Raw genomic sequence first — 140,360 nt, forward strand, 5'->3', positions numbered from 1 at the left:
TGGTGAGGGTGTGGGGGTGGGGCCAGGACGTCCAATTCTGGAATTTCCGTGGAGACACGAGGGTTTGGGGTAAGGCTGGGAACCCTATTTTGGAATCTGGGGTGAAGTTTGAGGTGGGATGAGGATGTTTTATTTAGGGACCTGAAGGGAAGGCTTTGGGGTAAGGCTGGAACCTCTTATTGTAATAGGAGCTAAGAGACTGGGGTAAGGCAGGTGGGTGAGTGTCGGTGTGAGGCTGGGACCGCATTTGGGGGCCTGGTTGAAACAGAAAGGATTTGGTATAAAGCTGTGCTTTCTAATTCCAGGGCCTGGATGGAGGCTGAAGTTTTGAATGAAGCTAAGATCTCCTTTGAGGGAGCCTGTTAAGAGGAAAGAGTTTGGGTGAGGCTGGGACCCCGAACCCTAAGGCCGAGTGGGAATGACCTTCCTCCTCCACTGTGGGGTGGGGCGAGATGGGCCCAGCTCCCGGCCCAGGGCTCCGCCCCCAGCAGGCCAATCAGCACTCAGCGCAAACTTTCCCAACTCCCTCCACCAGCTGTCAGCCACCCCCCTCCGGCGAGTCCCGCCTGGCTGGGAGCCGGAGCGCAGGGCGAGGCCAGGGCGGGGTCTCGCGCAGTCTCTTGCTGATCCGAGCAGAGCTGGCCGCCGCGGGCGAGTGCACCCAGCCCGTGGAGTCGCTGCGCCCCGCAGCCGCCCCGGCCGGTCCCCCGCCTTGCGTGCGGGCCCCGCCGGGATGGGGAGCCGCCGGGGCCTGGACCAGCCGCGGGCCGGCCTCTGCCTGCTCCTAGCCTCGCTGCAGCTTCTGCCCCGGACGCAGGCCGGTGAGCTGGGAGGGAGGAGATGTGACCCAAAGTGCAGGATCCAGCGAGGCCCCCAAAGACGGAGTGGAGCCGCGACTGGGGGGCGTGCACAGGGGGCGTGCGCGTTGCGCGTGGCTGCGGTGCGGCGTTCGGGCGCGAGCGTCCGACTCTGGGCGATTTGTGGGTGTGACAGCTGGCCGCGGGGGGGGGGGGTGGGCGGAGACATGTGTGACCATATTTTACTGGCCGGTGCGTGAGAATGAATGCAACTCATAGGCATGTGTGTACACGTGTGTGTGTGTGTGTGTGTGTGTAGCAATGTGTGTGCGGCCATTTGGAGCGAATTTGTGAGTGTGGCTGGGTGTGGGATTGACGATGATTGTGTGGATATGGGTGACAGTGATACCTGGGGGAGTGTGTGATTGTGAGTTGTGGGTGTGCAAGTGTGTCTGTGTGTGGGGCTGATTTTGAGAATAATCGTGTGTGTTACGGGTGTGATTGTGTGTCTCTGGGTGACCCTGTGAGGGGTGTGATTTTGGGGTGTACATAATTGGCCATGAGGACGGGAGTGGATGATTCTGAGGGTGATGGTGTGTGGGGGCGAGTATGGGAGGGGGCTAATTGAGGCTTCAGAGTTCCCTTTGCGTCTCCCCAAGTGGCTTCACCCTATTTTCCCTCTTCCTCTTTGGCCCCCAATTGGTCCGCGCCCACGTCCTATCCCCTCACCCCTTGCCCCCTCCCCCCACCCCTCGCTCCCCAGAGCCGAGATCAGCACCATGGACAGGGCTTCGAGGGCCGCGGTGAGGGGCGAGGCGGGGCGGGGCGCAGGGCGGGGCGGGGCGGAGCGCGGGTGGGGGAGAGCGTGGAAGTTGCTCCCCCCAGCTGAGCAAGTCTCCAGTGTTTTTTCCCGAGGAATTTCTCAGGGGCCCCCAAGGGTCCCGGGGGCCGCCGGACGGGTGAGTCAGCGCTGACGCACACCCAGCTGCGCGCATCTGGCTAGACGCCGCGCCCCGCCCCGCAGGGTTCGGAGTAGGGGGCGCCCCGGGGTTCGGAAAGGTCGTGGTCCCTCAAGTGGTGATCGAGGGGGCTTCTCTGGTCTGCGAGATCCCAGGCTAGGCGCTCCTGGAAACCTCTCCCTAAGGCGAACTCAGCCTCCCAACACACACACACACACACACACACACACACACCATACTATACTTTCTTTGAGTCCAGGGAGGTGCCTGCTCATGTGGATAATCCCAAATTGGTCTATGCCCCATTCCCACGCTCACGCATGCACACCGTCGTGCAATCTCAGGCATCCATTTGGAATATAAGTCCCCTGGGACTCCAGGAATGTTCAACACTGCTGCCCCAGGACCAGGCAACCCCATCAGCCACACGCCACACGGTCCCAGCTTTTGTCACCCTCCTACGCTTTTAAACTGTCACACATGCTTCCACTGGCACCCATACAACACCATCAACATTACAACCAGTCACCCACTTGCTCACTTGGCCACATGCCCACATGTAACCACATCCGCCCCTCTCGAGTCTGAGCCATTACAATCACAGAGTCACCTGCATGACCCCCAGAACTGTGAGCTCACCACCAGGACCCCGACGCACACGGACACACAGCCACCAGTCAACGAACTGCACCTAATCTCTCCACTGAGGGCCAAATACTCTCACACGTTGACACATCACAAATCACACACTCAGTCATTCCTTAGTCCATATAGAGTCACACATGTACTTGCACAATCTCACGGATGTTACGGAGTAACATGTATACACATTTACACAGACACTCACACCTATGCTCTCTTATACATCTGAGGGGATCCCAACCTTGTCTCAGCCTGGTCCCTGTCGCCCTCCATGTCCTAGACCCCACCCGATGCCTCCCTGCGGCCCTGACTAGCACAGGGGAGAGTCTGTGGGGGAAGGGCGGGCTGGGTCCTTGACAGACCCCCACCCCCTGGCCCTGCAGTCAGGACTCAATGCCTCTTGTGTGTCTCCTTGTCACAAAGCCAGCCATGAAAAGAAAGGACGGTCAGTCTCTGAAAGGTCATTATAGAAGGGACACAAGATCGAAGCAGGAGACTTTTGGGATAGATGCTGGGAAGGACTTTTTAAACGTGAATGAGCAGTTGCTCGTGGGGAGACCCTTCCCACTGAATACAGACTGGGGTCTGGGTGAGGAGAGAGCCTGGGAGAGCCACGCAGGGTGAGGTCATGGCTCTCAGCCCTCGCCTGGGCCCCATCTGGGATGATTGTTCCGTGGGGAAGTGACCCTTGTGGTCAGCAGAGCCTGGGAGCCCAGATCTTAGCCCCAGGGACCTGTAACCCAAATACCTCTTAATGACAGCCCAGCCACAGAACAGGAAATTAGAGATGGGGCTGGTGGCGGCGGCAGGGTTGGGGAGGGGAGTGTGGATGGAGAGAGAGACATGGGGGGAGTAATCCACACACAGAAAGAGACAGAGGGAGGCACAGAGATAGAGACATACAGAGAAAGACAGATGGGAGAACCAACGAAATACCAAGAGACAGAGAGAGCTAGAGAGTGAGAGAGAGCTAGAAAGTAAGACACAGAGAGAGAGAGAGACTGATTCAGAGTTGGACACAGGCAGAGACCTGGAAAGACCCACAGAGAAAGTAGGACAGAGAGAGGGCGGGGAGGGGGAGAGAAGAAAGAAAGAAGGAGGAGGTTGGGGGCAAGGGGGAGCCGAGGCTGCGACAGGGCTCTGTAGAGTCTGGAGAATGAGGGTCTGAACGAGGAGGAGCTGGATTGGGGGTCCCTCATCCATACCCCTGTCTCCCCCAAGTCTGGGCCCCCACCCTAGTTCCCAATGGTGAGGTCAGCAGAGCCGCCCCCAGGGTGAGGTCATGGGCAGATTCGGTAGAATCTGGCTCCTGCCAAGAGGCTGGGCCAGGGGGTCAGTGGGACAGTCTGCCTGGGGGAAGGGAGATGAGGCAGGGGCTTTGGGCCCAGGGAAGCCCCCGCCCACCCCTGCCCAAGCCATGTGGTTCCACTTAGCACTGGCCGAGCTGCGTGGGGTGGGGCTGGTAGGACGGCTGGGATTAGGATCTGGTTGGGCCAGACTAGTCCCTTCTTTTGCTGGGATGAGAGGAAGAGGGTCAGAGGGAGGAGGTCAGGAGGTTATCAGAGAGAAGTGGTCATAAGAGGGAGGTCAGAGAGGGTGATAAAATGGAGAGGTCACAGGTCAGAAGGAGGAGACTGGGATAGGCAGAGGGAGGAGGTCAGGGGGTAGGCAGAGGGACAAGACCAGAGGAGGGAATAAGAGAGAATTCAGAGGAAGGAGGTCAGAGGGGGAGTCAGAGGGAGGAGGTCGGGGTCAGGCAGGGGAAGGAGGTCAGAGGGGGTGATCAGAAGGAGAAGTCATTGAGGAGAGTCAGAGAAAGAGTGGTCAGAGGGAGGAGGTCTGAAGTGGCAGTGGTCAGAGGGAGGAGGTCATGGGTGATGATGGTCAAGAGGGAGGTCAGAAGGAAGCAGCCAGGAGAGGTGATGGTCAGAGGGAGGAGGTCGTGGGTGGTAGTGGTCAGAGAGAGAAGTTCAGAGGAAGTGGTGGTCAGAGGAAGAGGTCAGAGGTAGGAGGTGGGGGAAGAACCCACACAAGGAGCCCCTCCTCTCCAAGTGGGTTTCCCTTGGCAAGGGGGCTTCAGGCCCAGGAAGCAACCCCAGGGAACCGGTGTGGGGGAGTGTGGAGAGGGGGACACTCTGCCTCTGGGGCTCAGGCCAGGAAGCTTTGATTCATCCCAGAACTAGGTCAGCTTTTTTTTTTTTTATCACCAAAAACCAAGGGAAAAAGACCAGGAGTCAACAGGCCGATGAGGCCGGAACAGCTGTGGGGTGGTGGTGGGGTGCGGGTCCCAGGCCTGTCCCTTCTCCCTGACGTACGAGCACAGTTGGGAGAGGGCTGAGTCCCCCAAACCTGGGCCACTCACACGGAGTCCTGGGCTTGTTTGAACTGCCCCACACCCCGGCTTCTCTCCGCAGCAGACCCTGTGGACGTGCTGGAGGTCCTGGGCGTGCGGGGGAGCCAGGCTGGGGTCCCTTCCGGGCCTGGCCTCTGCCCCCAGAGAGTCCCGGAGGGCGACCGGGCATTCAGAGTGGGCAAGGCCAGCACACTAGGTGTCCCCACGCGGGAGCTCTTTCCAGGTGAGTCAGGGCAGGAGGCACTGGAGGTCATCCTAGGAGCACGGGTCTTTGCCAGGCCATCTGAGCTGCCCCCTTCCCTCTACCCTCCCCCACCCCCAGATGGGTACTTTCCTGAGAACTTCTCCGTGCTGATCACTCTGCGGGGCCAGCCCGCCAACCAGTCTGTGCTTCTATCCATTTACGACGAGCGCGGTGCCCGGCAGCTGGGCCTGGCCCTGGGGCCAGCTCTGGGCCTCCTAGGGGACTCCTTCAGCCCGCTTCCTCAGCAGGTCAACCTCACAGATGGCAGGTGAGTGTAGGGAGGGTGGGAGGGTCCAGGGAGAGCTGGGGTGAGAAGCACCCTTCACTGAGACCGTCCCCTTGCAGGTGGCACCGTGTGGCGGTCAGTGTGGACGGTGGGATGGTGACCCTGGTGGCTGACTGTGAACCTCAGTCCCCCGTGTTGGGCCAGGGGCCTCGATTCATCAGTACAGCTGGGATCACTGTGCTGGGGACCCAGGACTTCGGGGAGGAGACTTTTGAGGTAACGGTTCAGTGATAGGGGAAACTGAGGCAGAGGATGGAGGGGGTCTTGTCCACTCCCTGAATCTGGAGAAGGTATTGGGGAAGGTGGATGTCCAGCTTCAACCTGGCACCTGGAAGCTGAGAGCAGGGAGCACCATGCATCGTTGTGCATCTTTGCAGCGTGCAACTGTGAGATCATAGAGCCACGAAACGAGAATTTGTGACGGCGCGTACTTGGCTCATGATGGGAGGATAAGGTTGTGATGTGTGCCTGTGCTGGTTGTTGTGATGGTGTGTGATTGTGTGCGGGGCGGTTGTGACATTGGGTACCAGCGAGGCACGATGTTGTGTGGCTGTGTGACAGATGTGGTTTGGGTGTGGTGACTGTTGGTGGTGACTGTGCTGGCTGTGACTGTGATGCGTGTCACCTCCAGGAGGCCAGGGACCTCATCCACATGTTCCCCTCCTTATCCCCAGTATGTTGAAGGGCACCTGGCACGTAGTAGTTGTCACCAGGTGCCCGAGGAATAAGGAACAAATGTACCTCTGATGGGACAGATGTTGTGGGGTGTGGTTTGTGGTTGTGATTTGGTGTGACCCTGATAGAATCTACCTTCCCTCGATTTTGAGGGGCAGAAGGATTGCTGGGGCAGAGCCACCCCTTCCTTATACTTCGGGAGCTCTGGGTGGGGAAACATCAAGCCTTGCTGCTTGGAATGTGGTCAGAGTCAGCGTGTGGCCCCCTTCTCTGACCCCCACCTTCTCCCCAGGGAGATATTCAGGAGCTGCTGATTAGCCCGGACCCTCAGGCTGCCTTCCAGGCCTGCAAGCAATACCCTCCCGGCTGTGACAATCTGGACCCTACAGCCACAGGGGTGAGTGAGGGGCTTGTCATCTCTGGCTCCATGTCACAGGAATGAATGAATTCTGACCCCCATCCATGGGGCTGAGTGACCTCTGCCCTCAAGCATATCCTAACTGAGTGACCCTTGGCCCCATATCATATGATTGACCTTGACCCCATGTCACAGGGCTGAGTGAGCCCTGGCTCCAAACACAGGACCAATGGACCGTGTGCCAGCATGGCCTCAGGTGACCTGAGTGATGGGGCCTCCATTGAGGGGCTCCGGACCTGATTGGGGCCCTCTTCTCAGGCCCCCCAGGGTGACCCAGAAACCCCTCGCCCTCGAAGGAAAGGAAAGGGAAAAGGGAGGAAAAAAGGACGAGGTCGCAAGGGGAAAGGCAGGAAGAAGAAGAACAAGGAAACTTTGACCCCGAGTCCACCTCCTGGTTCCCCGGAGAACGAGGTAAGGGACCTAAGACCTCTCACCTGTGCTCTTTGACTGCCTGACTTCTGGCCTCTGATCTCCACTGATCCACTGGCACCTCATCTAAGGTCTCTGCCTCTAGTCTCCAATCTCTGACCTTTGACTTTCAGCTAGCTGAAAAGGAGTTGGTCCTGTCTTATGAGCTCTCCCATCTCTGTCCCCCCAACCTCCAGTTCTGAGGGGTTGGAGGGAGGGGGCACACCCAGATGAGTACCTTATTATTAGGGAGTTCTTGGTGAGGGCTACTGTTTAAGGGTACCCATTAGCTGGGGCGAATGATGGGTTCATTAGTTAGTGTGTCATTGTTTGAGGTTGACTGGTTGGGATCATTGGTGATGGTTATTCATTGGTGGAGTCACTAATTAGAATTGGGGGACACTATTTGGCCTGCTTGATTGAGATTGCTGGTTGGGTGGGTCACTGTAGAGAGTTATTGATTGAGGTCAGGGTTTAGGGGGTTCCCAGCTGGAGGTCACTGTTATAGGTCATTGATGGAGGCCACTGTTGGTCTTATTGGCGTCACTAGTTTGGGATTAATGGTGGAGAGGGGTCATTGCTGGGGATCATTAGTTGGGGAAGTCATCAGTGGGGGACCACTGACTGGAGGGCACTAGTGGGGTCATCAATTGGAGTCACTAGTTGGAGGAGTGACTTTCAGGGGTTCATGGATAGGATAATTAGTTTGGGAGTCCCTGATGGGTTATTAGTTGGGAAGTCATTGAAAGGTCATTGGTTAGTGGAATTACTGTTTGCAGGTCATTGGTTGAGGAGCACTAGTCAGACTCACTAAGGGGTATTCATTGTTGAAGGATCATTGGTTAAAGGAATAATTGATTAGAGGTCACTGGTGGGGTGTATTAGTTGGGGGTCACTGGTTGAGGTCATTGGTTGGGGAGGTCACTGGATGGGAGAGTAACTGGTTGGAGTTGTTGATGGGGGTCACTAATTGGAGGGCCTCTGATGCATCACTGGTTAGAGGAATTATTGGTGGGAGGCCAATGATGTGGCTTATTAGTTGAGGGGGTCATTGGTTAGGTCCCTCTGTGTGGATCATTGGTTAGGGGTCATTGGTGGGGGTCATTAATTGGGGGTCACTAATGGGTCACTGATTGTAGGAATGATTGGGGGCCATTGATGGCGGTCATTAGTTGGTGGGTCACTGGGTAGTGGTCCTTGGTGTGGGCTATTGGCTGGGGTCCTTGGTTGGGAGGTCACTGATTGCATGACATCTGCTCTCAGCATCAGCAAGGAGAAAGAAATGATCACTTCAGGCCCAGAACAAGGACACCAAGAGTAGCCTATCCCTCCCCATCCCTTTCCTCAGCCCCAGCCCCTCACCGGGGCCCCACCACCCTCTTCGCACCCTTGACCCAGTTCCTCTGCAGCTGTCCAGGCCAGAAGGAGCCGCTGCTCCCTTTCTGACTGCAGCCTGGCTGGCTGACTGCTGAGCTCTGTCTTGGGACCGGACACGTGGGATAGGCTTCTGGAGTCTGGCCCCGAGTGCTGGACCTTGACCCTGACTGCTGGGCTCAGGGGCCAACCCCATTCCTGCTTCCAGGCCTGCCAGACCCGGCCAGCCCAGCCCCTCCTCCACACGAGAGCTCCCCCTGCTGGCTCTCCTGGTCCAGCCAGGACATCGTCGCTTCCACTGGCCAGCCCTCTACCCTACATCCCTCTGATGTTTTTGGGAATCCTCCTCTGTCCTCCTCCCTAAACTGGGCACTCCAGGGGGCAGGGCCTGTCTCCTCCTTTACCTCCTTTTTGTCTTGATTTCCCTGACCCCAGACTTGATTTTCCCCCGTCCCCGCTCCAGACCTCCACTGACATCCCGCAGACAGAGACACCAGCTCCAATTCCGTCTCCGACGCCCACACCTTTGGTCATCACCACGGCTGTGACTATTGGCAACAACGTCACCATTGCAGAGGTCGGTGGGAAGTGGGCGGGGCTGTGCAGGGCAGTGGTGGTGGCAGATAATCAAGAGTTCAGGGGCAAACTTGCTCTGTCCCAATGTCCTCAGGGGGGCCTGAGCCCTGACAGCGAAACCGAACTGGGAACCCTGAAGACTGAGTTGGCCAGAGAGGACAAGGAAGGAGGTGGCCCCACCATGGGCCCTGACTTCCGGGCAGCAGAACGGTTATCGCAGACTCAGTTCCAGATCCTTTCTGTGAGTCTGGGTGGCCAGGTTAGGTGCAGGGGGAGGGATTCCTGTCTGGAGCCACGCACAACCACATCCTCTCTCTTGCCTTCTTTTTGTTGCCTAGAATGCCTTCCCACCACCCCAGTGCAGTTGACAAATATTTATCGACAGACACTGTGTTAATGTGACAGGCATTGTGCTAATGGATGGCTCTGTGGGTAGGGTGATGCCTTTGGCTTTTAATCTAAGCAAGATGAGAAACCACTTGAGATGCAACATGATCTGACTTGGCGTTTTAACAGCTCCTTCTGGCTGCTGAACAGCACATGGACTGTAGGGGGAGCCAGAGGGGCAGCAGGGAAACCAGTAGTCTACACAACAGAGAGTGGTGATCTGGATGACGGTGGTGGTGGTGGTGGGGATAGAGAAACTAGACAGATTTGGGCCATGCTCCATTTTGCTTTTGCTGCTGGAGGTGGAAAAAGATGCAAGGATGACCAGGTGGATGCACGGTGGCACCATTGAGTGAGAGCGGGAAGCCTGGAGCAGGTGGAAAGTGTCAAGGATCTCATTTTGGATGGGCTAAATTACCGACACCTGTTTGGCATCCACATGGCGATGTCAAGCGAGTGATTGCTTAGAAGATTCTGGAGTTCAAGGGAAATGTCTAGGCTGGAGATCAAGACTTGGGACTTAGCAGAGCGATGCTATCTTTAGTCAAGGGTTTGAATGAGGTTGCCTAGGACAATAACGCAGACAGAGAAGGCAGCCCAGGTTCCAGCCTTGGTGTTGGACAGGAGAGAAGGTGAATAGTTCTAACCAACTTCCCTTGAGTGCCTGTTAGGTGTCAAGCATTGTTTTAACTCATTCATCTTCCCATGGGATGTATACAGTTGTCATTCACCCACTGGCTTTGCAAGTGAGGCCGTAGGAGTTGAATAAGTTGCCCAACATCACTCTGCTAGTGAGAGGCAGCTCCAGGATTAGGACCCCGCAGGATTAGGAGCCCCATGAGCTCCAGAGTTCATGCTCTTCACCTGGTTGCTCCCCGGCCAGGTTGAAGCTGGATGCTGTGCTGCTCAAAACGCGTTGGTTGAAGAAAGAATGGCAGAGTGCACTCAGAGTGCATGCATGAGTGCGTGCCCGAGCGCATGCGTGCGAGACGAGTGTGAGGTCAGTTAGCTGGGACTTCTATGTCTGAGTTCTGGGCTCACAACCCTTTTCTCTCCACTCCCCTGCCCCAGGGTGCCGGAGAGAAGGGAGCTAAAGGAGAACCAGGCGTGATTGAACAGGTGAGGGGTGTGGGGCTGCGGGGGTGGTGGAGGATCTTGGGCTAGAATGGGGGTCACACTCATTTCTCCTCAGGGACAGCAGTTTGAGGGACCTCCAGGAGCCCCTGGACCCCGGGTGAGTCATGGCTGTGTTCCCCTCTTCCTGTCTTTCTCTTCCAATGTTTGAGCCCCTGGGGTGAAATGTTGCTGGATCATTCAAAGACTATTGGACATTTGAGGCTCAAAGGATGAGTCAAAATAGGCATTGGGATGTAAAGTTGGGGGTTGATGTGGGTCAGTATAGTATCGAGGGGCCAGAAATGGCTCAGTGATGGGTGGGAAGGTGACCGTGGGGTCAGTGGTGGGTCAGAAGCCAGCCTGGCTCAGACTTTGCCCTTCTCATGACTTCTGTTCCTTTGTCCCCAACAGGGGGTGGTTGGCCCCTCAGGCCCTCCTGGCCCCCCAGGATTCCCTGGGGACCCTGGTCCACCGGTAAGAGACTCCCCCTGGGCTGTATCCTTCTCGGGGAGTGAGGTTTCAGGTCGTGGAGCTGAGGTTGGGAGCGTGGATGTCTGATCGTGGGTCTGAGAGGCTGGGACTGCGGACACTGTCTTGGAGCTGGCACAGATCCCTCCTGGTCGCCTTTCTTCCTATCTGTGAATTATCACTCTGGCTCCTCTTCTGTCTCTGGGGGCCTATCCTCTCTTTTCTCCTTCTGTCTGTCTCTATCCCTGAGTTTCTTTCATCTCTGTCTTTCTCCCTGTGTCTCTGTTTCTTCACCTCTCTTCTCTCTGTCTCTGTCTCTGTTTCTGTCTCTGCCACTTTTTGTAACTCTCTCCCTCCCTGCATCTCTCTATCCTTCTCTTGCCCTCTGTGTCTTTCCCTGCCTCCCTCTTTCCATCTCTCTGCCTCTACCCCCTCTGCCTCTCTCCCCTCTCCCCTCCATCTCTGTCTCTAACCTCTGTCTCTCTCTGTCCCCTCCTGCTCCCATCCTTTCCTTTATCTCTCTGCCTTCATCCCTCTGTCTCCCTCCCTCTCTCAGGGCCCTGCTGGCCTCCCAGGAATTCCTGGTATCGATGGGATCCGGGGTCTACCAGGCACTGTCATCATGATGCCGGTAAGAAGGAGATAGGGTGGCACAGCCTCGGGACATGGAGTCCTGACCCAGGAGGGGGCCTCTCTTTGGGGCTCCCCTCACCACTAGTTGCCCCCTAGTTCCAGTATTTAAGCGGCTCCCTCAAAGGACCCCCAGTCTCCTTCCAGCAGGCCCAGGCTCAAGCAGTACTGCAACAGGCTCAGGTGAGTGGAGCACAATTAAGTGACCGATGCGGGGGGGCAGGGTAATGGGAGGCCACTGAGAGAATGACAGACGTGGAGGATAATGACGGCTAGTCAGGAGACAGGTGGCTATTTGTCTCCTGAAGATGCTCTTGTGGGGAGTGTTGGGGATCTTGTGGGAGAGCTGAGGCTCTGTTCCTCTCTGTGTTTCCAGCTCTCTATGAAAGGCCCCCCTGGCCCAGTGGGGCTCACTGGGCGCCCAGGCCCCGTGGTGAGTGACGAGGCTACATGGAAAAGGGGGATACATCCGTGGAGAGGGGGTGACCTTCCTCTGACCGCTTTACCCCATCTCTCTTCCTCCAAGGGTCTCCCTGGGTATCCCGGTCTGAAAGGAGAGATGGGAGAAATGGGGCCACAGGTGAGATTGGTGGGGGTGGGGACAGGATTGGATGGGAAGGGTCTTCTCCTGGGGCCACAGGATAAAGTGCTAGTTGGGGAAAATGACAGGGGGTCTGGGAATACCCTTGCAATTACTGCCCTTCCTTGGGAATGATTTAAAATAAGTCCTTCCTCCTTCTTATTCTCCTTTTTCTTCCTCCTTTTCTGTCTCTTCTAGGGTCCCCGGGGCCTTCAGGGCCCTCTTGGGCCCCCTGGCCGAGAGGGAAAGATGGTGAGTGACTCCTAGGAATCCATCCCTCAATTCCCAACATGAGCCTCGGCTCTGTGCCCCCGGGGTCTACTGGTGTCATTATTGGGATAAGAGGGCAGAGAATGGCAGCTCCTCTGAATGTGTGACAAAGGTATCTGGCCAGGTCAGAGTCAGGGAGGACTTGGCAGAGGGACTGATGCTTGAACTGAGATCTGAGGTATAGCCAAGTAAACAGGAGAGGAAGGGCATTCCAAGTAGAAGGAACAGCATGTGCAACAGAAAAGACTGGCACGTTGTGGAGGAATGACGAACAAGATAATTCCAGACAGTTTTAAGTGCAATGAGGAACCTGCAGCAGGGTGGTTAATGGAGCCTGAAGATGAGGGTTCTTAATTTTTGTGATGATGTTGACATGCACTAGAGCAAAAGTACTAGGGATAAAGAATAGTGGGTGGGTTTGACAAGTGCCCATCAACTGATGAATGGATAAAGAAGATGTGGTATATATATACAATGGAATACTACTCAGCCATAAAAAAGACAAAATCATCCCATTTGCAACAACATGGATGGACCCTGTGGGTATTATGTTAAGTGCAATATGTCAGACAGAGAATGACAAACAGTGCATGTTTTCACTTATATGTGGAAGATAAACAAACACATGGATAAAGAGAACAGATTAGTGGTTACCAGAGGGGAAGGGGATTGAGGGGTGGGCAAAAGGGGTAAAAGGGCACATATATATGGTGATAGATAAAAATTAGACTATTGGTGGTGAGCACAATGCAGTATATACAAAAACTGATAAATAATAATGTATACCTGAAATTTCACAACTTTATAAACCATTATGACCTCAATAAAAAAAAATAATGGGTGGGTTTGAAATATATTTGGAAAGTTAAATTGGTTCGCAGATAAGCCCCCAGCACAGGATGCTCCATGAGGAAGGTGCTCGATATATGGTAGTAGGTATCTTGATGATGTCGCCTCCCCCATAGGGCCGCTCTGGAGCAGATGGGGCTCGGGGCCTCCCAGGGGACACCGGACCTAAGGTAGGTGATGGGGCCGGGACTGGGACTCAGAGGGACTGTCAGGGTCAAGGATTCAGGGCTCAGCTGTTTCTTTGTGCAGGGTGATCGAGGCTTTGATGGCCTGCCTGGGCTGCCTGGTGAGAAGGGTCAAAGGGTGAGTGTGTGAGGCTCCTCCCCCATGTCCAAGCCCCCTCCCAATATTCATGACACCCTCCTCGCCCCCAGTATCAGAGCCTCCGTCCCTGTGTCTGAGTCTTCACCCCACGTACCCCATCGCCCTTCATGGGGGGCTGGTCTCCACCCCCACCTCTCCACTCTGGTGAACTCCCCTCTGTTCCCCACTCCAGGGTGACTTTGGCCATGTGGGGCAACCTGGCCCCCCAGGAGAGGATGGTGAGAAGGTAAGTTTGGAAGAGCGTTAGGGGATGATTTGGAAGCTGGAAAGCCAGGATGAGAGTCAGACAGGAGTAGAGCATTCAGGAGACTGGGTGGGGGTGAGGGTCTGCACTAGAGGCCCCAATGGGGCTCAAAAAGATGGATTAGGAGCTGGGGGCTAGTACTGAGTTAGGAGGTGAGACCCAGGATTGCAGGTCTGGGATTGGGGTCAGGAGACTGTATTGAATCACATGTGCTCAGTCGGCTGGATTCTGCCACATGCTTTGACTGAATCCACTGGAAGCGGCTGCCCAGATGAGGGAAGGTGGTTCCCCAAGGGTTGTACGTCTCCCCTCCTCAAGTGATGACACTTTCCCACAGGGAGCAGTGGGACCTCCGGGGCCCACCGGCCAGGCTGGGGAGCCGGTGAGTATCAGGGACCCCTGGGCCCCTTGCCTGGCACAGGTGGGGGAGTCAGGACTCACAGGGCCTCAGAGCAGTGGTGCTGGAACAATGCTCCTGCTTCCTTGCAGGGCCCCCGAGGACTGATTGGCCCTAGAGGCTCCCCTGGCCCCCTGGGACGCCCGGTAAGAATGTCGCTCTCTCTCCACCTCCCTGCCTGTCCTTTTCTCGCCTTTGTCTCCTCTGCATGTCCATTTCTGTTGCCTGGTTTCTCTGCCCATCTCTCAGTGTGTCAGATGCAGGCTCCTGCGCATGTGTCTGCCCTGGTCTCACACTTCTCCTCCCCCAGGGTGTAGTTGGAATTGACGGTGCTCCAGGTGCCAAAGGAAATGTGGTACGTGTTCTACCTTCTGACCCCTGATGCTTTCTGACACTCTGACCCCATGACCATCCATATCCTTGTGCGCTCCCATGACCCCCCATTTCAACTTCACTGACACCTCAACACCAGATCCCTTCCAGCTTCATGCAACCCTCACTTTCTCCCCAGGGTCCTCCAGGAGAACCAGGCCCCCCAGGACAGCAGGGAAATCCTGGATCCCAGGTTTGAGCTATCTTTTCCAATAATGGGGAGTGGCATTGGTCAGCCAAGGTCATAGACCACTCCCAGCCTTCCCATTCTTTGCACTCACTGCCCCCTTCTCATGCCTTCCTTTGCCCTCTTTTTTATATCCTCAGGGACTCCCTGGCCCCCAGGGACCCATTGGCCCTCCTGGGGAGAAGGTGAGTGACAGCTCTACCTAACCCCAATCCCCATGTCTTCTTCCTTCAACTCTGTCTGCAGGAAAAGCTTCCCCCCAGGGCCCCTTTTGTTAACCCTGGATAATGATAAATTGCAACGTTCCCTAAATAAGCCCAGAGTTACAAAGTGTCGTTGTTGGGGAAGGTTCAGTTGCAAGAAATAGAAACCCACCAAAGCTGGGTCATAGCAGGGGATATTGTCAGGATACAGGGCAACCCACAGAAGCCAGTCATAGAAAATAGTACCAAGACTCATGGGCCAGGAGAGCCCTTTCTCTGGGTCCTATGGTGTCATCTTTGTTTCTTGGCACGTGTTTCCATCTCCTCTTGCAGACAACCTTCTTTTTGCACATATCTTAGTCTTTCCTCACCCCCAACTTCTATTTCTACACAATCTTGTGCTGTTTTGTCACCATCTTAGTCCCTAGCTCCTCAAGACCTTATAGTTTCTTTACCTAAATCCATGTGAACATAGTTTCTATAAGGTAAGGTATCCCTTACCTGGAAATTTCAGGAGAGAATCTAATTGGCTTAGCTGAGCCACGGTGCCCACCTCTGGATCTGTCAACTGTTTGTAGGACGTAGGGGGTCACCTCATGCCTGCCTAGACCCTCCCTCATCAGATGGAGCTGTGGGTGGGAGGCACTTCTAAAGAAATGGGTGTGTCTGGGGAACCCCTCAACCCAAATGTCTCTCACACTGTTTTTACATCCCTTGTCTCAATCCTCCCAGAGGCAGAGGATTTCTGAGACTCAGAGAGGGGAGGGGCTTGGCCAGGGTCACACAGCAAGTCTGGGCAGAGTTCAGCAGAGATTTCCAGGCCGGTGGGATCTGCTTCTTCTCTAACCTTTAGCTGTGTATCTGAGTAGGGCTGGTCCTGGTGGAACGCTGGGCTCTGAGACCTTCTGTCTCCCACTACTGTTCATCTTTTTTCAGGGTCCCCCTGGAAACCTAGGAATTCCAGGCGTCCCAGGATCTGATGGCCCTCCGGTAAGAACTGGGAGCTGGAAGAAGGAGGAAGAAGAATGAGGAGGCTTTGGAATTTGGATGGTCAAATCTAGGTCTCTGACAAGTTTGAATGTTTTCTCCCCAGGGTCACCCAGGCCATGAAGGTCCCACGGGAGAGAAAGGGGCCCAGGTGAGTGACCTGAGAAAGGCTGGGTTGGGAATGAAGGTTGGTACTCAGGGGCCGATGAGGAGAGAGAGGAGGGCACTGAGCACATGGAGGGGGGAGGACAGGATGGCACTGATCTTATCTCCATCTCAGGGTCCACCAGGATCGGCAGGTCCTCCAGGCTATCCTGGACCTCGGGGTGTAAAGGTAGGTGATGCTTGGGGCCTGCAGGTAAGGGGTGATTCATCAGCATTGGCTTTGGAGACCAGCTCCATCAGGAACTTCTGCATGTGGGATGAAAGGACTCAGTCTGCTAGGCAAGGTGTAGTGGGAGTGGGGTTTGAATCTGACTGACAATATATAGAAGTGTGTGTGTTACTTTGGAGCCCAACAGCCACAGGACAGCATTACAGCGTGGTTGTTGCCTTGTAGTTGAGGACAGTTAAGCCATTAGAGGCTGAACCCATTTTGCTGTAAGCACACACGCCACATCCAAGTACAGGTCAGCACATTGTAGTCAAGCAGATGGTTGTGTTTTAACTCAAGCCCAGAGCCACACGATCTATGAGCACGGTGATGCTGGGACGAGCTGAGAGCTGTACTGTGGCTAAATAGAGGTGCACTCTTGACCAAGGGCAGGGACATTGGAATTCACATCTATATGGTAGCTGAGTCCAGTTACATTGTAGCCAAGTGTAGGTACAGTGTTACCAGTGGTCTAGGAACAGAATTTGGTAGTAGCCAAGAGCTGATTAATCACATTTTTGCATTGTATAGCCAAGGAGGTGGCTACACAGAGTCCTTTGGGTGTCCAAACTCAGAGTTACATTGTAGTCATGCATAGTTATAGAAGTTGAAGCCTAGGTTGTAGCTGAGTCTAGTTACATTGCAGCCAAGGCCAGAGAATCATTGTAGCCAAGCTTGGTTACATTGTGGTCAAGTGAATTGCCCTGTGGCCAAAGACAGTCACACTATTGTCAAAACACATAGTTATATTGTATCCAAGTGCAATTTCATTGTAGTCACTGAGCTCGGTTACGCTGTGTCTCCCTGTGGCTTGAAATAGTCAAGCTGTTGTCAAAACATATAGTTATATTGTATCCAAGTACAATTTCATTGTAGTTGCTGAGCTCAGTTACATTGTAGCCAAGAGCAGCTTCCCTGGCTGCCGGAGCCCAGACTTTGGTGTGAGGAGCATCTGGGCTTGCACTGAGCCATGCACAGACTCGCCTTGTTGCCAGGCACAGAGTCGCATTGTAGCCAGCACAATGGGGAACATTCCTTTGCCTTTAGAATGAGTCTCTGGCCTGGAATGTTCATCTTCCTTCTCCTGCCAGAAGGAACTGTGGACACAGTGTCCCTGGGAGACAGGAATCAATTACTGGGAAATTTGGCTTTCCCTGCACACCCCCACACAGATGACCTTGGGAGACAGCCAGTGGGTAGGGGCGGGGGAGAGGCAGCCTGTTGTACATCACATTAGCAGGCTTTGGGGAAAGGTCACTTCCTCTGAGGCTGCCCCCCTACTCCCAACCAACATCCTCTTAGGACTGTCCTGGCTGTTTCGGGGCATGGGACTGAGTTTGAGGCCCTTCATAAGCAGGGAGGGACCTGAGAGCTTTTTTATTTTACAGGGTACCTCTGGCAACCGGGGCCACCAGGGGGAGAAAGGAGAGAAGGTGAGAAGGGAGGGGGTTCCTGGGGAGGGGAGAGCCTTAATAATGGGACTCTGGCTGTGTCCCTTCCCTGAAACCCTGACCTCTGACCTCTGCACTCTCTCTCACCCAGGGAGAGGATGGCTTCCCAGGCTTCAAGGGTGATGTGGGGCTTAAAGGCGATTGGGTAAGACAATCTTCAGATGAGGGGCTGGTGGGTCTAGGGGAGATTGGGAGAAGGTGAGCTGGAGCTAAGGTAGCGGGCTGGAAGGAGCAGGAATGACAAAGGACTGATATTAGGGCGTCTCCTTTCTATTCCAGGGGCAACCCGGACCACCAGGTCCCCGAGGAGAGGATGGTCCTGAAGGGCTGAAGGGGCAGGAGGGGCTGGCTGGCGAGGAGGGCCCTCCAGGCTCAGCTGGGGAGAAGGTGAATGGACCTTGGTCACCCCCTCCAGCTTCCCAACCTGCAGTCCAGGTGTTCCCGGGGCCCTTTGCCTCTGCCCTCTCCTCTTTTACCTCTGACCTCAGGAGGCTGCTACCACATTTACCATCTCCTTTAATTCCTCAGCTCGGCATTAAAGCAATTCCATGCACATTATCTTATTTTTATCCGCATAGCCACCACATGCAATAGGCATTTTTCTCCCCATTTTACAGACAAGGAAACTGAGATTTGGAGTGGTTGAATGACCCACCCAAGGACATGTCTGTAGCCTAGCAGGAGTCAGGGCTTGAACTCATGTGTCCCTGAATCCCATCCTACTGCCCCTGCCACCATGCCGCAGTCATCTTGCCCTTCCCCTTTGACCTCCTGGTTGTAATTTCTGACCTTTGTCTCATAATCTCTCTACAGGGCAAGCTTGGGGTACCAGGTCTCCCAGGTTACCCAGGACGTCCAGGCCCTAAGGTAAGAAGCTAGGGGGCTGGGGCTGGGCAAGTGCAGAGTTCAGAGACTGATTAACATCTGGGGGTCCAGGCTGTGGTCTGGGGGTTGAGTTGTCCATCCCATGGGCCATTGAGAGACAGTCTAAGATGTGGGCTTTGGCATCAGACAGATTTGGGCTCAAATACCCACCCCTTAGCTGCTAAGTGACCTTGGCCAAGTCTCTCGAGCCCATTTTCTCAGTTGCAAAATGGAGATACCAGTAGTATTTACCTCATCAATTTGATTATAATAACCTTGGTGATTTTAATAATAAAACTGTAGGATCCTTCTTCTTTGGTACGATTGAGGTTGGTTCAAACAAAGTCAATAAGGATGAGAATCATAAAAATTACACATCTTACATATCTTGAATTAATTATAACATAATAAAGTGTACTTATATAAAAATGTACGTCTGTCTGCCAATGTTTTGATGGACGAGGCTACAGTTTAGACACGTCTTTCTGCCTAAACCACACCCATATTACATCACTGATGATTTATAGTTTTTATTTATATAAAGTGGAGCAGAAACTCAAAGACACTTGGGAAGAAATCTGAATGCAGAATCCTTCCAGAGTTCTACACTTTCGCCATCTAATTTAACAGTGATTTTTTTTCAGTGACTTCCTTTTATATGGGGTCTTCTCCATTTCACTTAGATTTCACAGACATGGCTCTTTTCCTTTCTACCTCTCATCAGCTTTTGTCAACTTTTATTAAGTCACATGACTCCAATATCAAGGGCAACTGACATAAACAGGTTTGGAAATAAACTCAACCATAGCTAAGAATAGAACTCACCAAGTGGAAGAAGTTCATGGGAGTTAGAGTGAAGCCTCCCAGCCAAGACCCTTCGCCATGTCTTGGGCATGAAGCAAAGCATTACAGGAGGCATGCTGTGTTGGTTAAGTTGAGGTCAGTGTCTTGGTCAGCTCGGGCTGCTCTAACAAAAATACCTTAGACTGGGTGGCTTAAACAACAGATATTTATTTCTCACAGTTCTGGAGGCTGGAAGTCTGAGATCAGAGTGCCAGCATGGTTGGGTTATGGTGAGGGCTGTCTTCCAGGTTTACGGATGACTGTCTTCTCTCTGTGTCCTCACATGGCAGCGTGGAGGGGGGGGGTGCGGAGAGGGAGATCTAGTCTCCAGCCTCCTCCTCGTCTTATAAGGGCACTGATCCCATTCATGAAGGCTCTACCAGCATGACCTACTTACCTCCCAAAGGCCCCCCCTCCAAATACCATCACACTGGGGATTAGGGCTTAAACATATGAATTTGGGGGGTACACAAACGTTCAGTCCATGGCAGTGAGTAATCGTCATCATAAATAACAATGACAGCTCACATTTCTTGAGCAATTACTATCTGTCAAAGACCGTGTAAAACACTGTTCACACATTATCCTATTTAATCCTTGCCAAAACCGTGTGAGGGAGGTATTGTTGGTATCCCCAGGCTGCAAACAAGGAGATTGGTGCTCAGAGGGGCTAAGCCATTTGTCCAGGGCCACACAGCTAGTCCAGTGGTGGATCTGGGATTCAAAACACAGTGAGACATGGGAAGAGATATCAGAGCCAATGATATCTTCCCCCAGGTGGAAGGAGGTTGCCTCCAAGATGGGCAGGACAGCATGGACTGGAGTCAGTTAGTTAACAAATACTGAGTAAGCACCACCACGTGCCAGGCAGTGGGGAATAAGACTGGAGTGCTATGTCTTAGTGGGGAATACAGACATTGAATAAGTAAGCAAGTGAACGAGGTTATTTCAATAAAGTATTATTTGTATTGAAAATAAAATAAGATAATGTGATAGACAGAGGGTGACTTGGAGGATGTGGTCATCAGGATGGTGGCAGAAGGCCTCTCTAAGGACTGACATCTGAATGAGATCTAAATGGTGAGGAGTAGCAGGCTCTGTGGGGACCTGAGAGAAGAGCATTTTAGGCAAAGGGAGCAGCCAGTGCAAAGTCCCTGAGGCAGGAGTGTACTGGTGTGTCCAAGGAGCATTGAGGAGACCAGCGTGGCTGCAGTGGAGTGAGCAAGTGGGGAGAGTGGGGAAAGAGGAGGGCAGAGAGCTGCCCTGGAGGAGGCTGGGGCTGGAAGGACCAAAGAAGCTTCTGGAATCAGTGGCCTGGAAGGCCTGAAAGGATGGAGTGGCTGAATGGAGTGAGGGGCCAACTTTGCCCACCACCCACTCCTCACCCAAGCTCTTCTCTCTGATTCTCTCCACTCAGGGATCTATTGGCTTTCCTGGGCCCCTGGGACCATTAGGAGAGAAAGGGAAGCGGGTGAGTTGTGATCCAGGGGTCAGGGGAGAGGGAGGGGCTTGCGTGAGTGGAACAGCGTGTGTGCTGTGCATGACAGCAGGTGGGCCCCTGAGTGGCTGTGTCTATGTCTGGAAGCACTTGCGCGCACACATGTTCCCGTGTGCAATGCAGGGCACATGCTGGTGACCCCATCTGGCATCACAGCTCACTTGCCTGTATGTACATATGTGTGTGTGCAGCCCGTCTGCTTCTCAATGCAGATCAGAAGAGGTCTGGAGGCTGCAGCCTGTGGGCCCATGCCTGGGTGAACAAGAGACTGAGCCTGCATGTGCGTTGTGTGACTGTGGGAATGCGTGTGTGCAAGGGGCGTGTAACGTGTGTGAAAGGATATGGATATACACACGTGCATGTATTTCTGTGTACACTGAGTGATTCTGTATACACGCATGCATTGTCTTGTTATGTGTGCACTGCAGCTGTGTAAATGGACGTTGTGTATATGCACATGAGTGTATGTATACTGCTGTGTTTATAGGACTGTGTCCTCACATGAATCCATGCATGTATGTGTTTACATTGGGTATAAATGTGTGCAAGGGACATATTACATGACAAGCTTGGCATGTCCACCTGGGCTGTGTATTGCCCAAAGCATGCCATGATGGCATACATCATGTGTCCATACCATGCAGCTGTGATAAATAGGTGTCCATGTGGGCGAATATGCTTGTAGGTGTGGAGCATATAGGTGCAATCATACATGTAATTGGGGATCTGTGATCTTTGTAGGGTTGTGTGTGTCTAAGTCGTGTTTATGTGTGTGTGTGAATGAAAGTGTGGCAGCCGTCCTTCTAGGTCTGTGACTGGATGCATTTGTGTGTTTGTGTCATGTCTTTGCACCGTAACTCTCTTCTGCTGCCCCCTCACCTGCTCTATTTTCCAGGGGAAGGCGGGGCAGCCAGGCCTGGAAGGAGAGCGGGGACCACCAGTAAGAAAATGGGGAGCTCCCCCCACCCCACTGGGCCTTGGGGGACAGGGCTGGGAGGAGGGGCTGTGAGAGGAGAGGTGGTGGGGAGGTCGTGAGTGGGAAGGAAAGAGGGTTTGGGTTATGTCAGTGTCCCCAGTGGGGCAAGAGAGGGGGTCACGGAGGGTGGGGACTGGAGGATTTGGTCTCATCTCCCAGGCCCCCCCACCCTCTCAGTTCTAATCTTTGTTTCTTTCTCTTCAGGGCTCCCGTGGAGAGAGGGGGCAACCTGGTGCCACGGGGCAGCCAGGCCCCAAGGTATGGGGTGGGTGTGATCAGGCCTCTGTGCAGACCTTCTGCCACAGGCTCACCAAGTCCCTCCCAGCTGAGGTTGTTCTGCAGCCTGAGTCTCATTCATTCTGTCCTAGGGCGACGTGGGCCAGGACGGGGCCCCCGGGATCCCTGGAGAAAAGGTAAGTGTGTGTGTTTGTGTGTGTGTCTGTGTGTGCGTGTGAGATTCTGGGGGGGAGACAAGCCCAGTAGGTGGGCAGACACAATAACACAGAATGTGGAAAGAGCGCAGCCTCTGTTGTCAGAGGCTTCTTCAAGTCCTAACTCTGACACTCACCTGCTGTGTGACCCTGGGTGAGTCACTTAACCTCTCTGTGCCTCAGTGTCTCCCGCTATAAGATGAGGATAACCACAGTCCCCGCCCCAAGGGCTGCAGTGGCGAATGAAATGACTGCGTGCAGAGTGCTTGGCCCCATGCCCCACATGCAGAAAGCACTTAGTATGTGTCAGCTCTTGTCATGATGTGGGGCTCAGGGCGGCTGGGCAGGAGGGATGAGATGATGACTTCTGGCTCCCTTTCAGGGCCTCCTGGGTCTGCAAGGCCCTCCCGGATTCCCGGGGCCAAAGGGTCCCACTGTGAGTGAGCTCACTCTGATTGGGGGGTGGGTAGGAGGGGGAGCCAGGGAGAGGGGAGGCCCCTTATTTGTGCCTTAACTCTCTCCCACCTCATCCCCTAGGGCCCCCAGGGAAAAGACGGACGACCTGGGCACCCTGGACAGAGAGGAGAATTGGTGAGTGACCCCTTGACCTCTGACCCCCGACCTGATTAGGCTCTCCATTTCTTCCTCCCCGTGTGACACCCCCTTTTAATTTTTCTCCCCAGGGCTTCCAAGGTCAGACAGGCCCACCTGGACCAGCTGGTGTCGTGGGTCCTCAGGTCAGAGTAGACCCCACAAGTCTCCCTGGTTTTGCCCCAGGTGGGGGGTACTTAAGGTGGGTCAGACAGACCCCCACCCTCAGCCACCTCTGTTCAAGATGAGCCTTCTTCCTTTCCAGGGAAAGACGGGAGATGCAGGGCCTCTGGGTGAGAGGGGGCCCCCAGGCCCCCCTGGACCTCCAGGTGAACAAGGTCTTCCGGGCCTGGAAGGCAGAGAGGGGGCCAAGGTGAGACCCTGCCCCGTGGGAGATCTCGGTTGAGCAGCCCCAAAGGTCCCTCAACGGCCCCACGCCCACTCGAGGCTCAGAATGAGCCCCACAGGGGAGGGGGCTTGGACTCACAGACGGGGGGAGACACCCCTTCTCTGGAGCCTGACCTTTGTCCTCTGCACTCCTGCAGGGGGACTTGGGACCACTGGGACCCCTTGGAAAGGAAGGGCCCCCTGGACTCCGGGGCTTCCCTGGCCCCAAAGGAGCCCCCGGGGACCTCGTGAGTATCCTCTGCAGCCCCTCCTGCATGTGCCTGGCTGGGCTGTGAAGCGGAGAAGAAAAGGGGGGCTCTGGAGAGGGACATGGCGGTGAATCCTGGGTGGCCTCAGCACCCAGGAAGGGGGTAGGAACTGTGAGCCCCCTAGAGACAGGACCTGGAGGCACCCTTGGGGGGGTCTCTTGACTGTGACTCATCTCCTCCCTCAGGGACCTACTGGGTTGAAGGGTGACAAGGGCCCCCCGGGGCCCATCGGGGCCAACGTAAGTGTAACGCCCTTGCTGGGTGGGCGGCAGGGTGGAGGGGCCTCGGGGCATCTGGGGAGCTGGGCATTGTCATGATTAAGTCCACTATTTGGGGACTCAGACAGGCCTGGGTCACACCCAGCTCTGTCACTCATTGGCAGAGCTGTCCTGTCACTCCTAGACCCTCAGTTTCCTCATCTGTAACACAGCCCCATCTCAGAGATTATCAGAGATCTCATTGAGATGACCCGTCTGCCACATACTTACCTGTGTGCCAGACATCAGCCTATAAAACCCTCCTTTCTCCTGGGGCTTACATTCTGGTCGGAGAGACAAGATCAGCCATGATGAATGCCATGAAGCAAACCAGTGCAGAGAATGTGGAGTTTGGGGAAAAGCAGCTGAAATTGGCTGGTGAGGGAGGGCCTCCTGAGAAGCTGAGGTTTGAGCTGAGACCTGAGGCAGTGAGGGAGGAGCCACGTGGATGTGTGGAGGAACAGCAATGTAGGCAGGGGGAACAGCCAGTGCAAAGGCCCTGAGGCTGGACTGTGTCTGGCATGATGGAGAAACAGCCAGGAGGCTCATGGCTGGAAGGGGATGAGCGAGGGGGAGAGAGGGAGGAGGTGAGGGCAGGGAGGGGCCTGGGGCAGGTCGTGCAGGGCCGTGTGGGCAGCCAGGAGGACTTCTCTTTTCCTCCTGGTGAGGTGGGAGCCATGGAGGGCTGTGGGGAGAGGAGGGACATGCCCTGACTCAGGTGTTCACAGCGCCCTCTGGCTGCTGTGTGGGGAACAGATTGGATACGTCTAGTAACCACCTGAGTGCCTGGCGGCTTGAAAACCCTCCATAAACGCGAACCACAGCTGTTGCTATTTTTCCCGACCCCTCACCCCCGTTCTCAGGGCCCCCCTGGGGAGCGCGGTCCTGTGGGCCCGGCAGGAGGCATTGGGCTCCCCGGCCAGAGTGGAGGCCAAGGCCCTGTTGGCCCCGCAGGCGAGAAGGGGTCCCCGGTAAGTGCCTGCCCACCCCACTCCTCAGGCATCCTCAGGACCCACTCCTGCCCTGACCCCTGACTCCCCACCCACTCCCCCCTCAGGGCGAACGTGGTCCCCCTGGCCCCACGGGCAAAGACGGGATCCCAGGGCCCTTGGGGCTTCCAGGACCTCCTGGAGCTGTGGGGCCTTCTGGCGAGGAAGGGGACAAGGTGAGAGAGGGTTCGTGGAGAGGGGGCTGGGGGAGGCTGGGGGTAGGAGGAGGCCGGGTCCTGCCTCACCCTGTTTCCTCTGCAGGGAGAAGTGGGCGCCCCGGGTCACAAAGGAAGCAAAGGCGATAAGGGGGATGCGGTGAGTGGGGCAGGGGGTGGTCCTTGGGGAGGGGAGAGGGATGTGGAGGATGGGCGGGGGAGGCCACAGAGCTTGCTGCCTTCCTGAGCCCCATCTTGACACCGGCAGGCAACAGGAGCCACTCCAGCTGCCTGGAATAACGGGGCCAACCGCAGACAGAGTCGCTGGGGCCCCAGGGGACAGGGGGCACTGAGGCGTCCTGTGCCCAGTTTCCCTCCAGGCTTCAGCTGCAGCGCCCGGCACCAGGGGGCCAGCTGGGTCCCTGGGCTGGTGGGACTTCTGGGGAAACGTCCTGACGGGCCGGCTTAGGACAGACGCTGTGTCTGATCCCACCAGTTGGTGGCTAGGAAGACAGGGTCGGGGGATGCAGCTGTCACTCCTGGTGGGGAGAGTGCTCAAGGGGGCAGTGATTGATGTCTCTAGTACTCCCCCATCTTGAACTTGAGGGGCTTTTGACTCTGTTCCCTCCCCCAGGGCCCACCTGGACCAACAGGGATACAGGGTCCTGCAGGAGTCCCAGGCCCCCCAGTGAGTACTTCTGGCTTTGTGACTGTCCTCTGGAGCCCTGATGGGAAGGGACAGTGTCCTCCGCCTGGACTCAAGCCCAAATTCAACCCCAACCCTGATCTATCCCTTCACACTGACGCCCAACATGAGCTCACCCAAGAATCTGACTCAATCCCAACCTGAACCCCAACCCTGAATCCCGTCACAGCCCCCATCCCAATCCCAACCCATTCCTTATCTTCAAGTCCCACGTTAGCTGAACCTCACCCAGTCCTACACTTCACCCCAACCCTGACCCACCCTCCAATGTTGACCCCAAACCTGAACTCACACTCTGAATCTGACCTGGGCCCCAACCTCAACCCCAACCCTAGATTGCATCTCAACCCCATCTGAACCCTGCTCATGACCTTGACCTCGACCCGAACCAGACTCGCCACCCAACGCCCATCTCAAAACGTTGACTCCAACCCTTGACTTCATTCCCAAACTCTGACCCGCTCCCCAACTCCAAACCCAACCCTGACCCTCCCCCAACTTATTCCTAACCCTGACCCCAACTCTTAACCTCAATCCTGACATTGACCCTAAGCTGATCTTCAACCCTTGACCCAGACCCTAACTGTGCCCACCCCTGTCCTTCCTCCAGGGAGCAGATGGGGCTGAGGGGCGCCGGGGACCCCCGGGCCTCTTTGGGCAGAAAGGAGATGATGGAGTAAGAGGCTTCGTAGGGCTGATTGGCCCCCCTGGCCTGCAGGTGGGTGTCTGAGTTTGGGGGTATGGTCTCTGGTTCCTCCCACCTTGTGCCCCAATCTTCCTTCTTTGTTCCACAGGGGCTGCCAGGCCCTCCTGGAGAAAAAGGGGAGGTCGGAGACGTGGGGTCCATGGTATGGACAACAGGGGAGGTGGGAGGGGGAGGGGCAGGATGGAGGTGGCCATTAGATCGATTTGGGGGGGGGGGTCACAGGGCACATAGTCATTTTAAGGGTCATGCAGGTCACCAGCATCTAAGTTGGTGTTTGTGTTTACTGGCGCCTTTGTAGGCGCCATGGGGTCACTGGATGCTCTTCTGACTGTCCCACAGGGTCCCCATGGAGCTCCAGGCCCTAGAGGTCCCCATGGCCCCAGCGGATCAGAGGTGAGGACTCGGGGGTGCCCAGGATGCCTCAGAGGTGGGATATCCACTTCCCAAGAAGGGGCTGTTGGGATCTCACAGTCCTATCTCTACCCCTTGCTATCTCTCTAGGGCCCCCCAGGGCTGCCCGGAGGAGTCGGTCAGCCAGGAGCTGTGGGTGAGAAGGTGAGAGAGAGGGGGCAGGGAGCTGCCCAGGGAGGGGGAGGTACAACCAGTCCTGCTCTGGGGGGGGGGCTGTTCTGGGGAGCCCCTCCCTGTCTTTCAGGATGGGACCTCTCCCTACTCTGACTTTTGCCTCCTGCAGGGTGAGCCAGGGGAGGCTGGAGATCCAGGACCCCCAGGGACCCCCGGCATCCCTGTGAGTCACTGTATCCTGTGCCCCCATCTCAGGGAACCCCTGACCCCTGGGCATCTGGGGCCCCCTTGACCTCTCCACAGTCCTAGATCACTCGTTGACCCAGGGCATCCCTAGTTATCTTGATGACAGAGCCCTGGAGGGTCTCAGATAGGGCTGCTGTGTACAGTTCTCCAGGCTGTACACTGCACAAGTCTGTGGGTCCGAGGGGGCAGGCGGGGCTCAGATACAAACCTCGACCCCGGGCTTGGGGATGACCTTCCCAGAGGGCCCCTTTTCTAATTCATTCCAGGGTTGCACATGGGGAGACCATCCTTGCCCATGACCTCTGGCAACTGGACCATCCTGACCTCTAACTCCTATAGGTCCTAGATCCCTTTGATCTCTGACCCTTGGGCAGCCTAGGCTTCTCTGACCCCTGACCCCAGGAAAGTCCCAGACCACCCAGATTCCTGAGTCCAGGTATGCTAACCCTGGACCTCTGGAGAGTCCAGGCTATTCTGACCTCTGACCTCTGACCTCTATTTCCACAAAGGGACCCAAGGGAGAAGTGGGTGAAAAGGGGGACTCAGGCCCGTCTGGGGCTGCTGGAGCCCCAGGCAAGAAAGGTCCCCCTGGAGAGGATGGAGGCAAAGGGAACGTGGTGAGTCCTGGGGGAGGTGGAGGCAGAGATGGGGGATGGGCACTCGTGTCTACTCCAACCTGCTCCCCGACCTCTAGCCAGGGCCCCCTCCTCCAATGTACTGATTCCACGAGCAACCCGGAACATGGATGAATGAATGAACGATTGAATGAATGAATGAACACAAAAATACAGTGGTTACACATCATTGTATGGGGTGAACTCGCTTCCACATGGAATCACTCTGGTGATTCTGGAAAGGGCCGGGTTGAGACTGATGCTGGTCAGAGCTGGGGCCGCTGTGGGATTCGGGGTCAGGCAGACACTGAGACCCTCCCCCCATAGCGACGCGGCTCGGGGTAGGGGGGAGGGCAGGGAGGAGCTTCGGAGTCTGTGGGACCTTGATTTTGCTCTGTTCCTTTTTGGAGGGTCAGTTCTATCTGAGTCCCCAGCTGGGAGGCTGCTGGCAGGCTAAAATGAGATGGTGCACAGAACATTCTCAGCTCTGCGCCTGCATGCATTAAACACGAGAATGTTCCCTCTCCCGGGGCAGGGATTGTGTATTGTGTTCACTAATGTTTCCCCAGCAACAGGACTGTGCCTGGGCAGTCCATCTGTGAAATGAATGAATGAGTGCTCCCTAATTCAGAGATGTGATTATTCGCCATTCTGTGTTCCAGGGCCCCACAGGGCTCCCAGGAGATCTGGGACCCCCTGGAGACCCTGGAGTTTCGGTGGGTGTGAGCTCTCCTTCCCCCCACCCGGCATATGCCCTAATTCTGTCCCCACCTCCCCACCCCCCACAGACCTGGGCAAGGCCTCACTCCCAAATTCTCCTGTGCCCCCATGACCCCTCCTGACTCTGTCTCCCCCCCACCCTGCAGGGTCTAGATGGCTCCCCAGGGGAGAAGGGAGACCCCGGTGATGTTGGGGGACCGGTGAGTGGGGGAACAGAGGATGTGGTGCCGGGAGAGGGGGTTGGGGCTGGTGAGTGGGTGAATTGGGGGGCCGGAGGAGAGAGATACCCAGGGTTCCTGTAGATGCTCCTGCTTTGCTTCCTGGGGCATCGCCGTGAATGTGAGCATCTCGAGGGAGGAGGCGGGAGTGGCTGGTGCTGGGGTGATGTTTGCGGAAGGCTGCCTTTGGGTCAAAGGCATCCTGAAAGGTAGTCATGCTCAACTGTCATTAGCTGATGCCATCCTGGTGCTGTTATGATCTCTTCAGGGTCCACCTGGCGCTTCTGGGGAACCCGGCCCCCCTGGGCCCCCTGGTAAGAGGGTGAGTGACGACCTGCCTCCTGGCTGCCCTGACTTCACCTTGTCCCACTCAGCCTCACAGGCCCCCACCCACCCCACAGGGGACCCCCATTCACCCCCACAGGGGACCCCACTCACTGCCACAGTCCCCCACTCAGCCCCACAGGCCCCTACTCACCCCCACAGGGGGCCCCCACTCATCCCTACAGGCCCCCCTCACCCCCACAGGGGACCCCACTTACCCCTACAGGCCCCACTCACACCCACAGGGGACCCCACTCACCCCCACAGGCGCCACTCACCCTCACAGGCCCCTACTCACCCCCACAGGCCCCTACTCACCCCCACAGGCCCCCACTCACCCCCACAGGCCCCTACTCACCCCCACAGGCCCCTACTCACCCCTACAGGCCCCTACTCACATTCACAGGCCCCCAGTCACCCCTACAGGGGCCCCCACTCACCCCACAGGCCCCTACTCACCCCCACAGGGGGCCCCCCCCCATCCCTACACGCCCCCTCACCCCGCAGGGCCCCCCACTCCCCCCTACAGCCCCCACCCACACCCACAGGGGCCCCCACTCACCCCCACAGGCCCCACTCCCCCCCACAGGCCCCCACTCACACCACAGGCCCCTACTCACCCCCACAGGCCCCTACTCACCCCTACAGGCCCCTACTCACATTCACAGGCCCCCAGTCACCCCTACAGGGGCCCCCACTCACCCCACAGGCCCCTATTCACCCCCACAGGGGGCCCCCACTCATCCCTACAGGCCCCCCTCACCCCCGCAGGGGACCCCCACTCACCGCCACAGGCCCCCACTCACTCGCATAGGCCCCCCTCACACTGTCTGTCCCTCCTCAGGGTCCGTCGGGCCGCATGGGTCGAGAAGGCAGAGAAGGGGAGAAAGGTGCCAAGGTGAGTGCCCCCCCCGCCCAGGGTGAGGTCCCTGCCCTGACCCCTCACCAGCAGTTGGGCCCTCAGAATGGGGAGGGGGCCTGTGACCACCACAGGTACCCAGTTCCCTCCCCTCCCCTGCTGGTTCCTGCCTGGGGGTCAGGAGGCAGGTACCCCCTGACTCCCTCTGCCCCCTCCCTTGCCCCTGTCCGTTACAGGGGGAGCCAGGTCCTGATGGGCCCCCAGGGAGGACAGGCCCAGTGGGGGCTCGAGGGCCCCCTGGGCGTGTCGGGCCTGAGGGTCTTCCAGGCATCCCCGGCCCTGTGGTGAGTGCGGCGGGAATAGGGACAGGGCGGGGGTGCGATCAGGCCCTCCCTGTGCCCCCGCCTTGTCACTTCTCATCACAGTCGGAGGAGCTGACCCTGGGCGGGGGGTGGGGGCGTCCACACTGGGTTCTGGCAGAGTGCGGCCCTTCCACGTTCTGCTTCGTCCTAGGGTGAACCAGGCCTCCTGGGACCTCCTGGACGGATAGGCCCTCCCGGCCCCCTGGTAAGAGACCTCTTTGCCCCTGAGGTCCTGGTGCTGGGAACCACCCTGGGCATCCAGTGACTGTCTAGTGACCATGGGTGCTGATGGTGCGGGCTGACTCCTCGTGACTGTCCATCTGATGGTCCACCCTGACCATCCACGCTAACCATCTATTCTGACCGTTCATCTTGATGGTCTACACTGACCACCCACACTGATGCTCCATCTTGATGGTCTACACTGCCCACCCACACTGACCACTCATCTTGGTGGTCTACACTGATCACTCACACTGACCCTCCATCTTGATGGTTTACACTGATCACCCACACTGACCCTCCATCTCGATAGTCTACATTGATCACTCACTCTGACCTTCCATCTTGATGGTCTACAGTGATCACCTACACTGACCCTCCATCTTGGTGGTCTACACTGATCACTCACTCTGACCCTCCATCTTGATGGTCTACACTGATCACCCACACTGACCCTCTATCTTGATAGTCTACACTGACCATCCAACACTGACTCTCCATCTTGGTGGTCTACACTGATCACCCACACTGACCCTCCATCTTAGTGGTCTACACTGACCATCTACACTGACCCTCCATCTTGGTGGTCTACACTGACCATCTACACTGACCCTCCATCTTGGTGGTCTACACTGACCACTCACACTGATCTTGACCACTGACCATTCACATTGGCCATCCTCCAACCAACCCCTTCATTCGTCTCTCATCATCCCTCCTCTCTGCTGACCATCCCCATGACCACATCCTTGGTGATTCCCACTTGAAATCTGGGTAATTTCCCATTTGACCACTCCCAGTCACCCACATGGACCTTGAGGTTTCATCTTTGAGTCCCACCGACTGACCCTCACTCTCCTTCCAGGGGCCCTCCGGCCTCCCAGGGCTGAAGGGAGATGCCGGCCCCAAGGGGGAGAAGGTAAGGATACCTCCTTCCATGCTTCTCGCCACCATTTGCCTCCATCTCCTCCACCTTTACCTCCCTCCCTGGCCACAGGGCTGGGAGATTGGGGTCTCCTCTGCTCCCAAACTCATCACCCCAAGGCTCCCAGCACCCCTCTTCTTCCCCGACACGTGCCTCTTTTGTCCTCCAGGGCCACATCGGATTAATTGGCCTCATCGGCCCCCCTGGCGAGGCCGGTGAGAAGGGGGATCGGGGGTTGCCAGGCGTGCAGGGCCCCCTTGGCCCCAAGGGAGAACCTGTGAGTGTGTGTCCTGCCCCGAGTGGGAAGAATGTGTTCCAAGGAGAGGGTGGGTGGGGAGCCAGAAAATGCGACTTGTTTGAAGACTGTGGGTGTGGGGGTTTGGGGAGCCTGGGTCTGAGGAAAATGGGGCAGACTTGCAGTTTTAAGGCTGTGTCTGGGGTTTGGGGTCTTCTTTTGAGGGGACTGGAGGCTTGTGTGGGGGATGTGTCTGGACCATAGGATGAACCCCATCAACGATGACCCCGATGTCCTTTCTCCAGGGTCCCCCTGGTCCCGTGGGCTCTCTGGGTCACCCTGGGCCTCCGGGCGTGGCGGTGAGTACTAGGGGTTTGTGGGGTGGGGTCACCTTCGTGGGCCAGGCCAGGACTCCAGCTCTCCCTGTCTCTACCCCACCCCACAGGGTCCTGCAGGACAGAAGGGCTCAAAGGGGTCCCCGGTGAGTACTCGCTGTTCCCCTGGGCTCCCACATCCCCGCTCCCCACCCCTTCCACTTCACCAGAACCCTCGACGCCTCCGCATTCATTCATTCATTTATTTATTCAATCACGTATTCAACAAACATTTATTCAACACCTACCACGTATTTCATCAAATCTAAGACGCCATCAATTGTAAGAGGCACTATTATTTTATAAACTGCTGTGAAAGAAAACAATTCTGCCAGTAAACTACGACTTGCCAGAGATGTTAAGATGCTGATTTCAGAGATGTTAAAATATGGAAAGAAAATGTGTGTTCTATGCTTGCTGCTGAAAATTGCATGACCCTCCCCCAGGGTGTGCGGGCGTGTGTGTGTGTGTGTGTGTGTGTGTGTGTGTGTGTGTTGGCGGGAAGGGGTCTCCATAGACAGACTTCACCCCCAAGTGACTTCTCCCTACAGGGATCCCTCGGTCCCCATGGAGACACTGGACCCCCAGGCCCCCCCGGCCCCCCGGTGAGTTCCCCAGGGACTGTGTTGGAGCATCAGCCCTGGGTCCCCCAGTGCCCAGAACTGGGCGGGGCACACACTGGGCGGTCAGGGGATATAGGTGGGGAGGGAGGTGCTGTGTGGGGGAGAGTTGGGGGGCCTCCACCGGGCCTCTGACAGGGTCTTGTCTCTGCTCTGTCTCCCCCACCCCATCTGTCTCTCCTTGCATCTCTCTCCATCTCTTGCATCTCTCTGGACCTTTCTCTGTCTCCACCTCAAATCCTCTTCCACTATTTTATCTCTCTGCTTTCTTTGCCTGACCTGTTGTTCTGTATCTTTTATTGTCTTAACTACCTTGGCCTCTCCCCATTCCTGAGTCTGTATGTCTCTCTCCTTCCTGCGTGTCTCTCTGTCTCTCTCTGCCTATCTCCCCCGTCCCTGTCTGTATCTCTCTCTCCCCTTTCTCATCTCCCCCGACCGCTGTGTCTCTCTGCCTCCCGTGTCTCTCTCTCATCTCTGCCTGTCTCTCCCTCTCCCATCTCCGCTCTTCTCCTCCCTCCCCACCTCTGCTCAGGGTCCCTCTGCGGATCTGCACGGGCTGCGCCGGCGCCGGCGCTCGGCGCCGGAGGCCCCGGAGGGCGGCCTGGAGGAGGTGCTGGCCTCGCTCACGTCGCTGAGCTTGGAGCTGGAGCAGCTGCGGCGCCCTCCGGGCACGGCGGAGCGTCCGGGCCTCGTGTGCAGCGAGCTGCACCGCAACCACCCGCAGCTGCCGGACGGTGAGGTCCGGCCCCTTCCCCGGGCGGGCGGGGAGCCGTCGGGTCCCGCCCCCGCTCACCCGCCCGCCTGGCTCTGCGGCAGGGGAATACTGGATTGACCCCAACCAGGGCTGTGCAGGGGACGCGCTCAGGGTTTTCTGCAACTTCACGGCGGGTGGAGAGACCTGTCTTTCCCCGGATAAGAAGTTTGAGATGGTGAGTTCTTCTGCGGGGTTGGTGGAAAGAGGCACGGGGCTCTGGAAACCGTCTCCTTTATACTCTGCCTCCCCCACGGCACCCTCCTCGCCCCACACACACCAGGCTTTGTCTGGGACCTTATCTTTCCTTGCACCAACATTTATTGAGCACCTACTGTGTGCCAAGTCCTGTGAAGTGCTGGGGCTAGCAGAGAATCAGAAAGAAAAAAGATCTCTTTGCTTTTATAGAGCTCACCTTCTATGGGACAAGACAGACAAGAAAATCTAGGAAAGAAATTAATAATGATGGTGAACCTTTAAAAAGTGCTTATGTGTGCGAGGCCTGTTCTGAGCCTTTAGCTGCATTAACTTACTGAGTCCCAGCTACCCGATGTGGTAGTTCTGTCATCACCTCTCAGAGAGGGAAACTGAGGCACAGAGCAGTAAGGAGATTACCCAAGGCAGTCTGGGTCCAGAGTCGCAGCCCTTAACCACCCAGCTGCCCTGTCTCCTGACCTGCTATCTCACAGGCCCCATGGACTCACTGCCCTCCAGGCTGTGGGCTGGGAGGTGAGCCTCTCTGGTCCCCCAGAAATCCTGGGGGTTCTCCATCAGGGAGCCGAACAGCCTCCCACACCATGTGCCAGGCTTAGTGGTGGAGGGCAGAGGGGAGCGTCGCTAGCTCTGGACCCCGACTGCCTGGGTTGGAATCCAGATCTGTCACCTCAGCTTTTTCATCTGAGAAATGGGGCTCAAGAAAGTAGCCACCTCATAGGATGCTTGCACGATGGAGGTACCGACGCGCATGTCAGGAAACATTGGTTAAACATGGTTCCTAAACGGTTGCCGACATCTGAGGCCTGGTCTTCTCTCACCAGCTCCCCTTCCTCCCACCCAGAGAGCGGCTGGGGAGGGGAGTGAGAATGTTCTAGACTTGGGTTCCCCAGGCCCTGAGACAAAGACTTCAGGGCAAGTCGTTTATCTAGGATGTGATCCCATGAGGCACCAGGAGGGGAGGGGGAAGTGAGAGGAGCCGGGGAGGCAGCCAAGAAGACGTGTGTTATTAAAACATCACCATTGGGTGCCTAAGGCTCAGTTCCATCCGGGGACTTATAGGAGACAGTGTGGAGCCGCCACCTGAGAGTTGTCCCACCTGGATGGAGAGGGAGCTGGGGCATTTATCCACCAGCTGCTGTCAGTCATTGGTTGGGGCTGCCTCAGAGGGTGGGGACCTCCAGCCCCTTAGGTCTGCCCTGTGTGCCGGCCAAGTCCACTCCCACGGCCAGAGAACAGCCCAAGAGTCCCTGATATCTACTCAGCAGCCTTCAGTGTGGGGAGGTAAATGCAGAAAGGACATGGTGGGCACCCAGGGCATCTGCTACGCTGACCCCCCCCTTCCTCCCCCAGGTGAAACTGGCCTCCTGGTCCAGGGAAAAGCCAGGAAACTGGTATAGCACATTCCGTCGAGGGAAGAAGGTGAGTTGTCAGAGGCCGAGGTGGGAGATGGTAAAAATAATTTGTGAGACCCGGCATGGGGAGTCAGAGGAGGGGCTCTGAGGGGTGAGAGGAACAGGACAGACTTGCCTCTGCCTTCACCGTGATCACAAGTTGGGGGAAGAGGGCAGCTGGTGCAGCGTCGGCTGTGTGAGGGGGGAAGCACAGGGCCTGGTGGAAATCCAGAGGCAGTGCTGGAAGGACTTGAAGGCTTCCTGGTAGAAGTCACAGCTCAGCTGAGGCGTAGAGAATGAGTTGGGTTAGCAAGTTACGGAGGACAAGGAAAAGTGTTCCAGGCAGAAGGAATAACATATGTAACGGCCCAGAGTCAAAGACGGTCTGGTGAATTTAAAGAAAAAGCCACTTGTTCTGCTCTAGAGAGTGTGAGGGGGAATGTGGTAGGAGAAGAGGCTGGGGAGGTGGAGGAAGGCCAGGCCCACCTCCCCAGAAAGACCTATGGGCAGTAGGGAGCCATGGAGTGTGTTTAAGGGAGGAAGGGATCAAATCTCTGTGTTAGAAAAATACCTCTGGAGCTGATGTGTGTGTGTGAGGCTGGGGACCCAGGAGAGACTGATATGTTGGTCCAGGAGAGCAAGGAGTGGGGTCTGGGCTGGAGCTGATGCTCCAGGGATGGAGAAGAGGGCGTGGCTTGGAACAACATCTAAGAGATCAAGTCACTAGGACCTAGTAATTGGTTAGATGAAGGGGAGGGAGATTAGGATGACACCCAAGTTCCTGGCTTGGGGGCTGGAATCTGGTGAGATTCTGAGACGTAAATGAGAAGAAGAGCAGGTTTGAGAGGTGGGGGGGTGTAGGGTCCAGTTGGGACTCATTTATGTAGCATACATGTATATTCTAAGGCCTGAGAACAAAGCAGCCAATGAAACACGGTTCCTGACTTCACGCAGCTAATATTCTACTGGAGGAGGCAAATGATAACCAAGGAAACAAAGCTATAACATAATGTGAGGTGGCATCTGTGGGTTCCCCCAAAACAGACTATGAGACAGAGACTCAATTGCAAGTAGTTCATCTGGGAGGCGATTCTAGAAATCAGTCAGGGAACATGGAAATAATACAGAGAAGGAAGCCAAAAAGGATGCATTACCAAGCCAGTCATCTCAAGCCAGTGATAAGTTAACCATATATTTTATTTAACCCAATATATCCAAAATATTGCCATATCAGTATAAAGATTACTGAGGCATTTAAAATTTTTTCATACGAGTTCCTCAGAGTGTCTGGTGCATATTTTACGTTGATGGCACATCGTAATTTGGGTACTAAATTTCATTGGAAATACTTGATCCATACTTCCATAAAACCTGCCATTGAAAAAGTAGATTCACAGACTCAACTTAGGTTTGTTCCAAATCTAAGTTTTCTGGTAACTGGATTGAGGCTCAGTTATTAATTATGAATTGAATAAAGTTAAAAAATTTTAGGGGCTAGCTTGGTGGCGTAGTGGTTAAGTTCAGCCCGCTCCACTTTGGCGGCCCAGGTTCACAGGTTCGGATCCCAGGCACAGACCTACACCACTCATCAGCCATGCTGTGGCAGCGACCCACATACAAAATAGAGGGAGATTGGCACAGATGTTAGCTCAGGACCAATCTTCCTCACCAAAAAAAAAAAATTTTTTTTTAAATTAAATAATTAAGTAAAATTTTTAAATTAGGCAAATAAAGTACAAAAAAGTTTCTCAGTCTCATTGGCCACATGTCAACCACTCAGGAGCCACCCACATGTGCCTAGGGGCTCACAGGAGAATGACGGATGGCTGGATGGCTGGTGGGGCCACCCCAAGGATGAGGTCGTGGCAGAGGTGGCAGGTCTGTGGGTGGATGGAGATCCTGGGAGGTGGGTTCCTCAGAGAGAGTAGAGGTGAATGGGACACCCCTACATTCTGCTTTATCTCACCCCCAGTTCTCCTATGTGGATGCTGATGGGTCCCCGGTAAGCGTAGTACAGCTGACTTTCCTGAAATTGCTGAGCGCCACCGCCCACCAGAGCTTCACATACTCCTGCCAGAACTCGGCCGCCTGGCTGGACGAAGCTGCAGGCGACTACGGCCACTCCCTCCGCTTCCTTGGGGCCAACGGGGAGGAGGTGTCCTTCAACCAGACGGCAGCAGCCACCATCACCGTCCCCTACGATGGCTGCAGGGTAAGAGGAGGAGGGCAGGGGCTGGCCAGAGCGGGGAGGGGAGGCCTCGGCTGCCCTCTCCTAACTCACCCTCCGTGTCTCCCTGTGGTCAGCTCCGGAAGGGACAGACGAAGACCCTCTTGGAGTTCAGCTCTACCCGAGTGGGGTTTCTGCCCCTGTGGGACGTGGCGGCCACTGACTTTGGCCAGACGAACCAGAAGTTTGGGTTTGAACTGGGCCCTGTCTGCTTTAGCAGCTGAGAACTTCGGGGGTGGGAGGGACAATGAGGGAGCCCCACACGGGGCGCATTTGGTGCTGAGGCTTTGAAGCCGCCGTATTTATCATCTCCTGTGACTGTGAAGCCAGGGGAGAGTCTGCACATTGGCCAAAAAATATTCCTTCTCCATTCCAGGGGCCTGGGGGCTGGACTCTCCTGGCCCATGAGTCCAGCCTCCCCCCACCGCACCCCAGCTGGCATACTGTAGCCTGGCTTTTTCTCCCCTCCATGCCCACCCAGCCCTCAACACCCCACCCCCGATCCCCCATGCAATGAACTTCTAACTCAGAGCTGGTTAGATGAATACCCCCCGTGCCTGCTTCCTCCTCCTCAGTCAGTGCCCTCAACATCTTTTGGTGCTCCCCTTCCCAGTAGTTAAGCACTGGATGTCTCCTGATCCCAGGCTGGGACACCTTCATTCATTCCTATTTTCAGGTGGGTTCACAGAGAAGGAACTGAAGTCAGACTGCAGAGGGAAGTGGGACTTCCCTGGACTGAGCTGTGTGCTCCTTTGGCTGCCCAGCTCTGAATATTGTGCCCCTATTTTTTCCCCAAACGCACCTTGCCATGCCAGGTGGTTCGAGGACCAAGATGGTGGGGGTGAATCAGGATCCTAATGTTGCTGCCCTATTTATATATGGGTCTGTATTAAAAAGGAAAATCCACTTTGTGGTATATTTAATCTGCTTCCTCCTTAGGGAAGGCTGGGATATGATGAGAGAGATTCTAGCATGATCCCCACCCCTCCGGGGCCATAGGGCATAATTGGCATCTTAAGTCTAAGAATAAACCAGTGAACTGTGTCCCTGTCTCTGTCTTTCATCTGGTGCTGGCCATATCTCTCTTAGGGTCTGGCTCTTGTCTCACCTGAGGCATCTTCCACCACCTGTATTCATTAATTGTGTCTTTTGTTGGAGGTGGCTTCGGGGATGGGGGAACCCAATTATAATGGGACTCACTGGAGGTGATGGGTCTGTTTATTAACTCAGGCCCCTAGAGGAAAAGTTGAGAATAGCCAGATCTCTAAGAGAGTAAATCTTAAATGTTCTCACCACAAAAAAGAGATGGTAATTATGTGATGTGACGCAGGTGTTAGCTAACACTGTAGTGGTCATCATTTTACAACATATAAGTGTATCAAGTCAACACATTGTACACCTTAAACTTATACAGTGTTATACGTTAATTATATCTCAATAAAGCTGGAAAAAAATTGTGACCCTATTAGGAAGTCATCAAACTTAAAAAAGAAAGAAAGAAAATAGCCAGATCTCCATACTGACCTTGATTAGTCCTGGACTCACTGGCTGAGTTGAGGGGATGTTTCAAGAGATAACATGGGACATGGTTTTGGTTTGAGATGAAACAAATGACTAGAGGTCAAAGGTCTGGGTGGCAAGTCAGGGGAGTGAGTTGGGGGTAGAGAGAACTGAGTTAGGTGTTGAGCCTTGGGGTGAGTTGGTGGTTGGGGGTTAGGGGTTGGGTGAGTTATGTGGAAAATGGGTTGAACATGAGTTGAATTGGAGGTTGGTTTGGAGTGAGTTGAGTGAGTTAGGGGTTGTGGATTAATGATGGGATCCATTGATTTGGAGAGTGGGTGATGAGTGGATTGAGTTAAGGGTTTGGAATTGGATGTTGGGTTGAATTGAATTAGGGTCGATTTGAGAAATGGGCTGAACTGAGCAGAGGTAAGTAACAGTTGCTATGAATGGGGATTGGCAGTTTGGTGAGTCAAGACGGGATCAGTTAAGATGAGAGTTGGGTTTGGAGTGACATGAATTGGGGGTTAGATGTTGGGTTGAGGGTTTTTTAAAAGGGATTTATTGAGATATAACTCACATACCATATAATTCACCCATTTAAAAAATATAATTAACTGGTTTGTGGTATATTCACAGACTTGGCGCAGCCATCACCACAATCAATTTTAAAACATTTTCATCACCTCAAAAAGACATCTCATATCCATTAGCAGTCACTCTCCAATTTCCCCCAAACCTCTCAGCGGTAGGCAACCACTAATCTTCCTGCCTCTGTGGATTTGCCTAGTCTGGACTTTTCATATAAATGGAATCATACAATAGGTGGCCCTTTGTGTCTGGCTTCTTTCATTTAGCAAAATGATTTCAAGGTTCATGTTGCAGCATGCATCACTACTTCATTCCTTTTTATTGTTGAATTATATCCATTGTGTGGATATATCACATTTTGTTTACCCATTCGTCAGTTGACGGACATTATTTTTTTTTTTTAAAGATTTTATTTATTTATTTTTTCCCCCAAAGCCCCAGTAGATAGTTGTATGTCATAGCTGCACATCCTTCTAGTTGCTGTATGTGGGACTCGGCCTCAGGATGGACGGAGAAGTGGTGCCTCGGTGCGCGCCCGGGATCCGAACCCGGGCCACCAGCATTGCAGCGCGCGCACTTAACCACCAAGCCACGGGGCCGGCCCATGATGGACATGATTGAGTCGAGTTAGGAGTGATGGAGGGCTGGTGTGAGTAGCGTCGAGTCAGGTGGGATTGGGTGGGATAGGTAGTGTGTTGGGGTGAGTTGCTTCCCCTAAATCCAGGGCTTATCCTACTACTTCTGCCCCCTGAATACTTGTTCTGGATTCCTTCATTCATTCAATAAACATTACTAAGATTCCTAACTCTGTGAAGGATGTTGGTGCCCAGAGGTCAATCGATGAGTTCACTCATTCATTCACTTATTCATTTGCTTAGTTCTACTGAGTCTTTACCCAGTGCCAGGAGCTTTTCCAGATGCTGAGGACAGAAGAAAGATGTGGTATCTGCCCTCAGAATCTTGCTCCTCGGGGGCCGGCCCAGTGGCACAGCAGTTACGTTCACGTGCTCTGCTTCGGCGGCCCAGGGTTCACAGGTTCGGATCCTGGGAGGGGACCTATGCACCGCTTATCAAGCCATGCTGTGGCGGCATCCCCCATATAAAGTAGAGGACAGTAGGCCTGGATGTTAGCTCAGGGCTAATCTTCCTCACCCCCACCACCCCCGAAAAAGAGAATCTTACTCCTGAGGGAAACATATAATATACAAATAAAGAGCTACATAATGTGATTTCAGGTAGTAGTTATTGTTGTGAAGGAAAATCAAGCAAGTTACATGGATGGAGAGTGATGGGTGGGGAGTTATTTGAAATAGGTTGTCAGGAGAGGCTTCACTGAGGGGGTGACATTTGATCAGAGACTTGAAGGATGAGAGGGAAGAGCCATGTAGAGTCTTGAGGAAATATCCCACCCACAGTGAAGAACCCAGAAACCCTCAATACCAATGAGGGCTCTTGAGTGGATGGTGTGTCTCTTGGTCTTGTTGCTTTTGCTGATGTCTTCATGCTCAAGCATCCTTTTATCAACCCAAATGTAGACTTGGAGCGGCTCTTCTTTTAGTTCTTCTCCCAAATATCTTTAACTCAAGAATGCATATGGTAACACCAATGCTGTGTATTTTCCTCTTCCTGGGCACTCATAATTGAGTGCCTAATTGCAATTAGGTTGGGGCCGTGTGACTGAGTCTCGGCCAATGGGACATGGGTAGCCATGAAACCTCCTGCATAGTCCTCCATACTCTTCCGCCCCATTCCACGGTGACCTTGGAGATCACGTGTATAAGATGAGAGTGTCTTATATGGAACTAGAAGGGGTTCTGGTTCCCTGAGTTACTGTTTGGAAGAATGCCACCAAGGAGACCTCCGTCAGATGTGGCCAAGAAATAGCTTGATTGTTGCAAGCCCTTGCGATTTTAAGGGTTGCTCGTTACAGCAGCTAACGTTAGTTATCCTGACTGATACAGCGAATGAATCCAACTTTTACTGAAGGTCTGCATTTAAGTATGTGTTTGAACTAGGAGGTCTCATTGCAGGAAAATCAAGTTAAAATTTAATGTTGGGGGCTGGCCCAGTGGCGTAGTGGTTAAGTTCACGCGCTCCACTTTGTGGGTTCAGATCCCAGGTGCAGACCTCTGCACTTCTTATCAAGCCATGCTGTGGCGGTGACCCACATACAAAATCAAGGAAGACTGGCACAGAAGTTAGCTCAGGGACAATCTTCCTCACCAAAAAAAAAATTAAAAATTTAATGTTAAATATCCTTGTCCTCAAAAGTCCCCACCACTGTGAATTTGTCACTGGAGGTGTGCTCTCCCCAAGTCCAAATTTCCTACCATTCTGCTCCTTCTCCCATATTTCTCTCCCTGACATCTCTCCTCGCCTACCCTCTTCACTGTCTTCCTCTAAGGCTGTGTCGATGCAAGTAATCCATAATCTATAAATCAAAATTGGGATGAATTTATTGTGAGCCAGGTTTGAGGACTGTAGCCTGGGGCCTTCCTTCCCCAGGGCACCAAAGAAGTGGAGTGTACAGAGTGGTTATATACCGTCTTGGGACAAAGAGCATACATCACAGATGATAGGAATGTCCCTTTTACAATAGTCATGAGATTGCTTTGCTGGCACAGCAGGTGAGTGGTCACAAGGTGAGCACAGCTGGTAGGTAATTAATCCTTAGTTTTTAGGAAGAGATGCTTATCCTTAAAGGAATGGCAATATGGGGGAAGATACATCCTTATCTTTAGGGGCATCATTCTTGTCTTTGGGACATTGTAAATGTTAAAAGCAGATGTACAATGCATGCTCAACGGGCCATTTCAGGCCCTTTTGGAAAAACAAGGTCAGGCCAAATTAGTTTTAAACGAAATGGCTTCCTCATATACTCCAATATTTCCTATTGCTTGTCATTTATTCATCAGCTGTCTACACTTAGATCAAATTTATCTCACTTTCCTATGAAGAATCATTCACTCAACCCTTCTTACAGACCATATCTTCACACCCACATGAGCCATGATTAGTTCAACTAACACTGTTACTGATGATAATAATGACCACTGATTGAGCGTCTACATGCCAGACACTGTTCCTCAAATGTTTTCCCTGGATGAATTAATTTATTCCTCATCACACCCTTCAAGGAAGGTTCTGTTACTATCCCCATTTTGCAGATAAGGCAACTGAGGAAGAGAGAGGTGGAACAACTTGCCCAGAGTCCAGGGCTAGAGATTTTGCTAAACAAAAAGCCATCTTCTTCCTCAGGGGAATTTTTTCCATTGTTTTAAAAAATTACATCCAATACACAGCCCAGGGTTTGAATGCAGGTCAGCTGGCATCAGCTTGTACAATTCTAGTCCCACCCTGATGCAGGTATTTTGGAGGGGAGGAACAATTAATAGTGTCATGAGGACTCTTTAATGAGCTAAAAGCTCATTAAAGATTTAGAAACTCGGCCCTGCTAAATTAAAGGGTAATTGACAGAGGTACAAGGAGGGAATTCTGGGCCTCACACACTCAGCTCTGTGTATTTACTCAGCATCATCGCCAGTGCCCAGGCGGCTGCTGGGAAACCCCCAGCTGATTTGCATATTCAACAGCCATAATTAATCACACTGCCTGTGCTTCCTGAGCAATTACACCCACTGCTCTGAGCTGGGGGCAGGGCGGGGGCCAGTGTGGGGGCTGCCTGTGGCTTTATACATGGTTGTAGGGGGTGGATGGAGTAGGGGATTGTACACATACTCACAACACCATTGGAGATACACACAATGACATACACAGACCGAGGGCCCAGGAAATCAGACCCTCCTCAGACCCTCTTCCTCCCCCAACAGCTGCGTGTCTTGTCCCAGACCCACATTATACACACCCCTACACCCTCAGCCAGGTCCAGACACATTGACACGCATAGCAAGCCACACACCCAGTTGCGCCCAGACACACACCTAGAGCCCCTCTCACACACACACAATTGTGTGTGTTCGCAAACCTACACACAGAGGTGCAGCCACACCTGGAGAGGGACCCCCATTGTCACACACGGATCTGCATGGTGGGGACCTGACACCTGCTAGGCACGTGGAGGGACACACAGCCCCACACAGAGACATGCCACCAACACATAAGCTACATTTCCAGGCCCAAGTAAACTCCATCATGGACGTTTCAGAGGTCTCTCCCGCTACGCCACACATTTGTTCCTTCATTCATTCAAGCAGCAAACGTTAAATGCCTACTGTGTGCCAGGCACTGTTCTAGTCTCTGGGGATCCAGCAGGGAAGACCTCTTCCCTCGTGGAGTTAGCACTGTAGTGGTGCTGACAGGCAGTAAGCACAGACATATACGACATGGCAGCTGGTGCTATGAAGAAAAATAAGGCAGGAAAGAGGATAAGAAGGGTGTTCTTTGAGGCCGGGTGGTCAGGGAAGGCTTCCTGGAGGAAGCGTCCTTGAAGCAGAGGCTCATACAGAGAGAGGGAGGGAGGCATGTGACATCTCACACAACCAGGCCCAGAGGCACTGACAAAAAGGTACAGATTCACAGGCAGGCACATGCCATGCGGACCCATGGCGACCCACACCCGGCCACACAAAGAGGCCCTGTCCCCATAAGGGCAGATGTGTGGCCTCGTGTCCTGACACTATAGCTTCTTTTTTTTTTTTTTATGAATGCATTTTAGGGGGCCAGCCTGGTGGCGCAAGTGGTTAAGTGTGTGCGCTCCGCTGCAGCAGCCCGGGGTTTGCCGGTTCGGATCCTGGGCGCGCACCAATGCACCACTTGTCAAGTCATGCTGTGGCGGCGTCCCATATAAAATAGAGGAAGATGGGCACGGATGTTAGCCCAGGGCCAGTCTTCCTCAGCCAAAAGAGGAGGATTGGCAGATGTTAGCTCAGGGCCGATCTTCCTCAACAACACACACAAAAAATGGATTTTATTATTTGTTTATTTATTTTTGTGAGGATGATCAGCCCTGAGCTAACATCTGTGCCCATCTTCCTGTATTTTGTATGTGGGACGCTGCCACAGCATGGCTTGATGAGTGGTGTGTTGGTCCGTGCCCAGGATTTGAACCTGCGAAGTGGCGTGCGTGAACTTAACTGCTACGCCCCTGGGCCGGACCCCATAGCTTCCTTTTGGCATCTGGATCCTGAAAGTAAGAGTGGAGGGATGGGGGAGACAGGGGAGGCTGAGCAGAGGAATCAGATCAACTTGGAAAGGTTTTCCCGTCCTTCCTTGATGCTGATCTCATCTCCTTTATACATGCTCCCTCTCCCTTGGCATATTTCTCATTTTATTTTACTGTTTCATTTTTGTGGTTAAAAAACGTAACATAAAACTTACCATCTTAACCATTTTTAAGTGTACAGTTCAGTGGTGTTAAGTGTATTCACGTTGTGCAACCGACCACTAGAAATTTTTCATCTTGCAAAATTGAAACTCTATGCTGGTGAAACAAGAACTTTCCGTTCTCCCTTCTCCAGCCCCTGGCCCCCACCATTCTACGTTCTGTCTCTATGAATGTGACTCCTCTAAAGACCTCATATCAAAGGAATCCTCAGCATTTGTCTTTTTGTGACTGGCTTCTTGCACTGAGCATAATGTCCTCCAGGTTCATCCGTGTTGTAGCCTGTGTCAGAATGTCCTTCCTTTTTAAGGCTGAATCATATTCCATTGTATGGATGGACCACATTGTGTGTATCCATTCACGGACACTTGGGTTGCTTCCAACTCTTGGCTACTGTGAATCTTGCTGCTATGAACATGGGTGTGCAAATATCTCTTCGAGACCCTGCTTTCAATTCTTTTGGATCTATACCCGGAAGTGGGATGGCTGGATTGGGTATATTTCTTTTTAAAAAGTTGTTTTCATTGAGGCACACATTATATACAATAAAATGCACTCATCTTAAGTGTTCTATCTGATGAATTTTGACAATTGTCTACACACCCCAAACAAGATGTAAACTGTTTCCAGCACCCTAGGAAGTTCCTCTTGCCCCTCCCATACCTCCTTCAAGACACAGCCTCTTCTTGGATACAATCCTGGTATTACAAAACCGTTGAATGAAATATGGAAGGCGGATGGAGGCAGTGTGGTATAGTAGTTAGAGCCCAACCACCTGATCTGAGTTTCAGCTCCTCCCCTCTGACAGGTGTGAATGTTACCCCTCTGAGCCTCAGTCTCCACAGCGCAAAATGGGGTGAATAATAGCACCTAGAGTGGGAGGGTTAAATTAATTAAAATAGATCAAACACTTAGAACTATGTCTGCCATGTGGTAAATGCTATAAAAATGTTGCTATTATAAAAAATACATATAGAGAAAACTTTATAATAAATGCCCTGTGCCCACCACCCAGCCTAAGAAATAAAGCATCATACACACAATTGATGCCCCCTGTATACATCTCTGCCATTGCATCCCTTTCCTTTCCCCACCACGAGTAGATGAGCGTGGAGAATTTTTTTTTAAATTTAGGGGCTGGCCAGGTGGTGTAGTGGTTAAGTTCGCGTGTTCCGCTTCGGTGGCCTGGGGTTTGCAGGTTTGGATCCCGGGTGTGGACCTGCACCACTCAGCAAGCCATGCTGTTGTGGTGACCCACATACAAAATAGAGGAAGATGGGCACAGATGTTAGCTCAGAGCCAATCTTCCTCACCAAAAAAAACAAAACAAACAATGAAATTTAAAATTGTGGTAAAATATACATAACATAAAATTTACCATCTAGCCATTTTTATTTTATTTTTATTTTTTTGTGAGGAAGATCAGCCCTGAGCTAACATCCATGCTAATCCTCCTCTTTTTTTTTTTTTTTTTGCTGAGGAAGATCGGCTCTGAGCTAACATCTATTGCCAATCCTCCTCCTTTTTTCTCCCCCAAAGCCGCAGTAGATAGTTTTATGTCATAGTTGCACATCCTTCTAGTTGCTGTATGTGGGACGCGGCCTCAGCATGGCTGGAGAAGCAGTGCGTCGGTGCGTGCCCGGGATCCGAACCCGGGCCACCAGCAGCGGAGTGCGCGCACTCAACCGCTAAGCCACGGGGCCGGCCCCCATCTAGCCATTTTTAAGTGTCCAGTACAGTGGCATTAAGTACATTCACACTGTGATGCAACCACCCCCACCCTCCATCTCCAGAACTTTCTCATCTTCCCCAACTGAAATCCATACCCATTAGGCACCAACTCCCTATTTTTTCCCTTCCCTCGAACGACAGGACTTTGTCCTCAGAATATTTCTCATGTTTACTGCATACAAGGGCTGTATCCAAGGATGACCCACAACATGACTTGGCAAGATTTTAAACTCTCTCCAGCTGGTACAATATTGAACATGTTCTTTTGCAATGTGCTTTGTTGGCTCAGTCGGAGGTGTCTGCAGCTTCTCCGTGTAGACACAAGTATTTCTAGTTCCGTCTTTTTAATTGCTTTCAAACACTGACCTCAGCATAGTTCTGTTCTCTTACTCATGAACTTCTAGGTGTTTCCCATTTTGCTCCGTTTCAAACATCCCAGCACGTGTGCACATGGAGAAGTGTCTCCGGAGGGTATAAATATGTAAGAATGGAAATTCCAGGTTATGGGGAAGGTGCATCTTTAGCTGTTCCTGCGTATGAACCTCATGCTGGTTGCCTAAACCTCACTATGTCCCTTTCCTCTCACCATTCTCCAGAGGCTCCCCGGTGGCCCTGAAATAAAGTCCCAGTCCTTCTACTTGGCTGCTCTGGTTTTACTTGTTACCATACCTCACCAGGAGACCTAGCCTCCTGCACCTCACGGCCTCAGGGCCTTTGCATCTGCTCTGCCCACCACACCCTGCCAGCTGTTACTCATCCCGAGGGTGTCAGGTCCAGCATCACTCCCTGATCCTGACTCCCCCAGGCTAGATCAGGGCTCCCCAGACACGCTCAGAAAACCCTGCCCATCTGTGCATGCACCACCCTCAACACTCAATTACTGGGGGACGGAGGCTGCCTTGTTCATAGCCACACATTCAGTGCAGGCTGGGTCTGGAGGGAGCACCCGCTCTCTACTTGCAAGTGAATGGAGGAATCCTTGCATCTACCTCGGGGCTGGGGTTGGGGCTGTACAGAGACCTGGGCTCCCATCCAGCTCCACGACTTCCTAGCTGTGTGACCTCAAGCAAGTGGCTTAATCTCTCTGAGCCCCTCCCTTGCCTCTCCTGTGAAACCCTTCCCAGGGCCGTGGCAGGGGTTGAAATGAGCCCCAGCTGGGCCTGGCTCAGGGGAGATCACTCTTGGTAGGAGCTCCTGTGGTTCTGAGCCAAGTTCCGGCCCTGTAACCTTGGACGATGGCCTTGCTCCTTCCTGGCTTGGCAGGGCTGGGAAGCAATGCTGGGTCTCCTTGTCCCGCCAACCCTTCCCTCAATTCCCAGGCCCCTAATGGGAACCACATGCGCTGGACGCCTGCCTACCCGCCCTCCTTCCCTCCTCCTCCTCCCCCCGAGGGGCCCCCTGAGTCACGCTGTCCACCTCTCTCTTCTCACAGCCTCATTCCCACGCTGCCCTGCCTGGGCTTCGCGTGTCAGAGGGTGTCTGTGTCGTGTCGTGGGTCCCTGTGGGTCTCTGTGTGTGACAACTGTGTCCCTGTACTGTGTGTCTGACTGTGTCTGAACTGTGGGTCTGTGGGTGTGTTTTATACAACATTTGTGCCTCTGTTGTGTGTCTGTGTATGAACTGTTTTGTGTGTCGGTCTTGTGGGTTCGTGCATGTGTTAACATGTTAATGTGTTAACTGTTTTATGAATCTCCATGTACGTGAACTGCGCACTTGTGTTGTGTGTCTTTGTGTGACTATAACGTGGGTTGATGGATGTGTTGATGTGTGAACGACATGTCTATACTGGGGATCTATGCGTGTCAATTGTGGGGTTTGTGTATTTTTGTGTTGGGTCAACTGTATTCCTGAGGGCTGGTTCATGAGTAACTGTAGCTGGGTCTCCTCGGACGTTCTCCCACCATCTGATGGTGGCGTGTGTGTTTCCATGGGCCCTTCTGCCTGGGTCGTGCATCTGGATGTGTGTCGTGCGTGGTTGCGTGTGCTGATTCTGGGTGACACCATTCTGTCTGCGCGTGACATTGTGCTGGGACCAAGTATCCAAGTATGGTGTCCCTGCGTGACTGTGTGTTCGTATGTCACTTTGCTTGAGGCCACTGAGGGACAAGATCCCATCCCCACAGCTGGGTCATTCAGTGTGCGTGCGTGTGTGTGTGTGTGTGAGATGCCTGGAGCGGAAGGAGTGCCAATAGTGGCAGCAGGTCCACAGTGAGAAATGCCCAAGAAAAAGAAAGAATGGGGCTGAAGGGGGGGAGAGTCTATGGGGAACCGTAAGGGTCAAGGGCTGAACTCAGGAGCCTCTTCCGGGACATGGAAGGGGGCCGTGCTCCATTCTGTCTGAGCACTTGGAGGGGCGGGCTTCCAGGGAGCCCTGGACCTGGAGGGCACTGGAGTGATCAGTGTGGAGATGTGGGGGCTGGGGAGGGGTAAGGTGATGCACAGCCCACCTGGGCGGGGCCGGGCCTTCTCGATGCCCCTCGAACACCAGAGGACCAGGCCCAGGTGTTCCCCTGCACCCACAGCACAAAAGAGCCACGAACCAAATTATGGTCTTAGCTCCGCTCTACACCCTCTCCATGGCCTTGGTCAAGCATCTTAAGTTCTCTGAGCCTCAGTTTCTCCATCTGAAAAACGGGACCAAGGCAGATGATGTTGGAGCCCTGCCCGTATCCCCTTGGCCCTCACACGTTCCTGTGCATGCTTCTCCCAGCCCCAGGGCTGTCAGCTCACACGCTGGACAGGCCAGAAATGCCGAGGAGCTGGTGCCCCTGGGGGCGGCACTCCCCCAGTGACGCGCAGGACCTGTAGATTAAACACCCACCTCCCTCACTCTCACGTAAGACAGCTGTGAGGGGCAGCTTCTATGCTCTCTGCCAGGGGTCCCCAGCAGGATTGACACTTAGTTGCCTTGATGGGAAAGGAAAGATGAACAACAAATAACCCAATATAATGCTACAGAGGTCAATAGGTTGGCTTTGAGTCAGACAGAACTGGGTTTGAATCCTGTGTCTGCCATTGATAGCTAGGTGGCCTTGGTCAAGTTACTTAACCTCTCTGAGCCTCGGACTTTTCATTCTTAAATTGGGGACAATAATTCCTACCTCACAGGGTGATTGTAAGAATTCAAGGAAATAATGCCTGGAGAGGACTGAGCCTGATGGTGTGTTCTTAGTGAGAGCTTGGTGAGTGGAGATGGTTGTTACTGAAGAGATGTAACAGGTCATCCATAGCCTGGGGTATTAGGGCTTCCTGAATGATGAGGTTCTCCAGACAGGTAAGGGGAATAAATATTCCAAGCACACATCAATCAGGGTTTAGCTATAGGGAACAAGGGCCCAAACCAGGATGCTTGGTGCTTACAAAACTGTTAGGAGGCAGGAGGATGGAGCTCTAGGCTCAGCATATAGCATGACTTTCTACAGAATATCACTTCTGAATTGGCCCACCCAGAAGCTTCTGCTCTATTATTCACAGGAAAGTGGGGAACAATCCACTGGGAACTATTGACTTCAAGAATATATCACCATAATGGATAAGCAAAATGTGGTCCATCCATACAATGGAATATTATTTAGCCATAAAAAGGAAGGAAGTTCTGATACATGTGATATACCATGGAGGAACCTCAAAAACTAAGTGAAAGAAGCCACACACAAAAGGACAAATATTGGGGCTGGCCCGGTGGCGTAGCCCAGTTAGGTTCACGTGCTCTGCTTTGGTGGCTCGGGGTTCGCGGGTTCGGATCCCGGGTGTGGACTGAAGCAATGCTTGTCAAGCCATGCTGTGGTGGCGTCTCATATAGAGTAGAGGAAGATGGGCACAGATGTTAGCCCAGGGCCAATCTTCCTCAGCAAAAAGAGGAGGATTGGCAACAGATGTTGGCTCAGGGCTAATCTTCCTCACACACACACAAAAAGGACAAATATTGTATGATTCCACTTATAGGAAATATCTAGAATAGGCAAATTCATAGAGACAGAAAGTAGATTAGAGGTTTCAGGGGCTGGGGGTGGGAAGAATGGGGAGTTATTGATTAATGGTTACAGAGTTTCTGTTTGGGGAGATGAAAAAGCTCTGGAAATTGATGGTTGCACAAGACTGCAGAGGTAATTAACACGACTGAATTGTACACTTAAAAGTGGTTAAAATGGCAAATTTTATGTTATATATATTTTACTACAACTTAAAAAGATAACAATGTAATATACCAAAAACCATTGAATCATACATTTTAAAGAGTGAATTGTATGGCATGTGAATTATATCTCAATAAAACTTTTTTTTTTTTTTTAAAGAATACATCACCATAGTTGCAACTTAGAGATTTGGAAGCCACCATCATTGTCACTTGCAACTGCTTCTCAAAAAAAGCTGGTGACACTGGTGACTGGAGACAGTAATATACCTGCAGGAAAACCCAGTGTCTCCACAACTGTGTTTGCCAGAAAGATGACCCCCACTCACTTCCCCCACCTACATCTTATGCTTGCAATTGATGGAACCTAATTGGACACAGAAGTCTAGCTGCAAGGGAGTCTGGAAACCATAGTTTTTAGCTTTGCAGCCTTCGCAGGGTAGGAGCACACACTAGGATGCTGGGATGGCACTGAGAATCAATCCGTCATCTTTCGGTCTTGCTTGCACAGCATTCTTTCCCTTTTTCAATGGTAAAAGTTCCATATCTGCCATCTCCCCTTTGTTTTTTATCCAACGTAGGTTGGATGGGACTAACTCCACCCTCTGGCTCCAGGGGAGTGCTCTATGATCCAGATCTAGCCGTGCCACGTAATCACTTCCTCTAAACCCATGATTGGCTCAGGGATGGGCACATGACTTGGGATGGACCAATGAGAGTCATTATTTTTCAAGCTCTCTTTCTGCTGAAGTTGCTGAGCTTGGAAGATGGAAGCTTCTGGGAACTATTTTTGTCACCTCTTGGCTAAAAGAGAATCCTTTGCAGAGAAGAGCAAAGACGAGAAATACAGAGAGACAGAATCCTGATGATATAAAAGAAACTCCTGGATCCAGCCATGCCTGAATTCCATTACCCTTGGATTTTTTTTCCCAATTATGTGAGCTAATAGGTATTCTTTTTTGCTTAAAACAGTTCATGTTGCCTTTCTGCCACTTGCTACCAAAGGAGCCCTGAATAATATACAGAGGGATCAGCAAGAGCAAAGGCATGTGTAGACATGCATGGTGTAGATTCATTCACTCATTAAATTCTTCTTAATCATCTTTTCTGTGTTGGGCCCTGTGCAGAGTATAGAAAAGCAAAGGCCTGGACTGTTTCTTCCACTAGCTGGACACAAGAAGGGGTCACAAGAGTAAAGCAAATGGCTGCCCTAAGCACTAATTAGGAAAACCCAATGCCCCTCTACGCTGCCTCTGCACATTGTGGAGAGCAGACTTTGCCCAGTGCCAGACCCCGAGCCACCTGGTCTATCAGTTTTGCCAGACAAGGTCCTTGAGGAGCCGATCTCTCTTCAATGATGGTCCACAATTCTGACCACTACACCAACCACAGAGGAAAGTAGACGCTGTATTCATCACAGCATTGACCCTGAAGCTGTCAACATTATAACTAGGACACTGAGAATGACCCTGACTACAGTATGACTGGATCGTAATTTTGACCATAGCACAGCCAGGTCACTGTCCAAAGCAAGGTCAGAACAATGACCACAACATAACCAGGACAGTGATTCTGACTCTGACCACCACACTGACCACAACACAACCAGGAATGACCAGTGGAGACCACAATACCGACCACAATGCCGACCTCAGTACAACCAGGATGCTCATGGCAGCACAGATCACAGTTCAGTAGGACACTGACCACAGCATGATCACAACACTGAGATTGCCACTGACCATGGCTGTGGTCATGACCACAGCACTGAATGTGTTGGCCAGTGTCCAGAACATTGAGTAGTTCAATCACAAGAATTTGATATGGGGATTTAGTCACAGAGGTGTTTGTTAAGCTTTAAGAGTAAATGGGAGGAGGTGAACTGGCCCTAAAGTAGCAAGCTGCCATCTTCCCAATGGCTGAAGCAGCAAAAGGAGGAGGTGGTTACCAGAGTCCAGCGGCTGCGGCCCCCTGGCAGAAGCTGAACCACAGTGGGGACTCCCAGTGGGGCTCAGACCACAGAGCAGACACAACAGCCACAGCCTGAGACACCCAAACTGGAAGCAGACGGAGAAAAACTGGCCTTTCTTCTCTCCTCCAGCCCTCCAATCTCTTTCTAGGCCTCCCATTGGCCAAGCCTAGCCAGATGCAAGGGAGCCTGGGAAATGTAGTTTGTAGAGGGTCAAGGGAGCCTGGGAAATGTAGTTTGCAGGCGCCATCTCCCTTGATGCAGAGCAGAGTAGGGGAAGGGTGGGAAATGGACCTAAGCGCATGTTGACCAATGCCAACCACACAACACAGGCCATAGCCTGAACATGACAAAGACCATCTCAATGACCAGAGTGCAAGGTCCTGAAACACAGCGTTACAAGGGCACCGCTCTGTAGGAAAGGGACAAGCAGGGCCCTCCCCCACTCCAGTGTTGACCACTCTTGGTCAAGAACTTGCACATTCCACCAACCAACATCCTTCTCCTAACCCACGCCTACTGCAGGCTTGGCCTGAGGAGGCAGCAAAGGACTGTCTCCCATTTGGGAAGAGGAGGTAGAGATGGACGAGGTGCCTTCCCTGGCTCAGATTCTGTTTTCTGTCCCACATCCCATGGCCAGTGTCCTCAATGCCATGCTTCATTCTGGGGATCGAGTGCTGGCTAGGTGCTCTATTTACTCATGAGTCACAGAAGTCTCTCAACAACTCTATGAGGAAACAGGTCTCCTAAGAGAAGGAAAGCTCTTTCCCCAGGTCACATGGCCAAGAAAGGACAGAACCAGGGTTGAACCCAGTTCTGTTGGACACCAAGCTCTTCCTCCCTGCTTTGACAAAACCGTCCATGATGTGTTGTCTGCCTGGCACAGAGTAGGGTCAGAAAAATGCCAGGCCTCCCCGCCCCCATATCTTATGGTCCATTCCTCTGTAACTTAACTTGCTTGCTCCTCCCCCCACCTCCCCCAAAAGCCATGGAAGGGCTACAGGGGGGAGATGATGAAGACGGACAGGCAGAGAAAGCCTGGAGGCAAGACAAGGACGCCCTTCACATGCAAATAGAGTCACGTGGAGGTGGCGTTAATATTTTGACTCTCTGGGATCTGGTGTCTCACCTTGAGCCATTGAAACGGGAGCGAGAGACCCGTTCCAGGTGTGGCCAGGAGGGGGGACTTTGAGCTGGAGGGCTCCTGGGGAATTGGGGGAGGGGAGTGAAAACAGGATGCCCCCTTTGGGGGCCAGGCCCACCCGGCTGGCCATCCCCGTCGGCCTCTTGTCCGTCAGTCCCCTGCCTCTTGTGTTTGTCTCTCATCCCCTATCTCCATCTCTGCCCCACCCCCCCTTGTCCCGACAGTGACCCCCTTCCCCCAACACCCAATTTCACAGGCTCTGCCTCAGTTTCTCCGTCGATTCTTGAGTTCTCTAAGGAGGGGGCCTCTCAATTTCTCTTCTTTGCTACCAGGCCTTCCTCCTACACCCCCAGCCCTTTGAGCCTCCTCCCACTCCCATCTTCAACGTGGGAAAGGTGCAGGGGAGGGTGCAATTGACAAACACGCGACAGAACCCCCCCACCTCAGTGACCCGCCCCCATAATGGCCCGGGGGGGCTGCCGGGTCTTGTCCCCAGCTGCCCTCCTCCCCAGTGCCTGCTCCCCACCCTTCCCCACCCCCAGACCCCGCTCGCTCGGCGCCCTAAGACAGCTGGGGGCGGGGCGGGGGGCGGAGCCCGCAACAAAGACCGGGAGCGAGCGAGGGGGCGGGGTGGGCGGAATCCCGGCCCCGGCGCGGCGGGGGAGGCGGCGGCGGAGGGTCGCCCGGGCCGGGCGCGCGGGGTCGCGCGCGGTGGCGGTCCCCGCGCCGAGGCGCCGCTAGGGCGGGCGGGGGACGGGGCGCCGGGCCGGGGGCGCGTCATGTGGCCGCTCGCGGTCCCGCCGCCGCCGCTGCTGCTGCTGCTGAGCTCAGGCCTCGCGGGACAGGTAGGGGCCCGGCGGGCAGGTGCGGGCGCAGGGGCTCCCGGAGGGGCGGGGGGCGCCGAGGCTTCCCGCGGAGACGGGGTGTGGGGCTCCACGCGCCCCCCCAGGGTTGCAAGGGGCGGGGGGCGCAGCGGGGGAGGGGCTGGCACGTCCGCCCGGGCTTGGGGGAGAAGAAGGGGGGGCTTCAAATCCAGCCGCAAGCTGGGATGGTTTGGGGGACAGTCTGACCCCAGCTTCGGGGTTCTCAACTCTTTGATGACCCGGAGCCCACACCCGCCATCTCGCTGGAGCTGAGTGGGGCTGGGGGGGACTTCAGGGGGCCTTGGGGTGTCACTTACCTTCCATTCACCCCCATTATGGCAAGAGGTGCCCGGCTTCTGCAGCCCCCCACTCCTCGCCTGCACCCCCAGTGTGGGGAAGGGGGCGGGACTCACGTGTGAGTGACTGATGGGGACGTGTGTGGGGTGCTGGGTAAACGTGTCTTTGTGTCATGGCTGGGTGTGACTGAGAGTTTGTGTGTGTGTGGCTGTGCGGGTGCATGTCCACCTGGGCGTGACTTGGGGTGTGATCGGGAGAGGTGTCTGTACGTGAGGGAGAGTCTGTGTGTGACGGGGGAGGCTGTGACTGGAGGGTTGGTGTGACAGTGCGAGGCTTGTGAGTTGTGTGTCTGTGTGTGACTGGCGACGTGACAGCCACTGTGTTTATCCTGGCAGTCTTTGGGCAGCCCTAGCTGTGTATAAAAGACTGTGTGTGACAGTGTCCCCATGACTCTGTCCATCTGCCTGTGTGTTGTACAAAATGTGTGACCAGGTGTGTGGCTGTGTAAGAGCTTTGGGGTGACCGTGTGCTGTTGTGTGTCTTTGAGTAAATCACTCTCAAAAGGGGGTGTGAAGGGCGAGGGTTGTGTGTGCAAACCTGTACACCCATGCATCTGTGTGTGTGTGTTGGTGCCTCAAACAGCCATTCACGTTTTCACAGACGCTGGTCTTTTTCTCCATGGTACCCTATCTCTTGGGCAGGCTTGGGGGGGCCTTGCAAAATGTGGGGGTCCATGCTTTCTCCAGCTATTGGGAAACCTCTTTCCCCCTCCATCTTGGGCGTGGGAGCACCCTCAAGTTCTCAGATCTGTAGAAGCTCAGAGAGAAGTTGGAATTGAGAAAAATAAGAGTGATAATAACAGCTAACATTTATTAAGTGCTTATCATGCGCTGGGCGCTGTTTGAAGCTCACAGAATGAGCTAAGGCATTTAATCTTCCCGGTGCCCTGCTAGTGGGTGCCATCACTATTCTCAGTTTACAGATGGAGAAACTGAGGCACAGAAATGTTATGTCACTTGCTCAAGCTCAGACAGCTCGGGAGGGGCAGAGCTAGAATTGAACGGGGCAGTCTGGTTCCTGAGGCCACGTGTTTACCCTCTTGTTAGGTAATCCACTCCATGGGTGTGGACAGTGCCTGTGTAGACGCTAGGAGGGGTTTTTAGATTGAAGCTCACTGGAAAAACAGTTGTGGCATCTTCTCTTTCCTGGTCAAGAGAAGAAAGTAACAGACTCTTGTACCCACCCGAGGAGGGCGTTGTGGGGGACCGAGGTCAGCTCTAATAGAAGTGTTTCTAGGCCACAAGGAGATGTTGCGGGGTCCCTTTCTCCATTCCTCCGTTTCCCCACCCCAGAACCCACGTACTGTCTGGGATGGGAAGTGTGCTCAGCCCCAGCATCAGGCTGCACACAGTAGGTGCTCAATGGACATGTGAACCAGAGAGACGTCAAGAGAGACAGCTGAGAGAGAGAGAGAGACAAGAGACCAAAAGAGGCATACACTTGAGAGAATGCTGGAAAAAATGAACCAGGAGTGAAGTTGAATTTGGTTTCCGAGAAAGATCCTTGGAACCCCCACCTGGGGATTCTCCCCCACCCTGCTGGCCCCTAGGGAATTCTAGATTTCCTGTCCTGTCGCCAAGATTGGCTAAGGGCGCGTGAGGGTGATGTGAGAAGTGCTATTGAGGGGCCGGTCCTACAGACCCCAGGGCGAGATGGGAGTTGCCTGGGGGCGGGGCTAAACTGAGGTCAGTGGAGGCGGGGCTAAACAGCGGGTGGGCGGGGCTAAACAGCGGAGGAGGCGGGGCTAAACTGGAGTAATCATTTGGGGCGGGGCTGGTGGGGTCTTGCCTCGGGCTGCAGCGCCTCCAGGTGGCCTCCACGGGCACTACAGCATAGTAAACTCGTCTCAGCCCTCAGGGTCTGGAGAATGGGTGCTCTGCCCCCTCTCCATCCCCTCCATTGCTTCCCAGAGTCCCCTCCTCGGTCCCTGAGGAGCCCCGGGCTCCACCAGGGGTGCTTTCTCGAAATCATTCATTCATCCGTTCAATCAACAGATACGATTAAGCACTGGGGATACAGCCAGGAAGCAAGTCATCAGATCCCTGCCCTCCTGAGGCTGGCCTTCTGGCAGGGGAGACAGACAAGGACCGAATAAATATATACTACAATGTCAGAAACTAAATAAATGTATAATATAATGCAAGTGGCATGAAGAATAATAAATAGGATAAAGGGGATTAAAGAGTGATGGTGGTGGGGTGGGGGCTATCTTAGCAGGGGTGGTCGGGGATGGGGCCTCTAAGGAGGTGGTATTTGAGGCGACACTTGAAGGAAGTGAGAGAGGGAGCCTTCTGGGTATCCAAGGGAAGAGCATTCAAAACGGAGGCGGGGGGACAGCAAGTGCAAAGGCCCTGAGGTAGGAACGAGCTTGGTGTGTTTGAGGAGCAGCAAAGAGGCTGGTGTGGCTGGAGAGGAGTAAGCAAAGGGGAGGTTGTGGGGAGATGAGTCCAGGGAAGCCAGGCGGGGCCAGACTACGTGGGAACTTGTGGGCTGTGGACAGGAGTTTGGATTGGACCCTGAGAACAGAGGAGTAGCACCTGTCAGAGGAGTCATCCATCCATCCAGGGTCTGTCCCAGATGTTCTGGGTCTGTCCCTGAGTCCCCTGGAGCTGCCAGAGAGCTTGCCAGGTCCAAGCCCCACCATCTTCCCTGTGGGAAAGATGCCCCCTTCCTGACCACTGGGAAGTCCTCCCTAAGATCCAGCTATGTCTTTGGCACTATCTGAGTTTGGAGTCACCTCTTTCCTGGGGTCCCCTCAGAATGGGAGGGGAGAAACAGTTCAGTTTGCATTGCATGCCTCAGGGCCTTTGCACTTGCCATTCCCTCTCCTTGGGACACTGATTTCCCAGGTAGCTACTTGATTCCCTCTCCTTCTGCTTAAATGTCACCTCCTCTAAGAAGCCCACCCTGACCGTGTAAAATAACCCCCCCACTGCCACTCTCTGGGCTCTTACCGTTATTTTTCTCTATAAGTTTTGTCATTACCTTTCCACGATTTGTTAATTCATTTGTAGGTTTTCAACAAATACTGGTTGAATGAATGAATGGATGGATGCATGGATCCCACTCCTCCTCCCACAGTCTCTTTCTTTCTCAAACCATGGGACTCTTATGCCAAGGGAGGGTCGAGGGAACAACTCTCCCTTTGGACCATCCCATACCCACTTCAAGTCAACCACCGCTCCTGGATCTGCGGCATCGGCAAAACCCTTCTTTTTCATCTGTGCTTAAAACTCCACCATTATAGGGCACCGATATTTGGGGTTAAGACGCTGTTCTCCCGGGCTCCTTTAGAAAATGTAAATATCTCAGATGGAGGGAAATAAAAGGCAATCTTGAGGACTCCCTGATAACAGTGAATTGGACGGTTTCTTCCTAGGGAAGAGCGGGGTTGGGCTGGGCCCAAGATGAAGGGGCGAGAGCGACACCTAGTGGTGGCATGAGGTTTGCGCAGAGACTGTGTGTGTCCCTGCGGCTGTGGTGAAGGTGCGCGTCCCCCGATGTCCCTGTGTGTGTCAGGGCCCCGCCAGTTGGGACAGGCAAGTGAGGCACTCGCCTGGGGTGCAAAATTGAAGGGGACGCCAAAAAAACTCAGTCACCAAGATAAATATTATTTTAATGCAATATTTTAAGAAAATCAAAATTAGTGCAAAAAATGTATGTTGAACAAAATATCAAAATTTTAAATAAAGACAGATCCAACTCTGCACTTTCATGACTCACATGACGCATATCACATCCTTCTAACCCTGGCCCTGTAGGAGTGTCCATGGGTGTGTGTGTATGTTTAGGGACCAGGTACTTGTCGTTTGTACCACTTGTACCAAGCTGGGCACAGGGACATGTGTGTGCCATAATCACATCTGTGTGTGTGGACAACGACTCTCTGTCCATATGGGTCAACCACGTGGGCGTGTGTATTCATGCATTCACGTATTCATGCATTCAGGTACAATCACGCGCATTAAACAACATTTTGGTCAATGACAGACTAAATTTTGATGGTGATCCCATAAGATTAGTCCCACAGAGCCTAGGCCTGTAGGAGGCTGTACCATCTAGGTTTGTGTAAGCACACTCTGTGATGTTCGCGCAACGACGAAATGGCCTAACGACGCCTTTCTCAGAAGTTGTCCCCGTCGTTAAGCGACGCATGACTGTATTCATTTAGAAAGCATGCATTGTGAGCCTTCGGTGTTTTGAGCCTTATACCAGACACCAAGGGCTGGGTGTCAGTTTGAGCTCCCAACGGGTGGGATGGAAGATTGAACTTCTCTGTGGTTGAGTCTGGCTGTGCTGGGGAAAAGGAGTTGGGACAGGAACAGGGGACTTTGTTCCCATTTTTCTGGAATTCTTGTCTGAGGACATCGACGTGTCTTCACGCCCAAAGTGGAAGCCCCGCCTGTCCCACAACTTCATCCCTCCAGAGTTCAGCTACAAACCAAGGAGAAACCAGAAAGAACAGAGAGGAGAGAATAGATTCCGTGAAGTCTGTATGCAGAAGCTTATTTGTGTTGCTTCTGGAAGCCTCCGTAGGCTCTCGATGCCTGTTCCTTCTTACATCACACACAGTTCCAACAATCCTGGGCAGCCAGCATCAAAGCCCTGCCTAGCAGATGAGAAGACAGGGAGTCACAGCGTGAGAAGAAAAGAACCAAAAGCAAAGTCAGCTGAAGCCATGGAACGAAATGGCAAACAGCTCCTCACCTTTTAGGTCCTGAGGGAGTCTTGGTTATTCCCAAGAAACATACATGGCCTGCTGTGGAGTGGTTCTCATAGCCAAGTCAGGGGGACAGACGCAGCAGGCACACAATACAATGTGCGGGATGTCAAGAGTCAGGCGGGCTTCCTGGAGGAGGTGGCATTTGAGTTGGGCCTGGAAGGATGAGTGAGTGAAGATTTGAGGGTGGACATTCCATGCAGAGGAAGGTTGTTGGCCAAGCTAGCAAGACCTGACGGCACACGGTGGGTTCTGAAGACGAGAATCAGGTGGAATGGGGCTGGTGTGCACGGGGAGGTGAGAAAGGAAGTGAGCTTGGACAGATAGGTTGTGATCTGACTGTAAGGCCTTTAAAGCTGGGTTAAGGATTTTACAATTTATTGAGCTGGCAATAGGAGGCCACAGAAGGGGTGGTGTGCGTGCATGTTTGTGTTTAAATAGAAGGGTTTTAAAACATTTGTAATTGTGCAAAATACACATAAAATTTACCATCTTAACCATTTTTAAGTGTCCAGTTCAGTCGCATTAAGCACATTCACATTGTTGTGCAACCGTCACCACCATCCACCTCCAGAACTCTTTTCATCTTACAAAACTGAAACTCTGTCCCCATTAAACACTAACTCCCCATCCCGCTCCCCCAGCCCCTGGCCCCCACTATTCTGCTTTCTGTCCCTGTGAATGTGACTCCTCTAGGGACCTCCTGTAAGTGGAATCATATGGTGTCTGTCCTTTTGTGATTGACTTAGTTCACTTAGCATAATGTCCTCAAGGTTCAACCATGTTATAGCCTGTGTCAGAATTTCCTTCCTTTCTAGGGCTGAATAATATTCCATTGTCTGGATGGCCAGGTCTTGTTGGTCCATTCATCCATCAATAGACACTTAGGTTGCTTCCACCTCTTGGCAATTGTGAATAATGCTGCTGTGAACATGGGTGTGCAAATATATCTTCAAGACCCTGCTTTCAACTCTTTTGAATATATACCCAGAAGTGGAACTGCTGGACCATATGGTAATAATGTGTTTAATTTTTTGAGGACCCGCCATACTGTTTTCCTCAGCGGCTGCACCATTTTACGTTCCTGCCAGCAGTGCACAAGGGTTCCAATTTCTCCACATCCTCGCTAACACTTGTTATTACCTGACTTTTTGATTCTGGACCATCCTAATGGGTGTGAGGTAATCTCTCACTGTGGCTTTGATTTGCGTTTCATTAGGAGTTAGTGATGTTGAGCATCTTTTCATGTATTTCTTGGCCATTTGTATATCTTCTTTGGAGAAATGTCTAGTCAAGTCCTTTGTCCACTTTTTAATTGTTTTTTTTGTTGTTGTTATTTAAATGGAAGGTTTTCAAGGCAGGAATGAGACATGGTTGGATGTGTGTGAGGCTATAACATGGAAGACAGCTTGGAGTGAGGAACGGAGGGTAAAGGTGTGAAGACAGAATTATTTCAGGAGCTGACAAATCCTGAGGCAAATTGGTGGCAGCCAGAGGCATAGCTAGACTAACATTTTGGGGGGCATGGGGAGTGTACCTCTCATTGTCTGCTGTCCAAGGTCCTCAACCAGACCTACTGTCTCCTTCCCAACCTCCTCCTGGAATTCTGAACCAGGTGGGAAAGCAGAGATGATGGGAGAGAGATGGCACTGAGAGATTTTGAGGGAGACATGTTTTAACACCATTTCCAAAAACTTGCTGTAACCCAGCAAAAAACTAAAAGCAGACACAGGCTAAAAGGCTAACACCATCTGTGCTCTGAGGGATGCAAAGCTGTGTATGTGTGGACACGGATTCATGCCTTTCTCACGTGTGAATGAAATACCATGGGGGCCCAGGCGGCCCAGTTGACAGAGGCCACTTGGCTTATTGCAAAAGAATCTTCGTTTTGCTTGGTTTGTGTTTCCTATTGGAAAGTTTTGTCATTTTTACCAGCTGCACCTTAAACAGAGATGGAACTTAATGTTTTATCGTTGATACCTTAATTCATATTTTTAAGTAAACTTTCTTCTCGGTGTAAAACCTATCTACAGAGAAGTAAACAAGTCATAAAAGTGCAGCTTGATAAATTGTCTTGAAGTGACACAGTGTTACCAGCACCAGATCAAGAAACAGAACTTCGCAAAAATCCAGAAGCCCCCTTATATTCCTCCCAGATGCCACCCACCCCCACGAATAACCACTAAGTTGTCTCTCACCATGCACTGGCCTGCGTTTAAACTTAATGAAGTCATTAAGTGTGTAGTTTTTGGTGCCCTACTTCTTTTGCTCAACATAATGTTTGTAAGATTCCTTCTTATTATTGTTTTGTGATAGGTTGCTTGTTTTCATTGCTTTTTGGTGTTCCATTGTGTGAATATACCATGATATACCCATTCTACTGTTTCTGGGCACTTGGCTTGGTCATGGTTGTGGCTGACACAAACAGTGCTGATATAAGCACCCTGACACATGTCTTTAGTGAATGCTTGTTCGCATTTCTGTTGGGTATATACATACAGTTAGATTCTCTTTATTCGCGGTAGTTATGTTTTATAGAGACCCTGTGAACACTGAATTAGCGAATATTGAGTCACTGCATTGAACCATTGTAACGTTAGATTCTTGCAAGCCTCTGGTAAGAATGTCAACCAAACAATATGCAACCTTGTTTTATGTGTGTTTCTCTTTAAAGACACCTTATTTAATATATATTGTTGATTTATTAGCATTGAAGTCACAGCCAAAGTCACTAAAACTCATGCCTGAATGAATCTTATCAATGAGATGTATTTCCTCTGGAAGACACATCACAGCCTTCCTGCGCTTAGAAACACTACACAGCACTTCAACACTGTGTGTGTGGGCCACTTAAAGTAGCATAATCACCAATAAAACGCAGAAAAATTGAAAAATTTGGCATTAAATAGACTATAAAAAAGACACTTCATAGTTACGAGAGTGGAAACAAGAAGGCACAGCATGGCCGTGTTGGACCTCACTGGGAACCTGCACGTGGTGGCTCAATTTCTGTCCACTCTCTGCAAGTCCACCAATGACCACAAAAGCCCCCGAGTATTGATTTGGGGGTTACAAATAAATTGTACCGAGGAGGCAAGTTTGCCAATATAGCTTCTGCGAATGATGAGACTCAACTGTGTATACTTAGGAGTAGAATTGCTGGGTCGTACGGGAGGTAATATGAAAAGCTCATATATTGAGCTTTACTGCTGAACAGCCTTCCAAAGTTCCAAAGATTGTTCAATTTACCAATTTAATCTTCCACCGGTAGTGTCTGAATGTACTGGTTGCTCCACATCGTCACCAGCACTGGGTGTTGTCTTTCCTTTTCATTTTAGACATTCCGATGGGTGTGTAGTGGTATCACCTTATGGATTTAACTTACATTTCCTGATGACTAATAACGTTAAATACCTTTTCACATGTTTATTGGCCACTTGGGTATTCCCTTTTGTGAAATGCCTGCTCCAGTCTTTTGCCCATTTCTCTGTTAGGCTGTGTATCTTTTTCTTATTGATTCATAGAAATATGTGTGTGTATATCCAGATTTTACATCTATATTTATCTATACATATTTGATAGAAATATAAAATCAGGATGGGATATGAGGTTTTTTTTGTTTTTGTTTTCTTGCTGAGGGAGATTAGCCCTGAAATAACATCTGTGACAATCTTCCTCTATTTTGTGTGTGGGTCGCTGCCACAGCATGGCTGATGAGTGCTGTAGGTCTGTGCTTGGGATCTGAACTCGTGAACCTGGGCTGCCAAAGCAGAATGCATTGAACTTAACCATTACGCCATGGGGCTGGCCCCAGGATATGAGTTTTTTGTTGGGTATAAGGATTGCAAATGTCTTCTCCTACTCTGTGTCTTTTCATTCACTTAATGGTGTCTTTTGATCGATAGAATTTCTTAATTTTAATGTAGTCCAAATAATTTTTTCCTTCCAGATTAGTGCTTGTTAGTGTCCTGTTTTAGGAATCTTTGCCTACCCCAGAGTAATGAAGACATTCTTCTCTATTTTCTTCTAAAATCTTTATTACCTTTCACCTTGAGATGTACAATCCAACTGGAATTGATTTTTATATATGATGTGAGGTAGGGATCAGCATTAATTCTTTCCCCTATGAACAGGTCCTGTTGACCCAGCACCATGCAGACTCTGGAGTCCAACTGTCTGGGATAGAATCCCAGGGGCCTTTGGGAAGGTTTCTTAGCATTTCTGTGCCTCTGTTTCCTCATTTTTTAAATGGGAATTGTAATCCTATCTACTTCATAGCGCTATTCCGAGGATTAAATGAATTATTACATGTACATCACAGCCAATGGTGCCTAGCGCATGATACATACTCAATAAACCTTAGCAATTATTGTTATTGTTTCTGATAGTTACGAGTTTTTTTCCTTCTGGGAATTTTCAGGGAAAAACATTTCTTTTAGTGGCTCCTTGTCTTAGTGCATTCAGGCTGCTATAACAGAATACCATAGATTGGGTGGCTTATAAACAACGGAAATTTATTGCTCTCAGTTCTGGAGGCTGGGAAGTCCAAGATCAAGGTGCCAGCAGATTCAGTGTCAGCTTCCTGGTTCATAGATGGCGTCTTCTCGCTGTGTCCTCACATGGTGGAGGAGGCAAGGGAGCTATCTGGGGTCTCTTATAAGGGCACTAATCCCATTCATGAGGGCTCCACCCTCATGACCTAATCACCTCCCAAAGGCCCTGCCTCCTCACACCATCACCTTGGGGGCTAGGGCTTTGACATACAAATTTTGGAGGGACACAAACCTTCAATCTATGGCACTCCTCAGCAGGATGCTTAGAATGATGATGGTGATGGGGAGGAGGGGACACTTTCTGGATATATTTCTGCATCAAGATCAGCCAGCATTGGTGCCGGTTTGGATGGAGGTGTAGGGAAGGAACAGGAGGGGCAAAGAGGCACAATCTGTAGTTTTCAACTGTGGGTACATCTGGGCCAGGACCAGGCTGAGGGAAGCAAGGAAGCTAAGGTGCAAAATTTAAGGAAGAACTCATTCTCATGTCAGTGCAAGCACAGGGCATCCCGGGGGAAGGGCTTGCACAGAAAGTTTAAGAATGCTCCCCCCTTTAACAGTTTTACTGAGGTATAATTTACATACCATCATATCCGTTGTTTAAATGTGCAATTCAATGGCGTTTAGTAAATTTACAGAGTTGTGCAAACATCACCCCAATCAATTTTAGGACATTTCCATCACCCCCAAAAGGTCCCTTGTGCCCATTTGCAATCCATCCCCGCTCCCACCCCCCGTTCCAGGCAATCACTAATCTACTTTCTGTCTATAGATTTGCCTTTTCTGGACATTTCGTGTAAATGGAATCATACAAAACGTGGCCTTTTGTGTCTGGCTTCTTTCACTTAGTGATGTATTTTTGAGGTTCGTGCATGTTGTAGCATATGTCAGTAGATCATTCCTTTTTATTGTTGAATGACATTATGTTGTATGGATGTACCACAGTTTTTTTATCCATTCACCAGTTGATGGGCATTTGGATGGTTTCGTTCATTGTGAAAAACGCTGCTGTGAATGTTCATGTACAAGTCTTTCCGTGGACATAAGCTTTTATTTCTCTTGGGTAGATGGAATTGTTGGGTCTTATGGTAAGTGTCTGTCTAACTTTTTAAGAAACTGTTCAATTGTTTCTCCAAGTGGTTGCAACGTTCTATAGTCCCACTAGCCGTGGATTCTGGTTTCTCCACATCATCGCCAGTACTTGGTACTGCCGTATTTCTGACTGAGGTTGTGCTGGTGGATATCATACGCTATTAGTCTTGTGAAATACACAGGTGGAGATGCCCAAGAAGCAGAAGGGCATAGGGGAATGAGCTCCAGGTGGAATCTGGGCTGTAGAAATACCTTTGGACGTCTCAGCTGTAGATTCATTTAGTCAGTCAATCGACAAAAATTTCTTGAGCACCTACTGTGTGCCAAGCACTCTTCTAAGCCCTGGGGATGCAGCTGCGAAAAATGGAGGGGACAGATCATCAATAAACAAAAGTACAACATAATGTCACACAGTGATAAATGCTGTTCAAAAAAATAGAGCAGGGGCTGGCCCGGTGGCATGGTGGTTAAGTTCGCGTGCTCCGCTTCAGCAGCCCGGCGTTTGCGGGTTTGGATCCCGGGCGCAGACCTACGCACTGCTCATCAATCCATGCTGTGGTGGCGTCCCACGTACAAAATAGAGGAAGACTGACACAGATGTTGGCTCAGGGACAATCTTCCTCAAGCAAAAAGAGAAAGTTTGGCAACAAATGTTAGCTCAGGGCCAATCTTCCTCACCAAAAAAAAAAAAAAGAGCAGAGTAAGGGTCAGAGAGTGGTGGGGGCTGCCATTGTAGATGAGGTGGGCAGGGAATGTCTTTCAGATCTGACAGGAAACAAACCACCCCAGGTGTTTCAAATAGAGGGAATTTAATCCAGGGAATTGAGGAAGGGGCTCTTGTGTGGGAGCAGGGACGATGGAGGTGGTGTAGCCATGCAGAACACACCCCCACCCCAAGCAGAAAGAGAGAGGAGAAATACCCTGGTCTCTCCCCTCCTCTTCATCCTCCAATCTCCCTCCAGTGCCTCCCATTGGATGAGCGTAATAGGAAGCCAGTGTGCAAGGGAACCTGGGAAGTGTAGTTTCCTGGAGAAGGGCAGGGCATGGCTCTGACCTGCACCATGCTAGAGCAGCGATGTAAATGAAGTAAAGGAACAAACCATATGTATATCTGTAGTGATAGTGTTCTGGGTAGAGGGGACAGCAAGTACAAAGATCCTGAGGTGGGAGTGTGCCAGGTGGAACGAAAACCCTGGGAGTGGGTATGATGGTCCAGGCACAGTGTACAGAATGAGAGGGGCTGGGACTTAGGACAAAGACTTGGGAGATATAGTCATTTAGGAAGAAGGCAGGAGACAGTGATGGTGCAGCCAGAGAGCTGGGGCCAGAACTAGGAAATGATAAAGTGTCTGAAATCAAGAGATAAGGGACTTTCAAGAAGAAGGGAATGATCCACAAAGACTAACCTTAGAGAGTGACTGTATGAGGGCTCGTGGGCGGCTGTGGGACTGGCAGATTGGAAGGTCACCGGCCCCTTTGGTGAGGGGAGTTTTGGAAGTACGGAGGAGGCAGGAGGTGAGGAAGGAGAGGCAGCAAGTGCAGATAGGAGACTAGACCACATCTCAGAGAAGCTTGGCCGTAAGGAGCTGGGGCCGTTTCTTACAGCATCAGTGGTGAGAGAGTATTATTGGGTTCCAAATTCTCTAAGCTGGGAGGCCTTGGAGCCCAGTGGTTTTGGGGTCTGAAATCAGACAGACCTAGGTTCAAATTCTGGGCCCCCATTTACACCCACTGGGTCACCTTGAGCTGGTCCCCTCTCCTCTCTGAGCCCAGTTTCTCCTCTTGTAAATAGGGAAGTCGCCTACTTCTTATGGGAGGTTGCAGCAGGTACTCAGCAAGCTCATTTGTAAAGTGTTCAGCACTCATAAATGCAAGCTGTAGTACAAGTAGACAGGGACGCATCTCATTTTTTTAAGCTCATTATCAGTTGCAAATAATAAGAATGGCAGCTACTATTTATGAAACACCATGTCCCAGACACCCTGCAAAGTACTTTACAAGCACCATCTCCCCCCACCCTCTCCCAGCTCACTTCTCCAATCATACTGGCCTCCTTCCGCTTCCTTAAACACTTATGCTCCTGCCCCAGGACCTTTGCACTTGCTGTCCTGTTGCCTGGAACTCTTCCCTCAGATATCCAAATGGCTCCTTCCTTCACCTTCTGGTTTCTGCTCAAATGTCACTTCCCCAACAACTACCCTGTTTAAAGTTTACTCCACCCCTTAGTCTGTAGTCCCCTTCCTCCTGGTAATGTATTTTCACTTTTTTTTTTTTTTCCTATTGTCTGTCTCGCCCCACTGCAAGTCCACAAAGCCTGGCATTTTTGTCTGTTGTTCACAGTGCCTGGGACACAGTAGATGCTCAATAAATCTTTCCCTTGATTCTTAGGACACCCAAGCCCTTTACACGTATTAGGTCCACTTTGCAGATGGGGAAACTGAGGCAGAGAGCAGTCATGGCGGGAACGCCCACACACGGGCAGAACCTGCCTCTGGGTCTTGTTAAGCTCAGAAAAAGGACGGTTCAAGACCCCCGCCCCCCTGCTCGGCGCTTCTCCCGAGGCCAGCCCTCCGGCGAGCGGCCACGGCCGGGGAAGGCCTGAGTCATCGCCGCCTCCAGACGGCGGCGGCCGCGGGCTGAGGGCGCCGGCGGCGGCGCGAGGTGATGCGGGGACGCCAGGAGGGGGCGTGAGTGCGGGGAAAACGGAGGAAAGTAAACGCGCCGCCCCCGCCGCCGGCTGGTGCGTGGGCGGAGGTGGGAGGTGGGCGCGGGGGGCACTGCACTCCCGTCCCCCGCAGGGCCGGGCTGGGAGGAAGGTCCCAAGTGCCCGCTCCCCGCCCCTCCCCAAGTTCAAGCTGTGAGCGCAGACCCGCCTGGGACTGTCGGCCGGTCACCACGCGCCCCCTGGGGACCTGGGGCCTCCTCCCGCCGCCGGAGTGACCCCCGTGCCCGCACCTGCGTCCCGGGCATCGCGGCTCCTCTGCGCTTCCCTCGCGCCGACGCGCCCGGGGGGTCCCCCGAGTGGCCCTGCTGCGGGGGAGCCCCTTCCCCCTCCGCGCGGGAGACCCCCGGCTGCCCGATGCAGGGGAGCGCACCCGAGTCTCGCCCCCACGCCCCCCACCCCTGCTGCCCCGGCCTGAGAGCCGGGGCCGCTGTGCTAACAGTAGGTGGGTGGGGACAGTAGGTGGGTGGGGACGGGCGACTCCGGCCCCCGCGCGCTGTGGGTGGCCGGTGGGGGGGCTGTAAACGCGGGGCCGAGCGCCCGGGTTCTCGGGGGGCTGCGCGCGGAGGGGGGCCCGGGGATGCCTGGGGGGTGGGGGCGGGAACACCGCGGGGGCGGGGCGGGGCGCGCCGCGGCGGGGCCCCCACCCGGCAGGGGGCGTTCCCGGGCGGGGGGGCGGGCGGGGTGGGGTCAGCCGGGCGCCCCGCGGGGCCGGGCCGGAGCCGTGACGTCACGGCGGCTGGAAGTGCCCGGCGCGGAGGCGCGGAGGCGCGGGGGGCCGAGCCGGCGCCTTATAAGCCGAGCCCGCCCGGCGCGCCGAGCGCAGCCCGCGTCCCCGAGCCCCCGGCCGGCCCGCCCCGCCCGCTCGCGCTCGCGCCCCCGGGGCGGCTGGGCGGCGAGGGTCGGAGCGCCAGGCGGCGGGCCGGACCAGGAGGCGCGGCGGGCGGCCGCGGGGCATGAGGCGGGGGCGCGATGTCGGTGCCGCTGCTCAAGATCGGGGCCGTGCTGAGCACCATGGCCATGGTCACCAACTGGATGTCGCAGACGCTGCCCTCGCTCGTGGGGCTCAACGGCACCGTGTCCCGCGCCGGCGCCTCCGAGAAAATCGTGAGTGGCCGCCGCGCGGGGGGCGCTCCCGGGGGGCGTGGTGCCCGCGCCGCCGCCGCAGCCCCGGGGCCCGGCCCCGGCTCCCCGCGCGCCCCGCCGGGGGGCGCCCTCCCGGAGCCCCCGCCGAGCGTTGTGTTACGTCGTTACTGTTGTTGTTGTTACGGGCGAGCGCTGCCCGAGCGGCAACGGCGTCCGCGGCTCCGCGCCCCGGGCGGAGGCGGCGCGGCTGCGGACCCAGCGGGTCCGCGCGCAGTGGGGCGGACGGGAGCGGAGGTGCGGGGCCGGGAGGGACCCTGCCTCTGAACCGGGGGTCTCGAGGTCTCCCGGCGTCTTCACCTGCAGGATCTCTGCCTGCGTGTGTCTCGTGCCTCTCTCCCTCCCTCTGTCTCTCTCTCTCGTCTGTTGGCGCTGGTTTGCTTCTCTGTTTCTGTCTCTCCCTGTCTGTCTCTCTGTTGCGCTGTCTCTGACTTTGTGTCTCGTTTTGTCTGTTTCTCTTTTTCTCTCCCCTGCACACCCCCCCCAACCCCGAACATCTGCCTCCTCATTACCTGCCTCGCCATGTGCTGCGTATTTATTCCCATAACTCGCCCTCCCGAGGAGGCAGACGGGTCTCAGACAGGGGCTGGGGCTGGGGCTGCCCCCAGAAGCTCCGGGATTGCCGCCGCCGTCCTATCTTCCTCTGTCACCTTCCAGCTTCCCTCACCACAGAGCTGGCGGCGGGCAGGGGGACTCAGTGGGGTTAATAATGGTGGTCCTGGTGTCCCGGGAAGAGGCGAGGAGGCATCCTCCACTGCAAACTTCCCTCAGCCTCCTCCAGATATGCCCCCCCACCCCTTCCCTTCCTCAGTCTGTTTGTGGGACTCCTCCCAATGTGTGGAACTAGAATGCGTGGGGCTCCCTCTCCTGCTCAATATCTCCCCAACTTCGCCAGCTCCCCTGTTTAGCTTCCAGCGGCCACCACACTGCCTTTTTCTCTCCCCTCACTGAAAAGAAAGAGGTCTTTGCTCCCAAGGCTTACAGGCAAGTGGAGACGGGGTGCCGTGCGCTGTGCCCAGACTTTGTCCAGCCCCGGGAGGGAGATGGCCTTGGACTTGGCACAGGTGAGGGCTTTCAGTCCAAATTCCCAGACTTGAAGCCAATATGTGAAATGGTGTCTTTCTGTGCGTCTCTCACCTCGAGTGATTTTATTTGCGTTATGTCCTGGTGGGTCTATCCATGCGTGAGTTTCAGTGTGTGTAGGGGGTGTGTGTGTGAGTGGGGGGGGTGGGAGAAAGTTTATGTGCGTTGCCAGTGTGAGGGTCCAAGTGTGTCTTGCTGTGTGTGAGGGTGGGTCCTAGAATGAGTGTGGGTGTGTCCCTGAGTTAGTGTGTCTAGGATGTGTCTAAGTGTGTATCTGCAGTTGTGTGTCCCCGGCTATGGGTTTGCGTGTGTTACGTGATTGTGTGTGTGCATATGAGTTTGTATACGTGAGTCTGAGACGGCCTTGTAGCTGTTGCCTGCTGAAGGGGGAGAGAGATGGTGTCTCACTGAAATCAGAAGCCAAATTCCCCTCCACCACCATCTAAAGAGTGTGAGTCTGTGTAAATGTGTGCATGTATTATGTGCAGCATATGGTGTGTAAATTCGAGCGTATGGTGCGTCTGGGGAATGTGTACAGTAGTGTGTAAGCCTATCTCTGGGTTATGATTTTGTGTGTGCATTTGTGTCTGTGCAAATAAATACATATGTGTATAAGTGTTTTGTGTGCATATAAGTGTGAACATATATGTCCTTGTGAGTGTATGTGTGCAAGTGTGTATCTATGAATGTATGTGCCTGCTTTGTATTTGTGAATGGATTCCTGTGTGTACCATGTGTTTTCTGTGTGCGCGCATGTGTGTACGTGTTGCACCCACACAGACCTGGTCTCCTCTCTGGCCCATCTATATAGCTAACAGCACCTTGATCCAAGGCTTCCATGAAATCACTTGCTAAAAGCGAATGGTTCTGCCATCCCCGATCCCTGCCCTATCCCTCAGTTTCACTAAGCCTTGCCAGAACGGCTCTGTGGAGTGAGATGCCATGGGACTCAGGATAGGACTTGGGAGGGGACTGTGACATGCGGGTGCTCTAGAAAGTGTCTTGGGAGTCTGATAGACCTAGATTGGAATCCAGACTTTCCCCCAACTTGCTTTATGACTTGCTCTTGACTCTGGGCCAGTGACTTCACCACTCTGACTGCCCCTCATCTATAGAATGGAAAAAATAATTCCTACCTTGCAGAACTGTTGTGGGTAACAGAGCTCCCCCTCCATCCATCCTTCCATTTATCTCTCCATCCATCCATCTTTACCCCCATTCTTTCATCCATCCATCCTTCTACCCACTCATCCATTCATCTCTTTATCCTTCCATCCATCTATCCATCTCTCCATCTATCCATCTCTCCATCCATCCATCCATCCGTCCGTCCATCCGTCCGTCCGTCTGTCCATCCATCCACTCACCCATTTATCCACCCATCTCTTTACCCTTCCATTAGTCTCTCCTTCCACCTCTCCATCCATCTGTCTTTCCATGCATCCATCCTTCTATCCTTCCATCTCTCTATCCATGCATCTACCCATCCCTCCATACACCCACTATCCATCATCCACCTATCTCTTCATCTATCCTCTATATATCCATCCTTCTGTCCATCCATCCTTCCATCCATTTCATTTATTCAACAAAACTATTGAGTGCCTCCTCTGTGTCAAGCATGAATATGTTTGAAAGCTCCAGATCAGTGCCTGACATAGTGGATGCTCAGTTAGTGATAGGACTCTGAGTTAAACATATCTGGGTTTGAATTTTGGCCCCACCATACCAGTGGTATGACCTTGGGGAAGTTATTTAATCTCTCTAAGGTCCAATATCCTCATTAGTCAAGGAGAGTTCAGAGTCCGCATTAGACCATAGGATCCATAAGGACATCAGTGTTTTGTTCACTACTGAACCCTAAGGCCTGATGCACAGTAGGCCTACAATAAATATTTGTCAAGTGGCTAAATTAACAACTTCATAAGGATTCACCAATTTCACCTTCAGGTGGATGGAGAGGTAGATGAAGAAACGGCTGGAGAGATGGATGGAAGGATAATCAACATCTTCATAAGAATTCACGAATTCCACCTTCAAATGGAAACAAATGTCTGGGTGCATAGTAGGTGTTCAGTAAAGAGTTCTTTGTTTTCCATTGCAGCCAAGCACATAGTAGGCATAATAAATATTTGTCAAGTGTCTACCTCAATAATCCACCTTCCTATGGATTGGGGAGAACAAATGGAATTGACTAGGCACATAGTAGGTGCTTAGTAAGGAGGAGTTGTAAGAAGGTGTAGAACCCCAACATGGGTAAGCTGAGGGGTTCAGGAACCCAGGTAGAGAGAATTCCCAGTCATGAGGCAGAAGGTTGGATACTGGTGTTTGACTTAATAAAGGACCTCAATGTTGAGGTGGGGGTGAGCCCAGACCCTCTGGCCATTCTTGTCTCTGGCTTCCGCTCCCCTCTCGGATACGGAGAGGCAGCTTAGCATTCTAAGGGATTCTAAAAGATGGTGTTACAGACCATCTCTGGAAAGGAGGGGGGAGGAAGCTGCCTCCCACTACTACCTTTGGCCAACTCCCAGCCATAAACCATCCCTGTGGGATGGGAGCCTTCGGCGGAATGGCTCCTCACCTGGGGGTCATAAATAAGAACCAGACTAAGAGCTGTCAGCCCCACTGCCAGCGACTGCTGTCATTATAGAGCCTGAAGTGAGTTACCTGCATCTTATATGCTGTGCTCTTGCGTATCTCCTCATTCTTATGGGCTGGAGGGAAGGAAGGGGGGATGGAGGAGGGGTATTCTGTTTCCGGAGGACCCTTTTCCTCCTGGGGGGAATGGGGAGGGTCTGAGCAGCTATCAACAAAAGGCTCTTTGAAGACTTCCCTGTGAAGAACCAAAGTTCAGAATCCATGTCTTTTCTTGACAGTTTTCTGGGGGAAAAGGCTCCAGATACTCTGTATCAGTCAAGAGAGGCTGAGTTACACTGTGGAAACAAGCAGCCTCACATCTTGGTGGTTTCACACAGCACAGGTTTATTTCTCGCTTGCACTGTGTATCCATTGTTGGCCGGAGAGCTCTGTCCATGGTAGCCACTCAGGGACCTGGGATGATGGAGGCTCTGTGGTGACATGATCACTGAGGTGGGAAAAAGAGGGCACAGCAGACCCCCCACCGGCTCCTAAAGCTTTGCCCTGGAGGTGACACACGTTACATTTGCTCACATTTCATTGGTCAGTGCAAGCCACATGACATGCCTAACCTTAAATAAGATGAGCAGTGTGGTCCTGCCGTTGACCTGAACAGAGAAGAGAGGCCAAATATTTGTGGACAACCCTAAACACCACCCCACTCTGCTGATCCCTCCTCCTCTTATCCTAAGTGACAAGAATTCGCTCAGAGAGTGTCTCCATTCATTCATTCACTCATTTATTCAACCAGTATTTATTCAGCACTTACTATGTGCCAGGCACTATTCTAGGTGCCAGGGATAGAAGAGTGAACAAAACAGACAGATATCCTTGTCCTCATGGAACTGACATTCTAGGGCAGGGATGGGGAGAAAGAAATAAGTATGTAGGTAAATCTGTAATATTCCAGGTGGTGATACAGGTGCTATAAAGAAGCATAAAGCATAATAAGGGGGATGGAGAGTGATGGAGGGACTATTTTAGATTGAGTGGCCTCTCTGATGAGGTGACATCTGAGCAGAGATCTTAAGGAAGTGAAAGAAGGCTCATCTAGAGGAAGAGAGTTACAGGTAGAGGGAACAGCAAGTGCAAAGGCCCTGAGGTGGGAATATGCCTGAAATGTTGGAGAAACAGTGAGGAAACCAGTGTGGCTGAAGCAGATCAAGTGAGAGGGGAAAGAGAGGAGATGAGGGGAGGGAGGCGGTGGGAGCCGCATCATGTTGGGGGAGAGGGGGTTGTAGGAATTTTAGATTTAACTTGCAACTCATCATGCATTCCCCGTCCTTCTTTCATACTTTGCTTCTCTCCATTGCATTTTTAACCCTCTAATATACGCTATGTGACTTATTTTGTTGTCTGATTCCCTCACCATCACGTCAGCTCCACAAGGGCAGGGATTTTTAAACAGTCAATTTTTGTTGCTTCTTGTAGCCCCAGTGCCTAGCACACAGTGGGTGTTCAATAAATACTTGTGAAGTGAATAAATGGGATGCTGGGGAGGGTTCTGAGCAGAGGAGGGACGGGACTTGACCCAGCTGTTCACAGTTGCCCTCTGGCCCCTGTGGGGAGAGCAGAGTGTGGGAGGTGAGGGTGGGAGCTGGGAGACCAGCGAGGAGGCCACTGCCCTGGTCCAGGTGAGTGATGATGGGGGCTGGACCAGGGTAGGGGCCACGGAGGTGGAGAAAAGGAGCCATATTGTGGGTTTGACCCACATCTGCTCCCAATTGTGGGCTTCCAGCTTCTGCTCAAAGTGCGAGGAAATATTTAATGAGCACCTACTTTGTACTGGGAAGGGTCCTAGACTATGGAATATAAAGATGAATAATGCCCCTGGCTTCCATCAGATCTCAGTCTCATCAGCAATACTTGTAACATAACATGGGAGGTGGTGATAGGGATATTTCTGGAGTGTTATGGGGGCACTGAAACCAGCTGGGGTACGATGGAGGTTGCCTGGAGGTGGTGATCCCCAAAGTGGTGTGTCTTAAAATCGAGAAGGAATTGGCTGGGTGAAGACAGCAAGGGCGTTCCAGACAGAAGGAACAGCCTGGACAAAGGCTCAGAGTCAGGAGCATGCTGGTAAGCACAAAGAGGCTGAAAGCAGCTCAGAGTTGCTGGAGACTTATGTACCAGGTTGGGAGGAGTGTGGAAACAGCCTGAGTGGTCAGAAGGGTCCATGTCACAAAGGCATTTGGCCTGAGGTGCCTGTACTTCATTCTGAGTGTCAAAGGATGAGAGACGTGGAGCGGTTTGGATCAGGAAGAGCATATGTGGCTGCCTGTTGCATTTTTCAAGAGACTCAATTGTTAGAAAATCCTTCTAGATTGTGAGTGTGAAATTTGCCTCCTATTAACTTTTGCCCACCTCGCTTGCACCACATCTAACCTCTTTACCCTGACCCGACTCATTGAGCCTCAGTTTCTTCATCTGTAAAATGGGGATCATAGTAGAAAGTACCCTGATAGCGTTGTGCTTAACAGTGTGCCTTACACATGGAAGGTGCTATAAAGGTGAGCTATTGTATTATTATCGTTATTATCATTACAAGACTCTACCTGCCTGACTGTCGGATCTTGGACCACTCTTCCATCCCTCTCCACTCTTCTTGTTCCCGCCCCTGGAATTTTGCACTTCCTGTCCCCTCCTCTGGAAACACCCTTTGCCCAGCCCTTCCTCTAGTCAGCTCCTTCTCACTGCTCAGGTCCCAGCTCCAATGTCGCCTCCTCCTAGAAACCTCCCCTGACCACCCCAGCGAAAATGTCCCCACAGTATTATTTGAACCTGTTCTATTTTCTGTCCAGTACTCATAATTATATGAAATTATCTGGGTAATTATTTGTTTACCACTGCTAGAATGGAATTGCCATGCAAGCAAAAACGTTGTCCCTCTTGCTTATTACTGGGGTCTTCTCATTTGGGGCAACAGATATTTCCTGAATGGTTTCAGTTCTGCCCCTTCTTCCTCTTAATGACACCTGTGAGCCTTGACAAGCATTTCTGTGACCTCCACGTCTGCTCCCATGGCTCAGAAGCATCTGTTTCCTAAAGCTTTTTTTGTGTGTCTTTGTTTCTCAACCTTTCTCTCTTTGAATGAATTTCCAACAAATGTGCACATTGCCAACTTCACATACAGGTGTGGAGTGGTCTTGCCACCAAAGAGTAGAGCAGAGTCATCCTCAACTACCAATCATTGAGCCTCTCTATGTGCCAGCCTTATGGTGGGGGCTGGGGGCACAGCATGAACAAGAGACTCTGTCTCTTCCCTCACGAAGCTTCGTAGGGAAACAATGAACATAAAATGATGCACATCGCTGTGTAATTGCGGTTTGGTAAAAGGGCCATGAAGGAGAAGATGTGGAGCCGTGAAGGTATGCAGTTGGGAGGAGGTGGCCAGGGAAGGCTTCCCTTGAGGAAGGGACATTTGCCTGGAGACATGAAGGTTGAGTGAGAGTTGGGCAAAGACAGAACTGGGAAGGTGAAGGGAGAGAAGCCAAGAGAACAGGGTGCGTGATGGTGTTGGGGTGGGATGACAGGTGGTGTTTGAGGATCTGGTGAGGTGGGCAGGGGTCTTAACCCATCACGGGTTGCTGACCACTGCCCTAGACCCAGTCCACCGCAAGTTTGACACCAACGTGTAGAAATGGCTCGAGGTGCTGCCTTCGCCCATCCAGTCAGCACCATGGACAGCCATCAAGGGAGGTTGGTCTGGGCCTTGGGGCTGCTGGAAGGAAGCTCTGGTTTCAGCCTCTTAGTGTCTTTCATGCCCCCAGCATCCTTCTTACCTCTGGCCCTGGGCGGCCGACGCCTCTTTGTGAAGCTTTGGGGAGCAGCTGCGAAACTGGGCAAGGAAGAAAAGCAGCCGTCTGGGAGAGGTCCAGGCGCTTTGAAAGAGTTTGATGTGGGGGTTGGATGTGTTTGTGTGTGGGAGTGAAGAGGCTGCCACTGGGAGACTTAGGAGGCCAGGCTGGTTCCCAGTCCTTGTCCCTCTCTGTCCTAGCCTTTGTGCTTCTCTATTTTCAAACTCTTGTCTTTTGAGTTTCACTCTCTGTCTGTCTCTTTCCCTTTCTCTCTCTCATATCTTTGTTTCATTAACTGTCTTTATCCCTCTCTCTCTGTCTTAGCTGTGTATCCACAACACATAGTGGACATTCAAGAAATGTTTGTTGAGTGAATATTGGTGATTGTCTCTTTGTTTGCCTTTGTCTTGATATGCGCCTCTCTCTCTGTCATACTCTGTCTTCTCTTTCTCTCTCTGTCTCTGAGTCTGTTTCATCCTGTCTGTCTGTCTGTGTGTCTCTGTCTCTGGAATCCTGTTTCCATATCACCATAGTTGCTGTGTCACAGTCCATGAACCTGACAAGGGGTGGGGGAGAGACTAGAATTCTCAGACCTGCGAGGGCTCTTGAGACAAGATAGAGCCAGAACCTATGCTGGGTGTTGGTCAGGATTCAGTGAGTGGGACAGGATGAGCCAGACCGGCACAAGTCCCCAGAGGCCCTAGAGGGGGCCCAGGGTGTGTGGCCTCCTGGAGATGCTGGGGATGGGGACCAAGCTTTGATGGGAGCTTGGAGGGGGGGTGCTGGGTGCTCAAGCTCCGGGTGACCCCCTGCCCTCCTTCTCCCCATCCCCACTCCGCCCTGCTGCCCAGGAGGGCGTCCCTCTAGGACCCAGCCACTCGGCCCCAGTGCTGGCTCCAGGATGGAACAGCTGTCTGGGCTGCAGCTGCAGAAGCTCATTTTGAACAAGGGAGATGATTGCAGGAGTGATTGGGGGGAGGGAGAGAGAAGGGGAGGGTAGCAAGGGCCAAAAGGAATCAGGCTCGATTGTTGCTGCTGCCGCAACGGGTGGTTTGCCCAGGAGATGGGGAGACTGGGCGAGGCAGGAAAAGGCAGAGGGAAGTCTCTCTGCCCAGCCGTGGGTCCATCTGTCCCCACTTCTGGTCCTCCCTGCCGTGAAGTTTCTCCACCTGTCTGTGGCTGGCTCTCCCTCTTGCTGTGTTTCAGAGCCTGCATCTCTGACGCTGCCTGTGTTGCTCGGTCTCCCTCTAGCCTATTGGCCCGTCTCCCGCCCTGTATTTCAGTTTCTCCATCTCTCTCTGCCTTTATCTGTCTGTCTCTCCTCCTGCCACTCCGCCTGGATCTCTGCGTGTCTCTGAGCCTCCCCGCCAGTCTCTCGGTGCCGCCGTCATTATCAGAAGCATAGCTCTTTGCAATGCCCTTTCCTTTCTTGTCATTTCTGCGATACTCAGGGGCTGGAGACAAATAGAGACAGCAAATTCCCAGGAAACGATGGGATTGTGTCCTTCAATAAAGGGATATTTACAAAGATATCTCAATTAGGACTAATTAATGAAGCGAGCCACTTCCCCTGCCCTCTCCCCCACCCTGTAGTCCCGCAGCCTCCTGGGAGAGAACCAGCCAATGAGGGGATGGCAGAGTCTGGTGCTCAGACGGTGTCTCAATGTTTAATTTATAACAGCCTCTTCCCCGCTGCCCCATCAATCCATCCAGAAGGGCAAAGTGGCCACAGGCGTGTAGACTCGGGCAGATGCTGGGGACCTGCGGCCACCCAGAGCATGCTGGGGTGTGTGCGTGTGTGTTGGAGCCTGCCCCGCGTGTCAGGGCATGTCGTAGCATGTTTGAACACGTTGGGCACGTCTTCATGGAAGGCATTCCCCTTCGTGTAAGGAGAATCTGATGGCCAGTGGGCATGTCTGAGCTCATGTTGGAGCAGGTCGGAACATGTCTCTCATGTGGGGAATGTCGAAGCGTAGCACACCTGAGTGTGTCAGGGACCGTCTCTCCTCAAGGGCATAATGAGATCTGTCTTGCAGGCCCCTTGGCAGAGATAATGAAGGCATGACAATATCTACAGCTTCCAGGAGGAATTGGTCAGGCTCCCTTGACAGCTGCACACTCTGAGTTTCCCCAGCCCCTTCAGTGCTGCTGGATGAGGAGGGTTGAGTTCCAAATCTTGATTTACTGTTTGCTCCTCTGTCCTCTGTAGCTTCCCTCCCCCAGTGCCTAGTTTCAGAGTCCCCAGTTTCTCCATTGCTATAGGTCCTGTAGAATTACTTCTCAACCTCACCTCTGCCTGCCCCTTCCCACCCCACACAGTCAGGTGATGCAGCCCTCAGTGTAGTGCCCATCAGAGTGATGCAGCCTTCAATATAATGACAAGTCTGGTGATGCAGCTTTCAGTGTAGTGCCCATCAAAGTGATGCAGCCTTCAGTAAAATGACAAGTCAGGTGATGCAGCCCTCGGTGTAGTGCCCATCAGAGTGATGCAGCCTTCAGTAAAATGACAAGTCAGGTGATGCAGCCCTCGGTGTAGTGCCCATCAGAGTGATGCAGCCTTCAGTAAAATGACAAGTCAGGTGATGCAGCCCTCGTTGTAGTGCCCATCAGAGTGATGCAGCCTTCAGTAAAATGACAAGTCTGGTAATGCAGCCCTCAGTGTAATGTCCATCAGAGTGATGTAGCCTTCAATATAATGACAAGTCTGGTGATGCAGCCCTCAGTATAGTGCCTCTCAGAGTGATGCAGCCTTCAGTAAAATGAAAAGTCTGGTGATGCAGCCCTCAGTGTAGTGCCCATCAGAGTGATGAAGCCTTCGGTATAATGGCAAATCTGGCAATGCAGCCCTCAGTGTGATGCCAGGGTAGTGTTTGGGCCATAAACATACCTCGAAATGTGACTTCAGTTCTGCAGACAGGCACTGGCTGGGACATTTGGTGCAGAGAGAAGAAAGGGGAATTTGCTCATCCTGGTGAGTGCCTTCTTTGGCTCTTCCAGGATGCCAGGATTCCCCAACCCTTCTGGCCGAGGCTGGCTCCATTAGCCCTTGTAAGTGCCATCTGACCTCAGCAGGACACCAGGCTTATTAGTAAAGCATAAATTCTGCAGGAATATTTCAGGACTGACTGCAATGCTAATGAGTTAGCCAGGGAGACGTAAGAGGGCAGCTGACAGAATGTACACAGATGTTGGTTCCTCTCGAAGAGTGTAGGAATGTTCGTGGATACAGGCAGGTGGACACAAGTGGACGTGGAGCATTATACATGGAAGGGCATGGATGTTCTTGAAGGGACTCAGATGTGTAACGTGTTTGTGGCTTCTGGGTAGACATACACATGTGTATGTGGCTGTCCAGAATAGCACACAGAGGGCCATGGGTATTTATGGGGAGGCATTCAGCTGTGTGATGGGCACACTGTGGCAGAGTTGTTTGTGGGTGTAGGCAATGTGCATTTTACATACATGGCTATAGAGCGACACAGGGACATGGACACTCATGGAGAGAGGCAAATGGACACAAATATACCCAGTGTACATACAAAGAGTCGTTGCACAGATTGACTTGTGGGCTCACAAATTGTACACAGAGTATATGGGAATAGAATGCTTGTGGGCGTGTCTGGACCAAGGGAATGTTCATGGCTGTCGGCAACAGTGCAAGATGCACGTAGACTAACACTTGTCCACTGATGCACATCAGCATCTGCCTGGATTTGCATGAATTGCACCCGTGTACATGGCTAGTCACAGATGTGTCCAGGTGTTCTGTATGTGTCCAGAATGTAGATGCTCACGGATGCCTGTGGATAAACATGGATGTCCACAGACAGTCACAGAACCCTTGTGTACCCCAATACCCACATGCCACTATTTTGGCATGTAAATGACTGAATCCCCCCAAATTCCCTGGACTCCTGGTGAAGTGAGATCTCAAAGGTGACAAGAGTGGCCTTGGAACTGCCCCCAGGCCCTTTTTGGAGGACCGTGGAAGGGAAGGCTGGAGGCACTTGGGTGCCCGGGTGACCTGGCAACACCATCCAGTAATCCAGAGCCCTGAGCCCCACCTCGATCTCCAGGCGGTCTTAGCTGAGATTCTCCTGTTTGATGCCCCTGCCCATCAGAGCTAATTGTGGCAGCCAATGCTGAGAAATGGCTTAGAGCGGTGCCTGGCACAAGAGCCCAGTACATGTTAGAAACCGCCATTACTATTGAGTGGAATCATTATTACCATTATGAATATTCTCCTTGAAATGTAGAGAGATCCTGGTCCTTTGTGTCTACTTTTCCAGCCTTTTCTCTCATCCCCCTGCCTGTCCTGGCATCCACCCTCGTGTCCCTCCAGCTTTCCGGCTTCATCTATTTCTCTCCTTCTTTCGCTCGAGACAGTCATTCCTTTAAGGCTATGGTTTCATCTCTCACTGGTGGGTGCCTCCCTGACATCTCTCTTCATTCTCATTTGCCCCCAAGCATCACAGTTCCAGTCTGTCTGCCTGGGCGGGGGGTATCAGAGAGTCCATTTGAAACAGAAAACCCCCTAAAACGAAAGAGGAGCTTTGGATAAAGAATGCAGGGAATCTCACAAAACCCAATAGCTGGGGCTCCAGGGACTCAAAAGCCATCATTCATTCACTCATTTATCAATTCAGTTAGCAAATATTTATTATGCACCTACTATGTACCGGGTAGACAAGATAGACAAGGCGCTTGCTCTGATGGAGCCCACATTTTAGTGGGAAGAGACCAGTAACAACAAACAAACCAGAAATTATCATCCAGTGATAGCGTCGAGCAGAGAGTTAAGCCAGGGTGATGGACGCTGGTGGCGGTGGGGGGCTACTTTGAATTCAGGAGCAAATCCCCACTTTCCTGTCCCCCGCTCCACTCTGAGGGTCCTTCGTTTCTGCACCCCTGCCCGTGGCTCTGGGTTTCTGCAGACTTCAAACTCCCATGCCTCTTCAGCTCCACAACCCCACATCTTTTAATTGCCTCACCCTCCATGTTCCATCTCCCTGGACTGGAGAATTTGTCTCTTTGAACTTGTATCAGGAATCCACTTACCCAGTTTGCTGAGACTGCACACCTTGGGCATGTGGGAACACACGGTTATGGGTGTCTCCCACTCAGTAGGGATTTATGGGCAGGGATATTCTCTTGGGAGAGGCACTGTGAGGGGAGGTAATGATAGACATTGTCACTCATTCATTCATTCATTCATTCACTCAGCAAACTCTGATTGAGTGCCTACAGTCTCAGGCACTGTGTCAGGTGCTGAGACACAGCTGTGACTATGATGGGTCTACCACAGTCTCGTGACATGTATATTATATTGGAGAGACAATAAACCTGTAAGCAAATAAATAAACACTTTAGTTTTGGATAGATGAGTGCTGTAAAGAAAATAACAAGGAGATGTAAAAGAAAGTCACTGAGGAGCCCCATTCTGTCAGGACATTGGGGTGGCCTCTCTGGGGAGGTGGCTTTTTTCCCAACTTTATTGAGGTATAATTGATATATCACATTGGGTAAGTTTAAGGTATACAATGAAATGGTTTGATATATGTATATATTGGGAAATGATGACCACATTAGGGTTAGTTAACACCTCCATCACCTCACATAGTTACGTTTTTGTGTACGTGTGGTGAGAACATTTAGGATCTACTCTCTTAGCAACTTTCAAGTATTGTTAACCATAGTCACCACGCTGTACATTAGATCCCCAGAACTTATTCATCTCATAATTGGAAGTTTGGGGAGGTGGCATTTGAGCAGAGACCTCAGAGATGAGAAGGAGTCGGCCATGGAAAGAACAGAAGAACATTCTGGAAGAGGGAACTACAAGTGCAAATGCCCCTGACATGGGAATGAGCTTGGTGCCTCCTGGAGAGAGAGGGCTGGGGTGGCTTGAGAGGAGGAGGGGGTGAGGTTGTACAGGTTGGCAGGGGACTGCATGCGCAGCCTCGCAGGCCAAGGTGAGTTGCTGGGTTTTATTCTAAATACAACGAGAAGCCGCAGGGCAAGTTGCAGTCGGGGGGAGCCCCACGATCTGCTTCGCCTTGTTTAAAGATCCCTCTGACTTCTGTGTTGGGGAGTGGATTCCAGGGAGAGAGGGTGGAAGCCAGGAGACCAGGCAGGAGCTGACTACAATAGTCCAAGCAAAAGCCAGGGGCTCCTGGGCCGGGATAGAAGCATCCAGAATGGTGAGCAGTGGGCAGATTTGGCACATGTCTTAGTAGTAGAGCCATCAGGACTTGCTGATGGACCAGATGTGAGAGGTGAGAAAAAAAAAAGGAACAGAGAAACAGAGTGGTAGTTGGAGAGAGGTATGAAGCCGAGGGAGAATTTCTAAAAGATGGAAGGACCAGAGCAGACCAGATGTGAGCTGGGTCACCCTGCCTCTTTATAGCCAGGAAGAGATAATGGCCCGAACCCCCTTCTACACTCTGTGGAAGGCCAGTGTCTCCCCGAGATTTCCCCCCTCCCTGGGGGGCTTATATTCTCTCTGTCATCCCTGCTTCTGACTTCCTGCTTCTGCTGAATTATTATTCTCCACTTGGCGTCTTGTGCCCTTTGGTCTCTGCTCTGACCTTTCCGTGGACTGAGATCTCAGTCCTTGAGATGATGGAGAAACTCAAATGCCAGAGCAAGTCACTCAAACTTGATCCTGAAAGCAGTGGGGCCGTTTACCCATCCATGTATTTATTCAGCAAGTACTTCTGAGGACCTACTTTGTGCCCATCACAGGATGGTGAGCCAGGCAGACATGGGTGCATGGAGCTTCCTTCAAAACTGGGAAGACAGATCATGATCAAATATTCACAAATAAATATAAATGGCAGCTATGATAACAGCTTTGAAGTAAGGTCCTTGGTGTTGCCGGAGTTTCTAATAAGGGGATTTGATTTGATTTGGAAGGTCAGAGGAAGCAAGAGCTGAGATCTGAAGCAGAGAGCAAAGGGTGATCCGGGTAGAGGGAACTGCTTCTGCAAAGGACCTGGGGTGAGGGAAAGTGTGGGTAGTATGACAGACTAAAGAAGGCCTTGGAGGGGAAGGGTAGTGTGAGGTGAAAGCAGAGAGGTGAAGAAAGAGTAGACCCACAGGGACGTGTGGCAGTGTTAAGGAATTTTATTTGTATCCTAAGAATTAAAGGAATCTACCAATGGGGTTTGGTTGGAAGGATGATGTGATCAGATTTACATTGTGAAGGTTCCCTGAGGCTCACGTGTGTAAAGCAGGCTGGTAAGAGAAAGGGTAGATTGAGGTGGACCAAATAGACTTTCTGAATTGTGAGGGTGGCTTGGACCGTTGAGTGGTGACAGAGGTGGAGAACCATGCATGAATTCTAAAAGTACCTAAGAGTTAAAGTGAACCAGACTTGGGGAGGGAGTGGAAATGGGGATGAAGATAATGCCTGGGTATCTGAACCACTGACCTGGATGGATGGAGATGGTGACATAGGGAGTATTGAATGAGAACTAGGTTTTAGAGAGAAGATCTTGCATTTCATTTTGAACATGTTGGGACTGAGATGCTTTTGAAACATCCAAGGGTGAGGAGTCAAGGAGTCAGATGCATATGGATTTAGAGTTCTGAGGACATATGCATGCAGGTGGTGGTGGGAGATTTGGCAAGAATAAGAACCCTTAGAGCAAGATCAAGGTAGAGAGAGAACCCAAGGCTGAGTCAACCCGGAGGCGATTTTGCACTCAGGGGACATTCAGCAATGTCAGGAGGCGTTTTGTTGTCACAGCTGGGAGGGGCTACTAATGGCGTCTAGTGGGTATAAGCCAGGAATGCTGCTGAACCTCCTCCAGTGCACAGACTTATTATCCAGCCAAAGTATCAATAGTGCTGAGGTTGAGAAACTCTGGTCTAGAAGAACGTTTAATGGCCAGGTGGAGGAAGATGAGTCTGAAAAGGAGATGTGTTGAGGTAGGAAGGAACCATGCAGTCATGTGTCATGGCAGCCAAGGGATGGAAATGTGTCAAGAAAGAGAGGAGTCAACAGAGTCGAATCCTGCTGAAGTCAAGAAAGATGGCGGACTGAAAAGCATCCATTGGATTTCGAAACATGGAGGCCATTGGTGGACTTTGCAGGAGGTGTGTTGGTGGTACGATGGGGTCAGAAACTAGATAGGCTGGGTGGAGGAGCGAGTTCAGGAAGTGAGGAAATGGAGGCGGTTAGTGTAGGCAGCTATGAAAAGGAGGAGAGAAGTAGCAGACAGATGGAGGGAAGAGTCAAGTAAGTTGTTTTGTTTTTTAATAGGAGAGACTCGAGTTTATTTAAAAACCAATGAGAAAGCTCCACTTGAGAGAGAGAGGTTGCGTATGCAAGATAAAAACAGAGTATTGATTGCATAAGATTCCCAAGAAGGCAGAAGAGGACCAAAGTAAGAGTAGCAGCATGAACCTTAAGATGAAGGGCAGCTCTTTCACTGTAACAGGAGGGGGGGACCAGGATGGGACATAAGTTCATAAATTATGACAGGGGAGAAGAAGAATTCCATTTTATGGCTCTTATTTTCTCTGGGGGGTTCAGGGAAGGTTGGAGGAGAGTGGAGAATGTTTCAAGTCTTCCTGTTTAGCTCGAAACGCCTGGTGACAGTGTGCTGGCCTTCCCCATGATACATACCCATGAAGAAAGCCCTCTTCAAAGCCCCCTCCTGAACTCCTGGCCTAAGGTTTGGCATCTGAGCCTAGAGAGAGCTTGAATGGGGGAATGTCCAACTCCAGTATTTATGAGGTAAGACTCATGATAGGTTCTCATAAAGTCCCCAACTCTTGAAGATTAATGCCATTTGTAATAGCCCGTCAAGAGAGCCTTATGATAATCCTTGAAAAAAAAACCCATAAAATCCACTTTAATGAGTTTTAGATAATGGCACTGGAAAAATGAAATCCCCCTACCCTCGTTAATCCTGGGACACGCCAATCATTTGCAGTGGACATTCATCCAGAGGCCTGAGCGCTTGAAGGCAAGTGCTCCATGCATGGGGAGATGCTCAGGAAGAGGAAACTTCAGCTATGCATTTCTCACCCAATTGTGAAAGTTGACCTAGGGCAAGGGGGATTCAGATACAGATAGACCTGGGGGAAACTGGGTTCTGAGATAGACCCAGCTCAGCTCAGACCCCAAGACTGGGGATTAATTCCAGTCCTGGGACAGAACAGGGATAAACCCCTGAGGTCTTAAGATACTTGAGATGGTTGACTCAGATAGACTAGAGTCAAGCCCAAGCCCTGGATAGACAAATGCTGAACTTGGGTCTAGGGATAGACTGAAGATAAACCTGGTTCTAGGAGACCAGGAATGAATCCAAGTCCTTGGTGAATCAGGGCTACAGTACGAGTTTGAGATAGATAAGGCCAAACCCAGGTTCTGAGATAGACCAGAGTGGAACCTGAGTCTTGAGATGGACCAGTGCTGCACCCACATCCTGAGATAGACCAGAGCAGAGCTCATGAGAGTAGAAACAAAAAAGGGCTTATCTTGGGGAGTTGGAGGAGAGCAGGTTTGCCCTGTGGGGATCTCTCTACTTGCTGAGCCACTTCACTCAAACCCTTGAGTACCTCTGTGATTTAATGTCTATTGCAAATGATGTGGCACATCCCAGGACTAATGAGGGGAAGTCCAATGCCAGGACCCAAGTTTGAGCCAGCTCAGGCCCATGAGCCTGGAAACATGCTCAGCAGAGCTGACAGCTGGAGAATGCCCGGGGTGGCCTTCCCTCCCTCCATGTTGACCATGACTGCTCTGATGCAGACTGGAGTGACACCTACACTCCACACAGGCTCATCACACACAGCACCCAAACTTGTGCCTCAAACACACAGCAACACACTTTGCATAGACGTGCATGTTGACACGCAGCCACACACAAATCTTCGGACACACATGCATGGACCACATCACAGTCTCACAAATGCACTGCCAGCCAGCCAGGGCGGTGCATGCAGACATAGCCTCCCACGCTGTGACACTTTCACATTTACAACAGTGGCACGACTCTAGGGGACATGGTATTCTCTGAACAGTGCCCCCTGGAGTTGTGCGTGCAGTGCCTTTTCACATTCACATTTTCTTACATACACAGTCTTGCACACTCTTAGTTCCTGTGTTATACATTCATATGTGTAGTTTCATACACTCGGTGATGCTCACACACTTAGGCCTATAAATGGCTACACACTCATGTGTGTTCTTGGCACATGGACACAGATGGGCCACACATCCATCTCATACACTCACAGGCTCTGTGCTAGTCAGCATAGGCAAGGCTGAACTGCGTAACACACAGTCCCCAAGTCTCAGTGGATTAGCACAACCAAATGACCTATTGCTCATGCCATATGCCGGTTGGCAGGGGTCTCTGCCTAGTGTGGTCACTCGGGGACCCCAGCTGATGGAGGCTTCTCATCAACATGCACTTCCGCAATCGCTGAGGCAAGAACATGGCGAATCACGCACTGGCTCTTAAAGCTGTCACCTGGAAGTCACTTCCACTCACATGGCATTGGCTAAAGGAAGTTACAGGGCCACGCTGGGGAAGTCCAGTCCTATTGTGTGCCCAAGAGAGAACTGGAAAATTTATGAACAGTTCTATTGAGTGCCAGTCTCTTACGCGCTCAAAGACTTATACACTCACGTATGCAGGTCCACACACGCACACTTCATTTCCTCCCATGCGGACCAGTCTTTATGACGGGTACCTCTACATGGGGCGAAGCTGGAAGCCACCATGCCCTGCCCATGGTTTGCCTCCTGAACTCTTTTGCCTCGTGGCACATCTGAGGGGTCTCCTCTTCCCTCCTGAGCTGGGGGTCCAAAAGTAACGAGTTTCTAAGCCAGAGCTAGAGTCGGAGCTGAGGAAACAGTGCAGACACCTTCCCTGCCCCTGGAGTGGGCAGTATTTTTCCACAGACTGGGGAGGAATAACGAGAGGCATTGGGAGATCTCTGTATTGGCCGAGAACCTTCCCCATCTTGCCAGCTGCAGCTTGGAAGGGGAGCCTGGAGGGGAGAAGGCAAATCCACAGAGACCCCCGGCCTCCCCACCCCCACGTCCTCCCAACGCCACTTGGGACCCTTTCTTTCCCCTCACACGGTCCACCCCACTCCTCCTTCCGACTACTTAAATATTCCAAGGCAGGAAACTCATGAATATTTATAGGGGCCTGGCAGTGAGAGAGAGAAAAAAAAAAACAACATTTGGAATTTATGAACCAGGATCCAACTATAAATAACAGGCCTGTGGCTGATGGGGCTCTTCCCTCACCCACCACATTCCAACTTGAGCTCCAGCCCCAGAGCTGCCCCTCCACACACACGCGCACACACATACACACGCACACACACACAAGCATGCATGCACACAGCTTGGCTGTGGATGCACAAATTCTCATCCTCCGGTGCACTGGCACACATGCCTACACAGCTGAGGACACAGACCTGTGTTCGCACCTGCCTGGGGTCTGGCCCGCTGCCTCCCTGCCACACACACACGTTGACATGCAGAATCTGCCTGCACATGTCCGGGCAGCCTCCTGTGTCCACATTCAGGCAGATACAGCCGCTCAGGCTCAGAGTGGCTGAGCTCTGAGCGCACACAACACATAGGTGCACAAAATCACACACACCAGAGAGATGCCTGCAGCCCCAGCTCATGGGACCCCTCCCTGCACCACGACCCCGCTCTGGGCCTCGGTTTCCTCATCTGCCTAAGGGCGACACTGAGAGTCCTTACCTCATAGCGTTGTTGTGTGGATTTTTAAAAATAACAAATGGATACCAAATGCCAGTGACGTGCAAGGTACTATTCTAGGTGCTGGCGACACAGCAGTAAATAAAAACAGGTAAGAAATCCCTGCCTGACATTCTGGAGAAGAAAGATAACATGCAAAACTAATGCCTCAATGATGTAGTGTGTTGGAAGCTGATAAAGTAGGGAAGGGGTGGGTAGCGCTGCGTCGCTTGTGGTTCTGGCTATGGAGGGGGTCAGGGAAGCCCTCTTGAAACAATGACATTTAAGTAAAGGTTTGAAGGAGGTGGAAGGACATTCCAGGCAGAGGGAATAGCCAGTACAAAGACTTGATAGAGAAGAAGCATGCTGGGGTGTCGTAGGAATGGCCAACAGGCCTGTGGGCTGGGAGGCGGGGCATGGAGGAGGTGAGGGCAGGGAAGGGACAGGGCAGATCATGCCGGGCCTTGTGGGCCACGATGAGGACTTTGATTATTACCCCAAGAGAGGTGGGAGCCATGGAAGGTTCGGAGCAGAGGAGGGAGGGGACCTGACTCAGGTGCTCTGAGGTGCCCTCTGGCTGCTGTGGGGGGCACAGACTATGGGGGCTGAGGTGGGAGCCAGGGCACCAGGGTGGAGGTGACGGTACTGGGGAGATGGCCATGGAGAGGGAGAGAAGTGAATATATTCCGATTGCAAAGCTATAAGAGAAAGAGACAAATGAATGCATTTAAAGGATTTAAAGGATTCACTCTTTAATTCCGGAAATCTTTATTGAGCACCTACTGTGTGCCGGACACTCTTCTGGTTTGAGGACACAGCCATGAACAAAGCAATAAACATCCCTGCCCTTGGGCAGCTGACAGCCTCATGGGGGAGACAGAAAAGAAACAAGATAAATTTTAATGCAGGGTCAAGGGGCAGTGCGTATTATGCAGAGAAATGCAGCAGAGGGAGCTTTGGAGAGTGATGGGGGCTGCACGTGACGATCTGGTGGACCGGGCAGAATTTGGGATACATTTTGAAACGAGAACTTCTCTCAGGATTGGCTGACGGAAACAATACGTAGGTGGAAATGACAGAACTGGGCGCCTGGGTGTGAATAGGAGCTTTGAAGGAACACCCACATAAATACCCTCTTACGTTGAATGTTCATTGTTTCTACCCATCTTAGGTTGGGTTTCCCAGAAGCAGAGCCTGAGACAAGGATTTGGAGCTCATGGTTAGTTGTGAGTTGGGGGTAAGAAAGAAGGACCCGGGAGGAGGGTGGGTTGACCAAGGATGAGGTCTCAGGTGAATTCCAGGCTTGCCTTGATCCACATGGGTGGGGGGCCCTTTGGAATGTAAATTGTACTGCACTGCGAATTGCACTGTGGGCTTTTGGACCCCTGCCTCAATCAATTGTTGGCTCCTCCTGGGGGTGGGGGACCCCTCCCAGGCATCTCCATGGTTTGCTGGCTCCCAAAAGCCAAGGGCAGGTCTCCAGAAGGGCACAGGTGCTAGCTGTGAGCCTCCGCTCTCGGCAGCTGCGGGGTGGGTACACCCAGTCAGTGAGGAGATCTGGGCAGAGCCCCAAGAGCATCTCCTATACCCCCAGGCCCCAACAAAAAGGGTCACAGGAGCACCGGGCATTTATGCCAATCACAGCATGGATGTCTAATACCAGAACCTGTTCTCAGCTCTCTCGGGATGAAAATCAGGCCAGCTTGGCACCAGGGCTCCCCTGACACAGCTGAGATCCTTTCCGGATTCATTAACGGCCGGAGACTCAGCCCTCTGCTTCCCAGGCTTGTCTGGGAATTGCAGAATGGAGCCTCGAGGAAGAGATCCTGCCCCGGAGCAGGTCAGAATAGCTCATTTAATTCTCTCATGGCCTTGTAGGATGGCACTGATATCATCCCTGTTTTGCAGATGTAGAAACGGAGGCCCAGAGAAGTTAAAGCACTTGCTCAAAGTCACACAGCTAGAAAGTGAAGGAGCCAGGATTTGAACTCAAGTCCTTAGGCTCTGGGGTCCGTGTGCTTCAGAGCTACAGTCAACTGCCTTAGACCCCACAACCCCTTCAAAACCCAGAGCCCCTCTCTCCACGCTGGGAGAGGAGGGGAAGAAGGGACGTGAGCCTGAGAGAACAGAACAGAGGGCGTGTGGAGAGTAGGAGAGAAACAGGTCACATGGAGGACTCAGAGTGTGTAGGAGGCATTCATTCATTCATTCATTCACGCCCTGATGATGTCTGCCTACTCTGTCCAGCATGTGCTGGTGTTGGGGCCACAGTGGGCAAGAAGAAAGACTCAGCCCCGCCCCTTCGGAGCTCACAACCTAACAGGACATGCAGACATTCACCCAGGCAAGGAAAAGAATAAAATGTAAGAACTTTGCGAGAGGGAAGGGGTAGGGAACTGTGGAGACGCACAAGAGGGGACCCTGACCTGTCTGTAGGAATGAGGAAGGCTCCCCGGAGGTGGTGATGTTTACTCTGAGCCCTGAAGGATGCAGAGAGTTGGGAGAGTCCTGGGGTAGCTGGCAGGAGGGTGGCTGAGTAGAAACACGGCTGTCTGTACAGTCCCAAAGACCTGAGATCATAATTCCAGCTCTGTCACTTAATATGCAGAGCAAGTAGCATTGCCTCGAAGTTTGAAAAAAAATTGTACAGATATTTATTAAGCACCTACTATGTGCCAAGTGCTGTTCTAGGCATCAGGAACAAGACATGAAGTGCTTGTACTTGTACATTTCCCTCCTAGTGGGAAGGAGCCACACCAGCCAACAAATATGTGGAGTATGGTTTCTGCCATAACAAATGCCAGGAAGGGAGAAGGGGACTGAGAAGGGCTTCTTTGAGGAGGTAATCAGGAATGGCTTCCCTGAGGAGGTGACTTTTAAACTTAGCTCTTAACTATGAACCAGAAGAATCTAGCATTATCACCCTCCCTTCAAAAGCCTATTGTGGGGGATGAAATGGGACAGTTGATCTGAGCAAATGCTCCCTAAATGTGTGGCTCGGTGGTTAAGACAGCTTTAGAGAGAGGCTGCAGGGGCCCTGAGTCCCATGTACTGGTCATTTACCTGGTGTCCCTCAGATCAATTGCTTGCCTTTCTCTTGTTCTCTGTGTCGCTGGGCAATCGACCCCTGAAAACTACATTTCCCAGGTTCCCTTGCTCACTGGCTTCCTGTTAGGTTCAGCCAATGGGAGGCTGTGCTGGGAGTTTGAAGCGGGGAGGAAGAAAGAAGCCAGGGGGTTTCTCCCTTTGCTGCAAGCAGTGGCCTCTTCTCCCCGGGTTCAGCTCCCATCTGCCGTCTGCTCAGGCAGCCATGACGCCTGCTTGGTGGCCCCGGCTCCTGGGCTCCGGTAACACCCCTCCTGCCTTTCTCTGCAAATCCTGCAGCTTCTTTTAGTTGCTATTCTTTTGGTCCTTTCACCTCCCCTACTTCCCTCTTTCAGCCCTTGTGGCTCCTCCACACCACACTCCCCATATCAGATTCCCTCCATGCAACCATTGTGCATGGCCTCTGTTCCCTTAACAGACTGATGGCACGTCAGGCGCCACCACTTGACTTTTCCTCCCCAACCTTCAGTTTGTAACCCCGGCGACATCACATAGCTGTTGAGAGATGAACGGAGACAATACCCTCCCTAGCTGCCCTTACATGGCTCTTACTACATATGGTTTGAAGCTCTGTGCACGTGGGCACTCATTTACCTCCACAACAATACTAAGAGGTGGGTGCTACTGTTAGCTTTGTTTTACAGATGGGGAAACTGAGGTACAGTGAGGTTCAAGTCACTTGCCCAAGGTCACACAGCTGGGAGGTGGCACCAGGAGGCACTGCCTGGCACATGGGCAGCATTTGGCAAGTTGGTGATAATGATAATCGTTACATGTGGAACTGGTCTCTGGTGAGAGCCCAGGCTGGAGGTGATGCTGAAATTCCTCCTCAGATGGATGTAGGTGCCGGCGACCACAATGCACGCTGATTAAAGGCCCTTATGGAGCCCACCACCTGGTGGAACAATCCTCAGATTCTTGCTGGCTTCTGTCCAGACCTAGAGGAGAGGGGCAAAGGGCTTCTCTCGGGCGGTTTTGACTTGGAGAAGCTGCCTGACTCTTAGCCAGGATCAATTTCCCTTCCATTCTCGCTAACAGAAGGGCTCTGGTGACCCAGGTGGCCGTCACTGCCCCTCCCCTCCGAGCGGAGGAGGTGCCTCACGGCCAGAGCTGTTTTCTGCCTTTGAGATTCATTTCTTTGAAAGCTCTGGAAAACTCCAAAGGATGAGCTGAGTCAGCCCTCAGTGTGCTCGCCTGGAGCTTGCTGGTGGATTTCTCTGCCTCTCTGTCTTGCTCTGTCTAGTCCACCCCCCATGAGCTCCCTGACCAGATCCTTCCCTGGCTCACACATGGTTATGGGCTGAACTGTGTCCCCCCAAAAATCACATTTTGAAGTCCTCACCCCCAGGACCTCAGTATGTGGCTGTATTTGGAGATAAAGTCTTTAAAGAGGTATTTAAGTTAAAAGAGGTCATTAGAGGGGCTGGCCCAGTGGCGTAGTGGTTAAGTTCACATGCGGCCTCAGTGACCTGGGGTTCACAGGTTCAGATCCTAGGTGCGGACTTACCCACTGCTTGTTAAGCCATGCTGTGGTGGCGCCCCACATACAAAACAGAGGCAGATTGGCAACAGATGTTAGCTCAGGGCCAATCTTCCTCACCAAAAAAAAAGGTCATTAGGCTGGGCCCTGATCCAATATGACTGGTGTCCATATAAGAAGAGGAGTTCAGGGCACAGACACACACACACAGGGACGACCATGTGAGGACACAGGGAGAAGACGGCTGTCCACAAGCCAAGGAGAGAGGCCTCAGGAGAAACCAACCCTGCAGGCACCTTGATCTTGGACTTCCAGCTTCCAAAACTGTGAGAAAATAAATTTCTGTTGTTTAAGCCACTGGTCTGTGGTACATTGTTATGGCAGCCCCAGCAAAGTAATAGACACACCCTTCTTGGCTTCCCACCCCTTCAGAGTGAACTTGAGTCCGTCATTTAAGACCCTTTGTGGGGCTGGCCCTGTGGCGTAGTGGTTAAGTGTGCGCGCTCTGCTGCTGGTGGCCCGGGTTCAGATCCCGGGCGCGCATCAACGCACCACTTGTCAGGCCATGCTGTGGCGGCGTCCCATATAAAGTGGAGGAAGCTGGGCACAGATGTTAGCCCAGGGCCAGTCTTCCTCAGCAAAAAAAGAGGAGGACTGGCATGGATGTTAGCTCAGGGCTGATCTTCCTCACACACACACACACACACACAAAATAAGATCCTTTGTGACGAGGCACCTGACCATCTCAACATGACTGTGTCCGGCAGGGAACATGGTTCTCTCAAAAGAGATGAATGAAGAGAATTCAACAAAATGACGCTTTTCAGAGGGGTGGGCCTGTTCTCTGTTGAAGACCACTGAGGTCAGCAACTGAGAGGAGCAGTTGCCTCCCCCAGGCCTCAGAGAAGGAGCCATAGCTATAGGAGGGTGTGTGAGTTTACTGAGGCTGCCATAACAAAGTAACACAGACTGGGTGGGGGGCTTAAACAACAGAAATTTATTTTCTCACAGTTCTGGAGGCTGGAAGTCCAAGATCAAGGTGTTGGCAGGATTGGTTCCTTTTTTTTTTTTTTTTTTTTTGCTGAGGAAGATTCACCCTGAGCTAACATCTGTGCCAATCTTCCTTTACTTTGTATATGGGTCACTGCCACAGCATGGCTGACGAGTGGTATAGGTCCACACCCGGGATCCGAACCTGTGAACCCAGGCTGCCAAAGTGGAGTGCCCTGAACTTAACCACTACGCCATGGGGCTGGCCCCAGGGTTGGTTCCTTCTGAGATCTCTCTCCTTGGCTGGTGGGCAGCTGTCATCTCCCTGTGTCTTCACATGGTCTTCCCTCTATGTGTGGCTGTGTCCTGATCTCTTTATTAGGGCACCAATCATATTGGATTAGGGCCCACCCAAATGACCTCATTTAATCACCTCCTTAAAGACCCTATTTCCAAATACAGTTACATTCTGAGGTCCTGGCGGGGAGGACTTCCGCATACGATTTGGTGGGGACACCACTTAGCCCATTACAGGGGAGGCACCCAGAGGAGCCACCAGCTATAGGAAAAGAATGGCCACAGTGGGACCATTGCTTGGTGAGAAGGGAACGAGAGGCGTGAATATATCCCAGACTCTCTCTCCTCTGCTCCCCAGTCTCCTGTGATGGCTCTCATTGGCCAGACTCCACTGGAAGCTGGAAGGCAGGGGATTCTGAGAGGTGCGGGCGGCAGGGTTGGCCTCCTGGAGTGCAGAGCGGATGGAGAAGTGGAGAGAGAGGATCTGGAGGGGCAGAGAGAATATTCTGGTTCACCTTCCAGCTCCCCACTTTGAGCTTCAACTCCTGATTGCACGATTTTCAGGGGCGCCGTGCCTCTTCCGTCTAGAGTGGGACCCTCATGAGGGTGGGGATCTTTGGCTGTCTCGTGTGCTGCTGTGTCTCCAGTGCCTAGAGCGGAACCTGGCACATAGTAGGTACTCAGTAAATATCTGTGGGATGCATGGATGCTCTCTCCCCTCCAGGCCTTTGCCCAGGCCCCATGCTGTTCCTTTTGCCTGGAACCTTCTCCTCCTCACCCTGATGGCTCCTCCTCATCCATCCAGTCTGTTTAGCTATTGCTTCTTCCAGAAGGCTGTTCCTGCACCCTCAAAACCAGGTTCCATAGCCAGTCTCTGCTCTTATGGTGGCCCATGCTGCCCCCATCACGACACTTGTCACACCATTGTATAATCACTTCCTCACTTGTATTTCAAATATATTAGCTCACCTAACCCTCAAAACACCAACATGGTCATCACCCCGTGCCCTTTGAGAGACGAGGAGACTGAGGCGCAGAGAGAGTGAATAGCGTGCCCCAGGTAATGCAGAGCCAAGGTTTAAATGCAGACAGTCTGGTCCCCAGATCCTGGGCTGCTTTTTGTGTTTGCTGTCAGCACCTACTTGCTTATTTTTATTCCACAGTCAATTTTATTGCTCTCACTTGTATATTACATTGCCTGTGTTAAGCCATTTGAATATATTAGCAGTGACATCAGTACTATTCTTAGCCGCGTACTACAACTGGGGAAATGGAGGCCCAGGGTGGTTAAGTCACCTGCCCAAGGTCACACAGCAGACCTGGGATTTGAACTCAGGTGACCTGGCTGCATAGTCGGTGCCCCTCAACGACTGTGTTGCATTGCCTCGCCTTGGCTGGGGGAATTGAATGCCTTTGAGACTCATTTCTTTGAAACCCTGGAATGTGTGTCCAAGATGGAGCCAAATGATAAAAGATTTGGACCCCAGATTAACTCGCCACCCCCAGGGGCACACACGGAGCCCACAGAAGTGGGTTTTCAGGCAGTGCTGGCCCCTGGCTGTCTCTGTGAGTTATTAGCTGGCAGGTGCATCACCTCTGGCCACACTGCCCATCCTTCGAGGCCTCCCTCCCTCCAGCCTCCACCTGGGAGCCTTGCAGCAAACACTTCCATCTTGTGCAGGGGCGTCTGTGGCTATCGGCGTGAAATGCCTCAGCCAGCCACGGAAGATAAATTTCCCCCATGACGACCTTTTCCACGCGCCGACGGATTGATTTCAGAAATCTATCCCCAGCCAATATGCCCAGCCCCAGCCCCCAGCGCGGGCGCTGATGGCTTCAAATTTATGCCCAGGCCAGAAATTGAATTCCTGTAAGTCGAGGGAAGTGTTGGAAAAGCTCACCCGGGCTCATTTTTACTTCTGACAAACTTCAGGCGAGAGATTAAACCTGGGCCAGTGTCTTCCAGCAGTGGGGATGGTGGTGGCGGGGAAATGACCTCGCTGTGGGCATTTTTCTTACATCCTCTGCCTTCGCCTTGGCGTCCCAGGGCTGAGAGATCAAAAGCAGCCAGACCCACAGGCCTGCGTGGTTAAAGGGAATTCCCGTTTCTGACCAGCTAATGTTAAAAAAGGGGCATGCTCTGTGTACCCAAAGACAAGCCTCTTGGTCCCTGTGGCAAATATTGAGCCATTCATAGCGATGGAAAATAAAGCCTCTAATTCCTCTCCATCACCAGCCAGGCCCCTGCACCAGCTCAGTCTCAGCAATTTTGTGAGGTTCTAATTAAGCTTCCTTGGGTTGTGGCAGACAGGACATCAAAGTGTGGATAATTTCAGAGCCTCTCACCCTCACTCCACCCCCTGCCCAAAGGCCGGGGAGGGAGAAGCAGAGATATCCAGGGATAGCGCTGGGAAGGAAGAAACCCCGTCTTGCTAGAAAGATCTCTCTTGCTCGCCTTGAAAAATGAGATGTCTGATGCAAATGTAGCTGCTTCACTTTGGTACAAAAGCCCCTAAATATTAAAGAAGTGAATCCTTGATGTCTACAAAGGAAGGATCAAAACGAACCTTTCTGAAAAGAAAAGAGCTTTTATTTCGCTGTGAACTTTTCTAGATCTAGCCTCTGGCAGGGGTGTCTCCAGAACACAGAGTCCGGGAGGATAAAGAAAGAAATGACTGCCATTCATGTGTTCATTCATTCAGGAAGTGTCTGTGAAGCGGCTACCAAGTACCAGGCTCTGGGCTGTGAGCCGGGGAACGGCAAGGAGAAATTAGGACCCGGTTCCTGCCCATATGAACCAGTGGGGCATTCTGCAAAATCCCTGACTACTAGTCCTCAAAACTGTCAAGGTCATGAAAAACAAACACAGACTGAGAAACTCTTAACAGACCAGACGAGATTAAGGAGATGTGACGAGTAAATGCAGTGTGGGGTCCTGGATCAGAAAAAGCACGTGAGTGGAAAAATTGGGGAAATCCGAGTAAAATCGGAGCTTAGTAATAATGATGCACCAGTGTTGGCTTCTTAGTTGTGGCAAAGGTACCATGGATATATAAGGTGTTAACAACAGGGGAAATTGGGTGGGAGGCTTATGGGAGCTCTCTGCTAATAATCTAGTAATAATTAATAATCTAAAATTATCCCAAAATAAAGAAATCAACAGGGGAGATAGAACAATTCTAGAACAGTGCTGGTTCTGTGAGTTGATATAAAAGCCCCCACTGTCTGGGCATGCACTATGTGAGTGACTCTCAACTAACTCATCATCCTGATAACGACCTTGTGAAGCCCGGCCATTATGATCCCAACTTTTAGATGAGGAAGCAGAGAGGTTAAGAAAAGCACGGAGGGGTTAAGCTACTTGCCCAAGGTCACACAGGAAGGAGAAGATTAGAATTTGGACCCAAGCAAACTGAGCTGTTAAAATCTACAACTACCTGTTCAAGCGCAGGTGTTTATTGAGAAGCTACTATACCTCTCAGGGGCTGAATAGAGAAACAGAGCTCTTCTGGGCCTTTCAGGGATTTTAATTTAGGGAATTGGTGACAAAGATGATGGAAGAGATGAGAAACAAAAACAGAGGATGGAGATGAAACTCAGAGATTAGCAACGGCAGAGAGCCTCTATCTCCCCAGGACTGGGGGTCAGATAGAAGAGGTGGTATAAATGGAGCCCAGGAGTGGGATGACCAGTGGGAGTGACGCCACAGAGGCTTCACAGATGTAGCCACTGCCAGGGCACAGGAGGCAGAGAAAGGGGGCAAATCCACCCTCCATCTTCCATGAACGCCTCCCATTGGCTGAGTCTTCCTGGAAGTCAGAGGGCGAAGGAGTGTGGGAAATGTAGTTCTCAACCTTACGGAGCGGGGCAGGGGAGGGAAAGGGCGTGGAAATTCAGCCACCAAGCCGCTTACACTTCTGTGTGTGTGTGCGCATGGGGGGTGCAGGGGACAGTTTCAGTCCCCATTTTACAAATGACAGAGGCCAAGTGATCTGCTTAGGAACTGACACAGAGGAAGTGGCACTTCCAGGACTTGAACATTTATTGTGGTCAGCCTCGTAGGATTCTTCTGAGGATTAATCAGAAACCAGCTGCAAAGCCCTTAGAATAGAGCCTGGCTCTCAGGATGTGCTCCATACATGTTAGCCGTTATTGATGGCGGTGGTGATGATTATTGTTATTGCTGCTATCGTTGTGATGCTAAAGGACCTCCCTTTGCAGAGGGCTGTCATATCCCACTAGCAGGACTCTGTGTGTGGGAGGTGGGGTATTAAAATGCCAGAGGAGCATTTAAGCGTGGGGGGCGGGGGGCAACTGGAACCAGAGCACCCCACTCTGCTGAGGCCTGAGCAAGTTTTCTGCATGTGGAGGGGGAGAGGGAGAGTGTCCTAAGGAAAGAATGCAGCAGGGCCGCCTGGTGGCGCAAGCAGTTAAGTGCGCGGGCTCCGCTATGGCGGCCCTGGGTTCGCTGGTTCAGATCCTGGGCGCTCACTGCCGCACCGCTTGGCAGGCCATGCTGTGGCGGCGTCCCATATAAAGTGGAGGAAGATGGGCACGGATGTTAGCCCAGGGCCAGTCTTCCTCAGCAAAAAGAGGAGGATTGGCAGATGTTAGCTCAGGGCCGATCTTCCTCACACACACAAAAAAAGAATGCAGCACAGGCAAAGGTCCAGAGGCAGGAAAAGAGAACCGCAATAACCATGTGGGTGGAGACAGGTGAGCAGTGAGGCTGAGAATTCAGCCAGGCCCAGTTGGGCACAACGGGTGAATGCGTCCAAGTGGCTTTGGGCTTTATACCAAGGGCACTTCCCATGGTCCAATGTGGGAGTGACACGTCGAGAGCCGGCTCTGGCTTCTCTGAGGGGAATGGATCAGAGAGCAGAAGGCTTGAGGCCAGGGTTCTGTGGAGGGAGGGACTGTTCTCCCCCAGCCTGAGCATAGTGGCTAAGCGTGAGGACTTGAGAGAATGATGGGCCGGGGTCCAAATCCCAGCTCGGACATTTACCAGCTCTGCGAGTGTGGGCAATTGGCTTTCCTCTCTGTGCCTTGGTGTTTCCATCTGTAAAATGGAGCTAGTGTAGTACCTCCATCATTGAGAGAGAGGAAACTATGGGGATTTAATATTTGTAAAGCCCCTTAGAAGAGTGTCTTAGTCCTTTGAGGCTGCTGTAACAAAAACGCCACAAACTGGGTGGCTTAACTAACAAACATTGATTTCTCACAGTTCTGGAGGCTGGACGTGCAAGGTCAAAGTACATTCAGTGTCTGGTGAGAACCAGATTCCTGGTTCATAGATGGCGTTGTCTCGCTGTGTCCTCACATGGCGGAATGGTCCAGGGAGCTCTCTAGGGTCTTTATTAGGGCACCAAGCCCACTCCTCAAAGGTCCCACCTCCAAATACCGTCACACTGGGGATTAGGTTTCAACATATGAATTTTGGGGGGACAGAACAGTTGATAGCAAAGAGTGAGCTCTGTAAGTATTAAATAAAATATGAAACCTTGGTAGGAGGTTCTTGGGGCCTGGTCCTCTCCTTCATCCATTCCCATGACTTTAAATTCCATCTCTCTGCTGACAGCACCCAAATGCGTTTCTCTAGCCAAGCCCTCTCTGCTCTTCTCCCCAGCCTCTGACGAAAAATTTCCACCTGGATGTGGTCACAAGCATCATGAACTGAACGTGCCTTCAGGCTGGAGTCTTGATTTCCATCCCCCCCAGTCTGCCCCTCCCCCACTCCCCATAGGCTCCTCCTCCAGCCTTCTCCGTCTGGGTAAATGGCACCCCCACGCATCCACTCCCTTGCTTGGGCCCCCAAAGTTGGAGTCATCCTCAACTCCCTGCTTTCCCTTCCACCCCTCATCTGGTCCCTCAAATCCTATGGGTTCTGCCTTTGAAATATAAGAATCTACCCATTTGTCTGTCCCCATTACAGCTACCCTGGTGTGAGCCTTCATCATGGCTCAGCTGGACGACTATGGGGATGGCTGGCACATTCAAAGGCCCTGGAGTGGTAAAGAGCTCAGGGATCACTGAGGATCTGAAAGGAGGCCGGTGAGACTCAGGAGGTTCAAGTGAGAGTTTATTTCCTTCCGGAAGGGTCTCCTCAAAGGAGGTGTTCTTGAGTGCTTGGGGTGAGGGGAGGGACTTGCGCTTTCTCCAAGCAAGCTTGTCTGATGACTGGCGTGGCCCTTGCATGAGAATTTGTGGCCTTGATGCAGACCTCTGTCCATGAACCTTACTCTTAGGGCTGTCTGCAGGGATCCGTGGTGGTTCCAACACAGTCTGGCCACACTCAGAGAGAATTAATTGTAAATTCTTGCACAAGGCAAGGCTTCTCTACACCTTCCCTAGACTCCAAGGAGGGAGGTCAGTTGAACTTGAGACCTGTGTCTCTTCCCGCCTTTCCCAAGAAAGTCTATTTCATTGGTTATTGCCTACATTTGCACTGTGATGACAGAGGCTGAGATATCCTGGAACATAATACTGGCCTGGATGGGGCTCAGGGGGCACTGAGGGTCTTCTGCCAAAGCATGGGTGGCTTCAGAGGGTGAGAGGTTGTGCCATCCTGCAGCCTGGGTAGCCACTCAGGGCAAGATAGGTTAACTGCGTTGAGAGGGAGGGAATGAATGAATGAATGAATGAATGAATAGACCTGCAGTTGCCCCCCCATTCCAGCCCCTCTTCTGGCCACAGGCTCTCACAGACACAGCTCCAGCTGCTCGGGCTCTGGGAGGCCCCAGTTCTCCGTCTTGGCATGGGTGAGCTGACATCTTCTTTAAGGCCTGTCAAGCTTATCACTCAGGGGGGATTTGCCCGGTGCCTTGAGGTTTGACAGGGCAGCCTGCTATTATCTCAAGCCCTCCAGAGGGATGCGGCCCCCGTCACGGCTCAGACATGGCAGACAAGCATGTCCCTGATCATTCATCACGGCCTTCTGCCTTCCCGGCAGTCAGAGAGAAGCCACTGCTGCCTCGGAGCCTGCCGGGTGCCTGTCTGCAGCCTGATCTCAGATGATCCCTCCCTGCGAGAGATGGAAGCCAGTTGGGTGGCAGAAGGGAAAATGCAGTGGGTCTGTGAAGACGTTTGCTCTCTCTCCCACCAGCTGATGAGTGTACAGTCATTCAACAAACATTCATGGTGCCAGGCCTGAGGGATTCAGTGATGGGCAAACTCCCCACCCCCATGCCGTCTCCTGTGCAGGGAGAGAGGCTGGCTTTGAGCCAGTGTCCACACCCATGTGGTCCTCATGGCCGTTATGATCAGGGCTTGAAGGAGGACACGGGAGACACAGCATGGTGGTGTAGACTGTGAGCCAGATGGCCCGTGTTCGAATCCCGCCCCACCACTTCCAGGCTGTGATGTTCTGAGCCAAAGACTTGAGCCAGCCGGGTGGCATAGTGGTTAAGTTCACGTGCTCTGCTTCAGCAGCCTGAGGTTTGCAGGTTTAGATCCCGGGCGCAAACTCATACACCGCTCACTGAGCCATGCTGTGGCGGTGTCCCACATACAAAATAGAGGAAGATTGGCACAGATGTTAGCTCACTGACAGTCTTCCTTAAGCAAAAAAAAAAAAAAAAAAAGAGGAAGATTGGCAACAGATGTTAGCTCAGGGCCACTCTTCCTCACTACAAAACAAAACAAAACAAAACTTGACCCTTCTCTCCCCTAGTTTCTTCACCTATCAAAGGCGGATAATGACGGTGCCTGCGTTCTAGCATTGTGGTGACGATTAAATTGGTTAAAACGTGGAAAGTGCTTAGAACTATGCTTGACATATAGTAAGAAGTAGAAGTATTATGAAAAATAGCACAGGATGCCTTGAGAAGGGGGGTAATAACATGGGGCAGGGACAGGGGAGACTGCTTTTGGGAGAGACATTTAGGTTGTTAGACATTTAGACGTGTAGAGACCTTTATGCTTGAGCCCCAGGGATGGAGAAGCATAGCCTGGCCATGAGATGGGGCGAGAGTGTTGACGGCAGAGGGTCCAGCCGGTGCAAAGGCCCGGAGGTGGGAAAAAGCAGTGTTCCAGGAAGAGTGAGATGGACTGTAGCATGGGCCAGAGAGAACACGGCAGGGTGAGCCTTGTTGATTGCCTGTAAGCTGAACAGGACACCCTCTGCCAAATTCTCTTGAGGAGATGCTCTGGGACATGAAGCTGGCTGAGCCACATGGAGCCTGGGATGGGGCATCTCCGTCCATCTTCCACGGGGCTTGACTCTCTCATTCCTTCCTCTCTGACGTTGGACTATCTGTGACCCCTCCTCATCCTGCAGCCTCAGCCCTGACTCCACAGAACCCCCATCGATTCTTCCAGATCGTCTCAATTCAGTGCCTGCATCAAACTCTAACCATTTTGACTTCAAGAAGTTACTAAATTGACTTTAAAGTGTTATAACGGTTCTAATAATAGTAACAATAATAGCAAACACTTACATAGCACTTACTACACGCTGCTGACTGTTCAAATTGCTCCCACATATATTATTAACTCATTCAAGCTTCCCAGCAACCCTGTGGGGTCGGTACAGCTATTGTGTCCATTTTACAGATGAGGAAATGGAGGCACAGAGAGGTTAAACAACCTGGCCGGGTCACACAGCATGTAGTGGCCAAGTCAGGAAATAAACGCAGGCAGCCTGCCCCCAGGACACTACTCTTAACCATCCGGCTCTGCTCTACCATCCGAGTCGGAATAAGAAACATCCAGGGGAAACGAGTCATTTCTATCGTAAGGATGTTGTCTGGAAAGATGCTGGTGACATCACCGGACTCCTTTTTGGGAGGACCGTGGGAGAGATCCTTGCCTGTTCTTGGGCCAAAAATAGTGATGCTTTCTCCGGAGCATCTGGCGTGCTTTTGTTTCAGGACACTGAGAACCGCAGAAATGACCAGCTTTCTCCTTTTCGAGTTGGCTGCTCTGGAGCCTGGAGCCAAATTTATGGCCCAACCATATGCTGATGTTCAGGTTTTTAAGAGATGAGTTTTTCTTAGCCTCACTTCTGGCTCCACGTCCCCCCTTTTCTCCTTTGCAAAATAAATTTTTGTAAGGGATTGAAAAACATTTTTACAAGACCACTACGTGTTCATTGTAGAAAACTCAGAAAATAAGATAAATTGGAAGATGGCAACAAAAATCCCGACTAAGCCTCAATGTTAATGGCTGCATAGTATTCCCTCCTGTGGGTACACCTTATGTTTTGAAATCAATACACTATGGTCAGACAACTGGAGGGAAAAAATTACAGCCATGCTTTTTTTTAAACAGCGCTTTAATGAGCATCTTTGTAGCCATCGACGGCTGGTCCATGCGATTTCCCAGGGCTCGATTCTTAGACGCGGATTGGCTGAGTTCAATGCAAATGCAGAAACCTCAACACTGGGTCTAGATTGGCAGACTGCCCTCCAGGAGCATCTAATTCCTGCCCCTGTTTAACCGGAGCTCTCTGTGGTCTTTTACATATCCTTGTAATCCACTTGGAATCCTCTCTGAAACAAGGCAAGGTACAGATAAATATATGAGCCCCAAGCTGCATCTGCTTCCTGATTAAATTATCCGGCCTCAAACGCAATCATATCCTTGTCTTATTAAGAGGCAGGCGCTCGCTGTATTCCTGTCGGCTAATCCCCCGTAGCCAGTGCTGGATGGATGGCTGCCCCCGGGCTCCTTAGCAATCCCTTGGCCCCGGCAGAACCAGGAATTGTTTTTGAAACAAAGTGTAGGCGGCAGAGATATAGGCTGAGACGATGGTCCTGCGTGTGACAGCGAGGAACGCTTTTCCTGCGTGTCTCCTAGTCCGTCAGTCCTGGACCTGTTATGGAGACTGCTGCTTAATCGGGTGCAAGGATTTGAAAAATCCCAGCCAGAAAAGACAATTTGAGGCCCAGCCACCTGAGCGCATAGTTGACCCTCTTAGATCCCCTTAGCAGGAGCACTAAACTCAGAACCAGCAGCTCAGCCGAGAGAGCGTCTGGCTTCTCCTGCGCATGTGCCACAGCCCGGGTGAGACAGGCCACCCAGTCGGAGGTGTCTGTACCTGGAGAGCTCACCTGGGCTCCCACACCTGCGTTACGAGGCATTTCCATTTGTGTAGACCATTCTCCATCCATCGAACTGTGACCCCCCCAAGACTTTATGACTCTGGATCCAAGCCACACCCATTCTGGGAGAGCTGGGATTTGGATTCTCAAACACTTAGCCTTCCAGGACATTCCAGCGGTTCCCCGGGCACATGAACTTGCCTGCATATCTGAACATGAACCTGACGGGCAAAACTCAGGATGTCTGCCGTGCCGAGATTTGGCAGCCAAACCCCAGGCATTTAATTACACTGCTGCAGAGAACACTCCAGCGAGGTGCGTCCGACGCAGACAATTATTTTAGGAAAGCCGTGGAGGCCTCCTCTCCTCACCACTTAAATCTTGCTTCTCTTTTACAATTCAATATTTCAATTGTTGAGAAAATGGCTTGTTTGCTTCAAAGGACACGCTAGGAAATGTTGGAAGGAGATGTTAATTACGTTGAACCGGGCTGCTTTGTCTCTGCGCAAATGGAGCTCTTCAGGGGGTTCTGTCCAAGTTGCTTGGGGAGCAAGCCAGGGGAGCACGGGTGGGGGTGCTTGGACTCGCACACTTTTTTTTTTTTTTTTTTTTGCTGAGGAAGATTGGCCCTGAGCTAAAATCTGTTGCCAATTTTCCTCTGTTTGCTTGGGGAATATTGTCCCTGAGCTAACAGCTGTGCCCATCTTCCTCTATTTTGTAGGTGGGTCACCGCCACAGCGTGGCTGACAAGTGGTGTAGGTCCACGCCTGGCATCCAAACTCGGCCATCCAAACCTGGGCTGCCAAAGCAGATTGCACTGAACCCAACCCCTACACCATGGGGCTGGCCCCTGCTTTTTTTTTTTTTTTTTTTTAAAGAACTGGATTTGTCATGAAAGGAGGCAAAGCTAGTTCTTGTCCCAGATTGTCCCAGAACGAAGGGGAAGGCTGCCTTGGGCCACCCTTCCTGTCTTGGGTTGGGCTCACTCAGAAGCAGAGCTGGAGGAGTAGAGTTGAGTGCAAATATCCATGTGGGAGGTGATTCCAGGAGGAACCAGTGGGGGAAGTAAGACAGGAAGTGAAGGAAACTCGTGCAGAGTGAGCTAATGAGCAGGACGCTGTGGTGGGCGCAGGTCCCAGGGGGGTCCCCTGGCAAACCGTGTGCAACTCGCACCTCCGGGTTCTCCCACCCGAGAGGCAGAGGGCTGGTGTTGATCACTACCTTCCATGAGGCGTTGTTGGGACTGCCGGCTGGGAGGGACTCTGCCTGCCCAGCGCAAAGGCAGAGTGGGCTCCGACCACTAGAGAAAGCCCTTGGCAGTGGGGATACCTGCGTGCAAGGGAGGCTGGGAAAGCGAATGACTTCATTCCTCCAAGGGGGAGACGTGGACTCAGAAAGAACCTCGGAAGGGTGTACACAAGGCACAAAGAATGACTAATTACAATAGTTTCAGATGACGTTTCTGAATGGTTTGTTTTTCTTATAAATTAATAGAGGAGTCAAGCTCGTCTGTACAATGATATCACCTGCTCACATTCCCATAAGCTTGAAAAAAGAGATTTTATTGAGTGGGAGAGAAAAAGGTGGGCTAATGGCTGGAGCCTCCGGGATTGCTCGTAACTCACAGCCTGGCTTCTCTGTGCTGCGGCTCGTGGGAGCCGCCTCTGCTGGGCCATCAGTAACGGCCATGCGAATGATCGATTATTATGGGGCTTTGTTTCTCTATTAAACACTGGGGTTTTATCAGAATTTCTTCTGGGCCCAAGGAATGCATCCTAGATAGGACCAGAATCTTCCACATCCCACCTCGGTGGCCACCACCCATCAGTGGTTGCCTGGACTGGTGCAGTCGCCTCTGCTCTGGTCCCCGACCCTCGCCACCCATGGTCTGTTCCCCCCACAGCAGCCAGAGGGCGCCTGTGAATGCTTGAGTCAGGTCATGTCCATCCGCTGTTTAGAACCCTTCATGGCTCCCACCTCACTCAGTGCAAAAACCGAAGTCCTCCCCACAGCCCACAGGCCCTGAATGCACTGCCCTGTCCCCTCCCTGTCCTCACCTCCCCCTGCACTTACCTCCTTCCTTACTCCACTCCAGCCACACCAGTCTCCATGTTTCCCAAATACACCAGGCACAGTCCTGCCTCAGGGCGTTTGCACGTGCTGTTTTCTTTGCCTTCCCCAGATATCTGCATGGCTCCTCCCTCATCTCCTTCAGGTCTTGACTCAAGTGAATTCTTCTCTTGGAGGCCTTGCCATGCCACCCTAAAACTGCAAACCCCAATCACTCCCAACCCCAGTGTCCTCCATCATTTCTTCCCTGCATTTCTTCTCTCTATGGCACTCATCACTCTTTAAATATTTGATATTTACTTGTTTGTTTATTTTTCTCTCTCTCTAATGTAAACTCCTAGAAGAGCTGTTGTGTTTGTATCTTTTGTTCACTGCTGTGTTTTCAACATCCAGAATACAGCCTGACACACGGTAGGAGCTTAATAAATCTTTATTGAACAAATGAGACCAACATGCTCTTATAAAACCAAAGAGATTTGGACTTGTGACTAACTCCAGTGTGTTCTGGGGAAGCTCAAGGGGGCCTGATCTGGAGGCCTAGCATGTTCCATCCAGGAGTATCCAGTACTTTTCAAACAATGTTTCTCAAATCCCTCCAGATATTGATTCAAATTTGTGGGGCTCAAAGTGTCCCATCCTTTCTCCCCTTCTCCTGGCTCATTCATCCCTCAGGTTCAGCTCAAATCGTGGGGCACCTCCTCTGAGACCCCCTGTTCCTCCCTGCACTTTCTTTGAGGCCTTCACTGCAGCATATTATTCTAGAAGTATCAGTGGGATTATGTGCTTAATGTCTATCTCCTCACATCCCTGGACAGCAACCAGATATGGTTTCTTTACCCCTCTCTTCCTAGCCCCTACCCCAGACTTTGTGCCTGGCATAGAATAGGCACTCACTAGATATTTTCTAATAAATTTGGAAAATTATGACTCTCTCGAGTTTCCCGATGCACATTAGCATTTCAAAGGCTCTGATAAGTCCTGCATTAAAGACACTTATTTCATACAGCAATGCACAAACTTATTTGACCACAGAGCGTCCTTTTCCAGTGTGCCTGGTGAGATTGCCAGTGTTCCAAGGAGCGTGGCTTGGGAACCACAGCCATAATTCATCCCCGAATTATCTGAGCAGCATAGCATAAACTGACTTGAAGTTCCATTGAGGAGGAATCTGAAGGTGATACTTTCTATTCAAAGGTCTGGAAGTCTCTTGAGGATTCTGTCACCCTTTGGCTCTTACCTTGCCTAGGTTCTCAGGAGCAGGGGGTGGGGGGATGACAATAGTAAGGTTGTGTTTAGTGGCCCCTAAGGTATATCCACAGTCACCGTGGGCTGGGGAAGCAGAGAGGAAGGTCCAGGTTTGGGGGTCAGTATGAATGGGTCTATTTCTACTGGTGGTTATGGAGGCAGTGTTGTGTGTGTGTGAACATGCGTGAGAGAATGAATTCGAGTCTTGTGGAAGGGCTCGAATCCCACCATTCCTTGCTGTGTTTCTTAACCCTGCATACCTCAGTCTTGTCATCTGTAAATGGGGCTCCCTGAGGAGAAATTGAGATACATGCATCAGGCCCTCAGCAGATGGTCCGGCACTTTTCAGGGGTCCAGCAAAGGGCATCTGTCGTTTCCCTGGGCCCCCACTCTCCCCCGGCAGGGGCAGGTGAATGCCCCACTGGGTCCCCGCTCTCTGACCCCTGACCTCCCTGCAGACCCTCTTCCAAAGCCCCGAGGAAGGCTGGCAGCTGTACACGTCGGCCCAGGCGCCCGACGGGAAATGCATCTGCACGGCTGTGATCCCCGCACAGAGCAGCTGCTCCCGCGACGGCCGGAGTCGGGAGCTGCGGCAGCTGATGGAGAAGGTGAGAACCTCCCGGGTTCCCTGAGGAGGCCAGGAAAACCTCCCAGTTCCCACCCTGCCCTCTGCCCCCGTCCTGATGACTGGGGCCGGATCTAGCCGTGCGGATTATTTAGCGCTGGCACTACCTGGCCGCCCTCCAGGTGGATATCTTAGTCAATATCTGTTCAGTGTGTCTTTGGAGGAGACGCTGAGCGCTGCGTGGGGACCCAGAGAAGGAGGACCCCAGTGGCAGGGTCTGAGTCTCCTGTATGTGAGCTCCGGCCCCCACCGTGCACGCCCCTTCAGCCCTTTCGTGGGCCAGACTCACCTGCTAAGATGTTTCGTGTCCCTTGTGGAGGGGTCTCACCCTCCATCCCAAGAGACTCACATAGAGATTCCTTCCCCTTCTGATCATGGTCAGTATAAAATGGTCCCCATTCAATACATCCCCAACGATGTTTCGGTGCCCTTTATAGACCGATGGCTGCCCCTTGCCACTGCCCATTAGTCAGCCCTGATGTCAATTTTGAAAGGGACCGGCCACCTCCCACCGCCATCCTCTAGAGGAGAGAGCTGAGGTTCAGCAGAGAACCTTGGCCCTGCAGTCTCCTGCCCATTAACTCTGCAGGATCCTGGCCTGCGCACACCACCAGAACTGCTTCCCCAACAGTTTGGGACGTCCACGTGGCGTCCTCTGATTATGGACGATGGCTATTAGAATGTTTTGTGTCCAGGATGGGTATCAGGCTGTGGGATTTCTGAGAACTTCCAAGTGTCGCGTGAACGATGGTTCAGGAAAATCTGTGTGTTTCGACAAGCATCCAGTGTTGTCTCTGGGTTTACCTTAGCCAGGTGGAATTCACCTTGGCGAGGTGGTGGTCACCTTAACCAGGTGGAGGTGGGAGCTAAGGGGCCCTCCGTCTGGGTTAGGAGAGGCCAGGGCAAGGAAACTCAGTTCACTCATGTAGCCAAAAAGCATTTGTTGAGCCTCTAGTCTGGGCCAGTGCTGGGCACTGGGGATTCAGCTGTGGACAAGCTAGACACCAGGTCTGCCTCTGAGGATCCGCCTGAAGGAGGCAGATGAATAAGAACATTCCACGTAGCAGTCAGAGCTGGGAAGAAAATAACCACGTAAAGGGAGAACGGGTACCTGAGGCAGGGCGGTCAGGGAAGGCCACTCTGAGGAAGTGAGGCTGGAGTTGAGCCCTGAAGGATGAGAAGGAGCCAGCCGTGGGAAGACAAGAGGAACAGTGCTCCAGGGAGAGGGATCAGCAAGTGCAAAGGCCCTGAGGAGGGGAGCAGCTTGGAGTCTGAGAGACACAGGGGGCTGGTGGTTGGAGGGGATGAACGTGGAGAGGAGGCAGGCGTGGGGACAGGACCAGCCCTCAGGGTCTGCACAGGAAGGGGGTGATCCCATCTTCCTTTTGAAAAGCTCCCTCTGCCTGCTGTGTGGAGAACTGAGTGCTGGGGGCAAGGATGGGAGCAGGGAGACCAGGTCAGGAGGGGAAAGGTGAGAGGTGACGGTGGCCAGACCAGGCTGGAGCCAATGGACGGACGGGGCATGCCGTTGCGAGGTTGCTGGTGAGATCAGGGTAGCAGGCTGGTTGGGTGTTTGACCTCCGGCCCTGCCAGGCCTTGTCTGTGGCATCTCGGGGCGGGGGCGGAGTCTGGCTGTCCCTAACCCTCCCAGTTCCTAGGTCCAGAATGCCTCCCAGGCCATGGAGGTGCTTGAGTTGCGGACGTACCGTGACCTCCAGTACGTGCGCAGCATGGAGACCCTCATGCGGAGCCTGGACGCGCGGCTCCGGGCGGCTGATGGGTCCCTCTCCGCCAAGAGCTTCCAGGTGGGTCCTTCTGGGTTCAGGTCAGGGGTCAAGGGAAGAATTGGGATTGGTGGCCATTGGTTCCGAGAGTGGGGTCACGTCTGGGAAGGACCAAGGGTTGGCCGGGACCCAGGGTCCAGTGTAGGCCAAATGTCAAGGGCCAGGTGTGCATCAAAGAGGTGAGGTCATGGGTCAAGGGTTGGGGTCAGGTCTGGGTCAAAGGTCAGGGGTTGGGATCAGCGAGTGGTCCTTCTTGGTGGGCAGGAGCTGAGGGACAGGATGACAGAGCTGCTGCCCCTAAGCTCCGTCCTGGAGCAGTACAAGGCGGACACGCGGACCATCGTGCGCCTGCGGGAAGAGGTGAGGAATCTCTCCGGCAGCCTCGCCGCCATCCAGGAGGAGATGGGCGCCTACGGGTACGAGGACCTGCAGCAGCGCGTGATGGCACTGGAGGCCCGGCTCCACGCCTGCGCCCAGAAGCTGGGTATGCCTTGACCCTTCCCCTTGACCCCTGACCTCTAAGCCCAACCCTTATACTCCCTTTGTGCCCAGAAGCTGGACACAGTTTTGACCTCTAACTTCTAAACTGTGACCCTTGACCTCCCTACCCAAGGCCAAAAATAGACTCAGAAGCTGGAAATGGCCTGACTCTATCTCGGGACAAGATTTCTGGACCCTCCTTCACCCCTGGTCCCAGCTCTTCCCCGTTTGATCGCACCACCTCACCCTTGCCCTGCCTCCCTCGGGCTCTTCCCGTCCCCCACCCTCATCCCCCCTGTTCCTGCCTCCCAGGCTGTGGGAAGCTGACTGGGGTCAGTAACCCCATCACTATCCGGGCCATGGGGTCCCGCTTCGGCTCCTGGATGACCGACACGATGGCCCCCAGTGCGGACAGCCGGGTGAGTGACTGTGCCCAGCCCAGGGATCAGAGCCTTGGGGAGACATAGCCTGTGGCTGCCCGCAGGTGCCCAGGGATGCCACACCAATGATTCTCTTGTAGCACGAAGTGTCCTAGGATCTCCAGGGCTCTTGGATCTTCCCTTGACTGTCTAGTGACTGGCAAGTGACCAAGGGCCTTCCAGCCCTGTGAATCCCAAGTCTGTTGACTTCTAATGACTGTATAGACGCTAATGGTACTAGTGCTGCTGACCAGCTCCCAATCACCATTGACTTCTAAGGAATTATCAGTGACCAGTGCCTTCCCAAGGACTAGGACCTACCAGCACCGCTCAATGACCTTGGGACTTCCAGTGGCCTCCATGGTCATGATTGCCCATCACCTCTGACCCACAGGAATCCTCCATTAACTACCCAGTGACTATCCTAGTGACTGGCATTGGTTACTGGGTGGCCACTGAGTATCACAGATTAGAGGTTCATAACTAGCCACCGCCCCACTGTGATCATTGGCCTCCCAGGGATTATGCTGGTTCAACCAAGTGGTTAAGAGCTTGGGTTTGGGGGGCCGGCCCCGTGGCATAGCAGTTAAGTGCGTGTGCTCTGCTGCTGGCTGCCTGGGTTCGGATCCTGGGCGCGCACCGACGCACCGCTTGTCAGGCTGTGCTGTGGCGGTGCCCCATATAAAGTAGAGGAAGATGGGCATGGATGTTCGCTCAGGGTCAGTCTTCCTCAGCAAAAAGAGGAGGATTAGCATGGATGTTAGCTCAGGGCTGATCTTCCTCACACACACACAAAAAAAAGAGCTTGGGTTTGGGAATCAGACTTGGATTTACATCCTGTCTCCACCAATTCTTAGCTAGGGAACCTTGGACAGGTTGGGAACCTTAAGGTTCCCTAGGGAACCTAGGGAACCTTAAGGCAGGTTCCTTAATGTCTCTGAGGCTCAATTTCCTCATCTTCAAAATGGTTGTGATAATGTTGGCGTTAAAGATGCTTAGCCCAGTAACCAGCACTAGTAAGGGCACTCACAAATGCTAATTAACACGGCGACAGTGAGTGATGATGATGGAGAAGATGCTGATGACAGGCCTGGTCACCTTGTGGTTACAGGGGTAACCCACAGGCAATGGATTCAAGTGACTTCTTATCACTCAAGGGCTGTCCAGTGACTAGTGAATTCCTAGGCCCAGTGAGTTGCCAGAGACTGCAATTTCCCCTGATCCTTAGGCATCAAGCACCATCCACTTAGGGTCTGTCTTAAGACCAATGGCATTCCCTGACCATACAATCCCAGTCACTGGGACTATAACTGGCCATGAACGGCCACTGGACGTTCCATGACTGGGTAATGACCGCTTAGTGACTGTTGATCCCTAATGACCACGGTTGATTCCTGAGTGGTTGCTGGAACCTTGGGGTCACTGGCAGGGGTCCCCCAGTGACCGGCGGCTCTCCCGTAGGTCTGGTACATGGATGGCTATTACAAGGGCCGGCGGGTGCTGGAGTTCCGCACCCTGGGAGACTTCATCAAAGGCCAGAACTTTATCCAGCACCTGCTGCCCCAGCCGTGGGCGGGCACAGGCCACGTGGTCTACAACGGCTCCCTCTTCTACAACAAGTACCAGAGCAACGTGGTGGTCAAGTACCACTTCCGCTCGCGCTCCGTGGTGGTGCAGAGGAGCCTCCCGGGGGCCGGCTACAACAACACCTTCCCCTACTCCTGGGGCGGCTTCTCCGACATGGACTTCATGGTGGACGAGAGCGGGCTCTGGGCCGTCTACACCACCAACCAGAACGCGGGCAACATCGTGGTCAGCCGGCTGGACCCGCACACCCTCGAGGTCGTGCGGTCCTGGGACACTGGTTACCCCAAGCGCAGCGCGGGCGAGGCCTTCATGATCTGTGGCGTGCTCTATGTCACCAACTCCCACCTGGCCGGGGCCAAGGTCTACTTCGCCTACTTCACCAACACGTCCAGTTACGAGTACACGGACGTGCCCTTCCACAATCAGTACTCCCACATCTCCATGCTGGATTACAACCCCCGGGAGCGGGCCCTGTACACCTGGAACAACGGCCACCAGGTGCTCTACAATGTCACCCTCTTCCACGTCATCAGCACCGCTGGGGAACCCTAGGGGCTGCCACGCCAGGGCCACCGGGGGCCCCTTCTACTCCGCCTGTGTCCCTTCAAGGTTCTCTTTGTCTGTGTCCTGCCCTCTCTCTCTCCCCTCCTTCCTGCCCAGCTTTCCTTCTCTGCCTATTTCTATCGGTGTATTTTCTCAATGTTGTCTCTTCTCCTTTATTGATCTCTGATTTTGATACGCGACTTCTTTCTCGTTCTTTTTATTGCTGTCCCTCTGTCTCTTTTTATTGATCTGACTCTCCAGTCCCTTTCCCTGTCTCTGCTTCTCTGTCTGTCTGTCCATCTCCGCCCTCCCTCCCCTCCCTTGTTGCTTCCCATCCAGTCTCCTTTCCTCTCTCTGCACCCTCCCTGCTTCCCTTCCAAGGAGTTGAGTGCATGGATCTGTTTCTTTTTTTTATTTACACCCTTTCTTTCCGGGTTGCCGGAATAAACGGGACCTTGGACATTTGATGCTTTGGTGGCTGTGTGTGTCCGGAAGGGGCAGAGAGGAATCACAGCCTGAGCTGGGCTCCCTTGTCCCACGCTGCAAGCTTTGTGTACGGGGGCACAAGCCCAGCCTGGGGGGCATGTGGGGGGCACAGCAGGGTGGGCCCTTTGGGAAGACAGGTGAGGAGACCCAGTCTGAAGTCATTTCGATTGAAAACAATTCGTTTAAAAGCAATTTGATCCAAACAACCGAGAATTCTATCACAACGATGAAAATTGGCCTCAAATGAGTATTCTCCGTCACTGGTGTTTTTACTCATTGATCACTCTGGTGTGTCGCTGAGCCGTCTGGCAACTTTTTAAATAGGTTTTTAACAATTTGGCTGCTTTCAAGAATTGAGGTAGGAGAGGGTAGGACACAGTACAATTTTTCGTGTTTCTTCTTTTTGCTTTGTAATTTCAAAATGATTTTAAATGAGTCGCAGCTGTTCTGAGTTAATAACAGAAAGCTAGAAACAGCCTGAAGGTGGGCTGAGTGCCTTCGGTTGAACACACTCACAGCCCGCGCCTGGAGCCCATTGAGCTGGAAGGGGCTCGAGCAGGGATGGGCCCCGACATGGGGACCTTGGGGACCGGAGCTCCTGGAGGGGAAGGACGGGCCAGGCCAGGAAGGATGGGAGGCAGAAAGGGCCATGAGAGGGAGTCAGGAAGACACTGAGCAAGTAAACAGAGGCCAAATCCTCAGGGGTCTTAGTGATACGACTAAGGGAGTGGGGTCTGGCGGTCACAGAAGGGGAAGAACGAGATGAGGGCTTCATTTTAGCCAGATCCCTGGTGGCCAGAGTGGGGTGGGGACGACAGTGGTTGGGAACAAACGTAGCGCTGACGACCAGCCCCACGTTCACCCCAACCCATAGACCCCTGCTGAATCCCAAGCAGGAACATTGTGCAAACAGCCCACCGGCCCAGACCCCACCCAGCTGAGGCCACGGACGAAGCGAAACCTGCTCCTCGAGGAGGACCCCCTCCCCCCCATCTCCCCATCTCTAATTAATGGCCTCCCTGATTAAATAATCTCCACCCTGTGCTGGCATCTCTGGGAACCCGGGACACTGGGGCCATACTGCAAACGAAACCAATGAATAATAAATGTGACTGCCTGATGCACTCATTTAAAACCAATTTTTCAAGAAATCTTCGAGAAAAGCAATTAATGTCCATTTAAATTAACAAGTTTGACATCGGAAAACATCAATTCCTGGATAAGCACGTTGAGAGGTACCTGCCTAAAAAAAGGCAGAGGGCTGGGACACCTAGGACGTCTGCACCCCCCTCCAATGTGTATTTATTTGGAGACAAATCTCCAAGGTGACCAGGGTGGTGGGGAGGGGGTCGTTCATCGGTCTCTGATACTGACTCCCCCCAAAGTAAGGACGGGGACATACTGCGGGCTGCTGAACCTTTGTCCAAATTTGAGACACACAGACCTGGAGACCCACATTCTCACACGGAGAACAGGGCTGGGTGTGGGTGTGGCTGTCACATCTGCACACCAGTCCTTCAACAGATGCCACAGGCGCTTGGCACCATGACCGCCGCTTCTCTCCCTCTCTCCACTCACACACACACACACACACACTGCACCATAACCGCCGCTTCTCTCCCTCTCTCGACACACACACAGGCAGGCCCAGTGCTCCTTACACTTTTGCGTTTGCGGCTTTTGTTCCAACCAAGGATGGACAGGAGGAGTAACACCCTCCCCCCTCGCCAGGCCAGGATCATGTCATCTGTGCGCGCGCGTGCGTGTGTGTGTGTGTGTGTGTGTGTGTGTGTGTGTCTTAGGCTGCCCACTGCTAACTCGGACTTCCCCTCTCATGGATGTGTATCTGGCTACATTGGGGAAGCTCTGTAGCCCATCGCATGGCCGTACCTGTGTCACCCCGAGTTGAGACGACCCACACTAGCCCTGCCCCATGGCCACAGATGCCTGAGCTGGTGCCCGTGGCAGAAGGGTGGAAAGCAGCTCCCTGGGGCCGTTTGCGCTGGAAGGTGCCAGACCGAAGGAAGGGGAGGGAAAACCGCGCTGTCACCGTCCTGAAGGCCTGGGATTTCCGGCCCCACTTCTGGGCAGGAGGTGGGGTGGGTGGGGAGCAGGTGAGCGAAGCCACAGCTGCTTTACCGACGCTGAGCGGGCTCCGGGGCACGTTTATCTAACAGCGACGTTCTTTTGTATTTGGGTTTTGGCCGCTGCACAGCTAGACTAAGGGGGAGGTCCACGGAGGTCACGCCCAGATGAGGGACTCCCAGTGTCGCACAGGTGAGACACACACCTAAGGACAACTAGAGTCACAGCCACACGCACGCTCGGGCAGACACACACACACACGCGGATGCCCAAAGCGACGGGGTGCCACGAAGACCATTTCCCTGCCAGCCCCGCAAAGGGAAATGCGCACCCCTCCCTGCCAGCATCTCAGATGCCTAGGAGCTCCGGGGAGATCCTCACCTGGGCCTTTGGTGTGAGATCGGGGCACAGGCCCGTTCTCTGATCGGCGTTTGCCTTGGAGTAGACTCCGCAAACCCTCCTGTCCCCCCAGCACTCATTTCTGATCCTTCCCCAGGCTCCATGGGGCTAGGAGGGGTGCAATCGCTTCCCCAACGCCACAGAACTGTGGGCGCAAACAGCGGGGCTGCTGCCTGCCTCGCGGCCCCCACAGGCAATGGAAGAAGATTCTGTCTGGAGGTGCAGCCAACCAGCCGCTCTCCCCAGCCCGCCAGAGCTGAGAGGAAATTCATTAAACCTTCCTAATGGCAAACTCCCGCTCCGGCGGGCAGCAAGAGCGATTGCTCCAGAAATCGGCCAGATGGGAGCTGGCCCAGATGACTGTTTATGAGACTGGGGCCTTTATTAGACTCAGGCCTTCGTGGGGAGACTCCCTTGGGGCCCAGCCAAGAAGGGCTTTATTTTGCTCAGGTCCCCAAAGCCTGCCAGCCTGCCACCCCCTTGATCTGGGCTGGTCCCCCTTAAGCAAGGGGGCCAGAGAGGGCAAAGCACCTCTCTAACAGACCCACAAGCCCCTACATTGAACTCTGAGGCCCCAGCCCAGGCCCCGGCACAGGAGCAGCTGTGGGAGGTGATGAGAGCAGGTGGGCCACACCCACAGCACCCACCCCGGCAGGCGCCCCCCCACCCGAAGAGGAAGAGCCCAGCATCTTCCCTCAGCGCCACAGGGAGCCCCCTCCCCCCTGTTTGAGCACAGGGCCTCCCTCCCCCAGGGGCCTGTGCAGGATCCCTGCTCTCAGAGGTGCCTGGCAGTAGCCCCCTCCCCTCCAGGCTGGCTCCCTGTCGCCATGGTGATGGCATCCGCGGAGGGTGCTGGGTCTGGCGGCAGGACCCAGGCACAACCTACCAGCAGGGCTGTGGTGACAGGGAAGCAGGCCTCTGGGTGCCGTCAGGGTGCCGGGCGTAATTCCCTCTAATCGGAGAGCAGTCAGCGTGTGGAGGGGGTGGGTGGGGGGTGTGTGGAGAGCACCCAGGGCAGAGGGGCTTCAGTCTGGCTCTCCCAGGATCCCCCAGCTCCACCCTGACCTGCTGAAGCTAGAGCTGTGGCGTGGGGCAGGGCCTGTGCATTCTAGAACATTCTTCAACACCCAAGTTTGAAGACCGCTGGCACTGAATGGTGCCCCGCCTCCCTGGGTGTCTGGCAGCTGGGAAGAACTCATGCTGGGAATTTCTTCTTTCTCAGGGAGGAAAGGCAGGGTGGACGCTTGGACACTAGGGATGGTGGGAGATGATGGCTCCCCCCACGGTGCCCCTCTGGCCTCAGCGGCGGAGAAATGAGACACAGGACAGCAGAGCAGTGGTTCCAGGTTTAATCAGGGTATAGGGGGTGCTGCACTGTTGCCGAGAGAGCCCCACGGCCCCCCCAGGCCACACGCACAGATCTGCTTTTTGCAACAGAGGAACATGGCATAACCAGAAACAACTTAAGGCCCTCCGGCTCCCGTCCTGGACCCAAGGGGACACAGGGGACAGCTCAGATAACCAAGCCTTCTCTTTGGGACAGGTCACCCCCAGTCCCTGGGTCTGGGGGCCTCCCCAGCCCGGCTGCCCTTCTGAAGTCAATTCCTAAAGGGGAGGAGAGTCTGGCAGGGACAGCCCCAACCAGGGGCGCACAGGGAGCTCCCCCCGGGGAAGAGCCCCCCAGCCACTCTGGGAACAATAAATACTGCGGACACTAGCAGGGAGCGGGGAGTGGAGTCTGCAGGCCCAGGCGCCCTGTCCCGCCCGCTCCACCCCGCGGGCGAGGCCCGGCCGCCCCACCCTCACTCGGTGCGCAGGATGATGTGGATGCCAGAATCCGTGAACACGGGGCCGCTCATCTCCCCCGTCCGCAGCGCAAAGGAGGCGTCTTCAAATGGCTTCTGCATCTGACCTGGGGACGCGGGAGGGGTGGGGTGCGGGGTCAAGGCCTGGGCTGCCGGTCAGCACCAGGCAGGCCGGGCAGATGGGACTCCCGCCTGCGCCAGCCTCACACTCCTTCCACTCATCCGTCACGCCGTTTATGGCCCTGTCACGAGCTGAGCTGCGGCCCAGCGGGGGCGGCAGGGCCATTAAGGAGGCCCGGGAAGCCTGAGGACAGCATGAGGGATGGCAGGCAGAACTGCTGCCGTGCGTTTACAGACGCATTTTGGTGATGCACTCGTCTTCTCGGGCCTGATTCCCAGCCCGTCACATCATTTGTACCCCTGCCTTCTGGGGCAGGTGGGCGGGCGGCTGACGCCCCTTGTTGGCTCCTCCACACCCCCCGCCCCATCCTGGACCCCTCCCTGATGCTCTGCAGACCCCAGGGATGGAGGGAGGAGGAGGAGGAGGCAGCGGCGGCCTGGTCCCCTCTTCTCCTCTCTTTCCACTGCCCCCGCCAGACAGGCCTAAACTCAGGGCGGCTGATCTGACCCCTCTCCCCTCACCCCTGATGGGTGACATGTTCTGGGGGACATGCCCTGGGGCTCTCAGGGGCCTATGCCTTATATTCCCAGCAGGAGAGGCAAATGGCAGGAAGTGCGCTCTCTGGTGGGCCCATGAGGGGGACAACTGTGCAGAGAGACACACAGACCAACCCCCCACCCCAGGAAGGAATGACAGCGCGGAGAGGGCTCCGCAGCCCCCACCTCAGCCACAGCAGGGCAGCCCCTGGGGCCTGAGGGAGGGACTGTGCTGCCACCTGGTGGACCCTGAAGGCCCGTGCAGCAGGGGCCGCCCCCCCCAACCACTCCCGGGCTGGGCCCACCGGTGCGCCCCAGGGTCCCCCAGGGCTTGGTGGTGCCCGTCCCTTGCGCACCTCTGCTGAAGGCACCCAGGTCTCCCCTGGCCTTGGCCGAGCTGCAGTCGCTGAACTGTGAGGCCAGAGATTCAAAGTCCTCCTCTCCTGACTTGATCTTCTGGATGTAGCCTGCGGACACACGACACGGGGACACACAGGGAGACCTCGCGTCAGGGGGCACAGAGCTCCAGACGCAGGGCGGCACTTCACGTGGAAAGGAGTGTGCGACCCCCTCCCATAGAGTGTGCATGCATGCGTGCACACTAACACACATCCTGGAACGCCTTCTCCCTGCAGATGTGTGCAGTCACAGCCGGAGTCATACTCGTCCATGAAGTGGTGCCTTCCTCCGGCACACCGTGACCCTGTGGTGCCCTCGACAGCCATGCCGGTCTCACACCCCGTTCCTACACTCCTGCTCTCTCTCCCTCCCTCCCTCCCTCCCTCTCTCTCTCTCTCACACACACACACACACACACACACACACACACACGTGTGCACACGCGAACATAACATGAACAGAGCACGGCCTCCTCCCACCCCTCACACACTGAGAGAGAAAATCTACCTCCAGCCCCTGTCAGAGAGGAGAGCAGGAGAGCAGGAGACAGGGCAGAGGGTGAAGAGAGACGCTGGGACCCAGGAACCCCCAAGAGCCCCTAGGGCAGTGGTGGGAAAGTTTTCTAGAGGCTTCTAGGAGAAAGGCAGGAGGCCAGGGCATGAGCCTGGCTCTGCCACGGGAGCCAGCTGAGTCCTCAGCCCGTGGGCCTCAGTTGTCCCATCTGTCGAAAGCAGGTGGAAGGCCCAGCTGCTCACGGGGGCGTCGTGAAGACACCCCGAGGCAGCCTAGGTGGGGCTTGTGGACGTCATTCCCGTGGACCACGGCCCCAGAGGCAGCTACACATTCTCGCAGCTGCCCCCAGAAGGGGTACTGGCAGCTCACCGTGCTCTGTGCGGCCCAGACTGTCCCCATGGGGTGACGACTCTCCCTGGAGGGAGAGGGAGGCCAGGGCTGATGGGCGGGAAGGATGACTGAGAAGCGCTCCCTGCAGAGCGGCTCGAGGTGGCAGCTCGGAGCAGCTGTGTCACTCACACTCAGGGAGCAGAGAGCGGGAGGGCCATGTGCGGTTGGGGAGGAGTCACCAGTCGCTCTCGAGTCCAGGCAGGAGCCCTTTGTGCCAGACCCCACCCTTTCCTCCCCTAAATGTCCCCCTCCTGCCGGCCCAGCTGCCCTGGCACAGGAACGGGCATCCCTGTCAGTCTCCTCCCTGTGCCATAGGCTCAGCCACCGAGCAGGCTCTCAGGACATCTGGCCCCCGACAGCAGGAACAGCCCCTCACCTCGCACTGGGCCCACATGGCTTTCCTGATGGCCACTCCCCCGGGGGCGTTCTCCCTGAGGGCCCTGGGGACACCTGAGACCATGCACCCACTTGGCTCAGCAATGCGGCACCAGCCCATGTCGGATGTGAGGGTCACCCTGTCACACCTGCCATTGGGTTTCTGCACACCACTGTGACACGTCCAACCGCTGCTCCTGTCTCACCTAAACGAGGCTGTGACACGCCTGCCTGGTCCCTGCCTGGGCACCACAGGGACACTGCTGATTAATCTACCTGGTGCTCGGAGGCCCAGACGCCCAGCCGGGGCCATCTGCCTGACGTTGGGCTGCTGCAAACTTCTTGTTCGGGCCTCGGCCTCCTGTGTGACCTCAACGTCACGGTAACCCACCTGCCTGGGACCAGAGTCAAAATGGCTGGACCATGACAGCAGCTGATCAGCCCGACCTGCCGCATGTCACGGCAGCAAGCGTAGCGTCCTGGTATCTGATCCGCTCGGCCGCCCCCATAGCTGTCCCCTTATCCCTGCCTGCCCCGTGTCCCTGTCACTCTTGTCCTGTCCTGACTATCCCTTTGCCTCTGAGCCTCAATCGTTTGTCATTTGCCAGCAGGCCACAGTGACATGCAGCACAGTGCCTGGCACAGTGAGACCTTGACAAATGTCACTTGCTGTCACCATTCTCCCTGCCGTGTGGGCTGTACGCCCCAGTGATGAGGCTGCCCCTACCTCTTTCTGATCTGTCCATCCCTGGTCTCCTTTGCCTGCACGTCTCAGTCTGGTCTGGCCATCACTGTGATGCGCTGCCCAGTCACACAGGCTCGCCCATGCGACACACAAGCCCCACCCTCTGTGGACTGCACGCTGCGGTGGCTTCTGCCAGTAATGCCCTGGGGTGATGGGAACAGTGGTCCCCCTGCGCCAGACGCATCCATCGGTGACTCCGACCTGAACCAGACGTCACTACGGTACCCTGGATTTCTGGTTATCTCCTTGCCCTCACCTGCGCCGCCCTGAGATTCCTCCTCTTCTCTCTTCTGTCTGGACCTCGATACACTGGCGAGGGAATCCTGAGTGCACAGTGCCCCCCCGGTGTCCCCGCCCGCCTCCATGAAGTACAGCTGTCCCCACGTGCCCAGCATTTGTGAAGTCAGGCCCTGCCCAGAGCCCAGGACAAGCCCCACCTCGCTGCATCCTCCAGCAGCTGGGATCCCTGAGACCAGATGGCCCGGGCAAGGTGTGTGTACCAAGAGATACTAGCCTAAAGATCGAATAAAAGCCCAGCTTTTGCCCCCCAGTTCACAGCACCCAAATCTTCCTCTGACCGGCAAGCTCTCTTGGAAAACACTCTGCTTGGACGGGAGCCTGAAATGATTTAAAAAAAAAGGCGGGGGGGGGGCAGGGCCGGCCCGGTGGCGCAGCGGTTAAGTGCGCACGCTCCACTTCAGCGGCCTGAGGGTTCGCAGGTTCGGATCCCGGGCGCGCACCGACGTACCGCTTGTCAAGCCACGCTGTGGCGGCGTCCCATATAAAGTGGAGGAAGATGGGCACAGATGTTAGCCCAGGGCCAGTCTTCCTCAGCAAAAAGAGGAGGATTGGCATCGGATGTTAGCTCAGGGCTGATCTTCCTCACAAAAAAAAGGGGGGAGGGGCCAGCCCCGTGGCATGGTGGTTAAGTTCGGCGTGCTCTGCTTAGGCAGCCCGGGCTTCGCAGGTTCAGATCCCAGGCGCAGACCCGCGCACTGCTCATCAAGCCATGCTGTGGTAGCATCCCACATAAAAAACAGAGAAAGATGGGCACAGATATTAGCTCAGGGACAACCTTCCTCAAGCAAAAAGAGGAAGAGTGGCAACAGATGTTAGCTCAGGGCCAATCTTCCCCACCAAAAAAATAAAAAATAAAAAATGAAAAAAATCACACGTCCTTCCTGAGTTTCCCTTCCTAGAGTCTGGTCACCTGCCAAGATGCAAGGGAACATTCAGACCCCCGTGCAACCCCTAGCTGTCTTATGCCCTGTTCCTTGGCTCCCCCTGACCCCACTACCTCCAGGCCTTTGCTTAGGTGTCTCTTCCCGCCTGAAGCTCACCTGCTGTGTCTCTGGTCTCAGCCCGAAGTCTTCCCTAAGACCTCGTTGCATGGGGTGTCTCTCGGGCCCTGCATTTACCCCTGCCTTGTTTGTGCGTCTGTCGCCCCCTCATACTGGGAGGACAGGGGCAGGTCGGCCTTGCTTACTGCTGTGTTTCCAGCACCCTGCGCTGTGCACAGAACAGGTGTTCACGAAGGCTGAAGGAATTCATGAGTAAATGAGACAGAAACAGGCCACAAGGAAGGAGAGGGATCTACCACCAGGCTCTTGAGGCAGAAATTCTAGAATCTCACGCCTTTTCTTTGTGAACTCAAGAGGAGGAGAGGGGCCGGCCCCAAGGTGTAGTGGTTGAGTTCAGCATGCTCTGCAGGTTTGGATCTCGGGCACAGACCTACGCTACTCGTCAGCCATGCTGAGGCGGCGTCCCACATACAAAATAGAGGAAGACTGGTACAGACGTTAGCTCAGGGAAAATCTTCCTCAAGCAAAAAGAGGAAGATTGGCAACAGATGTTAGCTCAGGGAAAATCTTCCTCACCAAAAAAAAAAAAAAAAGAGGAGAGAAAGGAAGTGCATCCCAGATGCTGCCCGACCTTTTCCCGGCAATGCCCAGCATCGCCTGGTGGCATGGACACCACTCACCAAGACAGTGCCCATTCCCCGGGGCTCCGGCTGGGGCTCTGGTTATGAGCAAGGCAGACCCGGGGCCGCCTCTCAGGGAGCTCCCAGCCTGGATCTCCCACCTGCTTCGGGGAGTTCAGAAGCCCCTGAAACTGGATGCACAAGAGAACAGCATTTGCCTCCACTGACAATCACAGGCCAGCCAGCTCACAGTATACCCCTGAGGGTGAGGAGGGCGGACTCTGGACTCTAACTGCTGCGTTCGGATTCCAGCTCTACCTTTCCTGAGCTCTGCAACCCTGCAGGTGACTTCACCTCTGAAGCCTCACTCGCCTGGTCTGTAAAATGGGCTAATTAGCAGCCCCCACCTTGGAGAGCTGCTGTGAGGAGTAAGGGAATTACTGCTGGAGTGGTACCTGGCGCAGGGCAAGCCCTTGACAGTCACCAGTTGTCACTCCACATAATATGGATGGAACCGTGTCCCCCTAAATCCCTATGGTGAAACCCTAACCCCCAATGTGACTGTAGGTGGAGATGGGACCTTTGCAGAACTAATTAAGGTTAAATGAGGTCATAAGGGTGGGGCCTTGACCCAATAGGATTAGTGTCCTTATAAGAAGAGACACCTGAGGGATCCATCTCTCTCTCCACACACACACACACACACACCCCCCCCCAAGGAAAGGCCGTATGAGACACACACACGTGCGTGCACGCGTGCACGCGCACGCACACCAAGGAAAGGCCGTATGAGACACACACACGTGCGTGCACGCGCGCACGCGCACGCACACCAAGGAAAGGCCGTATGAGACACACACACGTGCGTGCACGCGCGCACGCGCACGCACACCAAGGAAAGGCCGTATGAGACACACACACGTGCGTGCACGCGCGCACGCGCACGCACACCAAGGAAAGGCCGTATGAGACACACACACGTGCGTGCACGCGCGCACGCGCACGCACACCAAGGAAAGGCCGTATGAGACACACACACGTGCGTGCACGCGCGCACACACCAAGGAAAGGCCGTATGAGACACACACACGCAGTGCGTAACGCGCAGACGCACGCGCACGCACACCAAGGAAAGGCCGTATGAGACACACACACGTGCGTGCACGCGCGCACACACCAAGGAAAGGCCGTATGAGACACACACACGTGCGTGCACGCGCGCACGCGCACGCACACCAAGGAAAGGCCGTATGAGACACACACACGTGCGTGCACGCGCGCACACGCACGCACACCAAGGAAAGGCCGTATGAGACACACACACGTGCGCGCACGCGCACGCACACCAAGGAAAGGCCGTATGAGACACACACACGTGCGTGCACGCGCGCACGCGCACGCACACCAAGGAAAGGCCGTATGAGACACACACACGTGCGCGCACGCGCACGCACACCAAGGAAAGGCCGTATGAGACACACACACGTGCGTGCACGCGCGCACGCGCACGCACACCAAGGAAAGGCCGTATGAGACACACACACGTGCGTGCACGCGCGCACGCGCACGCACACCAAGGAAAGGCCGTATGAGACACACACACGTGCGCGCACGCGCACGCACACCAAGGAAAGGCCGTATGAGACACACACACGTGCGCGCACGCGCACGCACACCAAGGAAAGGCCGTATGAGACACACACACGTGCGTGCACGCGCACACACGCACGCACACCAAGGAAAGGCCGTATGAGACACACACACGTGTGTGCACGCGCACACACACCAAGGAAAGGCCGTATGAGACACACACACGTGCGTGCACGCGCGCACGCGCACGCACACCAAGGAAAGGCCGTGTGAGCTCTCAGCGAGAGGTGGCTGCTTCACCAGGAAGTGAATTGGTCAGAACCTTGCTCTCAGGCTTCCAGCCTCCAGAACTGTGAGAAATCACGCTGTCTGAGCCACCCTGTGTGTGGTATTCTGTTAGGGCAGCCTCAGCTAACGCACCATAATTACTTAAGGGGAAGCGAGTGAACCAACAGGGTGCTCTCTGACCCTAAAAAGGTGTCGAGACAAACTAGGGAAAGGGCCTGAACAGGGAAGAAGGTGACAGAATTAGGTGTGCTGTCCCAGAAGACCCAAGATACAGCAGGAGGGGCCCAGGGAGACAAGAGACCTGGCCTGATGCCACCAGGCTGGAAGGGAGTCACCGACCGTGGGTGGCGACACCAGGCCAAAGGTGCTCACTGATCCTCAGACCCTCGGCATGGGTATGTGGGGGACTGCTGCTCATATTAGAGCCTCCCTGGGCCCTCAGGCCCTGGGCATGTGGGGGCGGAGGGCTGGGCAGCAGGCAGGGAGGGCGCCTCCGTGGCCTGGTTACTTCCACAAGGACAGTGGCAATGACAAGCAGCCGGTCCTGGGCTCCCTGACAGCCTTTGGCTGAAGCCCAGCAGCCGCAGAGGAGCTGACGCTGGGCAAAGGAGCCTCAGCAGAAAATGCGGATGCGCTGATTTCTGCGGCTTGGGGTGACGGGGGAGCTGGATCTAAATGGGTACTGATGAGACTCGGGCCCAGGCTGTGGGCTGCGAGTGTGCTGCCCAAATCCTGATCGCCTAGAACAGTGACAGGGGGACTTCCACTCTCACAGAAGAAACAATGAAGGCAAAACCTCGCCGACTTGGCACCACGGCCCGCATCTCGCTGTGACCTCCTCACGATCCCCCGGGGGCCTGCCTCAGCCCCGTGTGTGTCTCAGGACACTGAGGCCAAGACAGAGGTCGTGGCTCAAGGTCACTGGAGGGTCTGCAGGCTGAGCCCACCAGGCCCCCTGCGGCCCTGCCCAGAGCTCTCCCCATGGGTCGTGGGGAGGCAGCAGGGGCTGCCAGCGAGCAGAGGCCTTGTTCTAATCTTGGCCCCCTACCACACACGCCTGAATGACTGGAGTCAAGGCTCTGCTGTGTAGACAGCGAGCGCCAGACACTGAGCCCATCACTCTGCTGAGTGTTCAGCTCCAGGTCGGCCCCTGGATCTTCACGGCCACCGTGTCCCCATTCTACAGACGAGCCAACTGAGGCTCTGAGAATGAAGACCCCTGCTCGAGGCCACACCGCCGGCACCAGGATCCATTTCTGTGCGACTCCAGGGCAGGTCACACTGGGTCTGACCTCAACCCGCCCCGCCCATCCAATCCATCACCCAGTCCTCCTGATTCAGCCTCCTAAATCTCTCTAGAATCTGCTCCCCTACTTCTACCTGCCCCCAAGTTCAAGTCACACTGCCTCTAGCTGCAATTCCTCCCACACCTTGCACGGGGCCCTCCGGCACAGGCAGGCCTGTCTGACTCCGGCTAACGCTCCCGAGTCTGCAGTGACCTAAGGTTAGGCTCAAGGGTCCAGCTGCTTACTGCAGCCCCCAGATACCCATTCCCAAGACCCCAGCTGACCTCAGCACCCCCGGGCCCACCAGACACACACATGTCCATCCTCGCAATGCGGGAAGCACCCCCACCTGCCACTCCCAGGCAGTCCCCACGACCCGACGGCTTTCCCTCCAAGCCACGCTCAGATCGCACCGTGCCCACCTGCCTCAGCCTCCTGCCATCTCTTGCCAGGATTGTCCCAAGGGGTTCTGTCTCTGGCCTGGCTGTTTCAGCTCCTCTCCCAGTTGCCTCCCCAGCGCCTCTGCCTCGGGCCCCTCAGGTTTAGTGAGTCCCTCCCCAGACCGCGCCTCTTCTGGAGTCCCCCTTACTGGTGACGATGCCTCCTGCCACTCAATTTCCAAACGCGCATTACCTGTTGCTCACTCTCGTGTGGTCCAGAAGCCTCAGAACATGGACCACTCGAGCTGGGAGGACCCAAAAGGTCATCTCGTGATTCTCTCTGGCTCCCCCGACCCCCACCATTTCCTCCTCTTCCCCAGACGCCCCTCGTCACTCACTGCTGATCGAGCCAGCCTGGGCTCTGGACCTTTTGGCTTCCCCGGCCCTCCCACTCCAGCCACACGGCTCTTTCCTGAAGACACAGCACCGCAGGGGCCCTCTCCACGTCACCTGTGGCCAAGTGTTTCCTGCCGCCTCCAGGAAAGGCCCCAAACTCCTCACCTCACTCTGGGCCCTCCTCAACCCGGCCGGGATGTTGACCTAGAAGGGTCTCATCCCTCCTCAGGCCCCTGCACAGCCTTCCCCTGAGTCCTAGCCCCAGGCCTTCATTTCTGCTGTTTCCTGCTGGCTCATGAGCCGATGCCGTGGGCACTAACGTGGGCCAAGCTTTGCGCTGGGTGGTGGGAATACAGTGGGGAGAGAGATGATCCAGTCCCTGTCCTCACAGAGCTCAGGAGGTGAGCTATTTAATCTGCTTTCAAGATTCTGTGCAAGACGCCACGCGGGGCGTGTGGATGTGTACAAGTAACATCCTACAGGCTGAGTATTGGATCGAGTGATGTGACAGTAACATAACAGCCAATAAGGACCCAGTATGCACTCTTTGTCAGGCCTATGCTAATAAGCACAACAATCATAATGACCGCTAGCAATTATAGACCATTCCACATTCCAGGGCCATTATTCATGCTTTAATGCATTAGGTTGGAGTCCTCACAACTACCCTATGAAGTCAGTCTTATTGTCATAATACTAATTTTACAAGTGAAAAGATTTGAGGGCCGGCCCCGTGGCTTAGCGGTTAAGTGCGTGCGCTCCGCTGCCGGCGGCCTGGGTTCGGATCCCGGGTGCGCACCGAGGCACCACTCCTCCAGCCATGCTGAGGCCGCGTCCCACATACAGCAACTAGAAGGATGTGCAGCTATGACAGACAACTATGTACTGGGGCTTTGGGGGAAAAATAAATAAATAAAATCTTTAAAAAAAAAAAAAAACTTAAAAAAAAAAAAAAAAAAGAAAAGATTTGAGGCTCAGAGATGTTAAGTAACCTACTCAAGGTCACACAGCGGGGACCTGGCAGAGCCGGACTGGGACTCAGGCTGTCTAGGTGTGGCTGAGTTATGTGAGGCAGCAGCAGCCTGAGAGGGGTCTGGGGTCTCTGGTGAGAGAGGCTGAGCGGACAATGAAACCGTACATGAGAGCCAGAGCAGCACTGCCCAACAGAACTTTCTGCAATGATGGAAACGTTTCATACCTGTGCTGCCTGAGACGGCAGCCGCTAGCCACACGTGGCTACTGAACACTCAAAGTGTGCCCCGCATGCCTGAGAAACCAATCTTTAATGTTACTTAATTCTAATTAATTTAAACACAAATAGCCACATGTAGGTAGTGGCGGCCACACTGGACAGCTCTAGACCAGGGTTCTGCGAAATACGGCCCAACGGCCAAATCCTCCTGTTTTTGTAAATAAAGTTTTATTGGCACACAGCCACATCTATTTGTTTATATATTATCCACGGCTGCTAGCGAGTTACAAGGCAGAGCCGACAGAGACCCTATGGCCTGTAAAACCTAAAATATTTACCATCTGGCCTTTTCAGAAAAAGTTTGCCTCTCAACTGCTGCTCTAGACTGTGGAGGAAGCACAGAACAGAGCAAGGAACAGCCTCCTCCCTCGGGGCAGAATTAATTCACCAACTCTGCCAGTTGGTTCTGCGTTGCTACTTTCCAACCTCCCTCCCTACTCACCCACTTATGTGCCCCAGGACCCTGCTCGATGATGTTACCATCAACCACAGCCCCGCTGACCGAGGGCCCACTGTGCGCCACGCAGTGACTGTCTCATCTCACTGAATTTTCCCAGCGGCCTTCACAGATAGGTATGTGATGACGCCCACTTTACAGAGGTGAAAACTGAGTCTTAAAGAGGTGACTCGGGTCCCCCAAGGTCAAGGGGCTTACAGTGGCATAGCAACCACCTGAATCCAGGTCTGCTAGGTCCTCCCCACCTACCCTGGCTCAGCCTCCAACACCAGATGGAAAGAAAAAGGAGAGGCGGCCGTGTGGGCCAGGCTCCTGTCAAGTTCAGGGACCCAGGCCCCCCCTGACAGCTGAGCCAGCTGGGGTGGAAGGTCTGACGTGGTTTCCACAAGGCCGGCTCTGGCTCCCAGGGAGAGGACCCCACCCCGAGCCCCCGCCGCCAGCCCCGCTCACCGTTAATCAGCTCCAGGGCCTCCTCCTTGGTCCGGGTAATCTTCTCCTGCCGCCAGGACGAGGGCCGCCGTGACTGGCTGTGCTTGACCAGCAGATGTGAGCAGCGGACCCTGGTGGGCTCCCCCTGGCCATTTTTGCCGCCGCTGCTGCTGTTGCCGCTCGGTCGCTCCCACTGGCTGGCGTTGGTGATGTGGTTGAAGTAGTACACCCGGCCTGTAGGGAGGGGGGGCCGGGAATTCAGCGCCGACGTGCTCACAGGACACCACCCTGGGCCAGCATACGGGACCGGCCGATGAGATGCTTTCATTCAGCAAATCCACTGTGTCCACCACCTGCCACAGGCCCTTAGGAAGCTAACATTCTAGGTGGGGACAAACAGGTACCAGACAGCAAATAAGACAGTAACTTCAGCCATAACTTCAAGAAGGAAAATAACCCAGGGTGAGGAAGAGAGGAAGCCTCGGGGACAGGGAGTAGTGCAAAGCACGCAGGCAGCCAGACACCTGTTCACATCTGGCTCTGCCATTTCCTCAAGGTATGACCTACCTGGCCCGGCCTCAGGTTTTCTCACCTGTAAGATGGAGATAACAGTATCTGCCTGGAAGGCTGAATAAGTCCACATTTGGAACTGATGCTCAGGATAAAACTCATGCTCAGGAGAGCACCTGGCACTAAGAGTGTGCCAGCTGTTATTTTCTTCATTTTAGAGACGACAAAACTGAGGCTTCACCTTGCGCATCTTTGCTTACGTTTCCTGAGTGTTTACTCTGCTCCAGGCACAAATGCGGGGAGGCAGGAACTGTACCCACGTGTGTCAGACACAAAAGCTCTGCTCTTGTCGCCCACCCAGTATGCTGTGCTGCAGAACCAGAGGCCGGCATGACTAGGGGCCAGACGTTACCTAGGACTGAGGAACATGAAGGAGTGAAGGCTGCAAATAAGAAGCTAGAAGTAGGACTCAGCAGAGATGGGGTATCATTCCAGGGGCCCAGAGTTTCCCTGGGTGACATGGAAGACTTGTGCCCAGCACCCTGAAGGGCTGATGTCACCCCTAAGGAAGACTGTCAGGGTTGAGCCAGGCACAAGTGGCAGGAGTGGGGGCCCGGAATTGGGCAGAGCATCAAGTTTGTACTGCAGGTCACAGCCGCAGGCCAGGGCCAGAGCAGGGTGAGAGCTGAGCCACTGCCTGCCTCTAAAACCTTGGCAACAGGCTCCATCTCCCTGAACCTCAGTTTTCTCATCTGAAAAGTAGGAGTGAGGCGAGAGAATAAGGACATCAAACTTCATGGGGTTAACGTGGAATCAATGATGATGTATGCAAAGTCCTCGCCGCAGTGCCTGGTGGTCAATAATCAGGAATTATAACTGCCACTGCGGTTACTACGGGCTATGGAGCCACTGGAGAGAGATGCAGGGCCTGCTCCTCAATAGTCTGCAGTGACAAGGGCAGGGTTCTAACTCAGCCCCCACCCCTGAAATGAACGACCTTGGGCGACTTCCTTAAGTTTTCTGGCCTCAGTCTTCTGATCTGCAAAATGGGAGGAAGAACGACCTCCCCTCCCTGCCCGCCCCGAGTTATGGCCGTGCAGAGACAGAACACACTTAAAAAGCTTGGCACAATGCCTGGCGCTGAGACAAACGTGCCCTATTATTGACATGAATACTGTGGATGAGCCTTAACCCGGGCCCCGAGCACAGGCGCCATCCTCAGAGAGAACACCACCGGCCGCATGTCGCAGACTCAGTATTAGATGCGCACGGCAGGCGTGTTAGCAAAAGTAGGTTGCGGATCCCAGGCTGGGCAACACCCTGGGGCCACGCCCTGAGCATGGGGGTGGGGTGACCTCCCCCGGGGTGGCCCCCGGGCCCCGCGGGGTGCAGAGACGGTCCCCCGGGACGGCAGGTGCATTCGGCCGAAAGGTGTCAGCCGGCCCGGTAGGGCCACGGCCACCGCCCGGGCGGTGCAGCCGGATCACCGGCCCCTCACCCCCCGGCAGCGCGCTGGGCCTCTCCGGCCCCGCCCCTTGCCTCAGTTTCCTCCGGCTTCCCCGCTCCTCCAGCTCGCAGCCCCACGGGGCCGACTGGGCCGTTACCCGGGGACGACGCAGAGGAGCCAAGACCCCACGGCAACAGGGCGGCGGCGCGGCGCCCGAGGGGCGAGCTCGAGCTCTACTTCCGCGGGCCCGCGCGGCCCCGCCCCAGCCCCGACCCCGCGGCACCTGAGCTGCGGCTCATGCGCTTCTCCCAGCCGGGCGGCAGCTTCTCCTCGTCCGCCATCTTCCCTCCTGCCGCAGCGCCCGCTCTGCCGCCGCCGCACCGCCTCTGCCGCCCGCGCCCGCCCGCCGCCGCCGCCGATTGGCTCGGCGCCCCGCGCACGGGGGCCTGGCCACGACGCTCATTGGGTACTCTAACTGTCCGGACTGGCTCCCTGGCTTCCTATTGGGCAGAAGCCAGAGTGGGCGGATCCTCTCCACTGTTTACCCGGGTCCCGCCCCCGGTCGGCCTCACCCCGGTCCCGCCCCCTCCCTCCCCTCGGCCCCTAAGTGGTGGAGAAGGGACGCGAGCCCGCCTTCTCAATGCCCTTTGGAGAGCTTCAAAGAACTCCCGGCCCCTCCTTTGCGCCCTTCTCCGCAGGGCCCACCCGATTGGCTACTGCAGCAGCAATTCCCGCCTTCCTCAGCCGTTCCCGGAGCCCCGCAAGCCCCCCATGCGGAAGCGTCTGGCTGGTGCGGAGGGAACGGCAGCCGACGAGGTACTTGGGGAGGTGGCGGTGCTCCTTTGCTGTTGCCACAGCAGCGCAGTTGCCTTGGTGATGAGCAGCTAAGAACCCAGAAGCCTAAATTTGTCTCCTCCATCCTCCCTCTTCCCACCTGTTTCCTCCAGACGTCCAAAGCTAACCTACGCCCTTTTATTTTTTTTTGCAAGGCTAACCTTTTCCCTATGCCACTGACCCAAACACCTTTCATTTCCTTTGGAACCTACTTTGTGTCACTTATTCTTTCTCAATCTAGCTCCTGCCTTTGCCCTTGATGACTGGTGAGTGTTGACCTTGCCACTCAGATGGGGACAGGGGAGCAGGCGCGGGTGGGAGGAGGATGAGCTCAGTTTTAGTCAATTTAAAATTGAGTCTGTGGCGTTCATGGGACACTGAGGAGGTGACTGGGAACGTGGGGCTGGAGATAGACATGGGAGTCAAAAACACCAACAGGGAAGAGTTCAATGACACTTCGTCTATAGCATGGCCCCTTATGTGACCATTAAATCGAATGAGGCGCAGTGACATGAAACACAGGGAAACATCCACAACAAATTATAGGGGCAGGATGTGGTAGAAGGTGAGGAGCACACAGGAGCCAGACTGCTTGGGTTCAAAGCCTGGCTCTACCATTTGCTACGACCTTGAACTTATTACTTAACCTCTGTACTTCAGCTTTCTCATCTGCAAAATGAGGATAAGAAATAACACATATCTCATACATAGCTTTTTTTTTTTTTTTTTTTTTGGTGAGGAAGATCAGCCCTGAGCTAACATCCATGCTAATCCTCCTCTTTTTGCTGGGGAAGACCGGCCCTGAGCTAACATCTATTGCCAATCCTCCTCCTTTTTTTCCCTTTTTCTTCCCAAAGCCCCAGTAGATAGTTGTATGTCACAGCTGCACATCCTTCTAGTTGCTGTATGTGGGACGCGGCCTCAGCGTGGCCGGAGAAGCGGTGTGTCGGTGCGCGCCCGGGATCCGAACCCGGGCCGCCAGTAGCGGAGTTCTCGCACTTAACCGCTAAGCCACGGGGCCGGCCCCTCATACATAGCTTTGATGGGAAGATTAAATGAATTAATCTATATAAAGCACTTAAATAGTGCCTGGTGGATAGCAAAGATAATGTATTTGCTGGGTGAAAAAACAGTAAGTCATAGTACAGCATAGCAATTATAGTATATATGAAAGCATAACATAACCAAAAAAAATCAACGAATAAAATTGATTTAAAAGAATGCCATCATTTATAGAAAGATATCAAAGCATAAAAAGCATTAAAAAGCAAGCTGCTGTATGAGCAATATGAACAGTATGAGTATTAAAGTATGTATAATTACCTCAATTGTGTAGAACTACAGGTTTATATTACAGGAAATTTCTGGATTCATCCAAATATGTTAATGACTACCACTGGTGATGCAGGTGAAGAAATGAGGAACTTAAGTTCTAATATAACATTTTGATTTTTTTTACAAGCATGTATTAGCATAATAATCATCTCTCTCTCTCTTTTTTTTATAATTTTATTTATTTATTTTTCCCCCAAAGTCCCAGTAGATAGTTGTATGTCATAGCTGCACCTCCTTCTAGTTGCTGTATGTGGGACGCGGCCTCAGCATGGCCACACAAGCGGTGCGTCGGTGCACGCCCGGGATCCGAACCCCGGCCGCCAGCAGTGGAGCACGCGAGCTTAACCGCTAAGCCATGGGGCCGGCCCAATCATCATCTCTTTATAAAGATAATTTTAGACTTAGGGCAGAGTTGCAAAAGTAGTAGAGAGTTTTCATATACCCTTCACCCAGCCTTCCCTTATATTAGCATCTTACATAATAATAGGGGCCGGCCTGGTGGCTTAGCGGTTAAGTGCTCGCGCTCCGCTGCTGGCGGCTGGGGTTCGGATCCTGGGCACGCACCGACGCACCGCTTGTCAGGCCATGCTGTGATGGTGTCCCACGTAAAGTAGAGGAGGATGGGCATGGATGTTAGCCCAGGGCCAATCTTCCTTGGCAAAAAGAGGAGGATTGGCAACAGATGTTAGCTCGGGGCTGATCTTCCTCACACACACAAAAAAAAACAAAACAAAGTGGGGGAGGGAGATGCTACTCGCATTTAGTGGGAAGAGGCCAAGGATGCTGCTAAACATCCTACAATGCAGTCCCCACAACAAAGAATTATCCAGCCCAGGGCCGGCCCCGTGGCTTGGCGGTTGGGTGCGTGTGCTCCGCTGCTGGCAGCCCGGGTTCGGATCCCGGGCGCGCACCAATGCACCGCTTCTCCGGCCATGCTGAGGCCGCATCCCACATACAGCAACTAGAAGGATGTGCAGCTATGACATACAACTATCTACTGGAGCTTTGGGGAAAAAAATAAATAAATAAAATTATATATTAAAAAAAAAAGAATTATCCAGCCCCAAATGTCCAACAGTGCCAGAGCTGAGAAACCACACCTTAGAATAATTATCAAAACTAAGAAATCAACATTGGTACAATATTATGTGTTAACTAGACTTAAAAGAATTTTTCCCCCCGTTTTTCCACTAATATTCTTTTTATATTTCAGGATCCACACTGTCATGTCTCCTTAGTCTCCTCCAATATGTGACAATTTCCAGGTCTTTCCTTTTCTTTTTTTCTTTCTTTTTTGGTGAGGAAGATTAGCCCTGAGCTAACATCTGTTGCCAATCCTCCTCTTTTGCTGAGGAAGTTTCGCCCTGGGCTAACATCTGTGCCCATCTTCCTCTACTTTATATGTGGGATGCCTGCCACTGCATGGCTTGGTAAGTGGTATGTATGTTCACGCCCGGGATCTGAACCCACAAACCCCAGGCCACCAAACCGGAGCATGTGAACTTAACCACTATGCCACTGGACCGGCCCCTCCAGGTCTTTCCTTGTCTTTCATGACCTTGATACTTTTAAAGAGTAGAATGTCCTTCATTCTGATGTTTTGTCATGATGGGATTGTTGGATGTGTCCTCATGATTAGATTGAGGTTATGCATTATTGGGAAGGATACCCCAGAGACCTGTGCCCTTCTCAGTGCATCGTACCAGGTGATCAATGGTGTTGCAGTGCATCACTGGTTGTATTAAGGTATCTATTGCTACATAACAAATTACCTCACAACTTAGTGGACTAACATTCATTATCTCACAGTTTCTATGGGTCAGGAATCCAGGCAGTTTAGCAGCAGGGGCAGCTGTGGCCTCATCCGAAGGCTTGACTGGGGCAGGATCTGCTTCCAAGCTCGCTCATGTGGCTGCTGGCAGGATTCAGTTGCTAACAGGATGTTGGATGAGGACCACACTTCCTTGCTGGCTATTGGCTGGGGGTCTCTCCAGCTCACAACATGGCAGCTGGCTTTCATCAATGAGCAAGTGCGAAAGCAAGAGAGCAAGCAAGACAGAAGCCACAGTTTCTTTGCAACCTAATCTCACAATTGATATCCTATCACTTTTGCCATGTTCTATTTGTTAGAAGCTAGGTCTAGCCCATGCTCAAGAGGAAGAGATTACACAAGGATGTGAATACCCCGACTGAGGGATAATTAGGAGCCATCTTAGAGGCTGCCTACCACACTTGTGATATTAACTTTGATCACATGGTTAAGGCAGTATCTACACTTACTATTTTCCCCTTTGCAATGAATAAATATTTTTGAGGAGATACTTTGAGACTATGCAAATACCCTACTGCTGCTTAAACTTTCACCCACCAATTTTAGCATCTGTCAGTGCATCTTGCCTAGAGCAATTTATTATTATGGTGATGCAATGGGGGGTGATTTCTTATTTCCCTCTTCCCTTCTACATTAATTGGAATCCTTTTATAATGAAGAGTTAGCCCTTCTCCCTCATTTATTTATGTGTTATTTATTGATATGAGCATAGGCTCAAGGATATTTATTTTCTTCTTTGGGTTTAGTCCAATACTATTGTTAGTTTGTTGCTCAAGTTGTTCCAAATTTGCCTACTGGGAGCTCTTTCACAGGTTGGCTTCTCTGCCCTTTCAACATGCTTCCACCCTTTTTATTTGAGCACTTCATATTTCATGACACAAGATGCTGCAGGCTCAGCTTGTATTTTTCCTGCCCTAACTCTAGAACTAATCACTTCTCCAAGAAGCCCTAGTTTCTTTCATTGGAGAATGTTATTTAAAAACCACGATCTGGGGGCCGGCCTGGTGGCACAAGTGGTTAAGTGCGTGCGCTCTGCTGCGGCGGCCCAGGGTTCGCCGGTTTGGATCCCGGGTGTGCACTGACGCACCACTCGGCAAGCCACGCTATGGCGGTGTCCCATATAAAGTGGAGGAAGATGGGCACGGATGTTAGCCCAGGGCCAGTCTTCCTCAGCAAAAAAAAAAAAAAAAAAAAAAAGAGAGAGGAGGATTGGCAGATGTTAGCACAGGGCTGTTAGCACAAAAAAACCACGATCTGGGTGCTGGGTATGCTTATTGCTACTGGAGTGTTACTGCTTCTGGTCCCTCTAAGTGGATAAAGCAAGGTAACATATATATCTGTATTTCTCCATGTCTGTGTACATATACATCAGTTCATAGCAATGCCTCCAATTCTTTTTTTTTTTTTTTATAATTTTATTTATTTATTTTTTCCCCCAAAGCCCCAGTAGATAGTTGTATGTCATAGTTGCATATCCTTCTAGTTGCTGTATGTGGGACGCGGCCTCAGCATGGCCGGAGAAGCGGCGCGTCGGTGCGTGCCCGGGATCCGAACCCGGGCCGCCAGCAGCGGAGCGCGCGCACTTAACCACTAAGCCACGGGGCCGGCCCAGATGCCTCCAATTCTAATCCAGTTCATTCTAACCACACCCTTCCACCAATACCCGCCTCATTTTAAATCTGGCTCTTATTATCTACAATATATTTACCCATTTGTTCAACCCTGTGTGTGTATACATGTACAAAACTAGTTTCAGAACTTCTAAATCATACTGCTGCGAGGAACATATTTACCAACCAGAATAGTGTTTTTGTATAATCCTTTTTGTCTTTAGTCTTACGGTATCTAGTCAAAAGACTTCTTCCAAACTTACTTTTTTCCAAAGCTCCTTTCTTCCCCCTTCAGTGTGGTCATGTGATTAATCTGTGGTACAGGCAGTTTCAGTCGACAGCCTACATTCCCTTTCCCTCCCCACATCCTGGTGGACAAATGCAGTCCTGCATCCACTACCACAGTTCCAGACAAGTCAGTTCCATCACCTCCAAAATCCCTCCATACTGCCCTTTTATGTACTAAAAGCAAAACAAGAACAGCAAAAATACTAATTAAAAAGAATGAGACATCATTTATGTGGAAAGATGTGAAAAATAAAGCCTAAAAAAGCAAACTGCTGAATGGTATGTGAATATTACAGAATGTATAATTATCCCAATTGTATAAAAACTATGGGTTGTATATCAGAAAATTTCTGGATTCACTCAAATACGTTAATGACTGCCACAGGTCGGACGGGTGGTGTTAAGAAATAAGACACTTAATTTTTAACAAAACATTTGGATTTTTTTTTACAAGCAGATATTAGCAAAGTCATCTTTTAAAAATAAAATTGAGGGACCGGCCCGGTGGCACAAGCAGTTAAGAGCACGCGCTCTGCTGCGGCTGCCTGGGGTTCGCAGGTTCAGATCCCGGGCACGCACCGATGCACTGCTTGTCAAGCCATGCTGTGGCGGTGTCCCATATAAAGTGGAGGAAGATGGGCACGGATGTTAGCCCAGGGCCAGTCTTCCTCAGCAAAAAAAGAGGAGGATTCGCAGATGTTAGCACAGGGCTGATCTCCTCACCAAAAAATAAAAAAAAATAAATAAAATTGAGGAGCTGGGCCGGTGGCATAGTGGTTAAGTTTGGCGCACTCCACTTCAGCGGCCCAGGTTCGCAGATTCAGATCTCGGGCGCGGACTTACACCACTCATCAAGGCATGCTGTGGCGGTGACCCAAATAAAAAACAGAGGGAAGATGGGCAGAGATGTTAGCTCAAGGCCAATCTTTCTCAAGCAAAAAGAGGAAAATTGGCAACAGCTGTTAGCTCAGGGCCACTCTTCCTCACCAAAAAATAAATAATAATAAATAAATAAAATTAAAGTTTATGTAAATGCGTTGAAAAAGACCTGACCTGAGAAGAGAGAATGGGGTGAGGAGAAGGGTGTTATTTTTGGTCCGTACTTTTCTGTGCCAATTTGAAATTAACAAGGAATCACCTTGCCAAGGATGGTGTGCAGTTAAAAAGAATTTTGTGGGGTTTGTTTTTAGACAGTAAGGGGGAGACTGAGCTCTAAGACTAGGAAGAGTAAGGGTACCAGACATTAAGAGTAAGCAGACATTTCTGACATGTCAGAAGGAAGTGGAGTCCTAGGGACAGCAGGGAAGCCAGGGGGGTGGGTAGGGAGGTGACTCATGGAGACCGAGGAGAGACCATCCTCAATGGACCTCAGGCCAGCAGCATCCCAGGCAGCCAGCAGGTCCACCTCCCAAGAAGCTTGGTGGCGAAAGGAAGGCAGAAGGCTGGATGGAGCTTGGGGGGCGGGGAGGAGCAGTGGGCTGGACTTGGACTTGTTTATGTACTGAAGAGGGATGGAGCAAGGTTTTAGGTGATGTTCTGGAGAAGGGCTCCAGAATGGAGGGCTCTGGGAAAGGCCAGGGCCAGGGTCAACCCCAGGATCTGGGGACAAGGGAACAGAGATGTTTTTGGTGTCCTGTGTACTCACACCTGGGGGAAGGCTGGAGACAGGTAACAACACTATGTGCCAGGCATCCTGCTGTTTTTTTTTTTTTTTTATAATTTTATTTATTTATTTTTCCCCCAAAGCCCCAGTAGATAGTTGTATGTCATAGCTGCACATTCTTCTAGTTGCTGTATGTGGGACGCAGCCTCAGCATGGCTGGAGAAGCAGTGCGTCGGTGCGGACCCGGGATCCGAACCCAGGCCGCCAGCAATGGAGCACGCACACTTAACCGCTAAGCCATGGGGCCGGCCCCATCCTGCTGTTTTAACTGCATTATCTCATCGAGATGCGGGCGCCATCATGGTGCCCCTTTTGAGAGGAGGAAACAGTATCAGAGAGGCTGACTTCCCCAAATCTCACTGCTAAATCAGTCAAAATTCAGCCTATGGCACACTGCCTCGCTCTGTCCACTAGGATTTCATAAGTGCCAGGAACTGGAGATGCTTACCCAGGCTTTCTCTCATCTACACTTCACAACACACCAGTGAAGTACGCACCATCACTTCCAGTTTGGATAAGGAAATGAAGGCTTAGGGAAGTTAAGTAACTAGCCCAGGGTCACTGTTGGTGGCAGAGCTGGGATTCCACCCATAGTCGGTCTGAATCCAGAACTTGTATCCCTAACTAGTACATACTGTCCCTACTCAGAGGCAACTTGGTCTTTTAGGATGACAATAATCCCAGGATCTCGTGACCTTCAGAGACCCATGGCAAGCCCCAGCACTCTGGGCTTCCACTCAGGCTCCCAGTCTGCTGGCTGACTCTTCCCGCTTCGTGACCTCTTATGGAGCAGCTGGGTACTGAGAGAGAGTGACGACCAGATACCAACCCTCCCCTCGTTAGATAGCCCTCACTCAAAGATGACAACAAGGAAGGAGCTTCTCAGTTTTTATTAACATGAGTCTTTAAAAACAAGCATCCATACCAGTGTGAGGGGTGAGGGTGGGAGAAAAGAGGGGAGAGCAAGGCAGGGGGAAGAAATTCTGCTCTATTGGTAATAAAGCTCCAAGTTCATGCCATCATGGATTTCATCTGAAGTAAAGGGGTTAAGGAATCCTCACTGTGGGCTCCATCCCCACCCCTCTCATCTCTCACACCTGGGTCAGGGGGAACTGAGGACTCAGCCCAGGACCAAGGAAGCCATTTGGGACTGGGTCCTTTTGATTTGGAGAGAATCCAAACGATAAAAAACGTTCCTGTTCCTTCTGCACAACAGACATGCCCAAGTCTCACTCCACCCTGACCTCCTCTTCACACCCGGGCGGAGCTCAGTAATAAATATTTTGACCTTAAAGTGTCTTCTAAGCTGAGTCAAAATACCTCACCAGTCTACCGCCCACCTCCCCCAACAAAATAATGACATGGCTCTCATTTTCTAAATGCTTACTATGTGCCACATACTAAGTTAAACACGTTATGTGCATTATGTCATATAGACTCCGGTATTGAGCAAAAAGAACCAAGTCTGGGTATGCACACCCTTCCTCAAGAAGTCACACAAAGGATACAGTCCCCCAGAGACACGTGGTCCTTAAAGATCGTGTACCTACGGGGAAAGAAACCTTTCAGACAGACGCCTAAGGCGGCTCTTCACCCCGGAGGCACGCTGAGGAAGCCCTGCTGTAAGCAAAGGGCAGCCAGCAGCGCACCCCCAACCAAAACCTTCTGGCCCAGTCCTGTCCGGCCCCCAGCTCTGCCATTGCACTCACCACTTCTTAAGGACGATCTTGTTCCAACGGGTGCCAGTTTGGGCTGCGATCAGCTTCTTAAGGTCCCCGATGGTGTCATCCGTGCTGGGCGCAGAGGAGTTAAGGAAATGGAAGGCGGCGGGAAGTAGAACGCGGAAGAGGACATTCCAGGGCTAAATGCACTCTGCCAGGACCCCATCCACCCCCTCTCCCGGCTTTAACTAAAATCACCCCACAAAACAGGCTGAGTTGCCTGGCTCATGCCAAGCTCCCCCAGGGACCACTGCCTCTCGGCCGCCAGTGGATACTTGCACTTAACGCGGACCTTCTTCCCCAGACGGTCGTTGCAGACAACCTCGATCATCCTGTCTGCAGCTACACAGGGCGGGGGGTGAGGGGCCCCAGAGTCGGACTTCAGGGGTCTCCCAGGCCCCAAGACCCCCGGTT

General features: G+C 53.0%; 4 protein-coding genes across 6 annotated transcripts in view; 2 read left to right on the forward strand and 2 right to left on the reverse strand.

The window, feature by feature from the left end:
* Positions 1 to 733: 733 nt before the first annotated feature.
* Positions 734 to 38,109, forward strand: COL5A3 (collagen type V alpha 3 chain). Its single transcript, XM_014796962.2, has 67 exons — positions 734 to 821; positions 4,813 to 4,974; positions 5,074 to 5,263; positions 5,341 to 5,497; positions 6,249 to 6,353; positions 6,633 to 6,785; positions 8,620 to 8,733; positions 8,827 to 8,973; positions 10,191 to 10,238; positions 10,312 to 10,353; positions 10,647 to 10,709; positions 11,260 to 11,334; positions 11,433 to 11,516; positions 11,710 to 11,766; positions 11,860 to 11,913; positions 12,112 to 12,165; positions 13,149 to 13,202; positions 13,282 to 13,335; positions 13,529 to 13,582; positions 13,938 to 13,982; positions 14,090 to 14,143; positions 14,308 to 14,352; positions 14,509 to 14,562; positions 14,697 to 14,741; positions 15,696 to 15,749; positions 15,853 to 15,897; positions 16,027 to 16,080; positions 17,508 to 17,552; positions 17,662 to 17,715; positions 17,850 to 17,957; positions 18,384 to 18,437; positions 20,695 to 20,748; positions 21,671 to 21,715; positions 21,956 to 22,009; positions 22,120 to 22,164; positions 22,565 to 22,618; positions 22,720 to 22,773; positions 22,866 to 22,919; positions 23,039 to 23,146; positions 23,319 to 23,408; positions 23,615 to 23,668; positions 24,550 to 24,657; positions 24,744 to 24,851; positions 24,937 to 24,990; positions 25,465 to 25,518; positions 26,147 to 26,254; positions 26,331 to 26,384; positions 26,582 to 26,635; positions 26,744 to 26,797; positions 26,937 to 26,990; positions 27,523 to 27,630; positions 28,290 to 28,343; positions 28,494 to 28,547; positions 28,834 to 28,887; positions 29,734 to 29,787; positions 29,985 to 30,092; positions 30,262 to 30,315; positions 31,198 to 31,251; positions 31,427 to 31,534; positions 31,798 to 31,851; positions 31,938 to 31,973; positions 32,418 to 32,471; positions 33,019 to 33,220; positions 33,303 to 33,415; positions 34,804 to 34,872; positions 36,817 to 37,056; positions 37,149 to 38,109. Exons 1-67 carry the CDS (start codon positions 734 to 736, stop codon positions 37,293 to 37,295), a joined length of 5,235 nt encoding a protein of 1,744 aa, XP_014652448.2. The 3' UTR covers positions 37,296 to 38,109.
* A 16,078-nt stretch (positions 38,110 to 54,187) lies between these two features.
* On the forward strand, positions 54,188 to 113,319 carry OLFM2 (olfactomedin 2). 3 transcript variants are annotated; one of them, XM_087425492.1, is made up of 6 exons: positions 54,188 to 54,327; positions 107,875 to 108,024; positions 109,700 to 109,846; positions 110,090 to 110,309; positions 110,618 to 110,724; positions 112,186 to 113,319. In XM_087425492.1, exons 1-6 carry the CDS (start codon positions 54,262 to 54,264, stop codon positions 112,861 to 112,863), a joined length of 1,368 nt encoding a protein of 455 aa, XP_087281618.1. In that variant the 5' UTR covers positions 54,188 to 54,261; the 3' UTR covers positions 112,864 to 113,319. The 3 variants fall into 3 exon arrangements, with proteins under 3 accessions (XP_087281618.1, XP_087281617.1, XP_087281619.1); XM_087425491.1 differs by lacking the exon at positions 54,188 to 54,327 and adding an exon at positions 68,717 to 68,896; XM_087425493.1 differs by lacking the exon at positions 54,188 to 54,327 and adding an exon at positions 71,751 to 72,080.
* Positions 113,320 to 117,159: 3,840 nt separating this feature from the next.
* On the reverse strand, positions 117,160 to 131,074 carry PIN1 (peptidylprolyl cis/trans isomerase, NIMA-interacting 1). The gene is made up of 4 exons (XM_004442609.3): positions 130,948 to 131,074; positions 128,729 to 128,941; positions 118,643 to 118,753; positions 117,160 to 117,736 (listed from the first exon to the last, which is right to left on the reverse strand). Exons 1-4 carry the CDS (start codon positions 131,003 to 131,005, stop codon positions 117,627 to 117,629), a joined length of 492 nt encoding a protein of 163 aa, XP_004442666.1. The 5' UTR covers positions 131,006 to 131,074; the 3' UTR covers positions 117,160 to 117,626.
* An 8,026-nt stretch (positions 131,075 to 139,100) lies between these two features.
* UBL5 (ubiquitin like 5) overlaps positions 139,101 to 140,360 on the reverse strand; it is a 1,643-nt gene continuing 383 nt past the window's right edge. Inside the window, exons 2-5 of the mRNA XM_004442607.3 lie at positions 140,222 to 140,288; positions 139,935 to 140,018; positions 139,734 to 139,771; positions 139,101 to 139,257 (exon numbers count right to left, since the gene is read on the reverse strand). Coding sequence (XP_004442664.1) covers positions 139,214 to 139,257; positions 139,734 to 139,771; positions 139,935 to 140,018; positions 140,222 to 140,277 — 222 coding nt within the window. The 5' untranslated portion in view covers positions 140,278 to 140,288 and the 3' untranslated portion in view covers positions 139,101 to 139,213. The remainder of the gene's footprint in view (positions 139,258 to 139,733; positions 139,772 to 139,934; positions 140,019 to 140,221; positions 140,289 to 140,360) is intronic.

Source organism: Ceratotherium simum, chromosome 39, assembly GCF_057802395.1.
Source record: "Ceratotherium simum simum isolate JZ-2026a chromosome 39, ASM5780239v1, whole genome shotgun sequence".
In the NCBI taxonomy this organism is placed as follows: domain Eukaryota; kingdom Metazoa; phylum Chordata; class Mammalia; order Perissodactyla; family Rhinocerotidae; genus Ceratotherium; species Ceratotherium simum.

Coding starts and splice junctions, on each gene's coding strand:
- PIN1 (XM_004442609.3), bottom strand. CDS start 131,005: ATGGCGGACGAGGAGAAGCTGCCGCCCGGCTGGGAGAAGCGCATGAGC. Junction 128,942..130,947: donor GCGCATGAGCCGCAGCTCAG/GTGCCGCGGGGT, acceptor CCCTCCCTACAG/GCCGGGTGTACTACTTCAAC. Junction 117,737..118,642: donor CCTGGGTGCCTTCAGCAGAG/GTGCGCAAGGGA, acceptor CCGCGTCCCCAG/GTCAGATGCAGAAGCCATTT.
- COL5A3 (XM_014796962.2), top strand. CDS start 734: ATGGGGAGCCGCCGGGGCCTGGACCAGCCGCGGGCCGGCCTCTGCCTG. Junction 5,498..6,248: donor TCGGGGAGGAGACTTTTGAG/GTAACGGTTCAG, acceptor CCTTCTCCCCAG/GGAGATATTCAGGAGCTGCT. Junction 13,203..13,281: donor CAGGGGACACCGGACCTAAG/GTAGGTGATGGG, acceptor TTCTTTGTGCAG/GGTGATCGAGGCTTTGATGG.
- OLFM2 (XM_087425491.1), top strand. CDS start 68,762: ATGTCGGTGCCGCTGCTCAAGATCGGGGCCGTGCTGAGCACCATGGCC. Junction 68,897..107,874: donor CCGGCGCCTCCGAGAAAATC/GTGAGTGGCCGC, acceptor ACCTCCCTGCAG/ACCCTCTTCCAAAGCCCCGA. Junction 108,025..109,699: donor TGCGGCAGCTGATGGAGAAG/GTGAGAACCTCC, acceptor CCCAGTTCCTAG/GTCCAGAATGCCTCCCAGGC.